The following is a 117,151-nucleotide window of genomic DNA, read 5'->3' on the forward strand; positions in this document are numbered from 1 at the left end:
TAAAATATTGTCACACTGAGACACTCGGGCCTCATTTCTAAGCAGCATGACTGCATGAAAATAAAGTGGAGAAATGTGGGACATGGTCTTTGTGTTTGTAAAGATAACTCAGAGGCTCTTTTGCTGAACAGAAGACAAGTTTCATCTGAGTTTTGCTCAAAATAAGAGCTTTTCAAAGCATCAAATAACCGCCTCATTGAGCAAGTTGAGACCCTGTGAGGCTCCTGATCATTTTCTATGGCCTGTTGATATATCTGCAACCAGGATGTTGTTTCCCTGATTCTATTTAAGGTTCCTGCTCTGTGAAATTAAGCTACTGGAATAATAGAAACTCTGCCAGAGAGCACCAACTCCAGTCTTCTTGGGCCAGTGTCCTTCACACCTGACTCAAAATTAATGGGTCAGATTTTCACAACTATTTGAGTCAAATGTGCTGCAGCAGGGAAACATCTAAAACCTGCAGGACGGTGGCCCAAGAGGTCCAGAGTTGGCGATCCTCGCTGTAGACTGTTCTCTGATGATCTGTAGTGTCTGCTTTGTGCACCATTAAATCACACACTCACACACACAAAAATTCTTATTTTACCCCAATTTAAATTCAAGCTTGTCAGTTCTGGAACAACAATTATCTTTACAAAAAAGAAAAAAGTTTAATTAAATCTAACATTTAAAAAAATATAGGACCTTTAATGATCCAAAATGATAAAACTTTATTAATCCCAACTGAGAAATAGTTTCACTGCATTTAACCCTCCTAGCTACACTGGGAGCAGTGGGCTACGGTGTTCTTGGGGAGCATTTGGGGGTTAAGGTCTTCCTCAGGGGCCCACAGTGGTTCCAGGCTTTTCTGCTGAAGGAAGCATGAAGGGCTCTAAAATCTGCTGGGCGCTGCGTTGACTCTGGACTTAATAAAGTGCAGTGGACCAACACCAGCAGATGACATGGCTCCCACATCAACACCGACTGGGAAACTCCACACTGCACTTGGGTCGTTGCCTCTCCATCCTTCCTCCAGACTCTAGGACCTTGATTCCAAATGAGATGCAGAATTTGCTCATCAGAAAAGAGCACGTTGGACCACTGCTCAACAGACCAGTTGATTTTTTTCCTTCAGTCCAGGTAAGACGCTTCTGATGTTTTGTTCAGGAGCGGCTTGACTAGAGGAATACGACATGTGAAGTCCAGGTCCAGGATCCGTCTGTGTGGTGGCTCTGGAAGCTCCAGCCTCAGTCCACGCCTTGTGAAGCTCCCCCACATTTTTAATGGCCTTTTCCTGCTGATTCTCTCCAGGCTGCGTCCATCCCTGCTGGCTGTGCACTTTTTCTTTTACACTTTTCCTTCCACTCAACTTTTTAAGAGCATTCAACTCTTCCGGAATCACCTTTTGAGGCTTTCTTGTGGAGGGGTCAATGATGGTTTTCTGCACAGCTGTCAGGTCAGCAACCTTCCCCATGACTGTAAATTTGACTGAAATAGACCATTTGAATGTTCAGTAGTCCTTTGCAGGTGGTTTGGATTAATTAGCTGAATAGATTGAGGCACTTAAAGGCTACAACATTGAACCTTTTCACTCGGGTTTATTTTGGTTTTCATAAGCTGTTAGCCATAATCATCAAAATTATAATACTCGAAATACCTCACTTTGCATATTAGTCTATATTAGTTTACCTTTTTAAGTTGCATTACTGAAATAATTTAAGTTTTGTATGAAATTCACTTTTTTTTTTTTTTTGCTTCACCCATTTAATCCAACTTTTTATTGTAGAACTCTTCAGTCTGACCATCTCAGTGGGCACACTTGATCATATAAAATATCTTACATTTTGTTTTATTTTACTCAAACACTCATCTTCATCTTGCATCATGCCAGCAGCTTAACTTTGAGGCTCATGTGATCGAATCTCTGCAGCCTGCAGTGAAGCCGACATTAGGAACCTAATATTAGAATTAAATGTGGGAAGTCTTTGACAGTTGTTACCACTGAGACAATCTGAGGTTTATCCAACAGCCTTTATTCAACTTCATATGAAACATACATAAACATACAAAAACACTCAGAAAAAGACATATTTACAACAGCAAACAGGTGTAGGAGCTTTTTAAGAGCGGAGGTGCAGAACGCCGCTGCCGAGTCCTCAGAGCTGAAAACCTGCAGCATTTCTGTCCTCAGTGACTGAAACAGAACAAGTTTGAGTCAGACATGACATTTAACTTCAAACTGAGAGGTCTGTTTTCTAAACCCGGCTCATCAAAATCAATACTATTAAATACTAGATGGAAGTCATCAATAGCTACAGTTATATCTACAATATTCACATTATGGTGTTCCATTAAAAGTCTTCATTATGTCCATACTGTTAAAAGCAACAACTTCAGCATAATCCTCAACTTAAACTGAGCCCATTAACATGAAACTAAACAAGTCAACCATCAGGCACATAAGTAAGAAAGTTAGTTTGGTCGAGAATTTCTCTCCTTTAATAGAATCAACTGGTGTTGTATTATGCTTTACTGGAAAGCCTGATAAGTCACATTTACGATGAGGTATAAGGATTGTTCTTCTGTGGAATAATGAGCAACACAGCTAAACGTTTAATCTTCTCTTTGTGGTCACTTTTGTTCTCAGATTCAAGTGCTCTCAGGTATGAGTCAGTCACATGTTTAACACCTGACTGAAAGACATATTGGAAAGATTCTGGAGCCAGTGATGATCCCATATCTCAAGAATCTGGGACCCAACACTCTCCCCAACAGAGCCGGGATCATCAGAGTACCTCCAGAGCTTGACATGAAAGACCCGCTGGGAGTCCAGACCTCAGTCCAAGTGAACAGTGTAGGAAGCAGCTTGGAGATGCTGAACATGTCAGAATGACCAACACAATCATGCTGGTCGACCTTAAACAACTCCTGGTTGAGGAATGGGATGCCATCCCACAGCTAAATGGGACCAGTATGATACAAAGCTGAGGTCCCCGACAGTAAAATAAATAAACTGTACAAATTACCAATATTTTTTTTCTCCTTCTTACTGTGGGAGAGTGCAATGATTCAATGCACCACACAACTCAAGAACAAGAGTAACAGGAGAACACTGCAGAGGATCATGGCGGCACCACATGTTCATCTGTGGTGCTGATTCAGCAGAAACATGATCCTTTCAAATTATACTTCAATAAAACGGTGACTAATCAGGATTTCCAACCATGTATAAAACAGCACCAGTTACTGTTATTAAAGAGGAAAAAATAACCAAGAACGTATTTTCTTTTTCTGGTAAGTTTACATGTTTATTGGTGCTGAACTACACGTTTGTGCTGCACACAGCAGGAAAAAAGCGACATGCTTATTAAATAAAAAACGTCCTTGGTGAAGTTCTGGATCTGGTAGAAAACAAGCAGCACTGTGTCTGCATGAAGACACTGGCAGGTTTTAATCTAATTACAGCAAATTCATATCAAAATGATAATAATGTTCCACATTGCTCAGTTCTGGTGCTTATTCAGAAAATGCTGGTTGTTTCAGTGCAGTGCTGCATTTCTGTGGTCAGACCGTTAAGATGTTTGCAAACATCTCACCTCGCCACCTCCATGTCGTCGGCGTGCCCGTTAGACTCTCCGTTGGCTTTGTGAACGCTGTTGGTTTGAGGCTCGTGATCATCATCATCGTCCTGCTTCACCTTCTTGACGTTTCCCTCCTTCACTGGACTTTCCTCTGGTTTCCTCTGAAACGCAGCACACGGAATTGATTTAATTCAAAGGACTGAATGTTTTTAGGCTCCACAGATGCGTCGTATGTTTTCAGCCCTCACCTTCTTCCTGACCAGGTGGGAGATGTTGGACACCGGGGCTGAGGAGGTCTGCTCGCTGGTTGAACTGGTGCTTTTAATCTGTTAGGAAAACAAAATGTGATACAGCGCGAGTGGTTCAGGTTAAAAAACTAATCAGTACACCGTCAAAAGTAAATCTTACCCCTGAACTGGACGAAGCGTCGCTGTTTGCACTAAAACCAGAGAATGCAGATGTGGAGCCTCCATCCTTGCAGGGGAAAGAAAATAAGACTGTAAATGCAACTCAAAAATTAAGAGAACAAATCATCCAACTATGAGCCACTAAAAACGCAAGAGTGGGAATTTTATATTCAGTTACTAAAAGCCCTCAGACCTCTGCAAAGCCATTGCATTACTTTTGAGTTTGACAGTCTAAGACAGGCATGTCAAACTGGTCCAGCAAAGGGCCGTGTGGCTGCAGGTTTTTGTTCCAACCAAGCAGCAGCACACCAGATTTGACTGATTCAATCAACTGATCTCAGTCTTCAGACAGCTGATTGGTCAAACTGTGTGCTCTTGGCTGGCTGGAACAAAAACCTGCAGCCACACGGCCCTTTGCTGGACCAGTTTGACATGCCTGGTCTAAGAGAACAGTTAATTATCTCCCCAAAGGGAAGAATCATTTAAAAAAAAAAAAAAACATTCCTGGATCCAGGCGGTGATCCAGATCACCCCCAAAATCTAATCACGTGTTCCTTATTCCATTTCTGAGATTTCCTGAGAATCACAATCTGCCCATAACTTTGAGTTATGTCGCTAACAGACAGACCTAGCTACCTACGTCTGCCTTGGCGACGGTAAAAATCACACATCCAGACATTTAAAGAGTTCAGGTGTTTGGCAATAAAGGGAAAAGACTAAATTGTTTTTGGACTACAACACACAAGTTGTGAAACTATGAAACAGACTGTAGTTCAACAGTTGGAGAAATCTGCATTTGTGGGTACAAACCAAAAAACCACATGTGATTACCACAGTGTTTCTTTTACATCAATCAGGATGTCACATTCAAATATTGCAGGTTCGGTGTTGGGGTTAAAATAAAAACCATAATATCTATTCATGTAGCATTTTTCTAAAAAATGTTAAAGTTCTTCACATACAAGCAGATTAAAATAAAATTAATCTGAAACAAGAACAGAACAGAAAATTAAATAAAACGCACACGATACCGTAGAGTGAGCTGCTGAGAAAAGGTAGAAGGGCCTTAAAAACGTCCTCATAAACTCACCAGTCCACCCTTCACAGCCTCAGCTGCCATGCTCACGGTTTTCAGGCCTTCAGTTGCGTCCTCCACCTTCTCCTGGATCTCTGGTAGCAGAACCTTCAGCTCCTCCAACTCCTTCCTCTCATTCGGCAGAGCTTCTGGACCGTCAGCGTCGTCCAGCATCTTCTGCAGTTTTTCTGCAAGTTGAGATAAAAGGAAGAGGCGTTCCTAATGCGACTCTCGATCTGTGTCGGATAAAAAAAGAAAGCGTAGGAAGTAGCTGCAGCTCACCCAGCCGGCTCTTTATGACAGTGATGGAGTTGTTCAGGGACTCGATGGCCTGACTGTACTGAAGGTTCATGCTGTAGGTCACACCGAGCTGGTAGTGAGTCTCAGCGAGCAGGCGGCTGTCTGAATCCAGGAGCTTCACCTGCAGCTTCAGACACTCCTGGAAGTCCTCCAGTGCTTGTGTGTAATTTCCTGAGAGGATAAAAACAATGTCAGTGTCTTAGTTCTCAGCATCAGTTTCCTGTCCTCATGGGCTCCCATTACATGACTGATCTGGGACACCAAATTTGTCCATATCAGGCTTTTTTCTAGTGCTCCCATTGGTGGCAGCTCTGATAGTTAATTTGCCATGCTACATGGCAGATCTGAGGCAATTAAATCTTTAATGTGTAGTGACCATCGATCTGCCTCCAATCGTATTGGCAACCACTAGCTCGAATCATGGAAACAAATGTGATCATAGAGATGCTGATGACACTTGGCTTGATATCACTGTCTCAGCTTAAGCTGATCAAATCAAAGCTTGTCATAATTTTCTTTAGCTAAATAAAAGAAATCTAAAATCATAGTGTTCAGAAACAAAGGAGCATCAAAACATTAGTGTCCAACTTAAGTCAGCAATGTTAAAACCAACTGATCAAGCCAGAAATCTGTTATTTTAAAGGTCCGCTATATGTGTATAGAAGTCCAACAACATTGTTTTCAAGTGTATTACTCCAAATTCAGCCTTGGTCCTTCATTTTAGCCATTCCAAATGTGGCTCTAGTGAGCTCTAATGAGAACGGTCCGTTAGTCTGAACCTTTAAATGTTCATGAGTCTGCACCCCTCTCTGGGAGAGGATCTGGCTTTTGCTGGCGCCTGCTTGGTGATTTTAGAGGGTAGGCTCAGCTAGCCGGGGGATGGGTTAATAACTAACCACTAACAGGGGCAGTGGTTATTTCCTTTTGTGAGGTCACAAAGGGAAAGATCTCAGACTCACTCATTTGAGCACACATTCGCTAAAAAGTGGAGCAAGCAAGTGCGAGGTGACAATTTTCTCATGTTGGGCGTCAGACAGGCGACGAGGACACATGACTGTTAGAAAACCTTTAGAAAGTCAATTTTACGTAATATGGGACCTTTAAGATGTGAGCTCAATGTTAACAGCTGCATCAAAGCAGGAATCAAATCAGCCTTTTACCACCTAAAGAAAAACTTCCATTTGTTTTCAGTAATCTGGACCACTGTAATTAAGTTTTTACAAGTCTCTCAAAACTACAACTAATCCAGAATGTTCCTGCTTGTGTCCTCAGGAAGAACTTAGGGGTGAACAAGGCACTGGATGGTTCTGGTCCAAAACTATGGATCCCATCTGTTGAGCCACCAAGATTCGTAAGATCACCTGGGTCAAGTTTGCTTTGCTAAACATTTATTTTATTCTGCTCCAAATATCTGGGAAAAAAAACTACCAGACAACCTAAAGTCTGATTCAAACCTTAGTTCTGATAAATGAGGCCATAAAACTCTTTGCCAATGCTTTCAATGAGGTGGGGACTTCTCCTTTATGAATACACTGAATGCATGTTATTTGACAATTGCATGTTTTCTAATGACATCTGTATCATAGTACCTCATTGCATGTATTCTTTTGTCTGTTTCTTGTGATCATGTACAGCAAACCAGGTTACCTTGTGTACAAAAATGCTGGATGATTTAATTTGCCTCACCTTAAAATTTATAAAAGAAAAAAAAAAAAGAAAGTTGACTGGGTTTGAAAATTTTAGTGAATCTTTATTCATCCTGCGTTTCTTCACCAAAAGGCTGTAAAAACTTAAGTGTGTCTGCACCAAACTGAACTCTAAACACTAGTGAACATCTAGCAGCTCATAAGCCAAAGAAGACATGTAAGAGGAAACAGATTAAATAAGAGAAGTGATCCCGTCATGTATGGCAAAAAAACAAAACTGAATGCTTGTTTAGTAGCCTGATGGTACCTGATTCAGCAGAAACTTCACCCAGTTTCAGATGAGCCTGGGCCGCCATGAGCTGGTCCTCCTTAGTGTCCTTTCTGACGGGAGATTTAAAGAGAAGGAAGATTTAAAGAGAAGAGATCTATGCCTTGTATGACATTCAGATCTCAATCACAACTTGCTGTTTTTTACCTTTTGTAAATTACTTTAGCAACTTCCAACATCTCCCAGGCCAGCTGCAGGTTTCCCACCTCCTCATCCTCGCTGTCCTGTTTTTAAAAGATGCTTTTAAAACCTGGTAACACATGTGCACCAGAGACATTTTGAAGCAGATTTGAGGAGTACCTTCTCAGCAGCGTCTCCATCACCTTGCTCATCTGCACCAGCTTCCACATCCTCCTCTTCCTCAGCATCTAAGCAGTAAGATTGCATAAATAGATTAACTATGGTTGATATTCCACTAGAACAATTAGAGACCCGTTTCCAGTCAAACTCTGTTGGTGAAGGATAGAAGAAAATAAACTCACCTTCTGCTTCCTCTTGTTTGTCTGCAGATTCTTCCTCCTCACCAGCTGGTTCCTTGTCAGAGTCCATCTTGTTTTCCTTCTCAGTTTCATCTGGTTTTCCCCCATCTTCGCTTTTCTTTTCCCCATCTTCCTCCACCTTTTCTGTTTTCCCTTGTTCATCAACTTCTTCTGACTTTTCCGCCTTGGCGTCCTCAGCTCCTGCGATCTGCTTCTCGTCAGCTTTCTCAGCATCATCGTTTTTCTTCTCTGCCATGGCATCGTACACCTGGACCCTCAGCTCATCTCTGGTCTTCTCTGGTGAGGTCAGAGAAGTTAGGTCAAGAAATACAAATACAGAACAAACCCGAAATGGAAGCAACTTGTTTCTTTACCATCAACGTTTTCTGTGCTGTCAACATTTGAATCCTTGGGTTTGTCTTCATCCTCGTCCTCCTCTGGCACGCCCTCCAGAGCATTACCCAGGACAGAGTTCTCCATCCTACAAGCAGAGTAGAGGTGAGGCCTGCCGCCTAATAAAGCTATCATTTTATTTCTTAAAGACAATTTTATGATGGGTGTTGAAAATAAAGTTCAGAAACACACCGTGCCAAATCCAGCAGTGCTTTACCACACCAATAGAAAGCCTCTCCACACTCATCTGCTGTGTCTCCATACTTTTTAGCTCTGGAAAAAAATAATAAAGTTTTGCTGTCAGCTTCTGGATCTCAGTGCAAATCACAACCTGTTTGCACGTATGCAACACACAACTGAGTCAGGTTCCCCTCATTTGCATTATAAACAGGCTGTGAAGAAGCATTTACTCATTTTTTATTTGCATTATTTTGCATTGCTGATCAAAACCTCAAATCTTTCAACCAACGTCAGTCCTAATCAAAACTACCAAAATATGTAAAACATTTTTAACCCTTAAAATGCTAAGCTGATTACATGTCAGTTTTTAATAGAAAATTACATTTTTAAAAAGTTATTTTTCCATAAATACATATTTATCTTTCAAAAATAATAATCCCTAGTTCCTCAATCTGAAGTATACCCATGATGAGTTTTTTTTTTTTTTTTTTGCAGTGACCAAATGAAAACGACCCAATGTAATTATCCAAATTATTTCAACAATCTTTTTTTAATGGATTCATTTTTCGTCAGTCGTTATACAGCATGTTATGTGAATGGTTTCATTTTGGCTAAAAGAAATAGTAAGATTAGACTTTTTATTGTTGACCCTGACGTGATGATGGGGACTGGCTAGAGGACTTGTTGCCATCTAACGACCAGAAATAGTAGTAAATTGAAGCGACCCACGACAGTTTATTTAAAATTATTATTTTCTGGGGTTTTTGCACAAGTTAAATCAGTGCAGACGACGGCAATTCTGACTTTTAGCTCTTTAACTGAGGCGAGTTAGCTGCAAACACAACTAGCTCCCTTTGAACAGTGTGTGTGAAGCTCCTGATGCTGCTGACTGGTTAACTCACAGCATGCTGCAGGCGTCCTGTAAGGCGCTCACCGCCTCCACTGCTTTCCCCATCACCAGATACTTCTTACCGGTGCCGACGAGCTTGTTAGCCTCCTCCATGATAGCTAAACTGGAACTAAAAGAGACAATAGGTAAACTCAAACCACTCCACGTGCCAGACGAATTCAGCTGAAACCGTTTCACATAATTGTGTTACGTAATTATCAAACAAACTATGTAAATTAAGTCGTCTTTACGCCTACCTTGTCTGTGAGAAATGACAGCGGAGAAATTATAACTGTAGCGTGAAGACGTCCCTCTTAACTATCGTCTCACGCCGCTCTGACTAGCAACTGCTTCGTTGTTCTAATTTGGCGCGAAAGGCTCGTGCTCTTTCCGGTCGATTTCCGGGTTCGTAGACGAGCGCGGTAAAATACATAAAGGTACAGCGCACTAAAGAAATAGTTCCCATAGAAAACCGTTGCTGGCCAGTAAACATACACTCATTCAGATAGTAGATCAGATACTTAATAAATATTCAACAAACGTTATACATATAACAGTGTATATAACAGTTAAATGATGGGATTTACAGTTATTTTTCCATGGGTAATAGTTGGCGTTAATGGATTGAAATGAATTGAGCAAAACAACATAAATAAAAATATTAAGGGTAGAATGAAGGGAAAATGGCAAAAAGCAATAGGAAAAAGAGAGAAATGAGACGGTGACTTTACCAAATACAAGGAACCTGGGCAGAATACAACTAGGAAGTGGTTTATGTGGGAGTTCAAACCAAATTAATAATACTAGCTGATACATTATAAATTGTTAAAGTAGATGTTACACCAGTAGAATTAAATAAGTGTAACAAAAACATACCAGAATTATGCACAAAATGTTATGGAAAGTATGGGAACATTGTTTCATTGTTTACGCCAATGTAAAAATAAAAAATAGAAATCAAAATCTGATTATTTTGGAAAGGTAAGAGTAACAAATAACGGCAAAGCAAATGGCAATTAACCCTCAAATTTTTTTGTTGGACTTGTATTCAGAAAAACATGACTTCAGTACAAGTGAAAAGGTGTTTATGGACCTTAGTTCACTTAATGTTGAAAAGAAGGTGAACGATGTCGGTGGACCAAGTAGCCTACTTTCCATGCTTGTGATTTTTCTTTGAAGAATTGCTTTTGTCATGACAACTATTCATTTATTTTAATTCAAATTTGAAACTCAATTTATAATTTAAATATCATACTGTTATTTATAGATGATCTGGTTTAAAGAGAAGAGCAATGTTGTTTTTGTTTTTTGTTTTTGTTTTTTTGCTTTTGTTTGTGGTATTTGAAAGAACTGTGGCGTTGTATCTAATTGTTTATCTTGTGATCTCATAAAAAATAAAATAAAAACATTCTAGGAAATAAAACAAAGGGAGATGGGAACACTAAGGCAGACTGGGAGAAACAGAAGATGTGAAAGGATCATATTAAGACTACCAAGTTCTAAAATCTGGTTAATCTTCAGATGAAGTGCACGACATAACATTACATTTTGTATTTACCAAAAACTAAGACAAAAAACAGAAGCTATGTGAAAAACTTACACAGTCCACTCTTGCTGCTTCCACTGTACAGGGCAGCCAGCTGTTACTCTTTCAGTGCACTTGATTTACTCATAACTGACAAGTGTGAGCATTAATATAAACAGTCACCAATCTTCCCAGTGGTGAACATCCTTTGTAAGTTCATCCCAAGGTCAGAAAAAGCTCAATGAAACTGTATCTACAGACCTTACTTAACTATTTAAATGCTTAAGTTATGACAGTGTGATTAGAAAAGGGCTAAACAAGTATGGCTTGTTTGGACAAGCTGACAGAATAAAGACTTTTGTCTCTGAAAAAGAACATGGAAGCACAGCTTAGGTTTGGACAAATCACAACATTCATAGAAGAAAATACCTGTTGGTAAGATAGGGCCAAAGTAGAAATATTTAGCCAAAATTCATTACTTCCATCAGCAAAAACACAAATTCCAACTGTTGAGTGCGGTGGTGGAAGGGTCATAATTTGGGCTTGTTTAGAGCTCACAAATTTAGAGCCTCTTAGGCCTGGTACACACGTAACAATTTTTCAGTCTTATGAGATTTTTTATCTGGTTGAGACCCCACACGTGAAGATATAAAAAAAAAAAAAAAAAAAAAAACAGTTTTGATCGTATTGTGTGTGGTGTTCTCTGAAAGAACAACACACACATAATGATGCTGTCCTGCAACTCATCTACAGTCTAGTCCTCCAAGCCGGACAAACATCAAAATGTAGAAGAAGAACCATAACAACAACTGGCAAAAAATGAAGAAGAAACATAGTAACAATAGGAAAACACAACACACAGCATGGAAGAGGATATGTGGGACGAGGGAATGATGGTGGTCTTGGGACTGTTGTTAACAGAAAAAGCCAGAACTGAAAAAAAAAAAAAAAAACCAGACTGGAGACGGCATGAACACGGACTTTACTTCCTTGTTCCCCAGCCAGCACGCTCTGTGATTGGCTACATTCCATACCACGTTACTATCCACGCAGTCACAATGCACGAGTCGTCGGTGTTCCTCAGAAATCGGCTCAGAAATATTGAACATGTTCAATATTCCAAACTGTCGGTTACGACCTGTTTCGGAGCTGATTATCGGGACAAATCGGCTTTACCTCAGACTAAATGATAATTGTACAGGGAAATCTCACTATGATCAGGCGTTTGCTGTCCGAGGTCGGGAAGAGACAAAATCTGGACAAAAACAGCCCAAAAATCGTTATGTGTACCAGGCCTTACAGTGATTAGCGTCTGGCAGTGGCATCTTTTCTATCTATATTTTTATGTGCAATGAACATCTTTTCTGTCTCTGTCTTCTGGCTGTTTTGTCTAGACAAGGCTGTTACTCCATGAGAAACGAGAACTTTTTCCAGTGTTTGAGGCTACCAGATGTGAATAGGGACAGTTCTCGACACATCAGCTGAACAGAACATTCTTCTTGTGGAGCTCTGAGAAGTATTGTGTGATTGGTCAGACATTTGAGGTGGGCATTGAACAGAAAGTTGTGGCTTCCGCATTTTCCCTGATCCAAAGCTGAACGTATGGTTTTAATGAACAGCTGATCAAGGTGGTGAGAAAGTACATAAATGTAAACAACACGTGGGGTTTAACCCATAAGAGCCCGACGTGACATATTTGTCACATACAGTTTCTGAGACATTTTGCTTCAATTTATGGTATAAGCTTTGCTCAAAATCCTGTTGAACAAAATCTGATACTCGTCTTCTGTCCCCTAATAGATACCCAGAAGCAGAAAACCGTATTATAATATTTTTAATATATCACATGGTAATAAATGGTAGATATCCCCCTAAAAAAAGGTTCATTTTTTGTTACATTTTGTTAAAGGGCCAAATAAAGACCTCGTATTTGAAAAATTGAGCTTTTCTTACCATTTTTTCAGCTTAATAATTATATGCTGACATTCAAAAACTTGATAATTTGAAGAGGGTGTACTTTCTTATTCATGGCTATACTGTGGCATACTAGCACTAGTGTGTGTTCACTTACAGTATTTGTGTGCTGCACCGTCTTGTCATGTCCTGCTGTGAGTGACAGCTCCGCTCTTAGCTGTTCCTACTGACTCTCTTGGGTCACCATCTTGTCAAGACAAGTCTCAGCCTGCCACTCAATCAGCCTCTCACTGTTCAGCATCTCTCCCTCTGTCCTTATTAAAGAAGTGGTTTTATTAAATTCCTGATGAAATCTACACTCAGCACATGTGTCGTGATACAGATTTATAGATGAGTGGAAACAAGGTTACTCTATCCCAGTGAGCTGACAGATGTGTATTCACTGCACAAACACTTTGAACTGAACACATTTACTTTGTAGGAAACATTTAGGCCTCTTCAAAGAGCAGCAAGGTTATAAACAGTATATATGTGGAGCCTTTGAACATGATGCACAGCTTGACATAAATACACACAGAAACCCATTCATTTACTAACACCGAATCAGAAGTGCCATGATTTCATTAATTTTTCAATCCACCATCACATCTGTAGCGTGACAGCTGTTTTGTTATTCTGAGTTGGAGGTATGAAGGAAAGCAGGATTATGGTGCCTCAAGTACCCTTCAAACATCCGGCTGCTTTGGAAGCGGTAGTGGAGCACATGCATTAATTATGCACACGTTGTGCGACAGAAGATGAACACAGGACAGTGTTTGATCACTATCTCATTGAGGTGCTTCTAAAGCCTATTATGTGTTCCACCCTCTTATCTGGCCCTTGATGCAGCACTATGGCAACAGCGTGCAAGGATATTGCTTGGTGACAGTAGAGGGAGGAGGCGGGATGAGGGGGCTGTTTGAGATGAAAACAACCTCTGTCAGTCCAGACAATATATACTTTAAAATCTTATCTGAAAAACTAAAGCAATTTACTGTATATTATATGGCATCTTTTTTACATCTGCTGTTTTTTTTCTATTTGAAGTGCAATAAGTGTCTGGCATAAAGTTTACTGCCAAATGGACAGTATATTAAGATGGAATATGAATCACATTAATCACTTAGTTCTACACCTGTTCCATGCAGATAATAATAATATAACACCTCTAAGTTGGACATTAAACTCGAGCTGTTGCACATTGGTGTTATCTATGAATTCACTGAGACAGGATGAAGACTTGATCTGCTGCTGATGCACCTCTGAGATTGCAAAAAAAGGTAGTTAGAGAGGCTAAACTAATCTATATGTTCGCCACCCCAACACAAGTTTAGCTTCACAGTTTTCACTGACCAGTTTCTTTATATTTAGATGTATGAACAAATTTAAATATAAAGTTGAGATAGAAACATAAATGACATTGTGTTACATTATGTCACTTCCCAAAAAAGACACCACCTTAAATTGTTTTAAAAACATTATGTAATGTAAATACTGAATGACCTTTGTTTTTTTCCAATTTTGCATTGAGAAATACTTTTGTGAACTTGTTAATGATTTCCTGACTGGGTTTGGCACAAAATGCAGAACCACAGCCCATCACTGCTGGAAAAGTCCAAACTTACGCTGAATGCTACTTTTATACCCAATCCTGACACCCTCACTAAAACAAAATGATTGTATAATCTCCTGGAAAGGTCTTACTTGTATATTCCAGATGTTTTTCTGTCTCTCTACCAACTTTTAGATAAATGTGTGGCTGGCTTAAAAATTTTTAAATGTTTATATTTTATAAATTCAATACAGTTACTCAATAAAAATCATCTTGTTGGATTTGTATCCAAGTGAGGTTCAAACAAAATAACATATAACCGATTTAAGTTTCTACAGGATTTTAGAAAATGTCTAAATTTTCTTGGAAAGAAGTTTTTGTGTGTTATCATAATACTACACTTATACAGTACTCTCTGACCCTCTTAACTTTGTTCTTTGTGGATTTTGCCTCATTGAATTTGAAGTGACACTTTAATAGCAGAATTGTATGAATTCATTTTAATATTTACATATAAACATCTGGGCTTTTATAGCTTGTTTGCATTTCAGCATGATTTCTGCTCATGTTTTAAACAAATTCAAAACATGTCATTCTTATCAAAGGCAACTAAAACTTTTTAGAAGTGAACAGTTGACTTGTTTTCTTTACAATGTTTGAGTGGTGAGATAATGTAATTCCTTTGTTAGGAAAGAGGAAATGTAGTTACAATGCCATTGTATTGCCTTCTGTGTTATAGATGTTATTTTTCTACTTTGAGCAAGTGTCTTTTTGTTTGATGTTTGTGTTGTTGTGTGCTCAACTGGTCAACTGGTTTTCATCCAAATGGAGAAGAGCTTTTTTTTTTATTTTAAGAGTACAAATGTATGTTCAGTAGTATTTATGAGGATTGCCAACATGTGAGATTTGGTTACACCAGCCTGATCATTTTTAGTAATCCTGTGTCTAAAAACACAATTTTAGGAAGAAGTCACCACAGCTATACCCAACTAATCCCAAATGACTACTCCTCTATCAAACACACCCTAACCTATAGAAAGGCCACCACAGGTTCAGAGAAAATATCTGTAGGAATGGGCAACCTGACCACGCTTGTGCCATTTGAATGCCGGAGGCAAGGTGGACCACCAGACAAGTTACCAGAGTAGTAAATGCCCACTTATAGTGTACCTACACCAGTGTTATTTGGACATGGTCAATGTCAGTATTCAATTAATTAGAAGCATTACATGAGCAGTCATTTGCATGAACATTTTCTTTAAAGCAGCACAATTCATGTCTGAAACACTGAACAGAAAGTAAAAAAAAAAATTTCACTTCTTCATTTATGAAACAGACTTCATACAACATGAAACTACAGATAATGTGCTCTGTTCCTCTGCCAAGTCATTAAATTTAATGGTGAGCGAGGAGGAAACGAGAAAGAAAAATACCTCTTACAGCTCACCGGATTAGTACACGATGTTGTAATAATGTTTAAGAAAAGTCTGGGAAGTTCCGCAGAAATATCTTATGGAAAATGGTGGCCTGTATAGTTGAGCCTTGAGACATGGAACTGGGTTAAAAAATGTTCATTACACAAACTATGTCAAAGACATTATGAAGAAATGTAGACTGGATGAAACGCTATGGGATACATAAGTTTTATTTAATGCTTGTTCATGGTGACAGTGGATTAGCTACACATCCTGATAGAGGATGAGTCATATGAGTAAACCTGACAGCTCTGAGACATTTGTATGCTTGAAAATCACAAAAAAAACCTGAGCTTTCCTGTATTTAAAATAACTCAGTTTCAGTGTAGTGTCAAATGTGGGTTTCCTCTTATTTATTTTATATTTGTTCTTCCGTTACTTGATACATTCTCGCACTATAATTTGTAGTTTCACAAGAGCTTATACATTCCCATAAAAGCCATAAGGAAACTGCAAAGTCATGCTGGGTCGTGCGAAAGGATGAGCTGAAGTGAGCCGTGTTCACGTTCTGTGCTATGTTCTCGCGAGGCTTGCATCTGGCTATAAATTCCCTAGCCGAGAGTGATATCGTCTGCACTCTCCCCGGCCGTTCGTGTCTGGTGTTGTTTCTACTGAGGTATGTACCATTAAATTACTTAAAATTTTGCGACTATGTATCATAAGTGCTTTTGAAATTAGTTTTCAATATTCAGAGCTTTAATTTGTCTGGTTTATTTATGCAGAAGTTTTCTTTCGAGCGTGTGAATCAGAGTTTTCACTTCAACAAGTGTTTTTTTCCTCAAAGTGATTGCGACACTCATCTACAAAACCGATATATGACAGAGTTAAGAATATAGATTTATTATTAGTTTATTTACTTTTTACTAACAAGGCTTGTGTTTCTTTAATCACTAATTTGATCATTTCGACGTTTTTGCCTCTTTATATTACTTACAGCACGTCAAACACCAAATGTTCGTTAAAAAACTCGTCCTTGACAAATAAACTGACGATGTGAAATTCCTTAAATTAACCCATTAACCCCGAGTGTATATATATATATATATATATATATATATATATATATATATACATTTATATATTTATATATATACATTTATTGTTATCCATATGCGGAAACACCTGCAGACTGAGAGAAGTGGAAATGCTTCAGGGGTTTTGTTGGTTTTCAGCAGAATAGCTGCCCAATCAGAGGTTTGTACTCAGTCTTCCTTGATAATTGTGTAATGTTTATCGCTTTTAAAAAAAAATGTCTGAGACAAGCTTCCCTCAGATTAAGTTTTAAAAAGAAAGGCAACACATTTAATCCACCTTTTTGGTTTGGATGAATTCCTGGATGCCTGTAAGATATTGAGCATGTGTAATCTCATACACACTGAGCCAACAAACACATGTTGTTTCATATGACTAAAATACACTAAACACGTAGATGGTCTTTCCTAATGTCTCCAACAGACACTGGGCAGATTTAGTTGTCTGTTTTATGTAAAGTACTAATGTATATATGGTCTTGTCAGCCACACCACAAACATTTACATTATATTATTTATTATTGAAGTAATTTAATATTTCCTCAACTCATTTATTAACTGAACTTCCATTGAAACAGTTTGGAGCCATTAGGTAATTACTCTTTTTTCCCCAACTCTCATGGCTCCCGTATGTTTGTCTAGTATGCTTAATGCTCCAACTTTACTCCCTTCACCTGCAAGTTTGCAACTAAAAGCTGTATTTTCAATTTTGCTACTAACATCAGACTATTTATTTTTATGTTAATGTACTTTAATATTTCTGTAAAACAATCTAAAATATAAGGTAAAATGATGAACTAAAAAACTAAACTTTATAAGCCACAGGTTTGCATGAGAAAAACTTTGGTTTTTATTTCCTTGAACAAAATTTAAAATTGTTTTTATCAGTTTCCCATGTATAAATATTATAAATATTTATTTATTTATTATAAATACTATGTTCTCGCGAGACATGCATCTGGCTACCTTGACATCAACCCATTGATGTTGATTGATTTGTTTTGACCATGTTAAGTAAATAACCATCTAAATAAATAAGAAGAAACAAAAGCTTCTCCACTAAATAATCCTCACTATTACTTATTGTTTAGATTAGTCCCATATCCTAATTACAATTGGCTATATACTGTATTTATATTTATATGAACCCAGTAAACCAAAACAAAATCTAGACATATTTGCAAATACATATGCACAAATCTTTACTCATCACATTGATCATTTTCTATCTTGTATAATTCTGACTGTGCACCTTTTTTGAGTAAATAATACTCCTTAACTACAGTTTGTGTACCATGGACATACATTTTACTTTTGTACATATACAAAAGCTTTGGAGGTATTTTTAATCATTAATGAAATATCATGAATATTTACTAAATCTAAATTTTAAAATCTTGAGTATTTGATTGTTATAAGATAATAAACTAAATATTTTTCATTTTAAAATATTCTTGTGGAATTCAATATTATTTTTGTCCTCGTACATCTTAAGGATGAGGGAAAAAAACTTTTTGTGTAATGTGACAATGAGATTACCTTATTTCCTTTTATGTCATCCACAACTTTACACCCACAAAAAATACAGGGTTGTGTTTCTGAGAAGAAATTGTGTGTCACGCTCATCTTTTACCTTCTTCTTTATTCCTATCAGACTAAAAATGGCTGCAGGTAAGGCACAAATTGGAAAGCTGGCTCCAGACTTTACAGCAAAAGCGGTGATGCCAGACGGACAGTTCAAGGACCTGACACTCTCAGACTATAGAGGTACATCACTACCTGTGTCTCATCTGCTGTCGGGTGCAGAAAGTGTTTTTAAATACATATTAAACAGACCATATTGTAATTAATGAGACCGCTTGACAAATTGAATGTTTTTTTTTTTTATTTCATCCCTTTGTACAGGAAAGTACGTTGTCTTTTTCTTCTATCCACTGGACTTCACATTTGTGTGTCCGACTGAGATCATCGCTTTCAGCGATGCCGCTGATGAATTTAGGAAGATTGGCTGTGAAGTCATCGCCGCCTCTGTTGACTCCCACTTCTCTCATTTTGCATGGTACCTGCAGGGCTTCATAACTAAATCACCTACAGTGATTTTTTTATATTCACTCAGAGAAAAGGCTCACATTTATCATGTTTATTTCCTGAAAGGACCAACACACCACGTAAACAGGGTGGCCTGGGTGCTATGAAGATCCCGCTTGTTGCCGACACACGGCGCACCATCTCCACAGATTATGGAGTCCTGAAGGAGGATGAAGGGATCGCGTACAGGTGGGTTGATAGGCAAAGATGCTTGATGCCATCTGTACTGACTTCCCTGCAGCGTTCAGTGGCGGATCTTAAAAGTTTAGACATATATATATAAATGTATATGTCATTTTTATCTGTTGCAGAGGTCTGTTCATCATCGATGACAAAGGGAACCTGAGACAGATCACCATTAATGACCTCCCAGTTGGACGCTCTGTTGAGGAGACCTTACGTTTGGTTCAAGCCTTTCAGTTTACTGACAAACACGGAGAAGGTAAATCACTACTGTTACACTTAATTGCTGAAATGAAGCTTTCTTTTTGCAACAGAGTAAAAACCATAAAGACTTAACTCTAATCAGTTTAAATGAACTTTACAAGAAATTAAGAGGTGATTGCAAAAGGCAATTAATTTAGCATAATCTTGTTTAAACAAATTTATATTGCCCCTAAACCCCAAGTAGAGCAGGCTTTTCCATGTGTAATAAAGCTAAACTGTACATGTGCATCACATTGGAACATCTTCACGGTTTCATATACCGGCCAGTACTCATTACAGGCTTATCTTTTCAGTCTGCCCAGCTGGCTGGAAACCAGGAAGTGACACCATCAAGCCCGACATCCAGAAGAGCAAAGATTTCTTCTCCAAGCAGTAATAAACCCAAGACATTTGTCTGCTGTCTGCTGTAGATTATTGCATTTCCAACAATGTTTAGATCAGCTGCGGCATCTGCTTGATGTCAGCATGCTATGTATGTTCTGTTGTCTGTAGAATGAACACTGTACTCAGACCAAAGTGTGTATTTGTGTAATGATGCTGTGGTAATGTATGATGTAGTCACTATCTGACAGAGGTAAATGTCTTCTTGGTTTATCATGTCATTCCTCATTGTTGTTAAAAACAAGGGACCTTACAAACAGAAGCCAGATCACTCAAACTCTTTAAGTTGTATGTTTTTGTTATTTTTTTTTTATTACAGTGAACCACAAAAGTTATTTCATCTAAATAAAGCTGTAAAACCACTCAAGGAGTTCTAGGAATGTTTCATATAAACAGTAACGTTTGCAAGGTATCAAGTAAAGCACATTTTCAGTACCTCAATATTCAGAAAAAGCAATGATTAACTTCCATTTCTTGCATTTATTACCCAAGGCCTGTCTTGAATGTAACAGGGATTTAAACGTTTTAAAATGAGATGTTATCAGACCTCAAGGGTTTTGACAATCCCCTAATCATCACAGGTCTTTAAAACCCCCAATTTAACATGGATTTAAGCTGATAATGGCTAGTCTAACAACAGAATAACAGATTACATCTATGAGTTGATAGGGAAGTGAAGTGATCATTTCAACAGACAGCCTATTGTCTGTTTCATTTTGATGGACACTGAAGGTGTAACTTATAACATGGCCTTCTAGAGCTTGTAATGGTTCTATATCTGTTTAATGTCACTTTATCCATTATCCATGAGGTACCTAAGACCAATCTTCTTAATAGCAGTCATCTTAATTTCTTCAAAACGAGTAAACTGAAATACTAAAGATAATTTTCAATCTTTGTATCTGGTATTTATACATTATCTAAAGCAGCTTAATGTTAATATTTTCGGCGGGAAAAGCTGTCCATGACGTCAGCACGTCGATTCTGGCCCCTTCAACGGAACTGAATCCTGAGGACATAAGGCCGTTTTGAATACCTCTAAAACGCATATAAAACTCCGTTAATTTGAAGGGAAGTGCCGAAATAACTAAATAAAGATAATCCATTCTCGATTAAATATTAATGTTCGTTCAATTTGTTAGCTAATTTTATTCGTTAGCATTAGTGGCACTTGACTAGCTAAGACCTGGTGAGAAAGAGAGGAAAAATGGCAGCTGGGAAAATTTGCATCGGGGGGAGCAAAGAGGAAACTTTGGAGGTTTGAACGCAATAGCTAAAATAATGTTTATTTTTTATTATTGTTTTTATTTTGTAAATAAGGCTGGTTTTGTATTTGGGGGCAAATCATTTTCAGGACTTAAACTTAGTCAATTGCGACATCGTGTGGCCACGAAGTTACTAGCTAAAATATGTGTTTTTTTTTGTTTTTTTCTTTAAAAAAAAAAGTGGACAGGTTTATTCCCAACTGACCTAAAATCCGAGCAAGACTCTTTGGTCTTTGTCAAGAGGTTGATGGCTGTGGCTGTGTCCTCCATCACTTATCTGACAGGGATTTTCCCGGAGTATGCCTACCGATCCAGGTACCTCGAAGGTGAGCACAGAAGACCACAAACAGCCCAGATGTTTGGGATTATTTCCCCCACGTTCCTTAAAGATACTTCCTTTAAACTGTGCAATTATTCCAAAAATATTCAAGCATCAAGAGCTTTGTTACAGTTTGAAACCTGGGAAACAAACAGTTTTACAGGATTATGGCTGTAACTGTTATTTATTGTTTTGCCAGATTTGTGCATCAAAATTTTACATGGAAACTGCAACAGTCCTGGTGCCAACAAAGTTGTGAAGTGGTAAATATTTTTTAATTTTTCTTCCCTTTTGTTATTTGCATATACATCTATATGTTTACACTTGTACAGCACAAGATATCTACAGTAATAGTTGTAGTGAGTAATGCCTCTCCTCACCATCTTATGTTTTTGTACTGCTTGTATTTTTTATCTAGGATGATGGGCTGCTTTGATGCATTAGAGAAGCAATATGTAAGTCAATTATACCCTTGACTACTTTAAATTTTAAAGATTTCATGCAGTCTGCTATTTTGATCTTTAGTACCACTGTTACTGTCAAATGTCCTCTTGACAGCTCCAGATTATATTCATTGGGGTAAGCTGATTAACTCAATACAGCCAAATGTAGAGTTAATATCATACTAACCTAGGGAATGTTACAACACTGATAACTTTTTATTGCCTTAATCAAGGTCTACACCAACCCAGAAGACCCAAATGTAAGCTCTGATTTATAATATTGAGGATTTAACTTCCAGTCATGGTGTTTATATATCATGTGATAATCATCTAAAATGATTTAGTTTATTTTTATTTTTCTATAGCGCATTATTGAGTCTTATCAGTTCAGCTTCAGGTACACTGAAAAGGGACCAGAGATGGATATACTCAGGTTAGGATAAGCAACATTTACATTTATTCCATAAGCACAATACAAGCCAGCTGTCTGATTTCCACTGATGGTGATGTAAACTACAGGAACAATGATATGGAGCTGCAAGTGACGCCAGAAGAAACTAAGAGAGCCTCTGTGCTGCTTATCAGGAAGCTCTTCCTGCTTATGCAGAACCTGGATTCCCTGCCGAACAATGTCTACCTCACCATGAAGCTGTACTACTACGATGAGAGTAAGGCACTATTTCTTATAGAATCACACCTCAACAATGTGAGTTAACTGAAGATAAAAAGAGTGGGTTAGAAAGGAGAAGACAAACAGTCCTGAGTGGGTGAAGGCTGCTAACCAGCTGCTTCTTAACCAATGTTTATATTATTAGTTTTTAGACACTGGGTTAAACACGAGATAAACGTGTCTTTCCTTTGCTCTCCTTTCAAAGTCACTCCCTGGGACTATCAACCGCCTGGTTTCAAGGAAGGGGTGTGTGACCACCTGTGGTTTGAAGGAATGCCTGTGCACTTCAAAGTGGGTGAGGTGGGCACAGCCTTCCACTCACTGAAAGTCAAAGTGTCCATGGAACAAAGCCATGTGGACAAACTTCAGAAAGGGATCTATTTGAGGGAGACAGAGCAGGTTCCTACAGAGAGGGGAATGATGGAGGTGGGTCCAGAGACAAGATTATATCAGTGTTCCTATAGTAGATAAAAAAGCTCTAAATGTATCTTACTACAGTTAAATCTTATTTTCTTTGTGTTTGCATATTTCTGTCCTTTTAAAACCATGTTACAGAATCCTCCCAGGGATCACCAACTCCGGTCCTTGAGGACAGGCTGATTGTTCCCCTACTGCAACACACCTGATTAAAATAAAATGGATCTCCAACAGCTTGTTAAGTTTTGCACAAGCCCACTAATGACCCATTCATTTAAATCAGGTATGTTGCTGCAAGGAAACGTCGAATACCTGCAGGACATTCAAGGACCGGAGTTGGTGATCGCTGATTTCCTGTATCGTTATCCATTCTAAGAAAACAAAGAAAAAAGTGAAAAAAGATTTCTCCAAATAAGTACAGAAAAAGAACGTAAATGGCAGTCCAGGACGAAGATCGGACGTCGTTCAGGAGACGACAGTAAGTGTGCTGTCCTGTAAAAACGTTCAAATATCCAAATCTGGTGCTTTTGCCTGCTGTTTCTCAATGTTGAGGAAATAATAAAGTGACCATTAAAATGACAGTTTTATAGTGGGTTTTTTTCTTTATTTTTTTATTTTGTCCAGTAGTGAAATTACAGTGTGTAACTACAGTGTAATTGTGCGTGTCCAGTTGTAATGACGAAGCAAAGCATAAAAATAAAGTTAAATAGAGCAATAGAAATTCTGATGGCAAAAATGAAAAGTTCAGTTGCATTTCTGTATGTAAAAAAAAAACAAAAAAAACTAAGATTTGTGTGTTTGTGTACAGGTACTCTATATACCTCATGACAGTAATATCAATAAAGATAGTGTAATAAAAGAAGAAAAAATTAAATTTAGTTTTTTTTGTTTGCCCTATACCAGTCTAAATGGTGAAAGGTATATTTCTAAAGCAGCATGCAGCGCACAAATTATGTTTTCAAAAGTATTTAGTAAAACACTCAAAAAGGGAAACTTTTTTCCCCAAGAAGAGGCACTTTATTTATTTACACTCTAAAGTCAGTTTGAAGTCACACTGTGTGAAGTGAAGCATGTTATTAGCAATACTGAGAGACCAGCTCCCTGGTAGTTGGACATTTTGTGGCAAAGTTTTATAGTTCTTATTTACAACAACAGGACCTGGCATCTGCACAAGCACATATTAAAGCACACGTTTCATTATTATTCAGATTTTAATTTACCAAAACTTCCAGAAGAGATTATCAAGATAAAATAAACATCTTTTGAGCATTTTCTGTCATTTAAGTTTGTTTTTAAGAAAATGGTGAAAATAACTTTTACAATCTCTGAGCCTTGCTTCACATTTATCATCATCGTAGAAGCTAAGAGATAATCTTACAAAGAAATGTTTAGTTTCAGTCCTCCAGGGCCACTATCCTACAGGTTTTAAATATCCTTTTGCCCCAGCACACCTCATTAAAATAGAAAGGATCTCCCCCAACAGCTTAAGTTTAAGCCTGTGAGGAAAAATACGCATTTACTTGGACTGAATGCCTAAATTAAATCATATCAAATTCAACATTCATTCTAGGTTTTTATGTCTTTCCCTCAATTTTAAATACGTCATGGTTTCATTACGGTGGACCCAAAAAGTTGAATAAAGAATCCTAAAATGTTTTTGCTTTTCTCCTTTTCATCACTCGTTCCTGTCGATGCGTGCAGCACCCTTCCAGCACGACTCCTCCCATAGACATCGCTCCGTCAAGGCTGAAGCTGATGCGACGCGGTCCGGACCGTAAGAGCGAGTTTCTGCGAGCTCTGAAGGACGAGGGCACCGGAGAGCTGACGACGAGCAGCAGCCCAGGAACATCAGGAGAGGTGGGCTTAGTTTTGAAACGTTTGCACCACACAGCACGATTGTTTTGATGACAGAAGACTGTCGAATTATTCTAGTAGTTTTTTTTTTTTTTAGCCATTTGTCTCAACATTTTGCTGTGATGTGAATCTCCTCAGGGTGAAAGCAGCACCCCAGAGCCCAAAGCCTACAGTGAGGAAGTCTGCCATGAGAATGGTCTGTCCTACTCCCTCAGTGACTCGGACACTGAACACTTGTCCAGCTCCCTGGAGGCAGAGCACAGGTGAGACGCTGCAAACAACTCGTCGATTACACGCACATACAGAGACACGCATGACTAAAACAGAGAGGCTTTTGTCTTTTTTTTAAGGTTGCTGAAGGCCATGGGCTGGCAGGAGTACCCAGAAAATGATGACAACTTCCTGCCTCTGACAGAGGACGAACTTAGAGAGTTCCAGACTAAAACTGAACAGGTGAGACCATCTGCAGCATCTGATCAGATTTAGTTGTTCTCAGACGTTTAGACACTCGTTATCGGTTAAGTTATGAATTTCCTAGGTGATTTGAGTGGGTCCCGGGGACTTTTAACATTGAAAACCTATTACTGCCACTGATGCTCTGGGACGGTTTCGCTACCAGTGGTACTGGCGCATTTCACAAAGTAGATGGAATAACGTAGGAACCGCCTCTAAATTCTTCACCTCAAATCAGAAGCTAAAAGGTTGGAACTTAGACAAAACTGGGAGTTTCAGCTGAATGACCACCCCAAATACACATCATACCTGGTTACAGAATAAAACAGGCTAATATTAAAGGTGCAGTGTGTACCTTGTACTACGGACTTCCGCTTCAGCTGACAGACGCTGTACAAGACGCTCTGCCCGACTTTACTTGATTTTTACTGGTTTTATTGGCTTTTAGCTATTTGAAGTCTGTTTTAAGCCTTTTTTAAACCTGAACTGCACAGTCACAATATTTTTAACCGGAGCATTTATTGTTCCGGTTTTTATAAAGAACGGTTTTTACCAGAAACCAGAGAAGGTTTAAATGGCTGCCTCGGCACTTTCCGATAAAAGCCTGGAAATAACAAACAGACAGATCACCAATCTGAAAGAAGACATCCGGAAATTATCCGAGGAACTGAAGATAAAAAACAATCAACTGAATTCCCTGATGGATGTAGCCCACCAGCAGTCGAGTCACATAGCGTCACTTAAAGCGACTCTCCAGCACACAATGACTTGGGACCCTGCTACCTCGCCCCGGCCCTCTTCCAGCTCCACGCTGAAACACTTGCCATCTTGGTCTGAGGTGGTTTGCCATCCCAAAAAAGACTCAAAATAGTGCTTGCCTGGTTTTTATCTAACCGTTTCCAGGTTTTGTCTGACACTCCGTGTTATATAGTGGAACATGTATAACAGTTCATGGCCAACAGGGGGCTATAGGGGGATGTGTGGTCGGTAAGCAGAGAAGAAGAAGCCAGTACTTGGCACAGTGTAAGAGACCTGTAGACTGTCTGTATGTTTGGCACAGCCGCAGTTAATAAAGACATTTCCTCAAGTCAAGTAGCCGTGCTTCATCAACTAATCACCACGAGGATATCACATATGGCGACGAGGATAAAAGCCTGAGGTCGGACTGTGAAGTACGTCGATGCTACGTAGCCTAGCTGGAAAGGTTAGCAAGCTGTGGTGTCGTGTTGACCTGAAGAAAGGTGTGGTGCGAGTCTTCATTGCAGTATGGCTGCCACGGTGGGATCGGTGGCACCCTTCGACGGTGGATTACAATCCTGGGAGGAATACTGTGAGATTTTAGACTATTTCTTTGTGGCAAATGGTGTCGATGGCGATGAGAGGAAACGGGCTGTGTTGCTGAGTAGCGTGGGCGCCCAGACTTACGCCCTGATGAGGAATCTACTCAGTCCAGACAAGCCAGGAGACCGTTCCTACACCGAGTTGGTGAGGTTGTTAAAGAATCATTTTCATCCGAAACCAAGTGAGATAGTGCAGCGGTGGAAGTTTAATACAAGACACAGAAAGCCTGACGAAAGTGTGGGTGATTATGTAGCGGAGCTGAGGAAGCTCCCTCAGGACTGTAATTTCGGTGATTCCCTGACGGTGATGTTGAGAGATCGGCTGGTATGTGGAATTAATGACGACAGGATACGACGCAGATTGTTTTCAGAGGACGGTCTGACTTTTGAAAAAGCACTCAAGTTTGCGCAGGCTATGGAAGCTGCTAATAGAGACATTGAGGACTTGCGGGGCGTGGCAGAACATTCGAGATCCGACAGGGGAACGGGAGCTGTGAACAAGATGGAGGGTGCCTGCGCGAAGCAGGGGCAGGACTCAAAAAAGTGCTACAGGTGTGGCGGAGTGAGCCACTTGGCCAAAGATTGTAGGTTTGCTGCTGAAAAGTGCCACAATTGTGGTAAAGTGGGACACATCAAGAGGGTCTGCAGAATGCCCATGGAAAAACGAGAGAAAGAAAAACGGTTTCAAGGAGAGAGAGGCAATCGAGGAAAACACGCGCATTTCTTGGCAGAGGAGGATGAAAGTGAAAATGAAGTGGTGGACATGTACAACATGAAGGCAAGCAAAGTGACTATGTACAACATGCATGATGAAATGGTGATACAAAGGGAAGAACCAATCAGACAAGAGCTAAAAGTGAATGGACAAAATGTAACTTATGAAGTAGATACTGGATGTGGTTACACCATTATGTCAAAGAGAACATTTGACAAGCTGTTAGATGAAGGAAGCAAGCCCAAGCTAGTCAAATGTGGGGTCCGTTTGAAAACATATAGTGGTCACAAGGTGCCAGTGTTGGGGGCTGCCAAAGTAAAAGTGGAACACAGAGACACAGTGAAGATGCTGGCGGTTCTGGTGGTAAAAGGTTTGGGGCGCCAGCCTGTTGGGTCGAGGGTGGATTAAAGCACTCAAACTAAACTGGCAACCGGTGAATAAAATAGAAAATGGAGAAGAGGGCGTGCAGGAGCTGCTAGCAAGACACGAGACAGTGTTTAAAGAGGAGCTGGGAAGGCTAACAGGCTTCACAGCAAAGATTCATGTGGCCAGTGATGCAAAACCCTGCTACTATAAACCCCGATCGGTCCCGTTTGCTATGAAAAAGAAAGTAGAGCAAGAACTAGAGAGACTATTAAAGGGGAAAATCATTGAGCCAGTGAAATTCTCTGACTGGGCAGCACCCATTGTACCTGTACTAAAACCAGACTCTAGCACAAGGATTTGTGGGGACTACAAGTTAACAGTAAACAAGGTGTCACCCATTGAACAATATCCGATTCCGAGAATGGAGGACATGATAGCATGTTTATCTGGGGGAGAGAAATATACCAAGTTAGACACGAGTCATGCATACCAGCAGATCGTACTGGATGAAGAATCCCGAAAGTATGTCACAGTGAACACACACAAAGGACTGTTCACATACACCCGGTTACCATTTGGTGTGAGTTCCAGTCCAGCTATTTTTCAACGCACCATGGAGAGTGTGCTGCAAGGCATCTCAAATGTAGCCGTGTATTTGGATGATATCATTTTGAGGGGAAAGGATGATAAAGAACATCTCCAGACACTGAGTCAAGTGCTGCATCGACTTGAGAAGGCTGGACTGCGTCTAAAAAGGAGCAAGTGTCAGTTTATGGAGAAGGAAGTGACATTTTTGGGACATCGCGTGGACCAGACGGGGCTGCATCCGTTACCAGCAAAAGTGAAGGCGGTGCAGGAGGCCCCGAGCCCAAAATCAGTGACGGAGCTCAAGGCGTATTTGGGGTTGTTGAACTTTTACAATAAGTTCCTACCCAACGTGTCGACCCTGTTGGCTCCCCTGCACAGACTGCTGAGGAAGGACGAACCATGGTGCTGGGGACCGGAACAGGAGAGGGTTTTCCAGAAGTCAAAAGAACTGTTACAATCAAGCAGTGTGTTAGTACATTATGATGAACAGAAAGAACTGATGCTTTCCTGTGATGCCTCTCCTTATGGAGTGGGAGCAGTGTTAGCTCACCGCATGCCAGATGGTCAGGAGAAACCTATTGGTTTTGCATCCCGGACGCTTACTGCGTCAGAAAAGAACTACTCCCAGCTCGATAAGGAGGGGTTGGCTGTTATTTTTGGTGTACAGTATTTTCATAAGTATGTGTATGGTAGGAAGTTTATGATTATCACAGATCATAAGCCACTGATAAGCTTGTTTCATGAGATGAAAGCTGTACCGCACATGGCATCGCAGAGGATAATGAGGTGGGCTGTACTGTTAAGAGCTTATGAGTATGTCATCAGGTACAGAGAGGGCAAAGAAAATGGTAATGCCGATGGCCTGAGTCGCCTGCCTCTGCCAGTGAAACCCCCTGAGTCATCCTTATCTGAGGAACATGTATTGATGTTGGATCAGGAACAGGGCCCCTTGATGACATCGAAGCAGTTACAGAAGTGGACTTCACAAGATCCTATACTCTCCAGAGTCCGTGAGTATATTCTGAGAGGGTGGCCCAGCCGTCATGACAGTGACTTTAGTCCTTACAGACAGAGACAGCAGGAGCTGAGCGTACAAGATGGCTGTGTGCTGTGGGGGGCTCGCATGGTGATACTCGAAAGAGGACGACCCTCTATGCTGGAACAGCTACATCAGTCACACCCTGGAATGAGCCATATGAAGGGCCTGGCAAGGAGTTACATGTGGTGGCCCCACATGGACATGGACATTGAAAATAAGGTAAAGTCATGTACTGCATGCCAAGAACACAGACACACACCTCAAAGTGCTCCGCTTCACCCCTGGGAGTGGCCTGAGAAGCCCTGGAGAAGGCTGCATATAGATTATGCCGGTCCTTTTATGGGTAAAATGTTCTTGGTGATAGCGGATGCCCATTCAAAATGGCTAGATGTGTACCCAGTGGCTTCAGCTACATCGGCAGCCACAATAAACTGTTTGAGAAACAGCTTCAGTACACATGGCATCCCGGAAATGATTGTGTCAGACAATACCCAATGTTTTGTCAGCGAACAAACTAAGGAGTTTATGACCAGAAATGGAATTACACATGTCACATCAGCACCCTACCACCCCTCCTCTAACGGTTTAGCAGAAAGAGCTGTACAAACTTTTAAAGAGCTTTTGAAAAAGAGCAAAGGAGACTCGTTGGAGACCAAGTTAAGCAGGGCTCTGTTTAGCTACCGCATCACACCGCAGTCAACCACAGGAAAGTCTCCAGCAGAGCTAATGATGGGCAGGAGGCTACGATGCACACTGGACCTGATACATCCTGATTTAAAGAAAAAAGTGGCTGAAAAACAAGCAAGCCAAAAGTGGTACCATGACAAAGGCACCAGAGGACGCAACTTTGTTGTGGGAGACCCGGTATACACAAAGAACTTTGGAGGGGGGCCGAGATGGATTCCAGGACTAATACAGGAAATGACGGGACCTGTTTCCTACACGGTGCTGTTGGGAAATAGTAAAGTGACCCGGCGACATGTGGACCAACTTTTTAGCAGGCTCGAGCCAAACCTACCTACCACGATGCCTGAGGGCATACAGGAGGAGCTCGTGACATCTTCAGCGGTGGTGGGCACCACGTCGCAGGAAGCTTGTGTGGAGAAAAAGGACGACCGCGGCGCGTCGGTGGTGACACCACAAACAGTGACTGGGGCATCTGGGGACTCAACACAATCAGAGCTGCGCCGTTCTCAAAGGAGCCGGAGACCTCCAGCACATATGAAAGACTTTGTTTAGGGTTATATGACCATACATACATATATGTCTTTGTTTTGTTGTTGGGTGAAGTAAAAAAAAACAGAATGGAACAAAACGCGAAGAGGGAACGATGTTGGTAAATGTGATTCCAGTTGTTTTCTGGACATGGGATTTTTGTTTCTTTTAGTTTTTGGTTATGATGTTGTTTGGGAAGCAGGCGTGTGTGAATTGGTGGGTGTTTTACCCCCCCATAGTTTCATTTTGAGAGGGGAGGGATGTTATATAGTGGAACATGTATAACAGTTCATGGCCAACAGGGGGCTATAGGGGGATGTGTGGTCGGTAAGCAGAGAAGAAGAAGCCAGTACGTGGCACAGTGTAAGAGACCTGTAGACTGTCTGTATGTTTGGCACAGCCGCAGTTAATAAAGACATTTCCTCAAGTCAAGTAGCCGTGCTTCATCAACTAATCACCACGAGGATATCACACTCCGCTGCCCGGCTGTGACTCTGTGGCTGGCGGGACTGCCGGTGCGAAATCGAGCAGCGCATCGCCGGTCTGGACCAAGGCGACCGGGACCCGACGGTCATCCCAGGGCTCCTTGAGGCGTCGAAAGCTTCTGAAAGCTGCGGTGAAAAGACACGCCGAGACGCGCCCTGGGAGTCTCGGCCGGGAGTGCATCGCCGTTCGAGTTTGATCCTCCCTCTCTTCTCCTGCATCCACTGCTGCAGGAGCCGATGTCTCTCCTCCTGCCACCGCAGAGACCGCTGCATCGAACTCTGATGTGGTAGGCCGCCCTACAGCTACCCGGAGACTACCAGCGGCTGGTGCTGGCCCTCGTGCGCTCATCGTGGGGGATTCTACTGTCCGTCATGTCCACGTGAGCAGGTGCAACACTTCCTGCCACTCAGGTGCAGTAGTCACTGACATTAGCCACTCCGCCCACCAACTTTCTCATCATCACCCCTCAGCTTCCACCATAGTTATACATGTAGGCACAAATGATCTTAAGTTCCAGCAGTCAGAGACACTAAAGATGGATTTTATCAACCTCATTGACAATATCAAACAGTTAAATAAACACTGCATTATTTCCGGTCCACTACCTTTACCCCGTTAGGGAGACGTTAAGTTCATCCGCATCCGACAGCTTCACATCTGGTTAAAAGGCTACTGTCACTCCTTCAACATCCCACACATCGACAACCACATTTTACAATAGACCATACCTTTTCAAATCAGATGGCTTACACCCAAATCACACCAGGTTCTCATCTTCTCTCCATGAACATTGATCTCACCCTCCAGTCCTGCAAAACTTTTTCAGATTGACAGTCCAGCCAGTACTCACCCGCCGGTTTTATTCAGTACAATTTATAGACCACCAAACCCTCCTTCCTGTTTTATCAAAGAGTTTTCAGAGTTTTTATCAACCATACATATTAAATACAATAAGATTTTAATAACTGGTGATTTTAACCTTCACATTGATAACAATAGCGATCCCTATGTCAACGGGTTTTTAAACATTTTAAACAGCATGGGTTTTAAGCAACATGTAACACAGCCTACTCACAACAGGGGACACACCTTGGACCTGGTCATTACCTATGGCCTGTCCGCTGGTGTGTCCTCTGTTGTCTCTGATGTCAGACCACTACTGTGTGTTTTTTAACATCACCAGTTTTAGCCAGCTGGAGACCTCGGTGAGAACTGTGAGGAAACGATATATTACTTCTGAAGTGGCTGCAAATTTTTCTGAAATTTTAAACCAAACTCCTGCTCAGATCTTACCTGCATCGTGTGATTTTAGTGTTGACCATTTTAACAACAAACTAAAATCAGCCATTGACTCAGCAGCACCACTTAAAACAAAAACATTAGGAGTTAAATCCAAAACACCGTGGAGAAGCCAGGAAATGAATGAGTTAAAAAGAAGTTGCAGGAGAGCAGAGAGGAAATGGAAGAAAACAAAATTAACAGTTCATCATGAAATTTTAAAGGAACAACTCAAAATCTACAATAATACAGTAAAACAGGCAAGAAAACTACTATTAAAATCTCATCACAAATAATAAAAACAACCCAAAATTCCTTTTTAAAACAATAGATTTATAAGTCCTCCATGCCTCCATCAGACGCTGCATGTGAGGACTTTGCAGACCACTTCACAAGTAAGATCAATACTATTAGATCCAGTCTTTTATCTCAACAACATGTTGATTTTAACAGAACTGAAGCTTTGCTTTTACCTGAGGAAACACTGGAGAGTTTTGTCCTGGTTGATGCGAAAATGCTTAGTCGAGTTTTCTCCTAACTAAACCTAACAACCTGCCTTTTAGACCCAATTTTATGGTTTCTTTGAGCCTGAGCTTTTAAACATAGTAAATTGCTCTCTTCAGACGGGTGTCTTCCCTGCAGCCTTTAAAACAGCAGTGGTGAGGCCCCTTCTGAAGAAGAGTCATTTAGATCCAAACATTCCTGATAACTACCAACCTGTATCCAACTTACCGTTTTTAAGTAAAATGACAGAAAGAACTGTTTTTATTCAATTGCATTAGTTTTTGAATGAACACAAGATTTTAGAAAAATATCAGTCTGGATTTAGGACAAACCACAGTACTGAGACGGCCTTTTTAAAAATTAGACTTAATTTAGACTCTCAGAAACTTTCTGTCCTGGTTTTACTGGATCTTAGTGCCACCTTCGATACAGTTGATTACCAGATTTTACTAGATAGACGCAAGTCTGGTGGGCCTCTCAGGTACTGTTCTTAAATGGTTTTACTCCTATCTCACAGATCGCCACTTTTATGTAAGTATGGATACATGCTCCTCAAGGATCCATAAAGTCAAGTGTGGGGTTCCCCAAGGATCATTTTTAGGCCCAATACTTTTTAATTTGTACATGTTACCTCTTGGGGATGTCATCAGGAGACATGGCATTGATTTTCACAGCTATGCTGATGATACACAGCTTTACATCGCCGTGTCTCCTGATGACCTGGAGCCAGTTAACGTCCTTTTAAACTGTATTTTAGATATTAAGTCATGGATGGCAGAGAACTTCTTACAGCTCAAACAGGACAAAACTGAAGTTTAATTATCGGTCCTGAGGGCAAGAGAGAGATCATTTTATCAAAATTACATAATTTTAATCCCTCTCAGTGTGTGAGAAATCTGGGTGTTCTTTTCGACTCTGAGCTTGATTTTATTCCACACATTAGAAATGTCACAAAGACAGGATTTTATCATCTTAAAAACATCGCCAGAGTCCGCCCATTTCTCTCCCTTGCCAGCACGGAGGTGCTGATGCATGCTTTTATTTCAAGTACATTAGATTACTGTAATGCCCTGCTCTCTGGTCTTCCTAAAAAGTCCATCTTAAATTTACAACTACTTCAGAACTCAGCGGCACGTGTTCTGACGAGGACCAGAGGGCGGGAACACATCACACCAGTTTTAAAATCGCTGCATTGGCTCCCCGTGCGCTTCAGGATTGATTTTAAGGTTCATTTAGTAGTTTATAAATGTCTTAATGGTCTTGGGCCCTCTTATTTATCCGACTTGCTTTTAAATTATGAACCCTCGCGGACCCTGAGGTCCTCTGGTACTGGCCATTTAGTTGTTCCAAGGGTGAGGACCAAGACATACGGCGAGGCCTCTTTCCGTTGTTACGGCCCTCGTTTGTAGAACAGTCTGCCGGAGGGCCTCAGGGCTGCAGAGAACCTTGATGTTTTTAAAAATAGGCTTAAGACCTACCTTTTTAGCTTGGCTTTTAACAAAATTTATTTGATCTTAATTTATTTTAGATTATTTTATTTTCATGTTATTTTATTTTCATTTTATTCAACTGTACTATTTATTTATTTATTCATTCATTTACTTATTTATGTATTCATTCTTAAGCTGTTCTTATTGTTTCTTAAGGTTGTTTGTTGTTTAATTTAATTTTAACTCCAGTGTTTTCCTCGTGGGGATCCTCCACGCCGGGCGGCTTTGCCTTCTTGGTCTGGGGGCTGCTGTCGTGGTGATTGCACCTATCGGGGTGGCTGGGGCCCTGCACTGCGGCCTTTTGGCCGTGATGTGGGCCCCGGTCTGTTCTGATGGGGGTGGTTGCCGCTGTTTGACATGGGTGGACTGGCCCCTGGTGTGGATGGATCCCCATGACACTGATATTGTTTCCTCACAGCAGCATCAGGCCAGATGCTTATCACTTTTAGTATTTTTAATAACATTCAGTTCGAGACAGAAATAAGAGAATCATGTTTGTATAGAATGGGGAGGGGAGGCTACTTGGTGTGTGCGTGTGTGTGTGTATGTGTGCGTGTGTGTGCGTGCATGCAGCTGTGTGAAATATTTTGGTGAGTGTTTCTATTGTTATGTATTCCTACTTTGTTTTGTTTTATATGCATAAATGTTTTTAATCATGTAAAGCACTTTGTGTTGCCTGTGGCATGAAAGGTGCTTTATAAATAAAGTTTGATTTGATTTGATTTGATTTAAGAATTACTGACTTCTAGTCGTAAAGATGGGCATAAAAATTACTTCAAATGCCAAGCTCAGTTGTGAATGAATGGTGGCTACTGCACCCAAATTTTTTCCAGACATAAACATGTTTTCACCTGTGAGTGGATCCAGTGATCTCAGGTGCACTGCAGGTGACCACTGCAACACTATTATGGTCTTCTATGGTCCTTTTAATGCCTTATTTATCCAACAGGGCGTTCTAGCGCCTATCAAACATAACCGCTGTTCTATCAAAACTTGCTGTCTTGTTGAAACGCCCCTCCACAGGATATCACAGAGCTCTGCTACATGGTAGTCTAGTGGTTACAGAGCTGGGTTTGGGCCTGGAGGACTTAGGTTCAAATCCCCAGTGTGTCTTCAAGAATCACCTTCACGCTGCACCTTCAATGTCCGTTCCAAAACCCTGACCCCAACCTCACTGAAAATTTGAGGACCAAAGCTCAAGCTTTAGAAAGCAGCCAATTTAAATGAACTGCACCAATTCTACCGAGAAGAATGATGAAATATTCAGGCAGAATTATACCCAAAGCTTCTTGATGTCTACAGCGAGTTGGAAGGTAAAGCTTTATAAAGGACATCTAATCAAATACTAGATGGGATGCATGTATATATTTGAACCTGTATGTATAAGTTTGGCCTTATGTGGTTAAAAGAAAATCCTAAATTCATTCAAACTTGTGCACTAAAAGTCTTGTTTGTAAGGAAATCATTGACGTATGTTGTATATACATGTCCTGGGGGAAAACATGGTTTAATTTAACCATTAAAAGCCCAAAATTATTGTGACGTTTATACACAAGTCTGTAAACTTTTAACCACTACTGTATAAAATGATGATGGTGAAGGTTACTAATTCTGTGTGTGCTTTGACTAGCTGAAGAAAAATGGCATGCAAAGGAACGGGGTTCTCCCCAGGACACGAGGCGTGACCCTCCACTTCACCCCCTGGAGGAGTGTGGCGGAGGCGCACGTTGAGGAGGGCTCCGAGTCCGAAACCAGTAGCAGCAGCCAGACCTCTGATGACGACGACTGCATCAAATCCTAACGTAGCTTTATGGAACAAAAAAGAAATAAAACAAAAGAAAAAGACAGCCAACAACACATCCCAGCAAGCAATCCCCCTTCTTCCTCTCTCATCTTTGTTTTTAGAGCACCATTTCAAATTTTCTTTTTGATCTTTTTTTTTTGTTTTTGTTTTTTGTTTGTTGTCATTCTTGCACAAGGGAAAAACCAATCATATCCCAGTGAAGAGGGAGATTCCTGCTCTGCCAGACGTCGTTTTCCCTGCGTTTCCTCCTTCACTGCAGTCCCTGACCTTTTTGACTCCCCCTCCCCTCCAACTTCTTCCCTCCAACCCCCCCATACCCCCCCCTCCTTTTTCTTCCTCGCTTTGTGGAACTGAAGTGTTCATCAAGAAAAGAAGGGCAATGAATGCACACTTGATTCTGCTTTAAACAGACTAACTCATTTCATTGATGATGCTGATGACACATTATTAATGATATTAATAAAAATTGGTTCCTGACAAGCTGATATGTTTCAATATGAATCCGACTACTGTGGTGTTTTTAACTCATTTTACAGCAGGAACTATTTTTATCGGGTTTTACTGCCTCTGAGATGACAGGGTTGTAACTTCAGTCCTTGCATGAAATTTGCTAGATTTATATTTTAAACTGCCTTATTTTGGGAGAATAATGTAAAACAAAACACTGAGTCCACCTACATTTATTTGGACTATTTTACATGCTTGATACTCTGCAGTTTGGGTTTGTCCCTCTTTTAGCATATTTGGGCTTTTACCAGGAAATGTACATGTTTAGGAATAAACCAGTTACGTTGTGTGGGTTTCCCACAGAGTGCTTAAAGTTTAAAAAAAGTTTATTTCAGTGGAAACCTGAGATAAATGGATAGAAAAAAGAACAGGAGTGACTCCAAATTCACCTTTAAAAGGCAAATCTTTGCTTTGGGATTTTTGAAAATATGATTCTCATCCAGATTGGTTGTTAAAAGGGTTACAAGTGGTTGGGAGTGGATCTAAAATATTGTCACACTGAGACACTCTGGCCTCATTTCTAATTAGCATGACTGCATGAAAATAAAGTGGAGAAATGTGGGACATGGTCTTTGTGTTTGTAAAGATAACTCAGAGGATCTTTTGCTGAACAGAAGACGAGTTTCATCTGAGTTTTGCTCAAAATAAGAGCTTTTCAAAGCATCAAATAACCGCCTCATTGAGCAAGTTGAGACCCTGTGAGGCTCCTGATCATTTTCTATGGCCTGTTGATATATCTGCAACCAGGATGTTGTTTCCCTGATTCTATTTAAGGTTCCTGCTCTGTGAAATTAAGCTACTGGAATAATAGAAACTCTGCCAGAGAGCACCAACTCCAGTCTTCTTGGGCCAGTGTCCTTCACACCTGACTCAAAATTAATGGGTCAGATTTTCACAACTATTTGAGTCAAATGTGCTGCAGCAGGGAAACATCTAAAACCTGCAGGACGGTGGCCCAAGAGGTCCAGAGTTGGCGATCCCTGCTGTAGACTGTTCTCTGATGATCTGTAGTGTCTGCTTTGTGCACCATTAAATCACACACTCACACACACAAAAATTCTTATTTTACCCCAATTTAAATTCAAGCTTGTCAGTTCTGGAACAACAATTATCTTTACAAAAAAAAGAAAAAAAAAAAGTTTAATTAAATCTAACATTTAAAAAAATATAGGACCTTTAATGATCCAAAATGATAAAACTTTATTAATCCCAACTGAGAAATAGTTTCACTGCATTTAACCCTCCTAGCTACACTGGGAGCAGTGGGCTACGGTGTTCTTGGGGAGCATTTGGGGGTTAAGGTCTTCCTCAGGGGCCCACAGTGGTTCCAGGCTTTTCTGCTGAAGGAAGCATGAAGGGCTCTAAAATCTGCTGGGCGCTGCGTTGACTCTGGACTTCAGTGGACCAACACCAGCAGATGACATGGCTCCCACATCAACACCGACTGGGAAACTCCACACTGCACTTGGGTCGTTGCCTCTCCATCCTTCCTCCAGACTCTAGGACCTTGATTCCAAATGAGATGCAGAATTTGCTCATCAGAAAAGAGCACGTTGGACCACTGCTCAACAGACCAGTTGATTTTTTTCCTTCAGTCCAGGTAAGACGCTTCTGATGTTTTGTTCAGGAGCGGCTTGACTAGAGGAATACGACATGTGAAGTCCAGGTCCAGGATCCGTCTGTGTGGTGGCTCTGGAAGCTCCAGCCTCAGTTCACACCTTGTGAAGCTCCCCCACATTTTTAATGGCCTTTTCCTGCTGATTCTCTCCAGGCTGCGTCCATCCCTGCTGGCTGTGCACTTTTTCTTTTACACTTTTCCTTCCACTCAACTTTTTAAGAGCATTCAACTCTTCCTTTTTTTGCTTCACCCGTTTAATCCAACTTTTTATTGTAGAACTCTTCAGTCTGACCATCTCAGTGGGCACACTTGATCATATAAAATATCTTACATTTTGTTTTATTTTACTCAGAAACACTCATCTTCATCTTGCATCATGCCAGCAGCTTAACTTTGAGGCTCATGTGATCGAATCTCTGCAGCCTGCAGTGAAGCCGACATTAGGAACCTAAAATTAGAATTAAATGTTGGAAGTCTTTGACAGTTGTTACCACTGAGACAATCTGAGGTTTATCCAACAGCCTTTATTCAACTTCATATGAAACATACATAAACATACAAAAACACTCAGAAAAAGACATATTTACAACAACAAACAGGTGTAGGAGCTTTTTAAGAGCGGAGGTACAGAACGCCGCTGCCGAGTCCTCAGAGCTGAAAACCTGCAGCATTTCTGTCCTCAGTGACTGAAACAGAACAAGTTTGAGTCAGACATGACATTTAACTTCAAACTGAGAGGTCTGTTTTCTAAACCCGGCTCATCAAAATCAATACTACTAAATACTAGATGGAAGTCATCAATAGCTACAGTTATATCTACAAGTACTGTGTGATTGGTCAAACATTTGAGGTGGGCATTGAACAGAAAGTTGTGGCTTCCCCATTTTGCCTGATCCAAAGCTGAACGTCCTTGACGAATAAACTGACAATGTGAAATTCCTTAAATTAACCCATTAACCCCGAGTATATATATATATATATATATATATATATATCCACCTTTTTGGTTTGGATGAATTCCTGGATGCCTGTAAGATATTGAGCATGTTGTGTAATCTCATACACACTGAGCCAACAAACATGTTGTTTCATATGACTAAAATACACTAAACACGTAGATGGTCTTTCCTAATGTCGCCAACAGACAATGGGCAGATTTAGTTGTCTGTTTTATGTAAAGTACTAATGTATATATGGTCTTGTCAGCCACACCATAAACATTTATATTATTTTATTTATTATTGAAGTAATTTAATATTTCCTCAACTCATTTATTAACTGAACTTCCATTGAAACAGTTTGGAGCCATTAGGTAATTACTCTTTTTTCCCCAACTCTCATAGCTCCCGTATGTTTGTCTAGTATGCTTAATGCTCCAACTTTACTCCCTTCACCTGCAAGTTTGCAACTAAAAGCTATATTTTCATTATTGCTACTAACATCAGACTATTTATTTTTATGTTAATGTACTTTAATATATCTGTAAAACCATCTAAAATATAAGGTAAAATGATGAACTAAAAAACTAAACTTTATAAGCCACAGGTTTGCATGAGAAAAACTTTGGTTTTTATTTCCTTGAACAAAATTTAAAATTGTTTTTATCAGTTTCCCATTTATTTATATATAAATATTATAAATATTTATTTATTTATTATAAATACTATGTCCTGTGCTATGTTCTCACGAGACATGCATCTGGCTACCTTGACATCAACCCATTGATGTTGATTGATTTATTTTGACCATGTTAAGTAAATAACTAACTAAATAAATAAGAAGAAACAAAAGCTTCTCCACTATAAATAATCCTCACTATTACTTATTGTTTAGATTAGTCCCATATCCTAATTACAATTGGCTACATACTGTATTTATATTTATATGAACCCAGTAAACAAACCCAAAATCTAGACATATTTGCAAATACATATGCACAAATCTTTACTCATCATCATTTATCATTTTCTATCTTGTATAATTCTGACTGTGCACCTTTTTTGAGCAAATAATACTCCTTAACTACAGTTTGTGTACCATGGACATACATTTTACTTTTGTACATATACAAAAGCTTCTGAGGTATTTTTAATCATTAATGAAATATCATGAATGTTTACTAAATCTAAATTTTAAAATCTTGAGTATTTGATTGTTATAAGATAATAAACTAAATATTTTTCATTTTAAAATATTCTTGTGGAATTCAATATTATTTTTGTCCTCGTCCATCTTAAGGATGAGGGAAAAAACTTAATTAAATCATTTTTGTGTAATGTGACAATTATTATTTCCTTTTATGTCATCCACAACTTTACACCCACAAAAAATACAGGGTTGTGTTTCTGAGAAGAAATTGTGTGTCACGCTCATCTTTTACCGTCTTCTTTATTCCTATCAGACTAAAAATGGCTGCAGGTAAGACACAAATTGGAAAGCTGGCTCCAGACTTTACAGCAAAAGCGGTGATGCCAGACGGACAGTTCAAGGACGTGACACTCTGTCGGGTGCAGAAAGTGTTTTTTAATACATATTAAACAGACCATATTGTAATTAATGAGACCGCTTGACAAATTGAATGTTTTTTTTTTCATATAACATGGCCTTCTAGAGCTTTTAATAGTTCTATATCATATTTAATATCACTTTATCCATGAGGTACCTAAGACCAATCTTCTTAATAGCAGTCATCTTAATTTATTCAAACCGAGTAAACTGAAATACTAAAGATAATTTTCCATCTTTGTATCTGGTATTTATACATTATCTAAAGCAGCTTAATGTTAATATTTCGGCGGGAAAAGCTGTCCATGACGTCAGCACGTCGATTCTGGCCCCTTTAACGGAACTGAATCCTGAGGACCGAAGACCGTTTTGAATACCTCTAAAACGCATATAAAGCTCCGCTAATTTGAAGGGAAGTGCAGAAATAACTAAAAAAAGATAATTCATTCTCGATTAAATATTAATATTTGTTCACTTTGTTAGCTAATTTTATTCGTTAGCATTAGTGGCACTTGACTAGCTAAGACCTGGTGAGAAAGAGGAAAAATGGCAGCTGGGAAGATTTGCATCGGGGGGAGCAAAGAGGAAACTGTGGAGGTTTGAACGCAATAGCTAAAATAATGTTTATTTTTTATTATTGTTTTTATTTTGTAAATAAGGCTGGTTTTGTATTTGGGGGCAAATCATTTTCAGGACTTAAACTTAGTCAATTGCGACATCGTGTGGCCACGAAGTTACTAGCTAAAATATGTGTTTTTTTTTGTTTTTTTCTTTAAAAAAAAAGTGGACAGGTTTATTCCCAACTGACCTAAAATCCGAGCAAGACTCTTTGGTCTTTGTCAAGAGGTTGATGGCTGTGGCTGTGTCCTCCATCACTTATCTGAGAGGGATTTTCCCGGAGTATGCCTACCGATCCAGGTACCTCGAAGGTGAGCACAGAAGACCACAAACAGCCCAGATGTTTGGGATTATTTCCCCCACGTTCCTCAAAGATACTTCCTTTAAACTGTGCAGTTATTCCAAAAATATACAAGCATCAAGAGCTTTGTCACAGTTTGAAACCTGGGAAACAAACAGTTTTACAGGATTATGGCTGTAACTGTTATTTATTGTTTTGCCAGATTTGTGCATCAAAATTTTACATGGAAACTGCAACAGTCCTGGTGCCAACAAAGTTGTGAAGTGGTAAATATTTTTTTATTTTTCTTCCCTATTGTTATTTGTATATACATCTATATGTTTACACTTGTACAGCACAAGATGTCTACAGTAATAGTTGCAGTGAGTAATGCCTCTCCTCACCATCTTATGTTTTTGTACTGCTTGTATTTTTTATCTAGGATGATGGGCTGCTTTGATGCATTAGAGAAGCAATATGTAAGTCAATTATACCCTTGACTACTTTAAATTTTAAAGATTTCATGCAGTCTGCCATTTTGATCTTTAGTACCACTGTTACTGTCAAATGTCCTCTTGACAGCTCCAGATTATATTCATTGGGGTAAGCTGATTAACTCAATACAGCCAAATGTAGAGTTAATATCATACTAACCTAGGGAATGTTACAACACTGATAACTTTTTATTGCCTTAATCAAGGTCTACACCAATCCAGAAGACCCAAATGTAAGCTCTGATTCATAATATTGAGGATTTAACTTCCAGTCATGGTGTTTATATATCATGTGATAATAATTTAAAATGATTTAGTTTATTTTTATTTTTCTATAGCGCATTATTGAGTCTTATCGGTTCAGCTTCAGGTACACTGAAAAGGGACCAGAGATGGATATACTCAGGTTAGGATAAGCAACATTTACATTTATTCCATAAGCACAATACAAGCCAGCTGTCTGATTTCCACTGATGGTGATGTAAACTACAGGAACAATGATATGGAGCTGCAAGTGACGCCAGAAGAAACTAAGAGAGCCTCTGTGCTGCTTATCAGGAAGCTCTTCCTGCTTATGCAGAACCTGGATTCCCTGCCGAACAATGTCTACCTCACCATGAAGCTGTACTACTACGATGAGAGTAAGGCACTATTTCTTATAGAATCACACCTCAACAATGTGAGTTAACTGAAGATAAAAAGAGTGGGTTAGAAAGGAGAAGACAAACAGTCCTGAGTGGCTGAAGGCTGCTAACCAGCTGCTTCTTAACCAATGTTTATATTATTAGTTTTTAGACACTGGGTTAAACACGAGATAAACGTGTCTTTCCTTTGCTCTCCTTTCAAAGTCACTCCCTGGGACTATCAACCGCCTGGTTTCAAGGAAGGGGTGTGTGACCACCTGTGGTTTGAAGGAATGCCTGTGCACTTCAAAGTGGGTGAGGTGCGCACAGCCTTCCACTCACTGAAAGTCAAAGTGTCCATGGAACAAAGCCATGTGGACAAACTTCAGAAAGGGATCTATTTGAGGGAGACAGAGCAGGTTCCTACAGAGAGGGGAATGATGGAGGTGGGTCCAGAGACAAGATTATATCAGTGTTCCTACAGTAGATAAAAAAGCTCTAAATGTATCTTACTACAGTTAAATCTTATTTTCTTTGTGTTTGCATATTTCTGTCCTTTTAAAACCATGTTACAGAATCCTCCCAAGAAAATGTGTGCTGAAGAGGATCTTCCCTCTGAGGACGGTAAGTGCTGTGTGCAGTTACGATTACCAGTGCAGTCGAACAACTGAAGTGTTTACAATGCTAACTTTCCATCAAACAGAGTCTGCACAGTTCAAGAAACCTACAAAAGCACTGGCAAAGGTACAGTACTGGCTGAATACTAGCAGGATTACACTGTTCAGGTTTAGGTTACAGAAAAAAAAATAACATTTTAACAGGAACAGGTTAAGTCAACAGAGTCGTTGATTACTCTTTTTTTATGTTTGTCTCAGAGAAAAGCAGCCACCAAAAATCTGAAGAGGAAGAAAAAAAGAATTTAGCAGACGAGATGAGCACAAACACCACAGGAACTTAAAGTAGTTTTTATTTTATTGTGGTATTTACATACTGTTCTTGTTCACTTTCAGTTCATTTGATTGCAAAACATGTTGGATGTCTTTTTTTTGGTCCCAAAACCATTTTAACAAGAAACACTGTTGAAGCTTTAATTTAGATTTACATGGATTTTCTTCAATAATTCTATCAGTACACTGTGGAAAAACGGCTTTATTTATCACTGTTACACGTGTAAAAAGGTTTGAGGTGTTTAGTTCAAGAAATAAAGATTGATTGTAATCCCTATTTTATTTTATTTTAGAAATCTTTCAGATATTTGTAAATCTACTAAGGCAACATGGCAGCAATACGAGTGTGAAATTAAAATATAAAAGTCAAACTGAAAAACATCTTGATTTAGCAAATTCTACATGTTGAGAAATATGCTTCCTTAATGTAAATATTCATGTGTCTCTAAATACAATGTGACATCGCTGCTGTAGTTTCAGTTTTCCATCACTAAACCGATCAAGACTCGGCTTCCATAATTTTCTCACAAACATTTCCCAGTATTCCCCTGAGTGCCGGCAGACATGACCCAGTCCAGGATGTGTGGTCTAGAAGAGACTGTCCACATCTCCCATCTCCACATACACAGTCTTCAGTTGGGAGTAGTACTCGATCGTCACCTGCCCGTTCTCCCGCCCGATACCTGGTGAACATCATCATCATCAGAAATGTACTTCTGCTTGACGTCCTGTGACTGGATCGTATTAAAACTGGGGTTTTATGCCAGGAAGGATGATTAGATGAGGAGCACAAGGCCTGAGTGTTTGTGGTTATCGGAGGTAACTTGGTCTGACAATAAAAACTGTTGACAGTGTCTGGAAAAACTTGAGTCTGAATAAAAATATATAAACGTAGTTATTTATAAGTGATGTTGGACTGGCATCGAATTTGAAATCAACTAGACGGTACCTGACATTTTAAAGCCTCCAAACGGCACCTCCACAGGAGTGATGTTGTAGTTGTTGATGAAGCAGGAACCAGCTTTGAGCTGCTCAACCACACGATGTGCTCGCCTCACATCCCTGTACACAAAACACCAGCTAAGTCTGCTTCTTCATATCACCGATCCATCAAACTAAGTCAGTCACAGCTTTTTGGAGCCAGCAGTAACTAATCGACCTGGAGAAGACGCCTGCAGCCAGACCCATTGTGGTGTCGTTGGCTCTCTGCAGAACCTCCTCTTCTGTTTCAAAGGACAACACGGACATGACTGGACCGAAGATCTCCTCCTTCACGCAGGTCATGTCGTCTGTGCAGTCAGCTAATGAGAGAAGACAATTGATGACCTCAGACAACTCGGACTCTTCTTGGGTTGAAAACAACAAAACTCTCTTCCATGGTGATGAGACAGAGACAGAGAGATGGAGCAATGAAAAAATGAGAGTGAAGACAAGGAGACAGATGGTGAAATAGGTAACGGGGAAGAAAAAAGGAGAAGAGAAAAATAAAAAAAGAAAGGGGTGATCAAACTGGCTCATCAGAGCGACATACTGCAGCTGAAATCCTCATAGCAAAATAACTTTGTTTTTAGCACAGCGCTAACCAACCTGGGCTCATAACACTTTTGAATTATTTATTTATTCATCTATTTATTATTTCTCAATTTACCCTTTAGCAATTTGTCTTTTACTGACATTTCGTCTACACATTGTCCATCATTTGTGCTATAAATGAATAAATATTATGTCTATATATTACTCAAAAGGGATACTCTACTTATTAACCTAAATTGCACTATAACCTTTACATATTAACTTAAACTTTTTCTAAACATATGAATGCACATGTAAGAAATGTAACTATTATTAACCACTAAATAATCTGGTTCGATGATAGCTTGTTTCATCAGACCAACACAACATCTACAACACAAGTTATTGAATCACTGACATTTTTATGTTGTTTGTAAACCCACCACTACTCAAATTATTTGAGATGAAGGAACTAAAATGGCGGGATTCTACTGAAATGTCCTACATTCATAATATGATATGAGTGCAGCATGAAATTTTTACATTTTCTGTAATTTTCACCCAAAAGTTGAATATCCGTAACTTTTTGTAAGAACCACTGCTTTAGAGTTTAACTGACTAAAAACTTATTAGGTATGATAAAATTGGAATAAAACACTGATCACCGAGTCAATTTTCTGCAGACACTTCAGATAAACATGGAAGGCTTACCCAGTACACATGGAGTCATGTAGTATCCACCTCTGAGTTTGGGATCTGGTGGGACAAACGGTTCTCCTCCACACAACACTGTGGCTCCCTGGTGACAGAGAAATTTACACCCGAGTCTAAAAACACAAACCTACTGACAAACGGTTTATACGAAGTAAATGAAATCTACCTCTGTCTTTGCCTGTTCAACAAATGACAGGACTTTGTCTAGATGTGGCCGGCTGACCAACGCCCCCATCCTGGTGCTCTCTAACAGAGGGTCTCCTATTGAGATTGCTTGGGTTCTCTTCACCACCTCCTCCACAAATTCAGGCATAATATCCCTCTGCACAAAAACCCTTGTACCATTGCTACAGACCTGTGATTGAAACATACAGAACTGGGTGTAATCTACAGAAATGAGGTTTCCAGATATGGGCTGCTTATGTAAAACATAACAAAATAAGATTCTACCTGTCCTTGAGACAGGAAGTTGGCCATGAGAGCTCCCCGCACAGCGTTCTCCAGATCACTGTCCTGAAAGATGATCAGAGGAGATTTCCCCCCAAGCTCCAAAGTCACCGGCTTTACCCCTTTTGATGCCATTTCCATAATCTAAGGGGAGATGTGAAGATACCAGGCAATGATTCTGGTTATATGCTGACAGTGACGTTTCTTAATCACGAGGAGTGTGCAGTAACACAGACCTTTTTTCCTGTGGGTACACTTCCTGTAAAGGACACCTTAGCGACATCAGGGTGGTGACAGAGGAGGCTGCCGGTCAGCTGGCTGCCCTGCACCACGTTGTACAGTCCCTCTGGAGCGCCGGCCTTTGCATAGATCTCTGCCAGTAAGACTGCCGTCACCGGCGTCACTGGTGATGGCTTGAACACCATGGAGTTACCTAAACAAAGATGACGGACAAAAGGAAACAGAACAAATTAAACTTAAATGGTTTCACTTATTTAATCCACCAGGATGTGTGTTAAAGACAAGTCAAGCTTCCTTTTAAACCCATGCATTTTGCTTCACTGCCATTTATGGGTTTGATCCCATCTTATGTTTTTATTCTAGATTATTCCATTCCCATATGTCCATCTGTCATTTCAAAATGCCTACAGCTGCAGAATATTTTGTGAATGAGCCACAACTTCAAGAATTTGATTTTTAATCACAAAAAATGGAGAGGTAGATATTTTTGCATGCTGGTCCAGGGTCCAGCGTAATTAATTATAGCCATGTTCTTTAGACAAGCAAACATAATGTTGACGTGCTGTCAGGTGTAGAAGACTCCTTTACCACAGGCAAGGGCTGGAGCTGACTTCCAAGCAGCAATCTGGAAGGGATAATTCCAAGCTCCGATTCCCACACACACTCCCAAAGGCTCCCTGCGGGTGTAGGCGAAGGATCCACCTGGCAACTGGACATGCTGGCCTTTACAAAGGAAAACAGAATCTCATTACAAGTTTGGCTTTTTCACTACATTTATGTTAGTGTATGAAATAAATAATGTGATCTGACCGTCATATATTAGTGTGATTAAAACGTTTAAATTAAATATTTATTCACACATATTATATACTGCCCAGCCCACTCTTTCATAATCAAAGCCTCCTGCCATTGTCATCTTAGAATATGGCCATGCCATCAGGGAAGATGGAATAACCTGGTGATTGAATAAATTCAGGTAGTCAGCTGACCTCTTTCTTTGTTGCTGAACCTAGACCTGACCAACTGCGGCAACCCCAGATCATAGACTGCCCCCACAGGCCTGTACAGTAGACACTAGGCATGATGGCTGCATCACTTCATCTGCTTCCCTTCTTACCTTGATGCTCCCATCACTCTGGAACAGTGTAAATCTGGACTCATCAGCCACATGACCTTCTTCCATTTATCCAGAGTCCAATATTCATCTAGTCTTATTTCAGACCAATCAAAAATGCAAAATATGCAGTCAATGTACCTTTGAGGCCATACTGTACTCTAGTAGCAGATGAAACTGTCCTGTTACATCAGCAATGTTCCAGTAAAGGTAGTCCGGTAAAATAGTTGGTCCACAACATATCAGTAAAACCGGTTAACCCAGTTTAGTAATTTCAGCAATCTTCCTAAATGTTTTCTTTGCTTGATGCATGTCACTAATTTGACTCCTCTAAAAATCAATTGATGTCTTTTTCCTTATTTGTTTTTGGACAGGTAGTATATTATAATTACAGACCAGAAAACAAGCTAAAAACTTGTCATATATCAGCATGGGTGCAGTGTGCTGTTATAAAATTAAACCTAAAAGTTTATCTAGCTACAGCAGATGTAACAAAATAGAAAAAAAAACAAAAAAAACAAAACAAAACAAAACACCTAGAGGCATAAAAAACCTTTGAAACCTTGGAAGTTGTACTAACCTGCCAGAGTGCTGGCCAGTCCTGCATAGTACTCTATACATAGTCTAGCAGAGTCCACATCCAGACGGGCCTCTGTGATGGACTTCCCGTTGTTGACTACCTCCATTTCAGCTATCTCCTCTCTTTTGCTCTGTGCATATATTACCAGAACAAATTCTGTATTTTTATGTCTTTTTTAAAGCTTTGACTTTACATAATATGATTTAACCAGCAACAACTTGAATTTGACTGGACCTGACTTGATATTCTGAAATGTAAATAAAGAGTATAAATACCTCAATAATATGGGCCGCTTCGATCATGACCCTGGCCCTCTCCATCCCTGACATTCTGCTCCAGTGGTCGAAGGCTGACATGGCAGCCTTCACAGCCTGATCAACTTCCACAGCACCACATGGCTCCAGCTGGCACAAGACGCGCCCTGCAAGGTGAAGCATATAAAAGCAAGATCACCAAGGTAAACGAGACAAACAGAAAAATAATGATGTGACCCCCTGCTGGTGCTCCACTCCCTGAAGCTACTTGAAAGCAACAAAGTGGGTGCTTAGGAAAGTGTAGTTGTGATCACGTGGTGTACTGTATGTGGATCAGTATGTCAACGGGTTGAGTTGTTGGAAACCATCACGGTTAAAGTGCAAAGTACCCATATCTTTTGTGGAACTTCACATAGAAATGCTACAGCCAAATGACCCCCTTAAAAACACTTTTTCATTTTCATGGTATACAGAGATCATCAAACATCTTCGCACAGCAATGATCAAAGTCCAGTCGGGTGACAAGAATAAACTGTGGCTTACCCGTTGCAGGCTCGTAAACACTTTCCTTTTCGCATTTCCCTTCAATTGCTCTCCTATTTCCAGCCCAGAAGTTCAGCGGTATCGTGATGTCCATCGAACCCGTAGAGACGCACCGGACCACCGCGGCGACAGAAGCAGTAGCAGGCCGCCGCGAGAACGAAGCGAGTCCCTGAAGCATACTGGCTCTTTCGCACCAAATGCAACTGTGGAAAACAGTCAACTTTACGACAACTTTGGATAATTCTGCAACACCAAATGTCCGCGCATCCCTATTTGTAATGCTTTAGATTTGTATCTCAGCTTTAGAAAACACTCACGTACACAACTCATATATTATAAATAGTTTTAAAGATAAGAAATCTTACTCTGTTTGGTTACCATTACTTTAGACACGCAGGGGGCGGAACAGTTTGACGTTGAGGAAGGTTTAGGACGTAAACGCCCATGGGGCAGTTCCGCTGTCAATCACGAAAACTACTTGAATAAAAAATTATCTCTTTAAAATGAATTAAATATCAAATATGTGAATATAGATATTAACCTTTATAGAAAAAATATCACAATTTTTATGTTGAATTAAAACTAAGCGTATGTAAAATTTAGGGTAATATTGTGGGAGGAGCTCCGCCACAACGATCTTCCAGCACAGCTGCTCTAACGGCACATTGCAAGTATGGCCGGGGACAGTGAGACGCTTCTTAGGGACCGTGATGAGAACACCAACATTGTTCGACAGCCTTTTCTGATCGGTGTCTCCGGTGGCACGGCCAGTGGCAAGGTTGGCGCTCTAGCAGACTTATTTGACCGTTTTTGTCAGGTGTCATGTTTACAATTTGAACTGAATAGCGACTGAAGCTCGTGCGCTTGCCGGGTGCTAACGCTAGTTGACCGCGTGGCTTCAGTGACGCAACGTTGAGCCTTGCTCGTCAGCTTTTGTCATGTGTTCATAACCATCCAGCTCTCAGAGCGATGGTTCGGCAAGCTGTCCACTGTTTAACTAAACTTTATGCTAATTTTGTCTTTTTTACATGTATTAGAAGTCTTACGCAGGTCCGGGTTTGCTTAGACAGTTAAGTGGAACAGGCTGGTTGTAGTTAGCTACCTAGCTACCATTAAATTCCATCACATATAGCCACGCACCGGGTCCGTTCGGACAATAGCTCCCAGATAGTTTGCTAACTGAACCGTGTTATAAATATTGGGGACTTATTTGATTTCCAGCTTGGACCCAAAACATAAGATGTAAATAAATGATTGTATAGTACCAAATGTGTCTTAAGTTTAGTTACCAGGTATTGCCGTCGGTGTTAATATGACGGTAGCTTACGTGTTATAGAATAACTATAATAGGCGCCCTCGGGAAAACCCCAAATAAAATGTTTCTGACATGTCGCATGATGTCGGAGTGTAACGACATATATCTTGAAGTAATGGTAATAAATCGGAGTATCCTTAGCTTATTTATCTATGGATTTCTCCAGTCATTCGAGCACAATCTTTAGTTTGAGATATTAGTGAAATTTGCATCACAGAGAAGCGTGTCACTGAAGTAGCTACGCGGGCAGATTGAGAACAGCCGCGCGCGCGAGCTGTCTCTCCGGGTCAGTTTCAGGAAACAAACGTCACTAGATATCTTTGTTATGACTCGGCTGTAGGGTGACCAGCTGGTAATAAATCCTATGTGGGACAGGGGTTGCGTTTATGAGGGACAATGTGGGACAATGTGTTGTCCCGTAATAAGTAATTATTGTTGTGCCACAAACAGGTAACCCTTGTGTGATACTGCTTAAATTAAATAAAGAATTAGCATTCCAGTTGATTGACAGTTTAATTTCCACTTAATTTTTATTTAAAGTATTGCAATCCAGTAGCTCAACAGAGCAGGGACAGAAACGGTCGTTAACTCACAGGATGGTGAACTTGCAGTTACAAAAAAAGTCCAGCATTCTAAGGACACCTTCAGGACTCTCTTCACAATTTCATACCTTCACACCAGCATCTGAATCAAATAAGGAAAATTGATAAAAACAATTTTAAGGAGACATAGAGCAGATGGGATGAACGTAGTGTGCTAGATGCTCCAAAAACAGAAACTAAATATAAGAAGTTGCATTACTTATATATTTAGTTGCATTATGTATATGTAAAATATTTCATTAATTTACTTTATTCTACTATTTTACAGCCTTTGTTCATTATACAGTAAGTAAACTGAAATTATGGAGTCTGTTCCATATAACTACTTGTGAAGCCCACTACAGAGTCAGCACAGGTTTCATGAAGCACTAAAATTAGCTAAGATACAAATTAACATTAGCTTAGCCAACATCATGTACATAAGATACACACCTTTGGTTGTTCCCTCCAATGCTGGCTTCATCAATGGGTTCTTCAGAACTTTTAAACAAGTTTCAACAGAAGCAGGGGCAAGCACGTCAGTCACGATTGCTGCTGCCTTTGTCCGACCACAGGCCATCTTCTTGGCAATGTCAGAGTCTGGGAAAGTTGTCTGCGCTAGCTTACTTGCACAGTCTCCAGCTCTATAAGACGTAGAGTGCATGACGTTGTGGTACACGGTTGCTGCCTCAGCAGCAGTCACTTTATCAGCAAGACAGTCGTTCTTGGGAAAAAGGAATGTTTCAATTGATTTAGACGTTTCTTTTTGAACCACTCGCTTTTTATGAGACTCTGCTTGCCTGTGCCGTTTAATATCAAATTCCCCGCCATGCCCGATGGAAAACGAAGTTTTGCAGAGGTCACAAAAAAACTCGCTCAGCATCGCCCTCAACCTGTCTCACCCACGGATAATCACCCTCCCCCTGTGTGTTGTACACACATCGCCTCCTTTTTTGTGGAATTTTAGAATTTTGCTCATCATCCATCATTAAGTTTGCCTAGCAAAGAGTGTTTGGGCTAATAAACAAACTGATGCTGGTGACGTAGGATGACTGCTGTCAGTCAGTGGAGGCCGTGCAATGAGCGAGTGGGGAGGTGTGTGCGGGTGTCACGTGGGGTAAAACTCAGCAGGAGATGTATCACAGCCATAGACCATATAGATCAGCTTCTCACTAGCTTGCGGCAGTCACATGCATGCAGCTTCATTGGCTGGCATGAGGTGAACGGCAAGGAAAAGCCGTTATGCGTGACATGGTCTCAATTTGCGTGACGCGTGAAATGTGGCAATTATGCTGAACAAAAACGCAATATGCGGGACGTCTGGTCACCCTACTCGGCTGCAGTTTGCAATCTGCAAGTTGTGCCCTCTTCCCTGCAATAAAAAGAAAAAATAAGATTTTAAAAAGCCCGACAAAGTGACGACAAACATGCTAGCTAATCAGCGCCTTAGCCCAGGTACCTAAACTTACTAAGGTAAAAATTACGGCTTTTGAGTCCTCTTTATTATAATAATAATAATACTTTCCGGCCTTGTTTACAGTGTACTGTTGATGTATTGTTTTTTACCATGTGACCTCCTCTCAGCTTTCATTGCCCATAACGTGATGATGTCATTATCTATACTTGGAGCTGATCCCCACTGTTGACACTTGAGTGATGGCTAAAACATTTAATTTTTGGTTAGAAATGGAAACGACTATAAAACTAGTAGTTTGACAGAGCATCAAAGAATTCATTACACACTACCTGCTTTTTTGTTTCTAGATCACTCAAATTAGGGAATTCAACACAGTTTGGTTTTGATTATCTACATATGCCAGGTAGATTAAGCTGTTAAGTTTTTAACTGTCTTGTCAGTGTTACTGCAGTGACTTCAGGATGGATTCAAATAATTCTGGTCTGACACTGCTGCACCCAACCAGGATGACTCAGATTGCCAACTTCAGAGTGTAAGCATCAAAAGTCATTATAGCACAGTTTTATGGCACAAAGGCAGCGGGGCCTCAGGCAGCAGGAGGAATGCCCAGTCAGCACTGGACGTGAGACTCTGGGTAGGTCAGTGAGGGCGCTCATAGTGTGCCACAGGACAGTTTGCTTGTGGTTTGTTGACTCTAAAGAAGATGATGTTTGATTTTGTATGTCACTTTACTCCCCCCCGCAACTTCCTCAGTTTGGGATATTCACTTGAGTTTTTTATATTTACTTTTTTATATTTCTGTACGTTTACAGTCTTCCGTATGCGAGAAAATCATGGAGCTGCTGGGGCAGAACAAGATTGACCACCACCAGCGGCAGGTGGCAATCCTTAGCCAGGATAGCTTCTACAAGGTGCTGACTCCAGAGCAGAAAGCCAAGGCACTTAAAGGCCAGTTCAACTTTGATCACCCAGGTATGAAAACACTGGACCACTTGTGGCGAAACATGCAAACACTTTTGGTATTGCATAACCTGATGGTTAATAATGTTAGCTAGATGCCAAAAGTGAATAGTGGGCGTATTTGACGATGCCAAACTTATTAGTTCTGGTATGCAAATTGATGCAGTTGTTTATGTAAGTAATAATTAAAGCTAATGTCAGTGACCAAACAGTATACAAGGAGGGCTTGTCTTCAGCAAAACTGATTATACAGCTGTGTTGGCACATCGATAATTTTCCCCTAGAGTATCTTTGGCAGAAGAGCCGAACCCATATTTGGAGTCAGACTTTGCACTATCATCCTTCTGCTTCCTTTCTCAGCTGAATTTTTTTTAATCTGCAGAGGCAGCTGCTCCAAGGCTCAGAGACTGAACTCTACACCTGTTTTTGGAAAGAGATTCTTCGGTTACCAAACGTGCAATGAAGGGACCACGTGTTGCATGCTGATGCGCTGTGGTTTAAAGGATGTCACGTTCCATAAAGATCATAACTGAACATGTTTTTTTTTTTTTTTTCCCCCCTTTTTCAGACGCCTTTGATAGTGAGCTGATCATGCAAACGCTCCGACAGATACTGCAGGGGAAGACTGTTCAGATCCCAGTGTATGACTTTGTCACTCATTCCAGGTGAGCACCCCCTTTTGTTCTGCATTAGTACCAGTTACTAATCCTTAAAAAAGGTTTTAAAGTCTGATATTTGGTTTCTAAACTTGGTTGTTCAGATTTGTGTTCATGCCAGAATAAAGATGCTTACAGAGAGGAGGCAACTTTTGTGTGTTGTTCCAGGAAAGAGGAGTTTGTTACGGTGTATCCCGCCGATGTGGTCCTGTTTGAAGGCATCCTCATGTTCTACTCTCAGGAAATCAGGGATCTGTTCCAAATGAAGCTGTTTGTCGACACAGATCCAGACACACGGCTCTCACGTCGAGGTGTATAGCAAGAGCTGGCAGAACACCCCACAGCTACTATAACAATTGCTATTTAGTTTGCTAATTTCACTTTTGATTTGAGTAATCAAAGTGCTGTTAAGTGTTGGCATTTACATTTGTTTTTTCTATATCATCCTAAATGGCTGGTTTGTGCTTTCTCTGTTGCAGTTTTAAGAGACATCACTGAGCGCGGTAGAGAGCTCGAACAAGTCTTGGCTCAGTACATCACTTTTGTGAAACCGGCCTTTGAGGAGTTCTGTTTACCTGTAAGTGATGCCTCTCTCTTTCAGTCTGGCCTTGTTGTGCATCTTTATATTGACTGGTTAGCTTGAGCTTCATGTATTATCTTTATTTCTTCCAGACAAAGAAGTATGCAGATGTGATTATTCCACGAGGAGCAGACAACCTTGGTAAGGACACACTGATAACTGGGAAAACAGGCTGCATGTTTATGTTGGACAGGCTCACCTTCAGTTCCATTTTAAGGCCAAATAAACACCCTTCTTCCTGTTTCTTGCATGCTTGAGTTGGATGATCATACACTTCTTGTAGATTGTTCCTTATTTATGATCAAGTGATATGCTGGTGACTCATTCTGCAGGTGTTTGATGCTCAGATGTTTTTTCTTTCTTATAGTGGTAGTATATTAGTTTTTTTTACTGCAAACTTTGAGTAATACACTAGAATTCAAGAAGAGATGCTTGTCAGGTTTGATCTGTAACCACCTTCTTTTTATCTTGCAGTGGCCATCAACCTGATAGTACAGCACATCCAAGACATTCTGAACGGTGGACTAAGCAAGCGTCACAACGGCTGCATAAACGGCCACAGTACTCCGCGGCAGCGGCGGACCTCGGAGTCCAGCAGCCGGCCTCATTGACCTCGCTTCCTCTCTTCACGGAGCAGAGAGAGGGTGTAGGGGTTGCGCTGTAAATAATGCCCATTGGCATCACTGTATTTAAGAGTGGGAGGAAACAAAAAAGAAACTGTGGAAAATTAAATGCCTTGTATTATTAAGACTATTCCTGTCACTGGTTACATTGATTGTAAATGTTGAGCTTTGATTTAGATTTTTGTCACGAGGAGAAATACGTTGTTTTGTTATAAGAACGTGGGCTGAAATGGATCCCATGCGTTTTCCTCCAGGTTGAATTCTTTTTTTTTTTTTTTTATTTTATTTAATGTATCCCCTGCTGCTCCATGAAACTTATAGAATAAAGGTGGGGGAACTATTGTTTTTTTATTTGTCTGATAAAACTTGAACCCCTGATAGCTGGGGCGTTTCAAATGTTTTGGAGGTTACAAACAAGAAGGATATTGCTAAGAAAGGTTAGATGCACCCTGTACTGACAATCTTTCCTTTGGTCCAGTGTTTAAGTTGCCCCTATGATGTGTTATGTTAGTGGCCTATGCACTTGCATAACTTTCCTGTATGTGTCACAAGGTATCTGATTTAGTAAGTACTGATTGTCACATGCAGAAAGTGACTACCAAATCAGTGAAGGCTAGTTCTGAAAAAGGTGCAGATTAATAGAATTGATTATTTCTTTTGGGGAGTTCCTTGTCCCATTTAAATCCCCACTGACGTTTAAGGACAGACTGATTTAGATAGCTACCCCAGGCTGATTGATTTGAACATGTTTAAAATTTGTAAATAAATTTTTCTTGCACTCTTATTTAAAATGCTAGCATTCACATAGCCAAAATCAGCTGTGATTTCAAGATCATGTATGCATTCTCAGGATATATTAACACTAATGGATTAAAAAAAATGCCAGAAAATGCGTGATGGAGGTGTTCAATGCCACAGCAATAGCAGTCATTCCAGGTTTGTGGCACTTAACCACCAAGACCCACCACAATGCCTCAGTGAAGTTGCCTCAGGTTCATATGTACAGTAAGTATCCACACTAGAAACCAGTATGTCATAAAGAGGTTTCAATAAAAGAACTGAATCAATTTTGTATGCCATGTGCTGTATTTTGTGTATAGTGCAATTGAATGAATGATTTGTACTGTGAAATTTGTACTGTATGGCTGTGGAAAAGGGGAATTGATTTGTAAATGAAAGTTTTCAGTTGCTCAACTGTCAATAAACTGATGCGGATGATTTTGTGTGGTGACGTTATTCAAATATTTCGTGAGGTTGGAGTTTTATCTAGGAGATGCACAAGACTTCCAAATATTATGTATCAACTTGTTTTTAGCGCATCCACTAGACGTCGCAATTGACTGCAAACTAGTTTAACGAGTAAAATATGGACATTCACAAGCGTGGGAAAGCATACCTTTTTATTTTAATTAACTTCAGATTTATTAATTTAAACCAAATTGGAATATGAATTTTAGCCAAATTCAACTTGCTCCGCTCACTCTATCAGCAAAATCACCAATATCAGGTTGTAACCTCGCCACACTGGAGTATGCTCTCAGGTGTGGAATTTACGAGGAATCATGAACGCAACGGGTAACGTGGTCAGTGTACGAGCGTCAAGATGGTGGTATGTATGGTTCTCCGCAGCCTCATGTTTATGTAGTAAATAGTACACATATTTAATGTAAGCCCATCTTAATTAAAAAAATTCTTTTTTTTCCAATGCTTGGCAGAAAATTGGCCTCCAGTTTAAAGCCACTCTGGAGAATATCACCAGTGTGAGGCCCCTGGGTGACGACTTCCGCTGGTTCCTGAAGGTACCATGGCTTTGTAGCTAGCATGCTAATATACGTCTTTTAAATATTAATTATAATGTCCTAATTTTCTGTTTGTGTTGGATAATGTTAAGTATCTTAGTACATTTGCTGCTGATGTAACGATCTTCACTTGTAAACAACTGAATACATGTGAAAACACAGAAATATTGCTCTGTACAGATGTTTGTTGACATCAGTTATGTTGACACCATACAGACCAACTTCTAATGCTTTGAAGATGAATAACGTAATATCACTAATTAGTCACACTCTGATAAAAAACAAACAATTGTGCAAGTATTCAGCCAATTATATACATTTTGTTTATTGCCTTTTCAGAGTAACTAGCAAACACTATTCCATTTATTTTGCCTAGCATGTGTTTTATTATCTTTTTTTTTTATTATTCACATAAGCATTTTTTTTACCTTTTATTTTATCTTCTTTTCAGCTGAAGTGTGGAAACTGTGGAGAGATCCCAGATAAATGGCAGTATGTAACCCTACTGGTAAGATGAACATCTTCTTGTCTATTCAGTTTTCCACATGCTAAAGAAAATGCAGATAATTACGATTTAATATATCCAATCTTTTTGTGTGTTTTCAGGAGAGTGTACCACTGAAAGGAGGAAGAGGAAGTGCCAGTATGGTGCAGAAGTGTAAACTTTGTGCAAGAGAAAATTCAATTGGTATTCGCAGTAGTGATTATTTTTGTCTTTTTAAAAAATCCTGTAAGAACTCTGGATCTTTTTTATATAAACACACGTTTTTCTCTCTTTAGATATCCTGGGAGACACAATTACACCTTATAATGTAAGCAAATATCCCCAGCCTGTTCTCATTCAGCACAACAACATGTATTAGGAGAATTATACACACATGCTTCATATCCAGCTGCAGCCAACGTAGACCGATGGTACAAAGAGCATCTCAACTCCTCTTTTTCATTCACATATTTAAAATCTTATCAGCGGACACTGGTGACTTAAGATGCATCAGTTAAGTCTGAATTCTGTCAAATAACATTGGATAGCTGAGAATATTGTTGTTTATTTGTTTTTCTTCTTTAATTAAAAGAATAAAAAATAGATCTAGGCATCATATTAATAATATCAGGGGTGGGATCAGCATTTTTTTTTGTCTTTTTTTCATGGTGCCGCTTGTTTCCTGGAATGAAGGCCAATGATAATGAAACCTTCAAGACTATGGTGCAGTTTGAGTGTCGAGGCCTTGAGCCTGTTGACTTCCAACCACAAGTAAGAATATTTTATTTATTTATTTTTATATTGACAAAGTCTGTTTTTTGGGCTACATACACATGCATCCATACATGTAAGATCACATGCAAACGTATACAGATGCAAGAAAAGCGTACAGTGGATGTAAAATGTGTTCACAGGCCTATGAAAATGGCTGGTTGTTAAAGGGATAATGACAGCTAAGGAGAAGAAACAACAATAAATCATTTAAAAACTTTTCAAAACGGTAATATGACCTATCACCTGCACAATTTAAATAAAAAACAAACTGTTAAGGGATTAAATATAAGAAAAAAGCTAGCAATATGGGACGATGAAACGCTGGTGATGGCGCCCAAAGCTTCGAACGTCATCGGTCATGTGACGGTTGGGGTTTTGATACAAGCTGCGATGCCGTGTTTTAAGTCGTCCCGCTTCAGGACGAGTCCCACATGCTCTGAAGCCTCGGTATAATTTACCTGTCACTTATGTTTTCTATATTTTTCCCTCTTGCACATTTGTTTGTTTTTCAGTTGTGTTGTTTAGGTTTAGGTCACATTAAAAGTAGAAAATGTTTTTTTTTTTTAACATCACAAAAACCTGACATTTTAACAGGGGCGTAAACACTTTCTATGATCAGTGCACATAACAAATGCTGCTGATGTGAAGAGAGATCATTTTAAATGTGTAACTGATTAGTGGCTCCTAAGAAAGAACTCCTGTTTGTTTTCAAATGTCTATGTTTGCCATTTAGATGTAAATCTCTTTAGATTTGTCATTAACATTTTATCTAAGAAAGTAAACAGTAAACATGCTGTATCTTAGATTCAAGTTTAATATTGGTAAACTTTTTTTATAAGAATATAATACCACTGTGTGACTAATCTCCTCCTTCAGGCAGGCTTTGCTGCAGAAGGAGCCGAGACTGGAACGCCGTTTCCTGAAATCAACCTGTTAGAAAAGGTAAACATGAGGGGAACAGCTTGTTAACTTGACTCATGTTAGCTGTGGGAGTCATTTCTTGTGGGGTTTTGTTACACATTCATTCATTCTTCTGTTCTCATTGCTTATTCCAAAGCAGCGTTAAGTTTTATTAACTCATTTTCAACATTTCAGGACTGGACAGACTACGATGAGAAAGCCAGTGAGTCGGTGGGAATCTACGAGGTCACACATCGCTTCATCAAGTGTTGATGTCATTCTGCGATGAGATTGAGAGTGAAACACTACATCTGAACATCCTCAGTCCTGTTTCCTGCCAATCTGGACGCTTCACATTCTGAAGTTTCGTGGTTTGGATGATGATGAACAATAAAAAGGTGTCGGTTACCACGGCAGGTTGTCCAGTTACATGTGGATCGATCCAATAGCTGTTTTGTTTTTTATTGCATCAATAAAATGAAGGGTGAACATTTTAAGTTGAGATTTCTTTCTGCTGCTTAATTTACCTTAAATAAAGATAGCAAATTATGAAGTTTAAATGAACAATTAAGTATGTTAAAGCAGCTACGACAGAGCTCACAGAAGCATTTGAATGATTTAAAAAGTACATTTGCACTTACACATACCCCTCTACTCACTCACAAATACTAAACAGTTTGATGGTTAAAAATGTAAAGTATTATGTAGTAATAATTCAAAAACACTTTTTATATAGTGGTTTACTGGTGATATATGACTCACTGGATTCAACTGGATAGAAGACTGTACTTGTAACTAATAATTTTTTAGGACAATTTGAGTCTGATGTTGCATCCAAATAAACTGCGACTGAAAAGAGGAGCGATTGAATTATACAAAGATGTCTCACTCTGCTTTTTTTTTATTCACATTTCTTTTCTCCAAACAGGCCTAACAACTTACAGCTGCTTTAGTTTTTATTAATTGAAGAATTTTACAACAGAGTCTATGAAATTAAGCAAATCCTGTCAGTTTACACAGACACATATTTATGCAGTTACCTTTATTCACTAAAATGATTGATCCGATAGCGGCTGTACTGTGAGAGGAAATATGCAGAGGTTTTGTACCATGGTCAAATAAACACCTTATACAAAAGCTGATCCCTTTATAAAATAACGTTATAGAAAAACAGACAAAGGCAATTCACATTTAATTACTAAATTTGATATTTAATATATTTATGTTCTCATGATGCAGTGTGTTCAGTCTGCTTTAGATGTTACTAGATGTGACTACTTCAAAAACATCATTGTAAAGCTATAAAAGTGATTAAAGATGACTTTTATGTTACGAGCGTACAAAATTCTGGAGTAGTGAAGCCCACAACTCTAAACCTTTTGCTTTTCCATACACTACATTAGGGCTACTCAGTTTGGTCCCACAAGAGCCACAGTCCTGCAGGTTTTCAGTGTATTCCTGCTCCAACACAGCTGACTCAAATTAAATGGATCCAACAGCTTGTAAACTTCTTGCACAACGAATCACTAATATGAGTCAGGTGTGTTGGAGCAGGGAAATATTGAAAACCTGCAGAACTGCAACTCTTGTAGGACTGAATTGAGTCGTCTGTACTACGTCTTTGCCAGTAGAGAGACGCGTCTGCTGCTGTATAGACGATCTTTGGTGGTGGAGTTGGACTCTGGTTGTGGTTAGCGCGACTGCTCTCGTGCTCGCTGACAGTTGTATCTGCGCAGACACCCAGCTGGAGAGAGGCAAACATGGCACCTGGAAAGAAAAACAGAGTGTTTGTCATTGGTGTGGGAATGACAAAGGTATTGTATCTGTTTAGCACCACAGTTTTAGTCCGCTTGACCTTCCACAGCGAAGTTTTGCTTAGCATAGCTAGCTAACGCAAGCTAAACTGTTAACACTGGTAATGTGACAGTGAAGTTCATGGTATGAGGGACTGACGGAAACGTTAGTTCTTGTTGTGTAAACAGTGTTTTGACATGTCTCGAGGTACACATTGAAACATTACCAAACCCAGGTAGTCCAAATAAAATCGAATTGATATGTTATATATTTGTACTTTGAACGGTAAAGCTACCAGTTCTCCTGAGTTACTTCATATTAGGTCTTTATATCCGACTTACTTCGGGACCATATCTGCTGGTTATCTGATGCCTCCTGTTTCATGGTTTATAGATCATAGTTCATGGTCAGCAGAGTTACAAACTAGGACAGAGGTTTTCTTTCTAGTGGTCAGATCTGTTAGAAGTGAACACATTTTAACAAGTTAACTGTGATACTAGAGACCTCAGGCTTGGTGATTTGTATGAATGCTCATCTCCATCACACAGCTGATCTGGCGGAATGCAATTGTTTATACTGATTAAAAACTAATTTAATTGTTTATACTGATTAAAAACTAATTTCATGTTAGTTAATTGGATTTTAATAGGTTTGTTAAGGTACATATAAGTCCTAGAGTGCAAATGTCTGTTCATTTAATGTCAAAAGAAGACTGAGGTGAATAATTTGTGATACTTGAATATTCTGTTTGTCTAATGAATGCAGTTCATGCTACCTTTAGCTCTAAAACAATAAAGTAAATAAGTTTATGGGGAAAATGCAGTTGTAGGATAAAACGTATTGTATTAGTTTCTAAGGAGGGTTAAGTTGAAATGTCCGAGTTTATACAACCAGGAGCAAAACTGATGAAATCACCACAACTGAAGTTAAAAAAAAAAAGATAAATAAAATGACACAAGATAGTTTTATTTAACAGCTGATGTGAGGGCCATATAACCCAAAGTTAATTCTGGGGTTTCATGGAGTGCTTATATGAAGGCAGACTGAGGACTCAAACTCACATGGATTGCATAATAGTGACCTGGTGGGGGCAAACCATGGAGCTGAGAGGAGTGGGGGTGAATAGGTACTTTGATTAGGTTTTTTCTAATTTGATGATTATTATTATTATTATTATTATTATTATTATTATTATTAGTAGTAGTAGTAGTAGTATGCATCTAACTTGTATGTTGTCTATAGATTTTTTTTTAATTGCTTTTAAATATTGGTTCATTTATATGTTTGAAGAAAATGAGGGCACTTTACTTCTGAACCTACTAAATAAATTTGGAATAATGGTGTAAGAAGAGCGTCAGTCAGGCTGGATTCTGGTGTTACTAAGATCTGCTCTCTGATGAAACCTGTTGTCACCCACCCTGCCACTGATGAGCATTTTGTAAATATCTTTGGAAAAAAATTTGTAACTTTCTGTACACTTCAACACTGCTAATTTTATTATATATATATATATATATATATATATATATATATATATATATATATATATATATATATATATATATATATATATATATATATGTGTGTGTATATATATATATATATATATATATATATATATATATATATATATATATATATATATATATATATATACTGCATTTTTTACCCAGACAGCTGAATATTCAGGCTTTGTAAAATATTTCCCAAGTCTTTTTAAATAAATAACTAAATAAATAAATAAATCTTTTTTTTTTCTCCTCTTGATAAAGTCGAATAATAAGCTATGGAATGACATAATTGTGAGGCAAAAAATTCAATAATAATAATAATAATAATAATAATAATAAACTATTTACTGCTGCTACTCTGACTTTTAAGACAGCCTTAATTACTTGTTTTGATTTAAAAACAATTTAATCCTCTTGATCAACCAGGTTCCAACTTTCTTGTGTAGCGGATCAGCTCTGAAGGATGGAGCTTCGTCATGGACCATGTTCAGTCGGCTTTAGAGCCAAACTCTTTGCTGGCTACGCCATTAAGTAAATATTTCTCTCCTGAAGAAAAGTTTGACTGCTGTTTGCTCTTTGCCAAAATGGTTTATTACCAAACTTCTATCTGACTGATGGAAAGAGAAAAATGCCAAAAATATTTATGTCCTCTCATGCGTTTACTCTAGAGATAATCACTGCAATTTCTACAGGTCTGTTATCTGACTTCAACCCAGTGTAATCATTTAGCTTTATTTCTTTAGTCAGTTATTTTTATTTTGTTGGACTTCCCCACACTAACGTTCAGACATCATCTTCTTTACTAATTCAGATTTGAGATTAATCATTTAATGTTCTTCATCCAATCATCAGTTTCTACTTGTTTTTAACTGTTTAGGTGTCAGTGATGTTATGTTTCTTACAGTTTAGTTGAAAACCCTGACTGCTGTTTGTTTTTTTTACTTTTGTTGTGAATTTTTTATTCTCTGACGTTTTGGTTTGAGTTTTCTGTCTTGACATTTTGACGTCATCTTTGGTCGACCTGTATGTTTCCTTTTTATCATGTTTCCAGAGCTGGCTGGATATTGAATGTCTTTTGTTTCACTCCGGGTTGTTTCATGTCCTTGGAGGAGTTTTATTATCCTTCCCATCTCTTGTTGAGGCCATGTTTCATGCTAATCAACCAGTTGCAACAATCTTTAAGCTCTGCCTCTGTTTTCCTTATGATTGAGTGAAGAAGAAAGAATTAAGAAAGTGTGTTATCTTTATAAAGCTAGGTTTTACAACAAAAGAATGCCTAGCTTTTAAATAAAATAATTTTGTTATTTCTGTGTTATTTCATTTTTTTTTTTTTTATAAAAAAAGTAAAAATGCTGAATGAGCATCCTTTTAGTTTGGTGATTTTGGTGTAATTATGCAGTTGGACTTTGCACGTTCTGCAATGAAATGTTCGATGTTCAAATTAATCAAAGGACGCATTTATCTTGGAAAAGGCTTTAACTCAACAGAGCAGTTAAGCAGGCCTTAGGATGACTGAAAATAACCAGAGAAAAGTGTGTGTATATATATATATATATATATATATATGTATATATGTGTGTGTACATAATTTCTTTTTGTAGTTTAATATAGCTGCTTTCACCCTGTATGTTTACACACACTTGGGCATATTTTTTATTTATTTATTTTTTATTCCCTTCTATTTCACTGTACAATGTGTCCAGCAGAAGTTACATTTTTATTTTCCTCTCTTAACCCACATCTATATCTCTAACACCACACCCAACCCATCCTAAGAGCATGTTACTACAACCACATTGAACCTAATTGTAAGAAAATATGTCTGCATAGAATGGATAAGTATGTATTATGAGACAGTAATAATAAAAAAAAAAAAACAACTCACTGAAAGGCATCTTAAATATGACATGAACACCCACAGAAACACAATTGGATGATAAAATACCTTCAAACTGAAGGATAATTTGAAGCTTTTGTTGTGATTTATAAAGACTTCATTCGACATGTTTTATGTAACATGTTACCACTGATTCGCCTGAATTTTCTGTGTTGCTGCAGTTTGATAAGCCAGGAGCCAGAGACAACTATGACTACCCTGATATGGCCAAGGAAGCAGGTCCTAATTTTTTTAAAATTATGGATGTTGTTCATTCACTAAAGCGACACCAAATCTAAGTATTTATGTCTGTTGTTATTAAAAATATTAAAATGTTTGTCCACAACCTACCTTAGGTGAACGAGCTTTAACTGATGCAGGAATCCCATATACAGCCATTGAACAAGCCTGTGTGGGATATGTCTATGGTAAGATTATACATTAATAATATCATGTAGGATATTTTTAATGATTTTTACAGTATTCTTTCTAATAGTCTGCTGGCAAAAGAAGCATTATTTGATCAATTTAAGGTCACATAAAAAACCAATAAAAACCTTTCTGTCTCAGGGGACTCCACATGTGGGCAGAGAGCCATTTACCACAGCCTGGGCCTGACCGGGATCCCAATCATCAACGTGAACAACAACTGCTCAACAGGCTCCACGGCTCTCTACATGGCTCGCCAGCTGATCCAAGGAGGTGAGATGGAACAAAACCTTAAATATTTCATAGTCAGAGTCTTTAAAATCTGTGTAGCTTTCTCCAACACAGACACCTAATTGCTGTGGTCCAGTTGAGATGATGCTGGATCATTTAAAAAACGGCGTTGAAATAGACACTCTGGCTATTTTATAGTACCAGGTTGTTAGGCCTTCAGAACTGCCTTAATTCTTTTTTTGGTATAGATTCACAACCTATTCCTCAGAGATTTTGCTGCATATTGACAATATAGCCTCACACAGTTGCTGCAGATTTTTCAGTTGCACAGCCATGATGAGAATCACATCCTACTTTGGTGAGTCTGTGAATTGTCGCCTAGGTTTCCTGTGTTTAGCTGACAGGAGTGGTACCTGGTGAGGTCATCTGCTGCGGTAGCTAGAGATTTGCTAAATCTTTCCTGTCAATTGCAAGGGCAGTATGAAATATAAATAAAACCCAAGAACATCAATACTTGAAAGAAATGCTATTTAAAACAAGAAATTATACTGATGAGTAAATTAAACAAACATAAAATTTTATTGCCTGAAACTCTCATAAGTGAAAACAAATGGTTTTGTGTCAGCGTTTTGACTGGCCGATATCAAGGTATCGATTCCATAGTATTGATACGCCCATCCCCTGCTGTAGCCCATCTGCTTCAAGGTTGGCCGTGTTCAGAGATGCTATCCTGCAGACTGGTTGGAACCAGTACTTGTTTGACTACCTGTTGCCTTTCTATCATCTCCAGTCAGTCTGCCCATTCTCCTCTGACCTCTGAGCTCAACCTTTAATCCAGACAACTGCTGCTGACTGGATATTTTCTGTGTAAACCCTAGAGATGGTTGTGTGTAAAAATCCCAGTAGATCAGCAGTTTATGAAATACTCAGACAACAACCATGCCACGTTCAAAGTCACTTAAACCTCCTTTCGTCCTCATTTTGATGCTCAGTTTGAACTTCAGCAAGTCTTCACCACGTCTACGTGATTAAATATATGAGTTGCTGCCATGTGATTGGCTGAGTAGATATTTGTACCTAATAAAGTTGCTGGTCCATGTATATAGAAACAATTTCTGCAGAAACTTCTCTGGAAACTGAGTTTACTCAAATTTCTTTTGACTGTTGCAGGTCTCTCTGACTGTGTGCTTGCTCTTGGTTTTGAGAAGATGGAGAGGGGCTCTTTGTCTGCCAAGGTATGCTTCTGTATGTTTACAACCAATAAAGAGTAGGTGGACAAAGTAATGTGAACATTTAATAAAATATTGAATTCTGGTAAACAGAATTCGTTGCTGTGTGTATCCCTGGTCATTTTTACCAGACATGAAGTAGTTCCGGCTGAGATAAATCAGCATGGGTCAAACCTCATCCTCCTGAATGTTTAAAACTCACTTGACTGCTGGAACATTTTCCAGGAATCTGGTTCTTTTGAGGTTTATTTTCTCAACTACTTCAGTTTCCTCCACAGCAGTCAGGGGCTACGCTCATTTATTCCTGAAAACAGTACTGATAGGGTCTGGCATTCCCTGCATTTTGTTTCCGATGAGAAAGAAAAGTACGATATTTGCTGCAGCTTGCAAAAAAAGTAATAATTACAAAAAGTTATTGTTTGCAAACTTGCAATCATGTTTGCTCCATTCAGCTAGGTTATCCAGGAGCTGTGGTATTTCAGCAAGGTTAAGAATGAATGAGATGAAGAAGCACCAGTTAAATGAATAAAAGCATTAAATCAGCTCAATATAACGCTGATATCTAGATGTTTCACTGCAGTCATATTCTGGAGTCAGTTTTTATTGGGTTTTAACACATTTACATAGAACAAAAACAAAAAAGGGAGGGAGGAGGGAGGGATGAATGTATTTCGTTGACGAACCTTTTTTTTCATGACGATAACGGGACGGCGACGAGCTAAAAATGACTCTGATGACGAAAACATGACGAGACGTTTGTGAGATTTCATTGACGAGATGAAAATGTTTAAGGGCTGATTGTCCGACATTAAAATTGAACGACATTTCTGCCTGTTGTAAGCGGAAACTGAGTCTGCAATGCTGCTGCACCTTGGCCACGCCCACCACCTGACGTGCTGTGCACACAGACAAGTAGTTTATTCATTCATAGATGAATCATGGCAGCAGCGTCGATAAAGGGGTTTGGAGGAAGCGATGAAACAATATATGGACATATCTTAACTATAATCCATCATATTTCACTGGCAGACCAGGTCAAGTTGAGCATGTGTTCCTCATCCTTTGCTCATATTTTGGGCATGTGTATGTTCAGGGTGGTGAATTGCACTTCAGAAAATTCTCAGAAATAAAGCCACAGTTACCAAAGTAAGGATGTTGTGGCTCTTTGCTTTTTTGGAGTAATTGATTCCACAGTTAGAACTTTATCTGTGCAACGCATCATGAGTAGATCAGAAAGTATTTACTGCTGGTTGGGAAACCTTCTAAGTTTAAAACCATTCCTTTTAATTTAGTAAATATTGATGAAAATAACCAAACAACAAGCTCACAATGTGTTGCTATATGTTGAACTTATAGATCTGCTATTTTCTTGTGTGACATTTTTGTATGATGAAGTAGGGCATCAATTCATGAAAAAAGCTGAAATATAGAAATAAAAGGTTTCTGCTCAAGAGCAGTTAAGTACAACACGGCAGCTTTGCTTCCCTGTTGATGGGAAAGTCCAGGCTAAAGTCTGGTAAAGGATCTGGTTATTATGCAAAAGCATTAAAATGAACTTGTTTTATGAATTACAATACTTGTTATAACATTGATTCCATTTTTTTAATATGTATTATTGACCTAAATTAATTTGTTAAAAGACTAATACTTTTTATTTGACTAAAACTAGATTAAAACCTTTTGAGTTTTTGTCGACTAAAACTGGACTAAAACTATCAAACTTAGAGATGACTAAAACGTGACTAAAACTAATAAGCATTTTTGTCCTTAAGACTAAGACTTAAACCGAGATGCCTGCCAAAAACAACACTGCAACAAAAAACAAACAAACAAAACAAAACAAAAAAAAAAACAAAGCGTAAATTTTGGTGCAAATATAACATACAGGGTCAATTTAACCAGGTACTTTACAGGAAGCCTCTCACAGTACAATAAGACTGGCTGCCAAAGACTTAAACTTTTGTTCTGAGCCTGGTGTTGTATATTTAAGTGGTTCCACCTTTAGATGCACCATCAAGTCCATACAACCCCATGAGAGGGCGCTGCTGTCTATTTCCATCGAGGCAAAACGAGTCGCTGTGGAAGAAGTGTGGTGAAGGTCACAACGGTGGCTGAGATTTTACAGTCATGTGGCACCACCCCACATAAGGCTGGGACAGGGCTTGGTGGAATTCCCACATCCCACACAGTTGCAGTGGTGATGAAACCGCCTCCCAAAAGCATTGGGCATTGGGTAGGACCAGAACATATGACTTTGGGTGCCTGGATCACATTTACACCTTGGACAGTTCTCATCACACTGCAGTTGTTTTCTAATGCACAGCAGTGGGATTGCAAGGCTGAAAGAATCTCGTAAAGAATGTCTCTATAAAAGAAAAATATACATTTTCTTTGAAATTGTGGCTTTTCCATCTCATTTAGAAATTTTGTTAAAAAACTTTGTAGTTTATGGATCGGACCAATCCCATGGACAAGCACATGGAGGTTATGATCAACCGCTACGGGATGGAGGCAGCACCGGCGGCACCACAGATGTTTGGCAACGCTGGCAGGGAGCATATGGAGAAATATGGTAGTACACACATCACAATCCACACAAAGCTTCACTCTGTCACAAGCAAATACATGAAGGAGAGAAACTAAGCCAACAGTAGAGACTTTCACATTGATTTCGGGGCTTCATGGCGCTGAGCCATCCAAACTAAACTAACTCGTTTGTTTTCCACTGGCTTAACAAAACACTGCCAAGTCAGGAAATTGTGCTCTAAAGCTACATAATGTGAAAATGTTGACTTCTCTTTCAGGCACCAAGCCAGAACACTTTGCCAAGATTGCCTGGAAAAACCATAAACATTCCACCAATAACCCGTAAGACCATCATCGCTGCAGTTTGCCTCTTTATCATCATCTCGGCAGTTTATCGTGAATGTTCTTGTTCTTGCAGCTATTCCCAGTTCCAGGAAGAGTACAGTTTGGAGCAGGTGATGAAATCCAGGAAGGTGTTCGACTTCCTTACTCTCCTGCAGTGCTGGTAATTATCTAATAAGACTGTTAACCTTTGAGAATAATCATCAAATCGTGAGCGTAGTTACAGTGAAGAAACTTAAAAAAGGGTCGTCCCTGATAAAGCTGCTGTTTCTGTCTCACTAGCCCGACTTCAGACGGTGCAGGAGCAGCCATTTTGGCCAGCGAGGCCTTTGTCAGGAAGCACCATCTCGAAAACCAGGCAGTGGAGATTGTGGCTCAGGAGATGGTGACTGACCTCGCTTCCACATTTGAAGAAAACAGCTGCATTAAGATGGTAAGACATTTGAAATATGTCAGCTCACAGCACCCCTGCATCCTGCAGCAGATGAATGTGATGGTTTGTATTTCTCTGTTTAGGTGGGATACGACATGTCTCGGTTGGCGGCTAAGAAGTGCTTTGAAAGCGCAGGTCTGAAGCCAAGTGATGTCAACGTGGTCGAGCTGCACGACTGCTTCTCAGCCAATGAGCTCATCACTTATGAGGCTTTGGGTTTATGTGCAGAAGGTATGACCGGAGCTCTAAACTTTACCCAGCTATACAGTTGTCGGAGGATTAGAACAGGAATGCATACTTTAATTTTTTTCCTTCTTCAGATTCAGGTTGCCACCATTTTAGTAACAGACGAAGAGAAGTTTACACATTGAAACTCTCATGCTAATTTACTGTATTAAAATGGTTACAAATCCATCTAAAGTGGGATGGGGTAGGTTGGTAGTGAAATTCCATGTTCTACAAAGATGAAAAACAAATCTTAAGAAGATGCCCACATAAAAATATTTGGCCCAAATATGTAGTTTTGTTTGGCCCATATTTGGGTTTGTGCCTGCCAAACTTAAGCCAGATGATACGACATGTGGCCCACAAGACACCTGCCATAACCTTCATCCAGGCGGACAGCCATCCATTAGGTCCAAATGTGTCTGCTATCTGGGTTTGGTTGCCATCGCAGGTTTTGAAAACTTAGGTGCTTCCACCTTTCAGGTGAAGCACATTCAATAACACTTTGACCAGGATAACAAGACCAGAAGAAAACCAAGATGGTGGGCCATCAAAGTTTCTTCCAATATATTTATTTTTTGTACATTTCATCCTGGAAAGAACTGTCAAATCAGCTGATCCTCTTTGCCAATTTTTTTTCAATTTGGATTTGATCATTTATGTTAACTTTTTACATGCTAAAGTATCTAGTCATGTAGGTGAAGTCATGCTGCAAAAAAAGAAAAAAAAAAAACCAAACAACAAACACGGAGATGGCAAAGATGTGTTCACATGGTGAAGGAAAAATATTTGACAACCAAAATGAGCTTAGAGGGCTGTTCTGCTTTTTGTTTCTGTCTTCCTCACCAACCAGGATTCAGCCTTTCTTGCAGATTTTTTAGTTTCTTGCCAGGTTATGATGTATTTTGGATGCTAACACCATACCACACCCAAAAGATAAAGTATTTATCTTATACAGTATTTGCTGTATATTCAGTTAGTTGATTTTACTAACTGTAATAGTGAGGTAATGTAAGTCTGTTCCTCTGAATTTGCAGGTAAAGCTGGAGAGCTGATTGACAGGGGGGACAACACATATGGAGGCAAGTTTGTGGTCAATCCAAGCGGTGGTCTCATCTCTAAGGGACATCCTCTGGGCGCCACAGGTATGCAGAGCTCATGACTCCTCTTTAAAGGGTCACTTGGGTCCATAAACCATTTGCCACTGATTTCTTTTTTTAATGGCTTGTTTTACATGTTAAATGTATAATTCATGGCTCAATACTAACTTCTTCATAATCAGTCATCAGTATGTCTGAGACCATGTTTATGACTTGTTAAGTTGTTGAAAATATTTGAGCTGGGCTGTCATGTGGCCAACTTCATTAAATAAACGCCTGCTTTCACATGACTGTCACAAGACTTCAGCCTTCAACTCAATAACATCTACAATGGATCATTTCTATGGACAGCACACAAGAGAGGGATATTGTTTAAAGCAATTTAGGACTATTTTTTTGACAATATATACATTCTGTTAATCAGTTTCTTTTTAATGTTTTGCCTTTTTTGTTCTTTTAAAGCTCTAATAACTAGGCATTCAGATCATAGAAATCAATGTTTATGTTAAGACTTTTCTCCCCAAATGTTGCTCTCTGATAAGTAACTCCTGTAATTATATCTGTGACAAGATAAGTCACAGAAATTACCATATCCCCACCTTACCTTTGGTAAGTCTCAAAAATTTGGCTTTTTGATAAATAACCTTTAAAAAATCTGTCTCTTTCGGCACAGATTCCTCCTCTTGTGTAGATTCAGATTGTTTAGGGGAAATCTGTGGCCACTAGGTGGCATGTGTCTCATGCTGAGGAAAAGTGATCCCAAGCCATGCATGTGAGGGGCAGGTTGCCATGACATGGATTTTTATGCCAGTAAGGACGAGCAGCTGCCTCACACAACCTCTGCAATGATGACTTTTTTTCTGGTAGCATTTCATTAGATTTTGTGTGGATCTTTATTATGGACTTTATTTCTTTCTTGCCTGTCTTCTACCTGTTCATTCGTTCTATATCTATCTAATCTATCTATCTGTCTGTCTGTGTGTGTGTGTGTGTATATATATATATATATATATATATATATAAGTGAAATGCAATTAAATGCATTTTTCCAGACATTTCTAGAGCTTGGGTTTACAACAATGTCTGTGTCTAATATTTGATTTAGTCATCTATTAAAATCCATTTAAATAAAAAAAATGTTACTCTTTGGTGCAGATATTGTTATGCAATTAAAATATGATTAATCAAGATTAATTAATTACAAAGACCCTAATTAGATTATTTATATATATATATATATATATATATATATATATAGTTGAGCAATAAATATCTGATATAAATTATATTCAGTTTTTGTCTCAAATGAACTCATTGGTAGATATCTTTTGAATTGGCATTTAGACAAGTGCCAAAGCTTGAGACTAAGCAAGTACAGCCAATTATGAAAGAAGGTCCTTTACCCTCAAAGTCTTATTCTATTCTATTCTATTCTATTCTATTCTATTCTATTCTATTCTACAGTCATTTAGCAGACACTTTTATCCAAAGCGACTTACATTCGAGAGTAAGAACAACACAAGCATGAATTCAAACAAGATGGGACGTCATAATTAAGTGATAGTCAGACTGCTTTGGGTCCAGTTGGACCCAGGTGCTGTCATGTAGTGCTAGAGGCAGTGCATGTAATTATTTTTCTTTTTTTTTAAAGTTTTTTTTTGTAGTTTTTGTCAGTCATTTTGTTTAAATACAAACATCACGATTTCATCAAACAATATCATCTTGGGCATAAATGCACACAGCTTCTTCAGCACTTGGTTGAGCCAAGGAGCTGGACAAATCTTTCTAACTCATTCTGTTGAGTAGGAGAGTTAAGCTAAGTGTGGAAATGCTCCTTAAACAACTGAGTCTTTAGCTTGCCCTTAAAAGTGGATAAGGACTCTGCGGATCGGACGGAGTTTTGTAAATCGTTTCACCACCGGGGAACAACAGAGGAGAAGAGTCTAGCTACTGATTTTGCGCCACGTTGTGATGGGAGCATTAGGCGTTTTTCGCTGGCAGAGCGTAACTGTCGAGAGGGAGTGCAGCTCTGGATTAAGGAGTGAAGGTAGACAGGAGCTGTTTGGGTTATTGTTTTGTAAGCCAGAAGCAGAGCTTTGAATTTGATGCGTGCTGCAACTGGAAGCCAGTGAAGAGCAATTAGCAGCAGAGTGACATGAGCTCTTTTGGGCTGGTTGAAGACCAGACGTGCTGCTGCGTTCAGGATCATCTGCAGAGGTTTAACTGAGCATGCAGGCAGGCCAGCCAGTAAGGAGTTGCAGTAGTCAATGCATGAAATGACCAGAGCCTGAATCAGGAACTGTGCCGTGTGTTCAGTCAGGTAGGGTCTGATCCTTCTGATGTTGTAGAGAGCAAATTGGCAAGACCGGGCAACCGAGGCAACATGGTCCTTAAAGGTCAGCTGATTGTCTACCATGACACCAAGATTCCTGGTAGAAGACGTAGGCACAAGTGAGATAGAGTCAAGCTGCACGCTTATCTGTGACGGTAAGGCAGGATTGGCTGGAAAGACAATAAGCTCAGTCTTGGACAGATTTAGCTGAAGGTGGCGATCCTTCATCCATACTGAGATATCAGCAAGGCATGCTGATTCGCATTGAGACGGTTGCGTTGTCAGGTGGGAAAGAAAGGAAAAGCTGAGTGTCATCTGCATAGCAGTGGTAGGAGAAACCATGAGAGCTAATGACTGCACAGAGTGAGGAGGTGTATAGTGAAAAGAGAAGAGGGCCAAGCACCGAGCCCTGAGGCACCCCTGTTGTCAGCCTATGTGGTCTGGATATTCCCTCTCGCCAAGATACTTTGAATGATCTCCCTGTGAGGTAGGACATAAACCATGAGAGGACAGATTCTGAGATGCCAAGCTCCGAGAGTGTGGAGAACAGTATATGATGGTTGACCGTGTCAAAGGCAGCAGACAGGTCCAGCAGTATAAGGATTGACCAGCGGATATGGCAACCCGTAGGGAATCAGTAACTGACACGAGAGCAGTTTCAGAAGAGCGGCCTTACCTATAGCCAGATTGATATGGATCAAACAGGTTGTTGTCTTGGAGGAACTGTGAGACCTGACTGAAGATGGCACGCTCTAGTAATTTAGACATGAATGGAAGCAGTCAGACCGGCCGGTAGTTTTCAACCTGGGCTGGGTTGAGTGTGGGTTTCTTCAGCAGCGGGGTAACCCAAGCTTGCTTGAAGGCAGAAGGAGAGACACCAGATTTAAGTGAGGAGTTGATAATATGAGTTATTTATATGCAGATTTGACTGTAGGTAAAATGCTCTGCAGGATGTCAGAGGGAACAGGATCAAGAGGACAGGTTGTGGGTTTTGAGCTGACTAGAAGTTTAGAGACTTCGTCCTCATTTATTTATTTATTTTAACTTTTTATTTTACTTTTTACATTATAAGGTTTAACAGTGAACATTTAAACATTCAAACATTCCCTGACATGTACACAGCTTTACAATACCATTACTAATGAAAATAAAATAATGCTTTTGTTTTCCCAAAAACAATTCGCCACATTCGTGACACAAAGTCTGCAGGACAAGGCATTTTAAAAATCATACCCTTCACTTTACAGATAAAACAAACCCTTTTTTTAGCAAGTTACCAGATGTTTTTCAACACAATGCCACCTTCGATTAAAAAGATCAGTGTTCATTTGTAAAATAGAGGTCATATGTTCCATAATATATACCTGTTTGACTCTCTGTTTCCATTCAGTTATAGTTGGGGGTTTCGGAGCTTTCCAATTCACAGTTATTATTTTTTTTGCAACCAATAACAATATACGTAGAATATATATTTGATTTGTACTGAAAACATTGTTCGATATAGCGCCTAGTAAATAAAACAGAGGGCCTGATGGGACCTCCATCTCCAAAATTTTCTCAAGCTCCTCCTTGACGCTTTTCCAGTATGCCTGAATAACAGGACAGTCCCAGAATATGTGTGTGTGGTCGCCCACTTTCCCGCAGTTTCTCCAACAAAGTGCCGCTGAAGGGTTTTTTACAAAATTAGAGATTACCAGAGGGGTATGAAAATATCTAACCTTTAATTTCCAATCAAATTTTCTCCATGATTGACTATTAATAACTCTGCTGCCTTTACATAAGTTGTCCCACAATTCGTCTTCTATTAAAATATTTAAGGCAAGGCAAATTTATTTGTATAGCACATTTCATGTACAAGACAATTCAAAGTGCTTTACATAAAACATTTCAGCAGGGTGCAGAAAGCAATAAAAAAAAAAAAGATTAAAAGAAATGCAATTAATGAAATAAAACAGGTAAAATGCAAGAAATAAAATTTCAGTGTGGGGAAAGACAATAAAATAATAAATTACATTAAAATGATTAAAAGCAAGATAAGTTAAAAAAGTTACCGTGCAGATTTCATGCATAGGCGCATGAGAAAAGAAATGTTTTTAACCTGGATTTAAAAATGTCTACATTTGGTGAAAGTTTAATCTCCACTGGCAGTTTGTTCCATTTGTTTGCAGCATAACAGCTAAATGCTGCTTCTCCATGTTTAGTCTAGACCAGGGGTGCCCAAGTTTGGTCCTCGAGATCTACCATCCTGCAACTTTTAGATGCACCCCTTCTCCAACCCACTTGAATCAGAGTTCATCTGCATGTCATTCAGCTCTGCAGAGGCCTGGTAATGAGCCAGTCATTTGATTCAGGTGTGTTGGAGAAGGGCTGCATCCAAAAGTTGCAGGATGGTAGATCTCGAGGACCGGATTTGGACACCCCTGGTCTAGACTCTGGTCTGGACTAGTTGACCAGAGTCTTTGGATCTAAGAGCTCTGCTAGGTTTATAGTCTCTGAACATATCACAGATGTATTCTGGGCCTAAACCATTCTGAGATTTGTAAACAATCAGAAGGGTTTTAAAATCTATTTTGTGACTGACTGGAAGCCAGTGTAAAGATTTCAAAACTGGTGTGATGTGTTCAGATCTCTTAGTCCTGGTTAAAACTCTAGCAGCAGCGTTATGGATGAGCTGCAGATGTTTAATGGTCTTTTTAGGAAGTCCTGTTAAAAGACCATTACAGTAATCCAGCCTACTGGAGATGAATGCATGGATGAGTTTCTCTTGGTCTTTCTGGGAGACTAAACTTTTAATTCTGTTGATGTTTCTGAGCTGGTAAAAAGCTGTCTTAGTGACAGCTTTGATGTGGCTGCTAAAAGTCAGGTCTAAGTCTATCAACACTCCAAGGTTACGAACTTGGTCAGTGATTTTAAGAGCCCGAGTCTCCAAGTGTTTACCAATGCTGACCCTCTTCTCTTTGCTACCAAACAGAATAATCTCAGTTTTGTCTTCATTTAATTTTAGAAAATTCTCCTTCATCCAGGTGTTTATTTGCTCCAGACACTGACACAATAAGTCTATTGGACTGCAGTCATCTGGTGACAGAGACACATAAAGTTGTGTATCATCTGCATAACTTTGATAATTAATGCTATAGTTCTGTAATATTTGACCCAAAGGGAGCATATACAAGTTGAACAGAAGAGGTCCAAGGACTGACCCCTGGGGGACTCCACAAGTCATGGCCACTCGCTCAGATTCATAGCTGCCGATCGTAACAAAATAACTCCGGCCTTCTAAATAGGACCTGAACCAGTTAAGAACCGCTCCAGAAAGTCCAACCCAGTTTTCCAGCCTGTGCAACAGAATTCTGTGATCTACAGTGTCAAACGCAGCACTGAGATCCAGCAGAACCAGGACTGATACTTGACCAGAATCAGTATTCAACCTAATGTCATTTAACACTTTTACCAGAGCTGTTTCAGTGCTGTGATGAGGTCGGAAGCCGGACTGAAATTTATCAAGATTTCTACTTTCATTTAAAAAGTCATGAAGCTGGTGAAATGCAACTTTCTCAATAATCTTGGAAATACAAGAGAGGTTAGAGACAGGTCTATAGTTGTTCATTATAGAGGCGTCTAGAGTCCTTTTCTTTAGGAGGCTTAATAGCAGCTATCTTTAGTGACTTGGGAAAAATGCCTGATGCCAGTGAGCTGTTAACTATAAGTAGGAGATCACTTTCTACTGAGGTAAATAATTTTAAAAAGTCAGATGGTATCATGTCCAGAGTGCATGTTGTTGATTTCAAATGCCAAACTGTTTCTTGTAGAATTTTTAAATCAACCGTTTTAAATTGCGACATAACATCAGAATTATTTTTGGGTTTTAGACACAGACTACTTTTCTTGTGTGACTGTGTGGAATTAATATTTTGCCTAATTGTTTAAATTTTTTGGCTAAAAAAGTTGGCAAATTGGTTGCATTTCTCAGTGGAAAGGAGCTCTGGGCTTATCTGTTTAGGAGGATTTGTAAGTTTTTCAATCATAGCAAAAAGAGTGCGAGAATTGTTGACATTCCTGCTAATCATTTCAGATAAATGCAGCTCTCTGGCCTTGCACAGCTCATTGTTATAGTTACGTAGGCTTTGTTTGTACAGCTCATAGGGAATTTGAAGTTTATTTTTCCTCCATTTTAGCTCAGTTTTTCTGCATTCTCTTTTTAGGCTGGTAACCACAGTGGTGTTTCTCCATGGTGTTTTCTGTTTGATCAAAGTGCTCTTGATTCTTATCGGTGCAACAGCATCCATTACATTCAAGACTTTCAGATTGAAATGATCCAGGAGTCCATCAACTGACTGCACTGGTTGTTGGTAACATAGCTATGGCCTACACAAACTTAGCACTTGTTCTTTCATTAATGTACCTCTTCCTAACAGAGAAGCAGGTTGGTTGGACATTCTGAGTGATCAGTAAATCCGAACAAAATACAAAAATGGTCAGACAAGGCCAAGTCAGTGATCACAACAGAAGAAATATCAACACCCTTTGAAATAACCAGGTCCAGAATGTGACCTCGAATGTGGGTCGGTTGTTTAACATGTTGCCACAAACCAAACATGTCAATATGGAAGAAAATTCCTTGACATTACCATCCGTCATGTTATCTATGTGAATGTTAAAATCCCCAGTTAAGATGAAATGGTTAAAATCAGTAAAGATAACCCACAATAATTCAGAAAATTCATCAATAAAATTTACACAGTGTCCTGGACGTCTGTAGATGATTAGAAATAGGATTTTAGGAATGCCTTTTAAAATAAAACTAAGATATTCAAAAGAAGTAAAATCAGCAAATGAAATCTCTTTACACTGGAATGAATCTTTAAATAAGGCAGCTTCTCCTCCCCCTTTCCTCCTGTTTCAACATTCATTCATGAAACTAAAATGAGGGGGTGCTGTTTCATTAAGAACTGTAGCACTTGTGTCTTCTGTTAACCATGTTTCTGTCAGAAAAAGAAAATCTAAACTGTGAGAAATGATTAAGTCATTAACTAACAGTGACTTGTTGGACAGAGATCTAACATTTAGTACAGCAGCTTTATGAAGTTTACACTGGTCTCTGTTGTATTCTGAGTTATACAAGGTACAGTTAACAGATTAGATCGATTCACCCCACAAACTGACCGTGTTCGATTCCTTATTTTGCTAACTAACACAGGAATCCTTCTGGGTCCAGGCTTGATCTCAGAACAGCTGTCAGTAGTAGCAAAACTACAGCAAGGACCCTGAATGCATCATGGCATGTTATCTTTGTTGTGAATTCTGCTGCTGCTCTCTGAACCTCCTACACCTTCTCCCGTGCCCTGCTCTGCCAGGACAGATGATCTAAGAGGAGGGGGAGGAGGGGGAGCCCTGTATTTCTTGGTAGATGGTGGTCGCTGGGGTTCAGACCGGGATAGAGACATCCTTTGAAGACCTTGGGTGATGTAGAGAAGAGGGTCTGGTGAGGGGGGAGAGCTGGGAGTAGATCGCCTCTCTGCTGTGTCCTTCGCTCTTATCTGTACACTCATGTTTGGGTTTGCCATCCCAACAGCATGACGCAAGTGTGCACCAAGTAATCTGCATCCAGTTAGATTTGGATGCACACCATCAGGTCTGAATCGCTCCTTACAGTTCCAAAAGATATTGAAATTATCAATGAACTTTATCCCATAGGTGATACATGCGTTTGATAACCATGTGTTCAGGCCCAGAAGTCTACTGAAAAGTTCAATTCCTTTACCCGCTGTAGGAATTGGTCCTGAAATGTAAACATGGTGCTCCAAACTGACACAGTCTCTCCAACAGCAGAGAAAAGTCTTTCTTCAGGATCTCGGAGCCAGTTTTCCTCCTCAGAATATCAAAAGACCCCGTGTGGACAATAATCTTCATACCATCTGGATGTGAAGACAGAATGGTCAGCAACATCTCTGTCAGTTCCCTGACTGATGTATAAAACAGTGTTAAATTTTCTGTCTTTGCCATCCTCACATGCTGTTATAGAGTCCCCAATCAGAATTGTGTCTATTTGTTTTTGTGTGGAGGCACCGATAGCTTCTCTAGTCCTCCTGTTTGTGGAATTTTGGCCTCTCCTCCTGGTCTGGTTAGCCCTGGGCTGAGTTTTAGGGCTATTTCTTGAATTTTGATATATCCTTGCATTACATTCATCGTCATTAATTTTAATATGACTCAACACATCATATTTATTATGCAGTGAGACTTCAGGTGGTGGAGTGAGTGCTGGAGCTTTAAATTTCCTGCTGGATTTACCTCTGCGACGAACACCAGACCAGGTTCTGGCCGGGGTTGATAACTTTGGTCTGGCACCAACAGCGTTCCAGAAGGAGAGATCAGTCTGATGGTCCGGTTTGGGATTTTCCTCAGCTATTCCAATGTCATTTGAACACATCCAGGGAAGTGTATCAGCCAGGTCTGTAGCGGGAGGCTCCACATTCGACATGCCTTCGCGTATGAAGATTTGACTCAATCCTTTTGACAGCTCAGTAGCTTGTACAGAAGCTACTACAGAGTCAATAAATTCTTCATTCACACGAATGTCTTGCAGTGTTTCAATCCTCTTCTCCAGCTGTGTTATCCTCAAAGAAAGTTGCTCACACTCAGTGCAGCTCACTGATACTGCAGGGTTAGGAGACATCATTCCACTAGTTCTCCGATGGCAATCAATTAAATTTATCAAAAAATATATTCGTTCCAGTGTTTTATAAGTGACCAGGAGTCCTTGTTCCTAAATTTCTTGCCGGTAAAGATAAGAAAAAAGAAGAAGAAAAATGCAAGCAAAAAGGAGAGCAAAGCAGGAAGCATCTGCACGGCAGCAAAGCAGGAAGTGCTCTCCCATTTCTCTTTTATATTCCACGTATTCTGGGTACTATCAAGCGAAAGCCTGTTATATATATTGGAAACATGTCCTCTTGTTGGAAATTTCTTATCTATAATAGTAATAAAGTAGTTTTCCACCGCATTTGGATCTTTACAAATTCTCTCTTTCTCTTTATGGTTCATAATATAATGCCTAATTTGGAGATATCTATACATATCATTTACTGGAAGATTAAACTGTTCCTTAATCTGAGAGAAAGACTTAAACGCTTTTTCTTTAAATAATTGGTTAAGAGTGGTGAGACCTTTAGTGGCCCATCTTCTGAATCCATGGTCCCACGTGGAGGGGGGAACTCTATATTACCCACTATTGGCATAGCTCGAGATAGTGATCCTGTGTCATTTAACATTTTCTTAACTTCCATCCAGACCTTCAGAGTATGTTTTATCCATTCATTCCCAATTTTTAGTTTAATAACAGATTTTGAATCAGTAAAAGGCAAGGCTGACAATAATATACCCTTGGTTTCATTTTGCTCGATTCGATTCCAAATTGATTCCTCGTCTCTCCCAATCCAAGTGACTATAGCAGTTAATTGATCTGCCCAAAAATAATGTTTTAAATTAGGTAAAGCTAATCCTCCTTTATCTTTTGGCAGATAAAGTGTCTTAAGTCTTATTCTAGGCCTCTTGTGCTGCCAAATAAATTGAGAGATTAATTTATTTAGCATGTTAAAAACAGAAATTGGAACTCTTATGGGTTAAGATTGGAACAAGAAGAGAAGACGAGGAAGCAAGTTCATCTTTATAGTTTCCACTCTGCCTAATAGAGAGAGTGGGAGGACTTCCCAATGCGTCAGATCGTTCTTTAATTGTTTTATTAACTTAGCATAATTAGCCTCAAACAATTTAGAGGGGTGAGGTGTCACTATAATCCCCAAATATCTAAAGCCCTTATTAGGCCAGTGAAAGGACACAGTTTTATTTAATTCCTCAGGCCAATTCCCCGATACCATCATTGCCACCGATTTATTTTGGTTTATCTTGTATCCTGAGATTTCTGCATGTGTATCTAAACATTGCATAAGGGCCTGGATGGAGGTGTTGGGATTTTTTTTTATAAAAAGCAAGACATCATCTGCGAAGAGAGCAATTTTGTGAACTGTACCTTCTCCATCTGTTATTCCTTGAACCTGCATATTTTGGCGTATGGCCTCAGCCAATGGTTCTATGCTTAGAGCAAAAAGGACAGGTGACAGTGAGTCCCCCTGTCGCACTCCTCTCTCCACCTTAAAAAAATGAGAGCAGTGTCTGTTAACTCTTACTGGATTTTTATATAGGAAATTAAACCATTTAACAAATTTCTCACCAATGCCCATTTCAGCGAGAGTGTGTTCTAAGAACATCCAATCAACTCTGTCGAACTCTTTTTCTGCGTCCAAACTAAGGAGCATAGATGGTTGTTTATCTTTTGCCATTATTGATTGCAAATTTAACGCTCTCCTCACATTATTCGTGCCTTGGCGCCCTGAGATAAATCCTGTCTGATCTGGTTTTATTAGTTTCTTTATATATTTTTGTACTCTAGTTGCTAAAATGGATGTTAATATCTTATAGTCTACACATAAAAGGCTTATGGGGCAATAGCTAGAACATTGTAGAGGGTCTTTTCCGTCCTTATGAAGCACTGTAATAATAGCTTTTGACCAAGACTCTGGAGGATTACCTGATTCTAACACAGAATTGTAAAGTTTGCACAATATGGGTGACAAATCGTCAACAAATGTTTTATAATACTCTCCTGCATATTCATCCATTCCTGGCGATTTACTATTTTTTAATTTACTTATAGTTTCTCTAATTTCACTCTCTTTTATAGGTTCTATTAAACTAGCTGCTTCTCCTGCTGTTAATTTATCCATTTTAAGTGTTTTAAAGAAATCTTTTATTTTATCTGCTTTTGATGTCTCAACCTGACCTTTATACAGTTGTTCATAATACTCTCCAAAAGTGTCTGATATTGCTTTGGGGCTTGTTTCAATTTTATTTGCACCAACATGTTTAATTTTAGGGACTGCGCGATTGGATTGCGCTTTTTTCAATTGAAAAGCTAGGAGCCTGCTGGCTTTATTTCCCGTTTCATAATACTTTCTATTTATAAATCTAAGGGCACCCTCTGCCTTATATGTTAATAACTCATCTAGCTTTTTTTCTAGTCCCTTTCAGTTTATCTAGCGTTTCTTGCCTTCCATGTTGTTTGTGGTCATTTTCTAACTTTTTAATTTCCGTTTCTAATTCCAATTGTCTTTCTTTCTTTAGTCTAGACCCTATAGAAATTATTTTCCCCCTTATTGTGGCTTTCCCTGCATCCCATAGTACTGCTGGTGAAACAGTACCATTATCATTCAGGGCAAAGTATTCAATTATAGCCGACCGTACTTCCTCTCGAAGATGGATATCTGTTAACATTGAGACATTAATTCTCCAATATTTAGTGTGGTTTTCAAATCCCAGATCCAACTTTACAGTTACTGGGCTATGATCAGATATGGTCATTGGCTCAATTATGCTATCTTTAATTCGAAATGCATCTTTCTTTAATATAAGAAAGTAATCCAGTCTTGAATAACTTCCATGTATCTGGGACATAAATGTAAAATCCCTTTCACTCGGATGAAGATGACGCCAGACATCCACCAGCCCTAATTCTTTCATCATATTTGTTAAGCTTTTGGACATTCTGGATTGTGGTTTAGTCATTATGGGTAATTTATCTAATTTATTATTAACTACACAATTAAAGTCACCCACTATAAGCATCAATCCCTCACCCCACTCTGCTAACAAATGAGCAATCTTTTTAAAAAACATGTGGGCAGTCCTCATTCGGTGCGTAGACGTTTAAAATAGTTATCTTAAGTCCTGCAACTGTACCAGCTACCATAACATATCGACCCTCTCCACCCCGAAAGATCTTTTCATTATTATAGTGTACGCTTCTATTAAATAATATGGCTACCCCTCTCTTTTTCCCCCCTCCACATGAGGCACTGTAAACTTGGTCAACCCATTCTCTTTTCAATTTTAGGTGTTCTGTTTCCGATAAGTGTGTCTCTTGAAGTAAAGCTATAGAACATTGCATCATTTTTAACTGTCCTAAAATCTTTTTCCTCTTTATAGGGTTGTTGATTCCTTTTATATTATAGGTAATGATGTTCATAGAAGACATTGTCATTATAGTTTATCAAATTGTATTGCCTTGTCTCTTTACAAACTACACCTAATAAAAAATAAAGAAAAACAAAACCTGGCTGTGCAAACTCAAACAGAACACATTTGGTCTTACATGTCAGGGAAAACAAAATAAAAACATTCTCAACAAAGTACTGAACTTCCAAAATATCAATCAGCCACAGCCTCCTGTTTGAAACTATGTCTGACTCCTGTAATAGGACAGAGAGTGGTGACCTAATCTCCCTGTGACAATTAGCACATAATGTGCAACAATGACCAGTAATACACTAACATGTAGAAGAGGTCCCATGGAGTGCTGTACACTCATGCGTCCGCAAAAAAAAAAAAGTGAAAAGAAATAAAACAGTTCCCGTCAGAATTCAGAATTAAAATGTTTTCTAAGTTAACCTTGACAACTCAAGATCTTTATCCTTTTTTTTTTTTTTTTTCTTCCTTTTTAGTAAATAACCTTCTACTTACACCCAGTCCACATGTACCTAATTTAACCAAATAGCTCTAAAAAACTTTGATTATTTGGGCATTTATTTATTTATTTTTTCTACCTTATTTCCAGTAATTAGTCCTCCTCTTGCATAATGGCTTTAAAGTCTGATGACGACAGCGTCCCCTCTCTCCTTCTCTTCGTACTGCGGGCCCATCCTTCCATCAGTCGCTCCTCAAATCGCTCTTTTTCCCCACAGTGTACCTGAATGCCCAGATCCTTCAAAACTTCGGCGGCACTCATCAGCGTAGTAAAGATCTTTTCTCCCGTGTCCAATTTCAGTTTAAGTCACGCTGGGTATAAGCATTTTGCCCCGATGCCATTTTGTCTAAGTTGTTTAACAACCGCATGGACTTTGGCTCTCTTTTTTTGTAACTCAGGAGAATAGTCCTGGTCAAAGAAGATCCGCTTGTCTTGAAACGACACCCGTCCTTGGCTCCATGCTTGCTGGAGAACCCGATCTTTTACCGCTGCATCCAAAAATCTGACTATGATAGACCTGGGAGGCATCGCGAGGTCATTCGGCCTTGATTGAAGTGAACGGTGAGCCCTTTCGATCCTGATGTCCGTGTCGGGGGGGAGCGTCAGCACTTTGTGTAGCAAGTCTTTCACAAACTGAATCATATTTCCACCTTCGCTCCCCTCCGGTACCTGAAAGATTCTCAGGTTATTCCTTCTTAGTCTGTTTTGGAGATCATCAGATACAGCTGTAAGTTCCGTCTCACGGCGAAGCAAATGTCGGAGCGCCCTCTGCTGTCTGGCCCCTGTATCTTCAACCACACTCATCCTTTCTTCCAATCCAATAATTTTCTCTTCGTGTTCACTAATTTGGCTTCTAATATCTGCCAAAGCCTGCTCTAAGCGGTCCAATGACGATTTGGTTTGACCGTGGCCCTCCTTGTTCTCTTCACGAGGTTTTTTTATCTCCTCCAAAAGTGTGGCCTCGCTAGTTAGCTGGTGACTAGTAGCACCTGAGCTAGCATCAGCTGGGCTGGGCGATTTCCGTTGTTTGTCTTCCATTTCCTTTGTAGTCCCTTGTTTGCTAGACATCTTTTGTCTTGTGGAGGAACTCGTCTTGTTAAACTATCACTGGCAAAACTGAAGGTTTTCAAAATGTACAGTTGTCTTTACTGTTTAAAACTTTTCTGATGGAGCCCTGCTATCACGCTGTTGTTCCTATCATGGTGTCACCGTAAGTCCCCCTTCGTCCTCATTTAGACAGCGGAAAGAGCAGAGTGAGGCACCAGTAGCTGGTTTGGTAAGGCTGAGTTGGTCAGGCTCAGTGAATTGGTTACTGATGGTAGCAACCTTTTCAGTGAAGTAGGAAGCAAACATTTCTGCAGTCAGCACAGTGGGAGGCTAAGCAGGTGGTGGAGATAGAAGAGGGTTAAACACCATGAACAGTTGTCGTGTGTTGGGAGCATTGCTGATCTTGTTCTGATAAAAGGCTATCTTTGCCGCCTTTAGGCTGAATGTGAAAGTTTCAAGTTTTTGTTGGTACTCAGACAAGTCAGTGTGCTCTTTTGATTTGTGCCACTTTCTTTCTGCAGCCCTGAGTCTGGCACTGTGCTCCCTTAGAACCTCTGTGAGCCATGGACTAGGAGGATTTTTTCTAGCTGGTTTTGATGCCAGAGGACAGAGTTTGTCCAGAGAGGAGGTGAGAGAGGAGCAGAGTGTTTCTGTAGCCTCATTAACAGACAGTAAGGAGAAGTCTGAGTGTGAAGGGGAGGATAGAGTAAACCTCATCAGACAGCTGTGTAGGTCTGAGGGATCTCAAGTTTCTGCGGTAAGATGCCATTTTGGAGCCGCTTGAGTGACATGAGGAAGGAAGACAGAATTTAACCAGGAAGTGGTCTGAGAGGTGCAGCGGAGTGACAGACAGGTCGGCTGTGGAGCAGTTTCTGGTCAGCGCCAAGTCAAGAGTATTGCCAGCTTTGTGTGTTGGAGGAGTCTGTACCAGTTTGAGATTGAAAGAGTAGATGAGAGCCAGAAAGTCATTTGCCTGTGGTTTGCCAATGTGAATGTTCATGTCTCCCATGACAATTAGTGGTGTGCCATCATCAGGAATGTCAGAGAGAATCATGTCCATTTCAGAGACAAACTCATCTAAACTGCCACCCAGAGGGCGGTAAATGACCAGAATGTATGCAGTGATGGGTGTAGAGACTCAAGTGATGAGCAGTTAGCAATAGGACTGAGAGAGGCAAAGTTCTTTTTTTAGAAATAAGAATGCCCGTTCCACCTCCTCATCCAGCTGAGTGAGGTGTTTGGGTAAATTCTGCATTGACAGAAAGGGCAGCTGGTGTAGCTGTGTTTTCTGGATGGATCCAGGTTTCAGTCAGGCTAGGACCTGAATGTCAGAGAGATTTATCAATGATAAATTCTGTTTTGTTCACTGCAGACTGACAGTTCCAGAGACCAAAGGTAACAGAGGGTGTGGCAGACGTGCATGCCATTGGAAAGGACAGGTTTTGCGGATTGCGGTGTCTATGGGTGACATGTCTTGGTCTGTACCCGTGACGAAACAACAGAGTGTGTTCAGTGGGAGGCTTGTTCAAGTCCGATGCAAGACAGAGAGATACAGAAGATCCTTCCTTCCAGCAGCTATCAGGCTGAAGAACAAAGCCCTTAATTAATTAATGTGATTGTTTTACTAAAAAATTACTACTACTACAATATTGAATTTCCCTTTGGGATTAATAAAGTATTTTTCATTTTTCATTTCATTTCATGTCTGACAGGGATGGGTTTGAAACACATTGTGCGTTGATATAGTTGTGAGGAGGTTTCAGCTCGTGCCCTTGCTCGATGGACTCACGCAGGTAGACTCGCAGGTCTTTACCCTTTGTGGTCTTAACCCGACGTGGGCTGACACAATGGCTGACGCCTCACTGACGCTTCAGCGCACCATGTGTGGTCAAGTACCTGGAGCTGACACAGCTGAGCTCACTTTGCTTGATTGCAACTGGCTGAAACCGCCTCTATCTGCTTTGCCCTGAGCAGTACACAGTAGGTGTGACCCGTGTCACGGCCTCAACTGGTTGTAGAGAGAAGGTGCTAACGACAGAGCCCCACACCAGCAATGGTAAACATTAACCCAAAACCAAGACAGAAACTCAAGCAGTAAACTCACCTAACTGACTGTACCAACCCTGACTGAAATCAGTGCTTGTTCAGTGCTTTTAGCTTATTGGGATAATGGAAGAATGCAAATCTCATTAAGCAGATAGGATAAAATGCTTCGCAATACCTTAGCCCAAGAACTGTCACTTGCAGAGTAAGTTGTGAGATTAGGAGGTATTATGGCACCTCTTTCAGCTAGCATACTGCTTTACTTTTGCAGACTTCTCTGGTCTTGCCACAGAATTTGCGGCATATTATTAGTTTATTTGTGAATGACCTGACTCTGAGGCAGAAAGGTTTCTTCAAACATATTTATTCATCCACACATAACAGCTGCAGCCATTGACCAGGTTTTGGGCCCTGTTAGGTGGGTAACCACAAGTAGCAAACACAGCACACCCTTCACTATAGATTACCTGTTTGCTGCTCCTCACGCACCTTCCACCTCTCAATCCTGGGGACCCAAGGTAGACAAAAGAACAGCAAAAAAACAAACCAACACATCAACATAACATCTCATATCATGGAACTGTCCTTTTAACAGGTTCAGTCGCAGCAAATTTTGAAACTTTGACAATAATTCAGCCCCACTGGTCAGTTAAAACACAGATCAAAGGATAAAGTAATTCACATCTTCAAATACATAAAAAAAATCCCACAAAATGTAAAAATAAATAACCATTCAACCATTCCTTGTTACCTGCACACTCACACACAGGCACTCAGCTCACCTCAGCAGCAAACACCAACCTGTCCAGAATAAATATATTAACCACACAAAACAACAGAGATAAGACATCAAATAAAACATCTTCACTGTAAAGACACAAGAGTAATATAAGGAACTGTAAGTGAATCTCAATGAGCTGTGTTCATTATGTCATCCTTCCATCATCTGAGCCCCCCCGAACAGAAAAACCTGCATTTAGATGCCATTCTGTAAACAGCCCAGCATCCAAAGTACTGAAAAATCCACCTAGTTAGGCTAAAGCACATCAAAACCTACGCAAGAGCTCTTCTGTTCTTGATCCTCATTACATAAGCCAGAGACACGCCCCCTCCATGTAGCTGTGATTACAGAGTCACCAGCCTTTTTACTGACTGAAATTCTGAAATTAAAAAAAAGTTCAAGGTTATCCCCTAAAAAGTAACCCTAGAAAATGTTACAGGAATAAAGATAAATAAGCAAACAGATCAATAAACAAACATAACATAGTCAGAGACATTGTTAAAGTAACTTCACACAACCAAATTTGATTGATCTTTCTCCACTTGGAACTTTTCTCCTAATTGTTTATTATTTTTATTGGAGAAACGTTTATTAATATGCTGCCACAGTGTCTTTTAATTTCTCTTTATTCTTACCATTGCTGTTGCCGATTGTGTTGGTTCGATCACTTTGTTTTATTGATTTGTAAACCACTTTGTAACATTTGTTATCAGTTAGTATTTCCAGCTCTATTGGATTTATCATCAGTTTTTGTTCATTATTTAAATATTGTATTTGGTTTATAGTATTTTTTATTTATTTTTTCTTTCTTTTAAGAGACTTGCTTCAAGCTGTTAAATGTTTGCAAAGTGTCACAGGATTGAACAGAAACTTTGTTTTGCCATAACACCTGTATTTTATTGCCACCTGATGCATGCATGTTCTTAACCTGCAGGGCCCAAATTTTAACAGCTACGTAGACCGATATTACCCAGCCAATCAAATCATACAGGATCCCCTTAAAATTAACATAAAAAATGTTTTAATTGAAATGACAAAACAAATGTCAAGCACTAAACCTCGCCTTGTTTAATACTTTCACACCACAGACATTCAACTCTCTTTCACCACACTGTATATTACTATAAGAAACTCCAGCACCCCATATAGACTATAATACATTTGTGAAAATATAGTCACAAATGTGATCTACAAGAAATGTTTCTGCCAATAACAATGGCCTGAGGCAATCTGATAGAATTGGTATCCAAATATAAGTATTTGGGCTTTCTGCTTGATCATAAGCTTTCTTTCTAAGCTCATATAATAAATTTGGTTTGCAAACTAAGTGTGAAGCTTGGTTTTTATCATCACAACAAACCTTGCTTCTCCCTGAAAGCTTGCATGCACCTTGTCCTGGCTACTTTTATTCCATTGCTTCACTACAGAGATGTTTTGTACATTAGCACCACAACTAAATGTCTGCAATCTCTAAACACTCTCCCTTACAGTACTTTAAATTTTATTACTTGTTGTAGTTGTATCACTCACTGTTGTGACTTGTACGGCAAAGTCAAGTGACCCAATCTGAATTTCTGTAGATGCGCCCACTGATTGTCTCTTGAGCTGGTTCTAACCAATCTGTTTAATTTTCTTCAAAGAATCATAACCTTATGCCTTATGTGTGTATGATTTGTCATTTAAATGTTCCCAAAATCCGGACTGAATTGGGGAAACAACTTTTAATTTTGCTGCCTCTATTGCTTGGAAGACCTTACAAACTGAGCTGAAGATGTTGGAGCTCATTTTGTTTCAGCTTTTGTTATATTTTGTTTTGCAGACAGCGAGAATCTTCTGAACATTGCTTGTTGCTGAGCTTAACTACTTGCACCTTAGTAATGCATCAAACTAGTGATTTCAACTATTGCAATAAAAACCTATCGCTAAATTATTAGTTTTTGGAATTTCTTTTTATGTATTTTGTTACTGGAATTTCTGTTTTCATGACGTGTGCTGGTGTCCTCTTGGCCAAGCCATCCTTGCTGATTAAAAAAGGTTTATTAGGGAAAATATATTTAATAAAAATAGATATTTTGTCTATTATTTAACTCTTAAACTCTTATTATAAGTGTAATAAAATGTGTTAAATTTTAATGGTCGCTTTTGTTTTTTTTTTTCCACAGTTTAAATCACATCTTACAGCCAAGTTTAAAATGTTAATGAAGGCTTTAAAAATTGTAAGCAATTCAAGGGCAATTATTTAAACACTTTTTCCATATACACTTGTAAAAATAACAGATACCAGTAATGTGTCCTGTTGGGTCTTTTTTTAGCTTATTTTTCCATTTTCTATTTCCAGCGAAACATTAATGTAGAGCTGATTTGTATTAAAGAGCTGCACCATGTGGCTTTTGAAATAAAAGAACTGAGGAGCTTTTAGTTTTGTGAATTAAGTGCACTTTCATACAAAAACGAATGTATCATGCCTCAGTTTCGTAGCGGTACTTTAAAGACTGTCTGCGTCTTCTAAAGAAATCTAGATTTTTCTTTAAAGCCCATTTAATCGTATAAAGCTGGAGTCTTTTCACTTTCTTCTTTTTCACTGTAGTTTGTCTTATGATAATGCCTTTTTTTTTAGCCGGTAGAAGTTGATTCCCAATTGGTCAGTAACTGTCTTTGGCTTCTGTCCGACTCTTCATGCTTATTCCCTCACAGGTCTGGCCCAGTGTGCAGAGCTGTGCTGGCAGCTCCGAGGGCAGGCCGGCCGGAGGCAGGTCCCAGGAGCAAAAGTGGCCTTGCAGCACAACATTGGATTGGGAGGAGCTGTGGTTGTGACACTATATAAGATGGGTTTCCCGCAGGAGGCAAGGTAACAGACATGCTTTATTTATTTATTAACACTTGGTGGGATTATTATTTATTTGTTTACAACATGCATCATTAGTGATGTGATTAGAAGTTGACAGCTCTGAGCACAGATGTGAACACACTTGTGATGCATCAAGAAGACACAGATTAAGACCACATTTGGAGGTAGTCTGGGCCCTGTTCCATTTAGAGTGTTGATGCAGATTTATTTTGTTTAGCCAGCACGTTTGTGGAGTCGTCTTCATCATTCTGCAGCAACACTGAACAAAAAATATATATATATTTTTTTTTTATTTTCTAATTGTGTCTAATTTTTAACCTTTGGAAGAGTCAACGTTTGAGTCTGTGTGGACTCAAGCAGATTGTAGTATGTTGATTATTTGATGTGTAATAATGTTATTTAGGTCACTGACTGTTTTTGTTTTTTTTCTTTTTGTAATTTGTAGAAACATAAGTGGAAATACTGTCCTGTTTTTTGTGTTGGCAGTTGGCTGTGTGTAAAGTAGCTTACATACACATTTGCATGTAGAGCGTGGAAGCGAGATCTGATCTGAAGGCACTCCAAATAGATGCAAAAATTAATTTAAATGTGCACAAATTCCCAAACTCCATGTTAAGCATTATGTTCATAAGAAGTAGATTCCTAAAAGGATTTCAGGAACAGACTTTAAGCCTTGTCACTGCACTGATTACAGTTTATTACACTGTCACATAAACAAGGCACAGGAGAATTTCTGTGATTAATACTTTTAGTGTGCTTGGAATAATTTCTTTCTTCTGGAGAACTTTTAAATTTTAGAAGTCATGTCCATTTGTGATCTGATCACCATAGAACATTAACATTGTGTGAACAGGACCCGAAAGGGCTGAGAAATGAATCAGAGGAAAAAAGCTGTGTGCCTTATTCGTCAGTCTGAAAGTAGTAAAAAATTGTACTCAAATTAGAGTAGTGTTACTTAAAATAACAGTTTAGCATTGCAGGAAACCAAATACCATCCATCTTGGAGAAGCCTGTGAAGAGTCTGGGAAAGGTATTAGATTGCAGCCTAAAGGACTCCACACATGTTCAGTGCATCTGCCTGGAATTGGACAGTTGGCTAAAATCAATAGACAATTCAGGATGTCCACTGAATATCAAGGCTTGGATCTACCAACATGGTATTCTCCCAAGGATAATATGGCCCCTGCTTGTCTATGAGGTCCCTATGTCCACGGTGGAGGCCTTGGAGAGGAAGGTTTGGGACTGATCCCATCAGACCTCGGCAGGACAAGTGTAAGGGTAAGGAGAAGCGGCAGAGGATTCAAGAGAAAGTGAGGGCGGTGGTGGATGAAGGAAAATCCAACAGATGAAATCATGGAACAGAAAATCATTTAGTCAGACCTCGAGCAGACAGAACCACACCGCATCACCTTCCTCATCCGTGCATTTTATGAACATCTTCACCTGAGGGAAAGTGAAGACTCCAATCTGTCCACTGTGCTCAGCAAAAGGAACTCTGTCCACACGACGCCGAAGCCGGTTCAGGTGTAAAATGATGAAGTGTAAACCTCTTCCACAGGAAATGTGACTCTAAATTAACATATTGGATTTATTTTGAAGTACGTATGTGCGTGGTGACATCACTTCCTGTTTTTGGATGTGGTGGTGTCGTGATCTTAGTGTTAGCTTCTTATGCGAGAGGTAATAACGCTGCAAAATAGTTTACAGGATAATTTAATCCACACTGGTGAGTGAAAACATCAGAACTTAACATTATATCGACAAGAGAAGCTGATTTTGGACGAAGGCAAACAGGAAACCAGTTGTGTGTGTGTGTATGCTAAGATCTCGCTGAGTCTCTGAAAATCACGCGAGAGTAAACCTTAGTTTAAGTAAAAGTACACTTTGTACATTTGTTTTGAAAAAGTTACTGAAGTAAATGTAACGGAGTAAATGTAAGGCGTTACTACCCACCTCTGGTTAATACCCTCGTTGATTAAATACTGTATTTCATGCTAACCTGAAAATCAGTTGTATTATTTTGCTCCATGTTGTGGGCACATTTTAGGTACCATGTATGGACTACTTTTACTTGAACAGCTTTACAAAACCAAAATTGAGTCTAGCTAAGTATTATTTTTTCCCAAAGGTTCCTCATTGGTGCAGCAGCCAGCAGCTCAGGCACTAGTCTGGAGGACTTTAAAGCTTACCCCATCTTCAAGGAGATTGAAAGACATCTAAAGCAGGTAAATTTCTCTATTGTCTCAACTGATTCATTGCTGTTTTGCTTATGATCTGATTGAAGTGTAGTATTTATACATCTAGTTAGATGCATTCATGCACTTGACCTTTCCTTACATCTCTAGTTTCTTTCATAGTTTAATGTTATGTAACAAAAACACAAGCCTTTAAAGTGAGAAGATCATCTTTGTGGAGTTTTTGTGCTTTACATTTCTTCCCGCCTACTTAAAGCTTCTTAGAGCAGTTTTCTCCAGGAGACCATCCATTTCCATCACAAAAAAACAGCAGAAAATATTATGCCTCTAAAAATTACATGGGCAGTAAGACATTCCAGCCCCAGTTTTAGAAAACGTTAGGACACTGTTTAAACTATAAATGTAAACAGAATGCAGTGATTTGTAAATCTCAGAAACCAATATTTTACAGACAGCTGATCAGAGAAAACGTGTTAAATTTGAGAAGTTTTACTACTTCATGAAAAACATCTTGAATTTGATAGCTCCCCTCAAAGGTGGGACGGGGCAACAAAAGGTTAAGAAAGTAAGTGGTAATACAAAGAAGGAATATGCTACAAGTAATGAGGGTACAGACTCGATGCAGACAGGAGGACAGAGCATCTGAACTTGATGCAGAAGATAGCAGATAAACAAGAGAACATAGTATCTCATGAACTTGCACTGAAACCGGAAGCGTTTCTCCTTAAATAATTTAATGATTTGACTACTCATATGCAACTAAAGAAGAATAGAATAAACCCTTATTTTCTAAATCAGCAGTCTCATTTAAATAATGTAATTACAATAAAGAATTTGTACTGGGTATTGGTAACTACAAATGGTATCCGTGTATCAATAATATTAACACTCACTATTTTTAAAAAACCTCTTTGTTTGGTAAAGGGGTGTGCCATCTTCCATCTTCAAAGTAAGTAAGTACCCCTTGGCTTTCGATAAGAACTCACTGGTTCTTGTCCAATTCCTAGAACCAAGGTGGGCTTTGAACCCTTTGGCTCTGGGATTGCGACTGTTGAAGATGTCAAACAGCCTGTCTGTTATCTATAAACAAATATATAAATTAACTGGAAGGACTGAAGTCATCACTATAACTGAGTGTCATCAGGTATCAGCTAGTAAACAGCCAAGTATGAGGCATAGTTTGATTTCTCTCAGTTTCCCCTGTGTCTGTGTTTCTGTACTGCTTTAAACATGTAAATCTGAAATGTGACAATAAGGGTGCTTCTGAGGTAAGTATTAGGTAGGTATAAAACAGCTTTATCAAAGTTCTTGCATATTGATGAATTTGGGGATTGTCATAATTATTTAATTGTTCCCGATGCACAAATTGGAAAAACAACAACAACATAAAACAGAAAAGAATAAAAGGTTAACCCTGGTGGCATTCACATTTTAACACCCAGTCTCTATTTGGGGTTGCTGACCAACAGACCAACCCCAACGGGAGTGTGGGTGTTAAAGGTTTAAAGGAGTTAAAGCAACTAATCACTCAAATGTTGGTAAAAAGAGCAGAATGTTGGAAAATGATTTTGGTCAGTGATGCAAATCCATAACTGCTTCACCTCAATGAGTTCTGAAGTGGCCTCACAGTCTTTGAACTCTGCATAGCCCACCTCACGCAAGGTGCGATGCGCCACTGCCACAGAGTTACTCAAAGTCTGAGCAGCAAGGGAAACCTTGATTGAGTTTATAAAAGGAGATAGTTGCAGATAGTGCACATTAGCACTACAACATACAAACATCAAAAAATATAAAAACACAAAAAGCCCTAGAGCCCATTTATACATAAATCATTTATCATACAAACATGCCTTCATCTTCTGATTAGCAAAGTTCACATGCTTAGCTTTGAGTCTGTTGGCAGCATGTTCTCCACTTTTCTTTTGGACATTGTTCAGCTTAACTGTGTACTTCCAATTGATGCTGCCACTGATGCTTCAAACCGTTATTTTTCATCAAATGTAAAGCCCCATATTCTACACAATTATGTAATGAAAATGTATAAAAGTCAGAACAGAGTCAACCAGAGCACATAGGCAATAATGACAATGTACCTGCAACATATTTCGTGTCAGCTTCAGCATGTGGCAAGCGTCCATCATAACAAAAACATTGTCATGGGTTACTGGATCTGGGAAATGGGTCTTCAAGGGCTTGTCTGGGTTTGCTTTTAGATCACACCCAAGTTGGATGCACATACTAACATTGGATGCATAACCATCCATTGTCACACCAACCTTATCTGACGATGATGCAACTCTTCTTGCATGCTCTACCAAGACTTTCTGTGATTTTGGTGTGAGGAACTTGGTCAAATAATATACAGTTGGAGCTTTCCAATTACCTTGAAGCCCAACCACCATAAACCCAAGAACCTCAGAAGCCATATCAGTCTCATTCAATCGATCCCCCATGTCCACATATCCAAACATTGTTTGCGTCTGATGATATATTAGACATGCTTTTTGATGGCCTGGCATCCAGCATCAGAGTGACACATCCGTATTTGACCTCATCTATTCTATTCTACTGTCATTTAGCAGACGCTTTTGTCCAAAGCGACTTACATTTGAGAGTAAGAACAACACAAGCATGAATTCAAACAAGATGTGATAATTAAGTGATAGTCATACTGCTTTGAGTCCAGTTGGACCCAGGTGCTGTCATGTAGTGCTAGAGGCAGTGCATATAATTTTTTTTTTTTTTTTTTTTGGTCATAAGTGCATGATTTCATCACACAATACCTGACGCCTTCTTTCCAGCATGTCCAACATAATTTTATTCAGGCCAGGTCTGGCATCAAAAGAGCTCAGCCACCTCAGTAAAATTAAAAAGTAGACTTTCAAACACGTAGCCATTTGAATACTAACCCAAGCATTCCTATTGTGGACACTGGAAATACTAAAAATAGCTATAATATGAAAATGTATTAGCATGAGACATGAGCTGTTAGATCATAGAATTTAACCATTCATGATAATACTGTCTGTAGTATTAAATGTAATTTAGTGTAAAATTAGACATCATGAAGCTTACCTTTGCAATGAACCGGGATGTGGCAGGTGAATGTGTAGAGTATCTCTGAGGTAGTGATATACCTTTGGAACATGGAGTGTAAGGGCAAAATCTCTCTGGGCCTTGGTGTACTTTATTCCCTGCCTCGACAGGAGATGAAGAGCAAGTGAGGGCAGAGATGAACCGAAATCTGAAATTCAGTTCAGGAAAAGTCATTGAGTAAATCTCCTTTTAATAGTAACGAGGAAGTCAACAAAGAACATAAAAAATATTCCATGTAATAGTTTTATCTTACCTGAGAAGCATTCAAGCTCGTCTTTCAGCTCTTCGTTGATGAGATTTTTCTCCTTCAGTTCCTGCAGAAGAGCTTGCATGTTTTTCTTTGCCCTCTTTTCTCGTCTCAAGGTATTACATTTCTCCTCACTCTCACTGAGGCTTTTTCAAGTTTAGCCTTTATAGCCTTAGGGCAAGCAGGCAATGCATACAAGTGGTCAGTGGCCTGCTGCTTGCAGCTTTTTCTCCTCCCTCCAATGGCTCCCTGTTTTTTTAGATAAAATATAAAAAATATGATGTTCACTTTTCAGTTCTGTTAATCTGAATACATGTTTAGGTTCCCTAATTCTCTAACATAAAATGTTTTAGAATTTCTATAGGCTTGTCACCTTATAAGGCAAAAATACGTTTTGTGGCTTTTTTGATTGTAAAGGTTGCTTACCCCTGGGTGTAGCTTCAGTGTTCCCACATGTTTATTCATTTAAGTGTATGAGTGACAGAGGAAGTGAGATAGCCAGTGGTTCTCAAACTTTTTACACAGAGTACCACCTCAAATAATATTGGACTCTTAGACTAGTAACACCATCATAGACCTTTCAAGGTACCACCAAGACAAAGGATTCACTATGATAAGCCATATGATGCCCTCATTTGTTTGTGACATTCCACGTGTAAATAATCACAACATTAGGTTGAAGTGCATCCTCATCCGTCGGCAGTCCATCGACAGATTGTCTTCTGTTATTCTAGAGGTGGTTGTGCTTCTTGTCGCTACCGACTAAACATCATATAACTTGCAGACACAAAAACTAAAGTGTGACATTTAATTACATATTTATGTATCGATATATCAATCACCTTGAATTATTGTTGGTCAGTGATACACATACCCTTTGAAGATGAACTGGAAAATTGAAAATGGTTGGTACAACACCATCTTTAAGCTAACTTGTCTGCCTTGTCCTGTCAAAGTCCTCACTCCTGAAGTGCTCATTGCAGAGCAGTGTCCTATCAGAGGCAACAAAACTGTCCCTTCTCACGGTAGTTTCCGCTTTCTTCCTCCTCTCTTTGGTTTTGGGAAACCTTAAAAAAATGAAAAATGTACCCAAATATATAACTTGTCAACATTTTCAAGCCTTCTTTCCTTTTACATTAAGGGTAAGGACAAAAATATGCACCTGAATTATCATAATAGAAAAGAGATAATTTGGCTGACTCTCCTAGGTACTCATTAGCATTAAGCCATATCATAGTTTTCAGAGTACATATATGAATTTAGGGGAATATTAATTAGTAGTAAAGGATGGTAGTAAAACTCCTCTCAAAATATAACATTCCTGCTCTAATTTGGGCTGCCCAGTAATGACACTCAAAATTTGGTTGTAATCCACCTCGATCATAAGTAACTAACGATTATCCTAAACATAATCATAATATTGTTACAGGTGAAAGGTGATTCCATGGGTTCTCGTTTCGAGACAACGCCAATTAGAGTATCCATAGGCTGCACAAAATTCTGGCATCTTCGACTTCTGTCTTCTGTCAGTGGGAGATAACATTACATTATTAGCAACTATGGTTTTGGGAACCGCGGCCCAGCTACTAACTACATCCATAGCCACAAAGATTGTAATTTAGGTATCGTTACTGGTGTCAGTAAAACCTAGCTGTATAAGTGAAATTCTTAATCGTGGTCCCAGCTTTGATAATTTGAGAAAAGTAGGGTAGCTATAGTATCCACGATGCACAACTATGCTGCACGATTAAGTCATTTTCCAAAGCCAAAAACTGCAATTTCAACATGTTTAAGTTTTCAGAATTATAGCCATGTTATTAACGTTTGTAAGAAACGAAACCGTTTGTAAATCGGTCAAGATTTCAGCGAAATAAGAGTATTTATGTTTTCACTCACTTCCCATCATATTCAACGGATCCTGCGCGAGAGCAACCCTGTGGTAAGATGGCCGCCATGTGAGGCCGTTTGAAGCATCTAGCCTTTGTATAGATATCTATGCATACAGCACCGTCAGTGCTGAAAGGTATGCACAGGCTTTACTGCAACAAGGCCATGTCCACATGGAAAAAGTTTCCGCTAAAGTTTTTTTATTGTTATGACATTTTGTTCGCAGTTTTGGAAGCTAAACTTTGAAACCAGGTCCCAAAATGAAGAAAACTGAAAATGCAACAGTTTTTTTTTTTTAATGTTTACAATTCAAATGGTTGTTTCCTGAACCGATGACACCATTGCCCTCTCCTTTTACCTCTCATTTTACTCCTTTTGTCACAAGTTATTTAAATGAGTGGTGGATTTTATTTAAACGCTGTGCAACTGGTACAAAATAAAGAATAATTAAAAAATAATTTATACTGTAAACTGTGGCTGACCAGTACTTAAGTTATCTATCTGTGTATTCCAGCTTGCAGTTATAGTGCAGTTACATAAAAAATACGTTTTTTTAAATTATAAACTTTAATTAGTTGATGACATTGTTATGTCTTTGCAAACAGTCTTAACTTGATGCTGATGAATTCAAACAAACTTGGAGTTTGTCTCATAAATGTGGAGTAACAACATGGCTGCCTCTTTGGTGGTTTCCTGTAGTTTAAGTTTGTTGCTTGCTCTGGTTTTCTTGTTTTTATTAGTGGTGCAGTTCGTTTTGACAGAAGTGATTTTGATTTTACTCATGCATGTCAGGCTGTTCACTCAACAGTGAACATCTTCAGTATTAAATTTGCTTTGTGTGAGCAGGAACTGCCCATCACTCCAGCTAAATCCCAGTTTCACTACTGTCATAGATAACACTGTTATTTCTCCCTCCCCTGAGGTCAAGAGTCTGGATGTCATCCTCCATACCACACTTTCCTTCACATCCCATGTGAATAGCATCTCCGTACAGCCCACTTTTACCTCCCCAATATCAACCATTAAGCTCTTCCCTCACGCCCCACACTGCTTCCATCCTTGTTCATAGTCTTGTCACGTCTCGCCTACACTACTGCAACTGCCTTTTACTTAGTCTCCCTCAGAAAACTTTACACAAATTGCAACTGGTTCAGAATTCATCTGCTCGCGTCATAACTAGGACTCCATTTTCCCATCACATCACACCTATTCAGCAGTTCCATTAGCTTCCCATTTCACACCGTATTTAATTTAAAATCTTACTACTCACTTACAAGGCCATCCATAATCTCACCTCTCCGTATATCTCAGATCTCATCCATGTTAATAAACCTGTTTGCACTCTTAGATCTTCTTCCTCCACCTGTCTCACTGTACCCCATTCATGCCTTACTTCCCAATTAGGGCTGGGCGATATATCGCATATAATCGATGTATACCGTTTTTGGTCTGTTTTAACCAGTAATTCACTTCAGAAATAACGACAATGACAAGGAGACTGATTGTTCAGCTGTGCGTGTTTCCCGATGGAAATTAAGTTTTCAGTACACCGGAGCAGGAAACTCCTCCAGCTGCTCTTATGTAAAATCTGATCTTAAACCAGATATCTTAGTCTGTTTTACATGTTTGATGCAACACTTTCCATCCTGCGCTCGCTCTCTGTCTGCTGATGGGAGTGTAGCTCACCAGTGTGTGCGTGCAGCACGGCATGTACAGGCATGACGCGACGTAATTACATGTCAACATGAGAATAAGATCAATAAAACCAGGCTGTTTAGTTTTTATAATAAAAGGACAAATCTTCCAGGTTTGGTGGGAGTTGCTGTTGGGAGGTTGGGGCCACCCTCTAATATAATGGTTGGGGAAACACTGGGTTTCATTAAGTGTTTGATTGCAGGTTCAAAATAAAAAGTTTGGTATTTTAGAGGAGATTTCAAAACATCGGGATGTATCATCGGGATGTATCAGGGATCGTGTATCAGGATAAAGGCCCAGTAATATGAGGTATCATTTTTAGGCCATATTGCCCAGCACTATTCCCAGTTATGGAACACAGACCTCCACAATATAGACTCACTCCCACTCTACAGATCCTTTCAAACTCTGCTACTCCCTATGATCCATCCACGTGTCTTAAGTCCTGCTTTTAATGTTTGAATGTTTTTCTTGTTTTTTTAACTTATTGTTTAATTTAATTTAATTTAATTTAATTTAATTTAATTTATCTTTAACTGTAAGGTGACCTTGAGAATCATGAAAGGCGCCCATAAATAATAACAATAATAATAATAATAATAATAATTATTGTTATTATTATCTGGACCTACTTCATCTCAAGAAATATGATCGCTAGATCATATTATTCTCTCTGAAAAATCCTGTCAATTTCTTGCAGGATGGAGAGATGCTTGTCAAGAAGATTGGTGGGGTGTTTGCTTTTAATGTGAAAGACGGTCCTGATGGCAAAGAGGCAACTTGGGTCGTGGATGCAAAAAATGGCAAAGGTTCTGTCTCCTGTGAGCCGGGTATGTATCTGAACAAAGGTTTTTACTTCTTCTATCATAGTTAAATTGTTCAGAAAAACTACATAATACATACATTTTAATCTCTTTCTTTTTTGTATTATTAGTGAAGTATTTAGTTCTATGTTAGATATATTAGATTCTTCTTTTGAAGATGCACTACAGAACTTTTCCTGAATTTCTCAGGGACGTGCACTTTATCGAGCTGTAGTTATACTTGTACTGTACAGTAAAGTACAGTGTTTTCACAGGCTTGTGGAAGCAAAACAAAGTAATAATTATATTGTGTGTCGTTTTTTAAAAATGGTGGTTACTGGGCCAGTCACAAGGGCAGGCCTGGACTCTGCTCACGGGAGAAGCGGGACAATTCCCGGTAGCCTGACTGGCTTGCTTGTCAAAAAATAAATAAAACTCACGGTGCATTACATCGGTGTGGCTGATCGTTCAGTCTGACAGTGACGCATGTACACAGACTAAATAATTTGTGCTCGTCAGTTGTCCCTAATAATGGCGACTGGTCAAAATGACGGTAATGTCTTTTTAAATGATCAACACGAGCAAAGCGCGCGGAGGCTGTACAGCTGAGATGCAAACATACGTGGTGGCGAAATGTACCTCCAGGTCACTGGCTGGTCAATAGTTAAAGAGTTTTAAAGAGTGTTTTACATTTTATGTTGCTCACAATACATTTATATTTGAAATGCAAAACCAGTCTTTCATGATCTCACCTTTGTGTGGGTGTTTACTTTATGTATTAGTGAGGTTGGTGGTTCTTGTATGTGTGTGTTGCTCCAGGACAGGGGTGTTCGAGACTGGGAAGGAAAATCAGAGTATAACACTAGTTTAAACTAAACTATACTACTGAAAAAATAGTAACAGTAAAGATGGAAAACAGCAAGTGAAATAAAGAAAGAAGTAAATAATGGAAGGAAAACAAGTGATGAAGCCTGTAGGGAAAGAAGGAAGAGACAGATGAGTTGATAGAGAGGTACAGTAAATACAGCATGATCTTTATTCTGAAAATTACAAGTGATTGAAAACAGTTCACGTTCATCATTTTGTTGCAGAAGATGTGCACTAAAGAGCAGGTTGTGGAGATAAACAGCAGATGTCTGGAAAAGTAAAAGTTTAATACTGATTTTAAAGATCTTGTTTACATTGTCACGTTTAAGATTGAAAATAAATACATATTGAACCACATATTGCAGTATTTGGCTTTAAACAAGGTGACACAATGCTCAAGAAAGCTTAAATAAAAAGCCGTTTTTACTGCGTTGGTTCACCGAGATTCCTCTACGAGGGTGTGGGCTCAGTCCCAAATGTTCCCAGGTCCAGGAAACTCCCCTGGTCAGCTGACTACCTGAATATACTGAATGTGCAGGTTATTCCATCAGTGGAATTTTTCTTCCATGGTGGCACAGTCATATTCCCAGATGACAATGCCAGGATTCATCGGGCTCAGATTGTAAAGAAGTAAAAATTAATGCAGCTCTGAAAATAAAAAAATCTAGTGACATTGCAGAAGCTTATCACAAAAGCTAAAGGCAGCCCAATGAAATATTACAGTGTGTGACCTTTTTTCTTGGTGGAGATTTATTTTTGGCTAGGAAGTGTATTTAACAGGCTTTTCTCTCTAATTATATTTAAATGAAAACAGCTTTGAAGCAGGAATTAGGCTATTCCAAAATAGACAGGGCCTGACCACAGTTAGTAAGAGAAGCCAGTGGATGACATCATTAGCCATCATAGTTGCAGCAGTGCCGATGCTGCAGATACAGTGATTTTATTGCTGCTAAAGAAAACAAATAACAGCGAAATGTGAGGCAACTGCTTATTTTGAATGGCTAAAGGAGATCTTCACTACCCAGAAAGATCTGTGTGAGGTGGGGGCGGTGCTTATCCTTTTTGATGTCAAAGGGGATAATATCTAGAGGGATTTTGTATAATATGTCCCCTTTTAAGTGACTATGGCCTTTCTGACCACATTACTAATGATTCTCGTAAGTCAGCTGCTTTAAAGACGTCATCATTAAAAGTGACTGACAACCAATGAAATAAACCAGCAGGAAACAATGCTGGGTAAGACCCCGTGTTTTCTCGTTTGTGTTCTTTCTGCGAAACAGAAGTGTTCATGTGAAACAAAGCATACTAAAGTTAGGGTTGCAGTTTGAAACGGAATAATTAGCAGTGTGCTAACTTTAGTGTAAAAAAAATAAATCTATGTTTAAACCTTTAAAAATGAAGGGGTACAAACATCTATACGAGTAGGTGATGTCAGCATGTTATACTAGGTGCACTACACAGCAGAGTAAACACAAGGTGCTCAGCTGAGTAGCAGCGGTTATTACCAGAGAGACTGAGAGACAGAAAATATTTTAGTTTGTAGTTTGTAGTGTATTTTAGATAGTTTTACTACTGGTTTTCAGTACGCATGTTTCAGTTAGTTAGTTGTTTAAGCGTAGTTAGTTGCTTGTTTTTACCAGTTCTTTGAAGGCTTAGCATAGTTTCTTGCTTGTCTTAAGTATAATATTAGTAGTTCTTAGCTTAGTTTACATTAGTGTAGGGGCGTAAAAAGTGCACGCTGTGTGGGAGAAACACACACCCTTGCATGGTTCCCGTGTATTATTATTGACAGGAACTGCCATTTTGACTACCACAAGTGAAATGACAGTACTTGGCACAAAAGAAAGTGAACTCTGTACATAAAAAAAGGCTGATAAAAAGAATTAAATAAATGGATATAGTTCAAATATAACTATTCAATATTTCTTTGCATTTATAATTGTTTTGGTTGAATGTTTTTGTTTATTCTGCCCAGCTTCATGAAAATAAAAAAAACATCTGAATTTGAATTTGTATTTTCTCCACTTTATGCTGTGACCATAGACTGTATATAAAAGATAGATGGAGCCTCCGTGACGTTATCTGTAGGTTTCTGAAGAGCTGAACTGAAGCTCATTGGGTGGTTCCCACCGTTGCCATCTTGGCAGCGTCACACATGTCGTCATTGCTGGAAAATCCAAAAATGGGCAAAGAGATGGAGCTGAGAGGGGGACTGTGAAGGTGGGGGTGGATGATTGACACCCATCAAACCATGAGCTGCCTGTAGCTAAGAGCTAACAGAGCTAACCCGGAGCTAACAGTAACTAACCAGCTAACGGAGGTAGGCAGGCTAAAGCTAAGGTGTTAGCCGGCTAAAATCCGCGGTTGTGCTACACTCTCCCTTCTTGCCTCGTATATTGGATACCTATCAATCACAAGACACGCCCCTAATTATGCCGAATTTAAAAATTAAATGACATCTAAACGGATGAATTAGAAAAAAAAATACCCCCGGAACTCTGTGTCTGTAAACTGCTTTAAGACTTTACGTGCTGATCGCAACAAGACAGTCAGTGGAAAACTAAAGGAAAGTGAAATTAGCAGTGCTAAAGGAGGAGATCTGACAAGGGACATCGAACTGTTAGCCATTAGTTTTCGTTCATATTGTTTACCCAGAGAGTTTACCTGTGTTATTCTGGTAGTGGTTTTCATCGTGCCTAGTACCTCTCCAAACACAGCCTTTTACGTCATCAGCTCCTTCCTTACTAGCCTGCAAACACAGCATCCTAAAACATTGATTGCAATCTCTGGAGACTTTAATGCCCCCCTCTCTTCAACATTACCAACATTCCAACAGTTTGTCAACTGCTCCACCAGAGAAAATATGATGTTGGACTTGTTCTATGCAGATGTTAAAAATGCATCCAGCTCATCTACCCTGCCTCCTTTAGGAAGATCAGACCATAATCTGGTTCTTCTCACCTCCACCTACAAGCCCATCGTTGATTATCACACTGAGTGTTAAAACCTGGTCTAATAAAGCTGAAGATGCTCTGAGAGCATGTTTTGATGCCACAGACTGGAGCGTCCTCTGTGAACCACATGAAGAGGACATCAAAGCCATGACTAAGTGTGTAACTGATAATATTAACTTTTGTGTGGACAGCATTGTCCCAACAAGAACTAAAAGAACTAATGATCCAAACATGTTGCCATGGGCCTGCAGCTTTCCTGTCACCCTGCAGCAGTCATGGACCTGAACACAGCCTCATCTCCCTCCACTTCAGAACATAATGTGACCTCCTCTGCCTCCACCTCAAGCCTCAAGTTATTACTGTCCATTGCAACCTTTCAGGTCAAGTTGTACAGACCATAGAAACACAAAACACTTGAGGGCAGGCACAGGCAGACTATTTCTGTTGCAGTTTTAAAGGGTTAAACTAATAACCCTGTTTTCGATTTATGATGTTTTTGCAGGCATATGCCGTTCAGTCTTGGATGTACATGTCTTATTTAAAGCACAAAAAAAAAAGAAGCATTTTAAGGCTAAATCCTAGAACAGGTAGTTTAATAGGTCCTTGAACATTTCTTTTCCATTTCAGAGCAGCCTGAAAAATAATGGCTAAGATTCAGCTTGACTCACCAGGGAATCTGCTAATGGAAACAGGCTTGTGGACATTTATGAAAGTTGCTTTGTTTGTGTGTACCTGTACGTGTGTGTGCGCCAGGCACAATCAACTTATAAAGGCAGAAAAGTGCTCTTTCAGAACTCTATAAAGTAAATGAGTGAGCAGACTGCATTTTTCGAATTGTTGATTTTTTTTTTTATATGTTTTATGTTTTGATGCCTGTTCTGGAAGCATTACCTGTCTTTCAAAGAAGTCATTTCAAAATTACTGGGCTGAAAATACATTTTAGGCTTCAATACTTCAGTCAGTCAATAGTTCTGCTGTGAAGTGCAGCTGGCCAGCACAAAACCAGACAAAGCAGCCTTTTAGCATCTAAATTCAAAGTACCATTAAATCATTTCCATTCAGTTTCATTGCTGATGCTCCTTTTTAGTCCTCATCCTGAGGAAATAAAAATCCTCACAACAAAATCAAGCAAACACGGATGTGTGAGGTGCTTTTTGTTTGGTGGAGGATTAAATAATTTTCTTAAATGAGACAATAAGTTTTTTGGTTAAAATTTCTCCATCTTATTTTGGATCATTGTTTTCTTCAAAGAAGTGTCAGCATGTGCTCTGAGAAAACACTTTTAACCTCTTTATCATCATCTTTATTGAACTTAAGAAATGGACCCCAGAAATAAATAAAATAAAATAAAATAAAATAAATAAATAACTGCTTCTCTGCCTCCTCTCTGAAATGAAATACTCAAAATAAAATAAAAATTATTGTGGCAACTCTAAGAACTGTATGTATAATCCTAGTCTTAAAAAAAAAGGCTTGGACATGTGTGATTACTACAGACGTGTCAGAATCAAGATATGTGTTACTATGTCACACTACATTCACCTGGAACACTTGCACGCCGTCTGCGTAAGGATAGTGGTGTCATCTGTCTGCCTTGATGCACACCTCTTCCAGACCTGACGTGCACCCTTGCTATGCAGTACGGTTACGCAATACTACTCCCTTGTGCAGGGACGGACTGGATCAAAAAGTCAGGCCGGGAGTCGTACACTCTCCAGGCCACTTGAATTCATATAGCTACTGCCCACACATGCAGCTACGTACATGTATGCATGCACACACACACTCACAGTGAATACCAGCGAATCACATAGACTTCATCACTGGATTAAATGCAAATGTGTAGAACAGAAAAGGGCAAGGCTAACAGTTTAGTACAGCTAGCTTAACCTTCAAAGTATCACGTATGTCACGAATGATCTGCCTAATGTTCATTTAATTTTAAAGACATACAGGGTTTAAATTACTCGTCTGTGTACCTGTTTTGTGTTGCCCCAGAGTCTTGCTGCTTATTGGCAGCGACCACAACTGAAAAGTTGTCTCCTTTCTTTAAATAAAAAACCATCTGAAGTCCATTTTTGACAGCTGATGATGACCGCTCGAAATAACACCAGAGTTCAGATTAGGGATTAAACGCCGGGCTGTTAGCCAATAAAACACGGAGGAGTCGCTGCTTCCATAAAATTTCTCTGTGATTGCTTATACAGGAAATTACTAAACTACCATCTTCTTTATAGTCATAAGGCGGCTGAGGGAATGTAAACTTATTCTTTCTGGGGTGAAAAAACATTCATGGCTTGATGTGAAATGTTTGGGGCTCGTGCCGGGCCACGCGACGCCCCTGCAGCTGACCTCATTTTTATGGCTCTTACTTTCACTATTAAACATAGACCTGAGTTCTTCAGGTGTTTTTCCTTGATTTAATTTCACCAAACGTTTAAGTGATCACTGATCACCATCATTCAGGATTTTTTTTCTACCACATTTTTTTTTGAAGATGATAGTTCCCTACTATCCTTCCAGTTTTAAATGATGCATTGGGCAGTTCTCAACCCAGTTTCAGTAGTTTCTGCCTCTCCTTACATGTTTTCTCTAAAACGGACATCTTTTCCACCACCATGGGATGTGTCTTTCCCACATGCTTGTTTAAGACATGGGAAGCTACTCTTTCCATCAGCTGGGGTTAAATAACTCTTTGCCAGCTGGAAGATAATCACTCATGCAACAATCATTATATTATTAATTTTTGGCCAGGCAGTGTGTGACTGCTACACAACAGCCAACAACTTTTGCACCTTTGTATTGAAATGAAGAGGGTAAAAAGCAGGAAGGGGTTACTAAATCAAATAAACATCATGACACACAGTTAGAAAAAGTCTGAACAAGTATATTGTTTAGAAGGACAAAACCAAAAGAAAGCCTCACTTCTCTAAAAAGAACATGGCAGGTTTGCAAAGTTACATCTGGACTAAACCCAAGATTTATTGTACATCAAGTCTTATTCACCAATGTCTTCTTTCAAATCGTCTTCAATTTGTTATTGATTTGTACTTCAGAAGTTCTTTATGAAAACCCTCCGTTATGTTTAGAGGCTGTGAAATAATTTCTTTATTTCCTCTCAGATTGGAGAATACCAAACTCTAAAAGGACATACCTGCTTGCACTCTACAGATAAATGCCCATAATAGTACTAGACTATGTGCATAAAACACAGATGACAAACAGAAAAATAATAAACACAAAAAAAAAAAAATAAATAAAATAAAAATGTGCACTGAAACCTCGTTTTTAAAGTGATATATGCATTTATAATTTAAAACACTGAGATTTACATCATATGAAAGCAGTTTTCCGTAGAAATGGGCAGCCTGCAGTCTGGTCACGAGTGCATCAAGATATTATTAAGCAAATTTCCTCCTCCTGTGGCTCATTTTAAGATGAAGTGCTGATGGAGTGAGTGGTCCATCTTATAAAATAACACCTCTAGGTGAGTCTGAAGGTGGTGTTATTAACCAGTTAACCAGGGTATAGCCTTGTTTTCCAAATAAAAGAGCTCATTATAATAAGAGGCCAGTGTTGTAGTAAATTTTAATGATCAAAGATCACATTTAGCAGGTGGATCTGGGAGTCACGCAGGACTTGGACGTTTATGGTGTGATATTCTTACACAGCGACTATTGAGTGATAATTTCAGGAAGAACAACAATAGAATTAATCTTAACTGTGACTTGTTCTTGAATTAATTTAGTGAATAAAAATAGTTTGATTTTCCTCTGATGGAAATGATAAAATCAGAACACAATCTGCAATATCTGGCTATTTATTTTAAAATAACAAAAATGGTTTATAAATCACTAAATTTGTTATTAGTCAAGATATTTAGGAGCTGCACTAAGTTAAATTAAACAGTGTTATATATAAAGAACAGACATTCATTTAGGATTAAACTAACTTCTTTTATCATTGGGTGATTTTATTTACTTAATTTTTTTCAGTTATTGTCTTGCTTTATTTTCACTTAATTTTTTATGCTCATTTACATTTCAATTTCTCTTTATCACGTACAGTACCAGTCAAAAGTTTGGACATATTTACTGAAAACTTGGTCTGTAACTTTGAAATAAATATTGCTTTAAAGCTTGTTGCTCAGTGTCTCACTTCTGTTTCAAAACACAGATTGAATAACATTTAATAAAATAATTTATATGGTTGTACTCTGCACCAATACTTTGACACAGACTTTGACATTTGGACATTGATTGGAAATGCTGTAGAAACACAGCAGGAATAATTTTCACTCTAAATATCACAGCAGTTTCCAAATTGCTGCTTTATTCACAGGAAATGTATTGATATATATGTTGTTTATATTCGTAGTTTACAATGTTTTCCTTTTATAGATTTATATTTAGAGCATTCAGAACTAAGAAGAGGCAACTTTTTGTGTACAAGTACCTACAATATGAAAAAATATAGCATTTATCCCTTTTTGGTGCATGGAACTGCAGCAGCAGGAAGAAATCAATCATCTGTGTATTTTCTTCCAGGTGAAAATGCAGACTGCATATTTTCCATTGGTGACCATGATCTACCAAATCTGATGACAGGAAAGGCAAGCCTACAAAAGGTGTGTGTAAATGTCTGTTACATCTACTTTTGTTTGAATATATTCATATTTTACTGATTATTTCTGCTTTAAAATAAGTTTCCTTGTTGGTATAAAGGAAGTATTATTCATTTAGTTTAAATCATTATAAAGTAGAAATAGAAAAAGATCTCTTAAATGGAACCCCCACTAATATGACTTCTGCTTCTAACTTGTTCTGACGGTACAGTGACATTTATTATGTTCATTTCTGGAGTTGCCACTGCCCAGCAGCATCCTGAGACTTACAAACTACTTCACAACTTTTGTGATGCCTTGACCATCACGTTACAGCAGTATTTTGTTTTACGGCACCACATCAAACCCCGCAAATGGATATCAACACACCGGCTGTTTTAAACACGCACTATGGCTGATTCAGCTAACAGACGCAGCAGGACATTATGGACAAGTCAACGTCAGACTGACTTTTACTAACTGGAAAGAGCTTAGAGACGAGACAAGATGTAAGATGGATGCAGAATTAGTCATTGTTAGGAGATGCGCCATTGTGAGAAAATCTGTCAAAGATCAGTAGTGGGGCTTTAAATGTGATATTAAAATATTCAGTGGGTTCACCTTTATATATATTAATATTATTTATTGTGATTCAAGATTCTAATATCAAGATATTAGGTGTAACACATATTCATAGAAACTAACAGTCTTGGTGCTACTGGAGCTTAGTGCTGCATTTGACACAGTAGATCACACTTTTCTTTTAAGAAGACTTAAACATCTAGCTGGTTTCTCTGGTGCTGTTCACAAACGGTTCACGTCCTAACTTACAGAAATTTCCTGGGAGGTTTGGATACATTCTCCTCCAAGATTCATGAAATTACAAGTGGTGCACCTCAGGTTCAGTTTTAGGTCCTGATCTTTTCCATTTGTATATGCTCCCACTTGGTGGCATCATCGGGAGACATAGAATTAGCTTTCACAGTTATGCATATCTCCATGTTTCCTGATGATACCAGACCATTGGATGCCCTTTTTAACTGCATTTCAGATATCACATCCTGGATGGCAGAGAACTTTTTACAGCTTAACCGGGAAAAAACTGAAGTCCTAGTCATCAGCCCTAAGGCCCTGAGAGAGAAACATGTTTCTAAACTACAGGAATTGTCCCTGAATACATCTTTGCAAGTGAAAAGCCTGGGCATCTGTTTTGTCTCTTAGTGACCTTAGTTTTATTCCACATATTAAGAATACCACAAAAAGGTTTTTATCATCTCAAAAATATATCCAGAGTCCGCCCTATTCTCTCAGGGCAACACAGAGATGCTAATGCATGCTTTTATCATTAGTTGCATAGACTACTGTAAAGCCCTGCTGTTTGGTCTTCCTTAAAAGAATATTTTGGCCTTTCGGTTACTACAAAATTCAGCTGCACATGTCCTGATGAAGACCAGAAGGTGGGCCCACATTACACCTGCACTGGCTCCCCGTGTGTTTCAGGATCGATTTTAAAGTTCTTTTACTACTTTATAAATGCCGTAATGGTTCTGGGCCTTCTTAACTTTCAGACCTGCTTTTATCTTACAAACCCTCACTGACCCTGAGATTCTCTGGCACTGGTCTTCTAATCCTTCCTAAAGTCAGGACACGTACCCACTGGGAGGCATCTTTACAGTATTACAGCCTCCGCCTCTGAAACAGCCTGCCAGAGAACCTCAGGGCTTCAGGGAACGTTTGTGTTTTTAAGAACGGGCTCAAAACTCATGGTGCATCAGACGGTATTTTTTCAGTGACTCAGAAGACTTCAGAATATCTAACAAACACTGAACATTTTTTAATAATTAGAACTGATTTTATAAGTGCATATAAGTGAGACGAGGTCCATCTGTATGGACGAATCGCATCCATGAATACAAGTTTCTTCCTTCTGGTCTCTGCCCGTATGTTACCCCAGCTACTAAAACCAGATACAAGTTTTTCTTTGAGCTGCTCCATCCAGGCTCTAAACGCACCGGATGGAGCTGCACTGTGCTGTGCTGCTGCTGCTACTTTGCACCTGTACTTATTTATTTAACACTAGAACACTAATGTTATGTGAGTGTCATTCAAAACCAATGCAGCATGAGTGACTTTCACCCAACTTTAGCGTTCTAGGGATAATTACTTTTGCATGCACTTTGGTTTTAGATGATTCTAGACTGAGCGCTTGGCGCATTTATTATAATTTCTGCTCATATCTTTTTATTCTATTCTATTCTATTCTACAGTCATTTAGCAGATGCCTTTATCCAAAGTGACTTAATCTGAAAAGGTTGCTACCATCAGTAACCAACTCTGTTAAGATATCTTATATTTTACATGTTTTATGTTCTTTTATGTCCTATGACATTTGTGAATAGTGAAGTTGCCTGTATGCTGCAAACCAAATTGTCCTTTCAAGGGACAAATCAATAAAGTGAAGTGAAGAGTCATTTCAACATATTAAGCTCCTCTAAAGCTTTTTTCATCCACACATTCTTCCTGTACTAAAAATATAACTGAACATGCTGGCTTCACGTGTGAAAATATCTGGCATTTTAATTAAAAAAATTATTTAGCTAAATAAACTAAGACTGTAAACATTTGAACACGTTGATAATATTATGATGTAGTAATATTTTGTTTAAATGTATACAGTGTGTGATTTAAACAGAGCGGACATTTACTCTGATAAAATCCTGACATTGGCTCATTTTACTCACATCATGAACAAATTGCACCTGAGGCCAAAGGGAGGCAGCTTTTTAGATGCAGCTGTGTAGTAAAAAATAAGATGCTACCATTTTCATTCCAAGAAAAGAAATTAAAACGCACAAGGACCTTTTTTTAATTTGTTAATTTTTTTTTGTTGAACCAGACGTATTTGAAAGCACATTAAATTGCATGGATTTGTGTATGAACGTCCACAGCAGACAAACTGTTGTCTGTTCTGCTGCAGGTTTTTGGGGCAGTACATCCATCTGTTGTGCTATAAAAATGTTTTTGTTTTTGATGTCTGTTGTCTGTGGCTGACTAAATACCCTCGTCTGCCTGATTAATGCGGTTTAATGGGAAGTCTTAAAGCCATCTGAAAATAAAACCTCTGATTTCTCACTAGCAGATGTATGAACCGTGCTGAGCAAACTTTAAACCTTTACATTCTCTGAATATTTTGCCAGCAATGTGCACATTTAACTGATTTAATTTTTCCAGTACAGACGACCAAAAATGCCATGATTAAAAATAAATGTATAAATGCTACTAAATTAGATGGAAAAAATGCAATGATCAATGTATAAAATATGTAATTTATGCTTTATTTATTATTTATTTTATTACTTATTTATTTATACTTAGAGCTTGTATTTGGAGCTATGTTTTGTCATTTAATTTTCCTTTATTACTTTTTCCTCCTTTTTTTAAATCATATAACCTTGATTAAATAATTGTATGTTATGAATTTCTAAATGTAATTATTTTTATTTCTTCCCTGCATGTTCTCACACGATTTTTTTTGTGTGGGTAGCTGTCGTCCAAAGTGTGTCATAAAAGGTCTTTTTCAAAACTTAGTAAAAGCGACCACAAGCGTGATATACCGCAAAAATGCTGCCAACCGCTAGCTTAGCATGCTATCTGAACAATGGGTTTAAAGCAGCCAGCTGCGTAGCGTAAGCGTAGTGTAGTGTAAGCATGTCTGAAAAGCACCGAACTAGTATAACTGGGAAATGGTATTCTGGATCAGGCTCTAGGAAGAAGCCAGCACAATGGGAAAAAAATCAATAAGGTTGAAATTTTGGTTAAAAAATATAAGTAAAGTTTATTTACAACGCGATTTTTACAGCTAAAAAATTAAAAAGTGCTGTGCATAAAATGGGTGCAAGGTGAAATGTAACAACTCTTTAAAAAGAAAAAGCAAAACAGCGTTTCTAGCATTCTATTGCCGATGCCCACCTCCCCGACCACCACTCCTAGAAGGTCAGGTTAATTTATTTTGATCTTGTTATCTAGATAAGTCACAACCAAATTCATTTCCTTTAGAACAGGTGTCTTCTGTTTTCTTTTTATGATGTTATTTCTCTGGTTTATGACAGCATGTCATCTGTGTCCACTGAGATGTGTTCATTTCTTTATTATTTCTTATTTGGTACATAATTGAAACATTGCTGAAAGTATTTGGCAATATTATAACTTGCATTACGAATTACCCCAAAAATAAAATGGATATAAGTCTTAAAATACTGGATTATACTAAATGCTGAATTATTATTAGTCTTGCCTTCAGCTGGTGATTCATTTATTCTTTGGTACGGTCCATCTTCTTTCTCCATCTCTTTCATTCTGAACTAAATATGATTATTTTTAGCCCAACCACACAAAGATGGATGTGATGAGAGATAATGAGAAACCAATATGTAACTCCCATCCCTTCAAATTCTTTATTTATTTCCCTTATTTATTTAGCTTGTTTATTTTGGTGTGTTTTTTTCTTTTATATATTTCTCCATTTAATGACGTATTGACTTATTTATTCAGCAGTTTATACATAATTTTTATGGGTTATTGGTGTATGGTATGACACTGCATCCATATTTAACCTGCTGTTTTCTGCTATTCTGATATAAAAAAAATAACAAAAACTCTTCTAATAAAGAGGTTTAAACCAGAAAATAAATGCTTAAATTTTAATAATTTTCATGGTCTTGATTGCAAAGAAGCATTTTGAGTCGGCGGTTTTTAACTGTGTCGTGTTTTGGTGCATCAGAAAGTAATTTTTCAGTGACAGATCTTTAGTTCAAGGGGACAACGAAGTAAACAAGGTTGACGTTTTCTCTTTCTTTTCATCTCGTCACGCCAGGCGTACTCTGAAGGGAAGCTGAAGGTCCGCGGGAACGAGTCCATGCTCCTGAAGCTGCACAAACTCTGGATAACGCCACTCAATGCCAGGCTGTGAGACTTTGTGCTCACTTTTTCTTCAGTTCAGAATATGTGGAAAAACTAAAGTTTTTCCATTCAAATTTTACTAATTAACAAGTCCATTAAATTCTTTAATACCATAAATAGTCTCAGTAGACAGAAAACAGAACTTTATTTCCAGCTGCTACTTTCTAATATCAAAGCGTAAAGCTTAATTTTGTGTTGAAGTTGTTGGTCTGATCTGAATTTTGAAGCATCAGTGAGTTTTTAGAAGTAGAAATCACATGACACGCCATGTTTTATTAATCCTACAGTCAGAAAACTCAATGTGCCTCTTCAAAGTTAAGCTGCTTGTGGTTTAAAGCTGTTTTGAATTTAATTATTTTCATAAATCCTTTTGCAAGTAATCTTTAAATGATGGTAATTTTACTGATTAAATCTTTTCTGACAATTACCTCTGGAGTTTTCCTCCCTGAAAGAAAGACTTGATAAGTGATTTATGATATGAATAGTATGTGATGATGAAATTCAAGCAGTTTTGATATTATGGTTCACAGTTATTGTCTGAAGATGATTACTTTTATTTGAACAGAAATAAGTCATAACATGAGATCTCACATACTGTACCTGTTTTTGAAATGATGTAAATTTTTTATTGTTTTTAAATGAATAAATAACTTGGAAGTATTGGGGCCTGGAAAAATCAGTTTTTAATAAATAGTAATCGAGCTGAAAGGCTAATTAAAATCAGTGCAGTGATATGTAGCAGTGTAGTTGTGTTGGCGTGGCAACACACCACAGTGACTGTTTTCACAGATAAAGGGATTTCACTCGTCTCAGTTTGTGTCCTTGTTTTTCAGCCTTTGTGTCCTATTTCCCTGCCTCCCCATTGCTCATCCAGTTGTCCAGTTATTGGCATGTTGATCCAGACCTCTCCCAGTTGGCCTCCCCCGCCTCCGCCCACCACTGTGTGCAGTCTGTCAGACCCAGTCTGCTTTCCTAATTGTTCATATCTTATCACCTTGTTTTATTCCACCCCCACCCCTCCATCCTGTCGCTCAGCCGGCTGACCGGCTGGGTGAATTATGATGTTTTGCAGTAACATGATCTGACCTACATCTCTGGTCGCTAGTGGTGAGCTAATGGGTCTTTCAGAGATAACAACTACAAGGGGGCATGGGTAAATCAGTTCAAAGTAAGGGTAATGGGGTTTTGGTTTACCTCAAGCCAACTTTAGCTTAGCGCTCTTACTACTTTAGGATTATATTTTCCTAGGAAGTAAAAGGAAAGTGTGTGTTTAATACACTGTTATATTTAGTATACTGCACTGTTTGAGAAGTCCTAGGAACTCTGGGAAAGGCCGGATGTTTGCAGGGCATCACTGAAGCCATCCACTCACCTGCTTCAGACAAGTGCTGCTTGTCAGACACACAGATTCCGACTTTATAAAACATCCTGCTGAACACATGTGCAACCTGTAGTTTGTTTTATACTGACAAACTATTACTGTACTTAATATTAAATTCTATAGTAGAAAAACTTACACATATATGTGGAATGAATATATTTGGGCTGTCAGTCATTCAAAATATTTAAAATAAAATTAAGCACCTTAGTTATGTGTTATATTTACTCACCTGAGGTTAAATGACTTTACACACTAACACACACTCTCTCATACCACTTCTGACAGCCTCCCCTTCATTTAGTAACAAACATACTATAAACAGGAGTAAATATCCTGCAGTGATCCAGAACCATTTCCAGCTTCTTTAGTTTATCCAGATCAGCTGCCGAACGGTTGCTATCAGGTTGTCTCTGCTGGAAGCTCCATCACGGTCTGTCTTTAGAGGAGGAGGAGGCCACTCTGAGTGTAGCCGTGTACTGCACAAAAGGTGGCATTTGAGATGCAACATGCCACAGTGGTAACTCGGTTCACACTGACTGCTTCAAGGTTGGACATGTTGTGTGTTCAGAGATGCTGTTCTGCAGACTTTGGTGGGAACCAGTGCTTATTTGACTTCCTGCTGTCTTTCTTTCACCGCCAACCAGTGTGCCCATCCTCCTCTGACCTCTGACATCAACAAGACATTCAGGTCCAGACAACTGCTGCTCACTGGATATTTTTTCTTCTTCAGACCATTCTCTGTAAACCCTAGAGATGGTTTACAGAAAATGTAAACTCAGACCAACAACCATACCACGTTCAAAGTCACGTAAATCTCCTTTCTTCCTCATTCTGATGCTCAGTTTGAACTTCAGGAAGTCATCTTCACCATGTCTACATGACAAAATACACTGAGCTGGTGCCCTGTGATTGGCTGAATAGCTAATTATTTATTTGTGTCTGCAGACAATTGATCAGAAATATCTAAAAAATAAAAGGCCCAGTGAGTCTAAGGGTTAAAGTATTTGTATACTGTGTACTTGCAGTTCTTAGTTAATGCATTCGTGTAGTCTCAGTCCCTTTCAATACCCAGACCTGAACTGCTGCACTACCAAAAATACATTATCCCAAAAAATACTGAGAAAAAACACAATGTTTCTGTTTATTCATATATTTTTCTTTGCTTTCCCATTATACAGAGTAGATGAATCATTTTTGGACTACAGTGAAATGTCTGATTAAACAAATACAGAATTGCAGTTCTTGAAACATACTGGCATGATAGTAAATTCTATATTGTTTCTTTTTAAAAAATCTTTTTAAAATACATACATACACAGCATATCATATATATGAGCAGAGTACCGAGTTTGGCCCTTGATGGTTGTCATCAACAATGTGCTGGTTCCCAATGGCTTCTCCTTTGGTCATTTAAGGCAAAGAGGGACTACAGTGTGAGGCAAGGACAACTCGAGATAATGTCTTCATTAGGGACAAACACTCCACTTGGTTTCTTGTGACATTCATCATCAGTTTGCTGTATAGTAACACAGGAAAGAGGTGAAGGATCCACACAGGCTCGGGACAACAAGACAGAGAAGACAAGTGTAAGGAAAAGAGTTTGTTGTCTGGAGGCCTAAACTTAGTTTTTATACTACTCAGTGGTGCCCCACAAAAATAAGTGTAGGTGTCAAGCATTTTGCTGCTACTTAGGAGTTTTCTCAAAATAATCTGAGCCTTAGGCTGCTATTGTTTGTATTGCTGTTTTTACCGGTCCTTTCCATTACCCTTGTTCTGCTATGAAAAAGTCTGTTTTGTGTTGAAATGAAATGAAGTCTTAAGTCCAGCTCGTCTGTGTGTATGTTTTTTTTTTTTTTAAACTGTGTTTATTCTTTCTCAGTAGTTTTTGATGTTTCTACTTATTTTATGAAATTGGTCGTTGTTGAACCTTTCCAGTGCATGCTAACTTCAGCCAGTCAGCAGGGGTTCAGGGGTTGCTGCAGAGTCTATGCATTGTTAGCTATATTTTGAAGCATTTTACATGTCTGATGGAAAACATCTGCGAGTGACGAGAGAGCTGCAGGATACCTCCATAAAGGTAAGAAATGACTCTAAGCTGTTGCGT

The 117,151-nt window shown here is 39.0% G+C and overlaps 8 protein-coding genes across 9 annotated transcripts; 6 read left to right on the plus strand and 2 right to left on the minus strand.

Moving 5' to 3' along the window:
• Positions 1-1,991: 1,991 nt before the first annotated feature.
• On the minus strand, positions 1,992-9,643 carry LOC121644797 (histone-binding protein N1/N2-like). Its single transcript, XM_041993001.1, has 14 exons — positions 9,515-9,643; positions 9,271-9,387; positions 8,381-8,461; positions 8,170-8,276; positions 7,799-8,092; positions 7,617-7,684; positions 7,464-7,540; positions 7,296-7,369; positions 5,325-5,513; positions 5,058-5,230; positions 3,969-4,034; positions 3,809-3,886; positions 3,576-3,721; positions 1,992-2,173 (listed from the first exon to the last, which is right to left on the minus strand). The coding sequence occupies exons 2-14, from the start codon at positions 9,369-9,371 to the stop codon at positions 2,167-2,169; spliced, it is 1,461 nt and encodes a 486-aa protein (XP_041848935.1). The 5' UTR covers positions 9,372-9,387; positions 9,515-9,643; the 3' UTR covers positions 1,992-2,166.
• Positions 9,644-16,303: 6,660 nt separating this feature from the next.
• prdx1 (peroxiredoxin 1) lies at positions 16,304-20,072 on the plus strand. The gene is made up of 6 exons (XM_041993005.1): positions 16,304-16,378; positions 18,448-18,560; positions 18,699-18,852; positions 18,948-19,070; positions 19,193-19,323; positions 19,622-20,072. Exons 2-6 carry the CDS (start codon positions 18,455-18,457, stop codon positions 19,702-19,704), a joined length of 597 nt encoding a protein of 198 aa, XP_041848939.1. The 5' UTR covers positions 16,304-16,378; positions 18,448-18,454; the 3' UTR covers positions 19,705-20,072.
• A 662-nt stretch (positions 20,073-20,734) lies between these two features.
• LOC121644801 (HORMA domain-containing protein 1-like) lies at positions 20,735-36,456 on the plus strand. Its single transcript, XM_041993006.1, has 13 exons — positions 20,735-20,967; positions 21,156-21,300; positions 21,493-21,556; positions 21,712-21,748; positions 21,852-21,872; positions 21,970-21,996; positions 22,102-22,169; positions 22,256-22,404; positions 22,612-22,706; positions 24,525-24,680; positions 24,816-24,940; positions 25,028-25,130; positions 35,782-36,456. The coding sequence occupies exons 1-13, from the start codon at positions 20,917-20,919 to the stop codon at positions 35,950-35,952; spliced, it is 1,212 nt and encodes a 403-aa protein (XP_041848940.1). The 5' UTR covers positions 20,735-20,916; the 3' UTR covers positions 35,953-36,456.
• A 4,430-nt stretch (positions 36,457-40,886) lies between these two features.
• zte38 (zebrafish testis-expressed 38) lies at positions 40,887-43,567 on the plus strand. 2 transcript variants are annotated; one of them, XM_041992587.1, is made up of 12 exons: positions 40,887-41,182; positions 41,370-41,514; positions 41,707-41,770; positions 41,926-41,962; positions 42,066-42,086; positions 42,184-42,210; positions 42,316-42,383; positions 42,470-42,618; positions 42,826-43,046; positions 43,176-43,224; positions 43,304-43,344; positions 43,476-43,567. In XM_041992587.1, exons 1-12 carry the CDS (start codon positions 41,132-41,134, stop codon positions 43,521-43,523), a joined length of 921 nt encoding a protein of 306 aa, XP_041848521.1. In that variant the 5' UTR covers positions 40,887-41,131; the 3' UTR covers positions 43,524-43,567. The 2 variants fall into 2 exon arrangements, with proteins under 2 accessions (XP_041848521.1, XP_041848523.1); XM_041992589.1 differs by lacking the exon at positions 42,066-42,086.
• Positions 43,550-49,350, minus strand: aldh9a1b (aldehyde dehydrogenase 9 family, member A1b). The gene is made up of 11 exons (XM_041992586.1): positions 48,952-49,350; positions 48,430-48,575; positions 48,155-48,284; positions 47,049-47,183; positions 46,457-46,653; positions 46,224-46,364; positions 45,940-46,128; positions 45,771-45,858; positions 44,707-44,848; positions 44,497-44,609; positions 43,550-44,230 (listed from the first exon to the last, which is right to left on the minus strand). Exons 1-11 carry the CDS (start codon positions 49,127-49,129, stop codon positions 44,136-44,138), a joined length of 1,554 nt encoding a protein of 517 aa, XP_041848520.1. The 5' UTR covers positions 49,130-49,350; the 3' UTR covers positions 43,550-44,135.
• A 252-nt stretch (positions 49,351-49,602) lies between these two features.
• uck2b (uridine-cytidine kinase 2b) lies at positions 49,603-56,150 on the plus strand. The gene is made up of 7 exons (XM_041992590.1): positions 49,603-49,729; positions 53,077-53,236; positions 53,793-53,889; positions 54,049-54,191; positions 54,360-54,457; positions 54,553-54,601; positions 54,935-56,150. The coding sequence occupies exons 1-7, from the start codon at positions 49,625-49,627 to the stop codon at positions 55,069-55,071; spliced, it is 789 nt and encodes a 262-aa protein (XP_041848524.1). The 5' UTR covers positions 49,603-49,624; the 3' UTR covers positions 55,072-56,150.
• Positions 56,151-56,590: 440 nt separating this feature from the next.
• On the plus strand, positions 56,591-59,534 carry czib (CXXC motif containing zinc binding protein). Its single transcript, XM_041992591.1, has 8 exons — positions 56,591-56,692; positions 56,799-56,882; positions 57,334-57,390; positions 57,489-57,570; positions 57,663-57,694; positions 58,060-58,137; positions 59,017-59,082; positions 59,236-59,534. Exons 1-8 carry the CDS (start codon positions 56,687-56,689, stop codon positions 59,311-59,313), a joined length of 483 nt encoding a protein of 160 aa, XP_041848525.1. The 5' UTR covers positions 56,591-56,686; the 3' UTR covers positions 59,314-59,534.
• Positions 59,535-60,714: 1,180 nt separating this feature from the next.
• scp2a (sterol carrier protein 2a) lies at positions 60,715-114,478 on the plus strand. Its single transcript, XM_041992585.1, has 16 exons — positions 60,715-60,854; positions 64,404-64,461; positions 64,578-64,649; positions 64,792-64,923; positions 66,052-66,116; positions 68,556-68,682; positions 68,915-68,978; positions 69,055-69,141; positions 69,261-69,411; positions 69,495-69,642; positions 70,674-70,781; positions 90,207-90,360; positions 92,489-92,585; positions 100,181-100,310; positions 108,652-108,731; positions 113,581-114,478. Exons 1-16 carry the CDS (start codon positions 60,801-60,803, stop codon positions 113,674-113,676), a joined length of 1,623 nt encoding a protein of 540 aa, XP_041848519.1. The 5' UTR covers positions 60,715-60,800; the 3' UTR covers positions 113,677-114,478.
• Positions 114,479-117,151: the final 2,673 nt, after the last annotated feature.

The sequence above is a fragment of the Melanotaenia boesemani genome, chromosome 8 (genome assembly GCF_017639745.1).
Source record: "Melanotaenia boesemani isolate fMelBoe1 chromosome 8, fMelBoe1.pri, whole genome shotgun sequence".
NCBI lineage: Eukaryota > Metazoa > Chordata > Actinopteri > Atheriniformes > Melanotaeniidae > Melanotaenia > Melanotaenia boesemani.

What these genes read in the sequence shown, in the direction of transcription:
- czib (XM_041992591.1), top strand. An exon ending in GGCAGTATGTAACCCTACTG is followed by an intron (nt 57,391 to 57,488) that starts GTAAGATGAACA and finishes GTGTGTTTTCAG; the next exon opens with GAGAGTGTACCACTGAAAGG. An exon ending in AAATCAACCTGTTAGAAAAG is followed by an intron (nt 59,083 to 59,235) that starts GTAAACATGAGG and finishes TCAACATTTCAG; the next exon opens with GACTGGACAGACTACGATGA.
- prdx1 (XM_041993005.1), top strand. Translation starts at nt 18,455, where the DNA reads ATGGCTGCAGGTAAGGCACAAATTGGAAAGCTGGCTCCAGACTTTACA. An exon ending in GATGAAGGGATCGCGTACAG is followed by an intron (nt 19,071 to 19,192) that starts GTGGGTTGATAG and finishes TATCTGTTGCAG; the next exon opens with AGGTCTGTTCATCATCGATG. An exon ending in TACTGACAAACACGGAGAAG is followed by an intron (nt 19,324 to 19,621) that starts GTAAATCACTAC and finishes TTATCTTTTCAG; the next exon opens with TCTGCCCAGCTGGCTGGAAA.
- LOC121644797 (XM_041993001.1), bottom strand. Translation starts at nt 9,371, where the DNA reads ATGGAGGAGGCTAACAAGCTCGTCGGCACCGGTAAGAAGTATCTGGTG. An exon ending in TGAAGTTTCTGCTGAATCAG is followed by an intron (nt 5,514 to 7,295) that starts GTACCATCAGGC and finishes TTATCCTCTCAG; the next exon opens with GAAATTACACACAAGCACTG. An exon ending in TGTCATAAAGAGCCGGCTGG is followed by an intron (nt 5,231 to 5,324) that starts GTGAGCTGCAGC and finishes CTCAACTTGCAG; the next exon opens with AAAAACTGCAGAAGATGCTG.
- aldh9a1b (XM_041992586.1), bottom strand. Translation starts at nt 49,129, where the DNA reads ATGCTTCAGGGACTCGCTTCGTTCTCGCGGCGGCCTGCTACTGCTTCT. An exon ending in ACTGGCCAGCACTCTGGCAG is followed by an intron (nt 47,184 to 48,154) that starts GTTAGTACAACT and finishes TCCTTTGTAAAG; the next exon opens with GCCAGCATGTCCAGTTGCCA. An exon ending in ACTTCCTGTCTCAAGGACAG is followed by an intron (nt 46,129 to 46,223) that starts GTAGAATCTTAT and finishes TTTCAATCACAG; the next exon opens with GTCTGTAGCAATGGTACAAG.
- uck2b (XM_041992590.1), top strand. Translation starts at nt 49,625, where the DNA reads ATGGCCGGGGACAGTGAGACGCTTCTTAGGGACCGTGATGAGAACACC. An exon ending in GACTTTGTCACTCATTCCAG is followed by an intron (nt 53,890 to 54,048) that starts GTGAGCACCCCC and finishes GTGTTGTTCCAG; the next exon opens with GAAAGAGGAGTTTGTTACGG. An exon ending in ACGAGGAGCAGACAACCTTG is followed by an intron (nt 54,602 to 54,934) that starts GTAAGGACACAC and finishes TTTATCTTGCAG; the next exon opens with TGGCCATCAACCTGATAGTA.
- scp2a (XM_041992585.1), top strand. Translation starts at nt 60,801, where the DNA reads ATGGCACCTGGAAAGAAAAACAGAGTGTTTGTCATTGGTGTGGGAATG. An exon ending in TTGGTGTGGGAATGACAAAG is followed by an intron (nt 60,855 to 64,403) that starts GTATTGTATCTG and finishes GTGTTGCTGCAG; the next exon opens with TTTGATAAGCCAGGAGCCAG. An exon ending in AAAACAGCTGCATTAAGATG is followed by an intron (nt 69,412 to 69,494) that starts GTAAGACATTTG and finishes TTCTCTGTTTAG; the next exon opens with GTGGGATACGACATGTCTCG.
- LOC121644801 (XM_041993006.1), top strand. Translation starts at nt 20,917, where the DNA reads ATGGCAGCTGGGAAAATTTGCATCGGGGGGAGCAAAGAGGAAACTTTG. An exon ending in GCAAAGAGGAAACTTTGGAG is followed by an intron (nt 20,968 to 21,155) that starts GTTTGAACGCAA and finishes TAAAAAAAAAAG; the next exon opens with TGGACAGGTTTATTCCCAAC. An exon ending in CCAACCCAGAAGACCCAAAT is followed by an intron (nt 21,997 to 22,101) that starts GTAAGCTCTGAT and finishes ATTTTTCTATAG; the next exon opens with CGCATTATTGAGTCTTATCA.
- zte38 (XM_041992587.1), top strand. Translation starts at nt 41,132, where the DNA reads ATGGCAGCTGGGAAGATTTGCATCGGGGGGAGCAAAGAGGAAACTGTG. An exon ending in TCCAGATTATATTCATTGGG is followed by an intron (nt 42,087 to 42,183) that starts GTAAGCTGATTA and finishes GCCTTAATCAAG; the next exon opens with GTCTACACCAATCCAGAAGA. An exon ending in CCAATCCAGAAGACCCAAAT is followed by an intron (nt 42,211 to 42,315) that starts GTAAGCTCTGAT and finishes ATTTTTCTATAG; the next exon opens with CGCATTATTGAGTCTTATCG.